General features: G+C 41.0%; 2 protein-coding genes across 7 annotated transcripts; one reads left to right on the top strand and one right to left on the bottom strand.

Moving 5' to 3' along the window:
* Nucleotides 1–54786: 54786 nt before the first annotated feature.
* On the bottom strand, nucleotides 54787–62229 carry DLL1 (delta like canonical Notch ligand 1). The gene is given in 11 exon segments (XM_085219790.1): nucleotides 54787–55492; nucleotides 55882–55999; nucleotides 56114–56906; nucleotides 57600–57816; nucleotides 57955–58124; nucleotides 58280–58410; nucleotides 58887–58947; nucleotides 61198–61455; nucleotides 61584–61644; nucleotides 61748–62067; nucleotides 62070–62229. Coding segments are annotated over 11 exon segments (2295 nt in total). The 3' UTR covers nucleotides 54787–55486.
* Nucleotides 62230–63097: 868 nt separating this feature from the next.
* FAM120B (family with sequence similarity 120 member B) lies at nucleotides 63098–131453 on the top strand. Of its 6 annotated transcripts, XM_085219796.1 has the most exons (12): nucleotides 68600–68623; nucleotides 69699–69816; nucleotides 71456–72501; nucleotides 75481–75661; nucleotides 80894–80989; nucleotides 87438–87610; nucleotides 91511–91603; nucleotides 105365–105571; nucleotides 110653–110761; nucleotides 112514–112627; nucleotides 116132–116189; nucleotides 128931–131453. In XM_085219796.1, the coding sequence occupies exons 2-12, from the start codon at nucleotides 69783–69785 to the stop codon at nucleotides 129034–129036; spliced, it is 2217 nt and encodes a 738-aa protein (XP_085075922.1). In that variant the 5' UTR covers nucleotides 68600–68623; nucleotides 69699–69782; the 3' UTR covers nucleotides 129037–131453. The 6 variants fall into 6 exon arrangements, with proteins under 6 accessions (XP_085075918.1, XP_085075921.1, XP_085075922.1 ...); XM_085219791.1 differs by lacking the exon at nucleotides 128931–131453 and having other exon boundaries at nucleotides 68604–68623; nucleotides 116132–118322; XM_085219792.1 differs by lacking the exons at nucleotides 68600–68623; nucleotides 69699–69816; nucleotides 128931–131453 and adding an exon at nucleotides 63098–63242 and having other exon boundaries at nucleotides 116132–118322.
* Nucleotides 131454–144179: the final 12726 nt, after the last annotated feature.

The raw sequence follows: 144179 nt of genomic DNA, 5'->3' as shown, positions 1-144179 counted from the left end.
CACGGAAAGACTTTCATGAAAAACTAAATGAGGTAAACAGTGTTGGAAGAGAGCCCATCAGCACCACCAAAGACAGGAAGCAGAGATTATTTTTGGATTATTTTGGATTGAAGAGCAAGACAGACATGGAAAGAAGTGGAACTGTTCATATCTTAAAGAACAGCCGTGCTATTCCTTTGCTTTGTACAGAATTGATCACATTTACATTTATACAACACAGATGCCCCAGGGGGCTTTCAAATCATGCACAATACTGCATATTGCATATCAAGAAACTGAGGAACTGAAGTCAAAGTGCATGTAGCAGCTAGCCTGATTCGCAGAAAAGGATGTTTGTTCAGCATCCTTCCAAGTAACCCCCTATTTTTATAAGAAGTACTATGTGCTACATGCTTCAGCTGGTTCTGCATAGCAAACTGCTTGACTTATCAGTTTCAGAATAGTTGAAGGCAGTATCGGTTTTGCCTAGATTTACATCTACAGCCCCAGAGTATAGAGATAAAACAAGCTGATGGTTAGACCACCAAGCCAATACTCTTGCCCTCTTATTAAGGTTATCGGCTCTTTCACCATTTAGGCATTGCATGAAGGAGACAAGCCAGAACTAGTTCAGCAATTGTTCAAATGCACATTAGCAAACAGCGAGTGTCATCACTGAAGCTTTAGTTGTATGTTCCTTGTTCACACCAAAGAAGCAGTATGGCTTGCCATGTGAGGTGGGGTGCTTCCCAGCCACCCATGCTTGGATCAGGAGGGAATTTACATCTAAAAGAGTGAATGCTTTCTAAGACTTAGCGACTTAACATTTGTCAGCATTCACCCCCAACAAGATCTTTGCTACTCACTGCAAAATAATTCCTAACTTTAGGAGTTGCCCCAAATTACTCCCTCGAAGTATGATTCCCTCGGGAGCATCTTCGCATACTACTTTTTGTGTGGAAGCAGAAACTAAACAAAGTCCACAGCTTCACGCCCATAGATAAGTGATCCTGTGGCTGCCTAAGGCAGGCTTTTTTTTTCCTCAGTCTCAGTGTCCTCTCCAAGCAGTGGGAGCTGTAGGCACTCAGCATCTAAAAACATGGATTTAGGAGTCTAACTTTTATTCCCCACGATCAATCACTCCAACACAGCCTCAGTGTCCAAAGAATTAGATGGAGGGGCATATAACAAGTAGGAATCAGACTTCTGTGGACTGTGACTCCTACTGTGTGGCACATAAATGTCTCATCAGCAATGCATAAAACTGATTTAGATATTTGGAGAAAAAGAGAGCAGTTTGAAACTATCACCTTCTGCTTGCCAAGCTGGGCCAGCGCAGCTCTGGTGCCCAGCCTGCCGCCGCTCCATCAGCCACCACACGCACGCGCTGCCTGCAAAAGGAACTCCTTCCAAGAGAAGGAAGGAACCACTTCTTTGTCATTAACAAAAGGCAGAATGTCTGTTCAAAAATAAAAGGCGTCACAAGACAAACAAAATGATTCATTGGGATTTTAGGACTCACCTCTAAACACAGCAGGAGGGGAAGAGCTTGCCATTACCCATTCTGGTTGCAGAATGGGATCAGCCAAGAAAAAGTGTGTTCCCACAGTAGACAGTTTGGGCTTGTTTTGTCAGACAGTGAGGTTCAAATGACCTTTCTCTTTTGGCACAAGGATTTTGGCAGCCTGGAGAGCGCTGGTGCTAAATAACAGTAACACCAGCTTTTCCCTGGTACCACATAAGTAAACAATGCCAACAGTGTTTCAGGGACTTGGTGAGACTGAGTTGCCGATTGGGATCCACAGACGGATCAAACCGTGGTTAGCAAATGAATAGATCCTATTTAAGGGTAATCTCCACCATGGTGTGGGACACAGACATACATGTGAGAGCAACTCCTTCCGTGAAAACATTTCTCACCTTTGTTGTCTCCGTGCTCTGCTTCTTCAAGTAACTTCTTGGATATCATTTCTGCAGCTAATGAGTTGTGTAGAAAAGATATCCAGTCACAAAAAAAAAAAAAAAAAAAAAAAAAAGTATTGCCAAGTGGATATATGGCATTAGTGGTTGCAGGAAAAGCAAACATCATCCTGCACCACATTTCGGATATCTGGAGTTATCTTTTAGTTCAGATTCTGTTTTCTACTACCATATCAGCTTTTTGTTTAACGTCTTTTGAATTCATACAACTTCAACTAATTTTGCCAGAGGGATAGGGATGTTTTATACATCACTGTCTGACAAGATTCCAGAAAAACCAGCTACAGAAAGAGCCTGCCACGTGGAGTATCTCAGCCATTATTAGTATCAAAGAATACAAACAGGGACTCAGCCACTGCTCATAGGAAACCATGTCTAGTGACTCTTTTGCTCACAGGACCAGTCATTACTTTATTGAAAATTTGCACTACTGTGAGGCTTTAGCCAAGAACAAAATCACGCAGTGTCAGCCATCACATAGATGTGTGGTGAGAAAAAATGTTTGGAGCTAAATTCTCATTCACACAATTAAAAAAAACCTGCACATTTTACAGTTGGAGATTTTCCGTAGCTGCAAGTGAACTGTTCTACCATAATCTCCTATTGCCCAATTCCAAGCCCAGGAAGCTTGGAGTTATTCATTCTTCCTGCTCCAGAGCTGACTTGTCTGTGTCACACTGAACTGCACTCCACTCTAAAAGAGTGGGCATGCAGGTATCTAGAGCTCCCTTCAGTTCCTACCAGGAGAATACTGTTTAGAAGGCCAAAGCAATAAAAAGCAAATGAGTACATTGAGCAGTTGGAGAAAAAAGGATCCAAAAAGCTAAGTGGAATTACACCTTTTGATCAGCTTAGCTTTGGATTCACTCTGGATAAGGGCAGAGGCTTTGCTAGGAACACTCAAGCAAAGCCACAGGAAAGGTATAGCGTGGCTAGGTATCATCTGAATGCTTGATTTATTTCCTAAAAGCGCAGTCCCTCTAAATGCTCCAGCAAGTTTACTTCCTTTTGACTGTTCTTCCTTCTCCTAAATTTCAAACTGACCGCCAAGCCCACCTGCCCATACCACCCTGGCAGCTAAAAGATGCCTTTCTAAAGAATTGGTTCACGTGTTTTTATAGCATTTAAATGAATCCAAGTGGGAGTTTTCAAAGGAGCTTGAGATGGAAAGTCAACACCTCATTTCCTTTCAGAACCTTTGAAGATCCCATCTAAAGGGACTTAAGGGTTTTAAAAATTGCAAAAAAAAAAAAAAAGAAAAGAAAAGAAAAGAAAAGAAACCAAAAATCTGTAAATATGCTCCCTCAGGTTTACACCCAAAAAAGCTAGAGACTAGAAGGCAATTTTCACTACTTGATTCCTTGAATGAGTTTAGGAAGCTATCAGAAGTCACGAAGATAGCTGCACTCTGCAAGATTATATCCTCTCACATAAAGTTTCTACCTGGCAGAAGGATCACCAGCTTGTATTTTTGCAGTGTGATGCTTGCTTTAGAGCCTACTGAGCGAGCCCTGGAGACATGGAGCCATACAGAGACCATTCTGACTTCTTCCATCAACCCACCACATACCCATCTTTGTGTCCAGCACCAATTAGCTTGGCATCAGCAGCTGGAAAGAAGGTCTGCCCTTCCAGATAAATGTAGTCATTGCTCTCTCCAGTGCTGATCACTGATAGATCAGAGCTAGTGCTCTAAACCAGGTCATATTGCCAGGCAAAGGTGACCCCCTCACACCTCATACAGGGATGCTGCTACTTGCACATTTGGGTCTTCTGTGGGGCTTGGCAGCAGGAGATGTTGATGTGTTTGCTAGTGGTTTGTGGCTGAGGAGCCAGCCTTGTAATGCATTTTGGTCTAGAAACCAACAAAAGAATGGATTCCTCTGGACACATGGCCTTCTCCCATTCCAAATTAAGAACAGAGGAGCAGAGTCAAGCACGAGACCTCATTTGTCCAGTGTATGTCTCTGGAATAGGAAAAAGGAGGAGGGAGGAATACATCACCACATTCTGCTTTCCACACAGAGATTTGATGTAAAAGGTCTTTTTGGAAGTAAAGCTTATTTTCAAATTGTTCTGAAATATAGTGAGGCATATCACAAAGCATCTCTCTTCCTCTGAAAGTCAATGTTATTTGTTTCTCACAGGAAGTACATTTGTACGCTACTACTTTTGACCTGTGCAACTGTAACAAATACTGCCTCAATCTCCTGGCAGCAAAAAAAAACCCAAAAAGATTGAGCCAAGAAAAAAAATTCAGGATCAAATCCTACTATATGCTGTATAATTTCTACTCCTAATAAGGAGCACCTCTTGCAGTATTAAACCATTGCTCCTTTTCACAATACGAAATTATTTTTCTGAGAAGAGTGGATGCTGGGCATTTTTTATTATCTGGCTATCTTTTTGCCTGTCCTTCCGTCTGTGTAACACTGATCTCTGTGTTACTATTCTTATATGACTGGTCATATCTCACCACTGATAACATATATGTGTCAAATGTAGATAGCAATTTCTAACTCCTCAGAAAGGTCAGAACACCACTCGCACTTCATTGGTTAGGAGCACAAATTCCTCTCTGCAGATATGGCTGTCATGAGGCAGAGCAGTGAATTGAGCATCCAGTGTTGTCAGCACTATCAGTAGGGATCTGCAGGGAGTTAAACAAAACAAAATAACTCTATATTTTCCTATTTGTCCAAAATAATATGAGGAGAAAAAAAAAAAAAGAAAAAAGAAAAAAAAAAACAGAGGCTGTCTGCTGAACCAGACACAACATGGTTCAACACAGCTAAGAAGAAGTGTTTGGTCATCGTAAGTGGAAATGTCATTTGTACTTAGAAATGGAAAAGTTAAGAGTTGTCTCCTCAGAAAAGAACTCCCTTGCTTACCTGTGGTGCAGGTACAACGTGTCCACATAGAAGTCAGTGGCATAGCTCCTATTTGCTTTGTCTAATCCAGCCTTTGAAGTGGATGCTCACTTTGGCCTGGCATTTCATGGGAGCAGACTGAGCACCCAGAAAGCCCAGGGAGGTCCAGAAGCTGCTGCTCTCCTGCAACCCTCTTGAAGTCACAGCTGTGACAGATCTATGGGGCAGGAGAAACGAGGCACGCAATTTCCCACTAACCAAAGAGGGGTATGGGAAGACAGAGGAGTTGAGAACACAAGCAACCCAAACTCTAGGACCAAAGTGATGCTGGAGGTGGCCTGATCATGTCTCTGGACCTTGATGTTAAGCCATAGTCCCTCACATACCCAGACAACCCTTCAACTTTTTTTTCTGCTAGATCTGACCACTAATGCTTCTGCTCTTTTCCTGAGCCATCTCACCCTCGTCATGCCATCCAAACGCTGCCTGGTCCCTCCTGCACCTTTTTCACACAGCCCTGTGGCCATTTCCTAGACTTTGTGTCCCCCAAAAATGAGATCCCCAGATTTCTCCTTCAGGCTCTATGCAGGAGAAACTGCTGCTGCAAGTGACGCTCTGAAATTGGAACAGACAACAGCCAGAGCTCCTTCCTGCTTCTGCACTCCTGGGATGAAAGGCTCAATTTTCAGGCCCTAATTTTCAAATCTGGACAATGAAGTTCAGTAGCCTGGCCTGCAGCACACCTCCCAAGCCTCTTTTCGATTAGTAAAAAACGTATTTAGGGGCCAGTGCACTTATGTTTAGACACAGTGATTTGGCTCCTAAGACTTGTCCTGGTTTGAAAACTGGGTCAACTGTTAGTTTCTCCTCTGATATGTTCCTTTGCAGAGTTCGCAGTCTGCAAAAACTGGTTTTCTAATCCGAGACAAGCTCCCACAGATTGACATGCTAGAGTACTGCAGGAGAATTGGGCAGAAAAAGCATTGAGTGACTTAGGGAAAGTTTAGATTGGGTGGGATCTCAGCAGTCTTTGCAGAGCTACATCCTGAGCAGAAGTATAATTCTCCCAGCAAGCAGAGAGATCTGATGTGTCTTCATTCCTTGAAAGATTTCCATAACTCTGGATGAATAATGCCGTGAGAAGAGTCAAGAAGAATAACTTGCAGCTTTCAGTGAGCAGATTCTCAGGTAAAATACAGCTGGAAAGATTGAACAGGCAAGGTTTGTGGAGCATAGCACAGGCTGAGTAGATACTGACTTTCTATTAGTTTCACTCCTATTTACCTGTGTGAAGTCATCGTAATGAAGGCTTACTGCTAATTGCTCAGTTTTACTTTTCATGGCATCAATCCTGTACACAGAGCTGCCCACAACCTGTGTGAGCTTTTTCTCTCTTTCAGTTTAGAAATTACCAAACTGAGAACTGTTGACCTCAAACTCTCTGTTCACTAGAACAAAACCAAAAGTCAGCAAAATCACACTCACTCACTTGGGTCAGCTACCTAGAAATACCACGTGCAGACTGGGCTCAGTGGCTTACTGGGTTGTGCTAGTACTGGAGCCAGCTGTCTCCAAAGCACAGTGAGAAGAGATGAAGAGGTGGAGAAGCAAAACAGAGTCGAGGCTAGCCACTATGGATGAGCCTTGCCTTCAGAGATTATGGTGCATTATTCCTAACCCAACTTTTATCTCACCAGAAGGTGACAAAGGTCTGGATGAACACACAAGCATGGCTATTGAGCTCAAATGGGCTCCTTACCATAGAAGCTACCTGGTAACAGACGCAGCCTCCTGTCTAATGATATCTTTTCAGCCTCATTCATAAAAAGTAGCACCCCAGTACCATAATTGATGGCACTTATATGATTCTATCTAACACCCCTGTCTGTAATCTATCATTCCATGTTTCACAACTCATGTGAACTCCTGCCAGTTAACCTTCATCCAAACCCAAATCTTCTGTAAACATTAGATCATCCTTTCCACCACGCTGGCATCTCCAACTGTGGTGCAAACATCCTGCCAGCCTTCAGCCCCATCCTGCAGACACCACCCTTGGTGCCTTCTGACTCCCCACAGGGACAGGACCGCTCAAAACTCCTGGGACACCCCACAGGAAAGAGCTGGAGATGAGCAGGATTACCTTAATTGTAGTATTGGGTGTTACTATGAGCTGTTTGCAGTACCTACCCTTCCCGTGGCCTCTGCTACTCTCAGTACACTGTACATAGTTAAATTTGGATAATCATTCATATTTACTGTCTCAATGTCAGCCTGTAAAATATTAAACAGCATACCATACGTTTGCAGTGGTAACTCACAAGACATTCACATTGGCAGATGCTTGTTTCTCGGCTGGCAAATGATTCCTGAGATCATATACTGTATTTTGGCTATAATTAATTAAAGTCTCAATTCAATTTTTGCTAGTTTCAAAGCCCAGCTAAACTACCAGAGGGACTCATAATTTGTTTGAATGTGTTTACTGTCCAGAGTATCATTATAGCTCCCATTTTTCTACATTCTCTAGATCCTGTGCTTTTTCCTTCATTAAGGAGCACATTCAATTATTCTTTTTTGAAAGAGACACCCAGGTCATCCTCAGTGCTTTGGAAAGACCTGGTCCTCTCTGAGCATTACTTAAAGAAAGTAATCTCAGAGCAAGGGTTTGCTCTAGCAGTGCATCACCCTGCTGTCCCCAACAAATGACAGGACCAGAGAGGGGAGCAGTGAGGTCTAGCTGCATGGCCAAGGCCTTCCAGCTAGTCACATCAGGAATGTTTAAGTCTTCCATGGGGTTTGTGGTTCTGCAAACAAGATAAGGAAATTGACCGATTTCACTTTCTGTTTCTTCTTTTTCTTCCTGTTAATTCTATATTGTTCTACTATTAGCTCTTCCCTTAAATGCTGTTACTGGAGTTTCTTTGTTAAAATCCTACCACTGCCATGTCTACAGCCTCTCATGTTGTTGCAGTGTACCCAGCACGATGCTGGGAGGATGAGCTCCACAGCAGGACCAGCACTGAGAAGGCACAGGGGTGTGTGGGGGTGTGTGCATGCAGAAAGGGAATGAGAGAAACAGAGTATGTGTGTGTCCTCAGTTTAATTAGAAAATTTAATTGGATGGAGTTTGGGTCATTTCCCCCCCCCCCCCTTTAGAGCTGGCTGCAATAAACAGACTTTTCTCTCTCCCTTTCATCCTTCAGTGGTTTGTAGTTCTGCATCTGCTCCGCTGGCATTGTCTCCGCTAACGGCCATACCGATCAGGAAGCCAGAGCCAGGAGGCAAATGAAGGGACTGCATTGATACCGCTGATCACTGAGCCCCGAATAACTGGCAACTGTTTCTGCCTTTTACCTCTGGAGATGGGCTGAACAGATTGTGCAAAATTTAGTGGCTTCCAAAAGAGAAAAGGGATGGGGGAGGAGATAGGGCCTTACTGCCCAGCCCCCAACTACCTGGTACCATGGGGTCTTTTGAGCGCTCAACAGCACAGGAAGCAAAAGCAAAAAATTTGTGGAAGTGAGCAAATCTACTGATTTTAGGTCATGTTTGTACAAAAGAGCAAGAGACTAAAAACCTAAAAACCCCGTGCTCTCTTCTCCCTTTGTGGGAGGGTGCTGCGGGCCGCCCTCCAACGCAGGACCCTCCAGCCCCAGCTCTGACCATGCGGTAGCAAGATGGCAGGCAAGGCCTTACACCAAGCGCTGGGGAGAGGGTTCAGCTGAGATGTGGGCAACTGGGGCAGGTGCAGTGACTGACACTCGAGAAAGGTTGAGTATGAGTAGTGCTTCTCACAGATGCCATTCTATCTTGCACAGCAGCAACTCACCTCACAGGATGTGGGTCACAGTCATAAGACAAGGTGGGTATTTGTCATCTCTACAGAGAAATAATGACCTGGGGAAACTGACTGCTGGATTTTGCTCCCCTCAGCCCATCTTCAAAGCAAGACAGAGATGAGGTGGTGTATCTTGGCAAGGGTAAATTGCACCATCTACCAGCAAGGCTTGTTTTTAGCCATACAGCACTGGTGGGAGCTCATCCTCCCATACTGAGCACTCAGGTGCTCATTGCAGTGAGCAGCTCATTGTCTGCAGGGCTAACTTAAGGTTGGGGCAGACATAACCCTTAACTGCCCTCACCTGATCTGCCTCACCATTTGCAACCTGCTAGCATGGTGAGGTGGGATGCAGAGGTGCTTTCCTTACTTCTCCATCACGGACCCCTGCCAGCTTTCAGAATGCTATAATGGCTCCTCTGGTGTTTGCTACATGTCTGAGTGCACAGGTGAACTACTTGTAGGTGTATGCTTGCCCCATCCTCACATGGTTTTGTGGAGGATTATGATAAAATAAACCACTACTAAGGGTCAATTTTTTTATAAAAACATTTCCTTTCCTTGGATTTTAAGACAAAAGGGACAAGGTGGGCCCCCACCACGCCATCCTGCTAGTTCCTCAGATGGATCAGGTTCAGATGACACAGGCATTATATGGTCCGTGCACCCTATAATCCCTCTCTCTCTTTTTTTCCTTACTTTCTCTGCTCCCCCACACCACATTACAAAGTCAGACTGGGATCAAATTCAACTTACGTGAATGTATATCATTTCCAAGTTGAAGTCTAATCTGCATCCTCGTCCCCAGTGAGATACTCAATTTACCACTCCTGTAACTAAAGCTCATTGTTACGGCTATAATAATCAAATGTATCATTTTTCTAAGGGATACTTCTGGCCATGTTTTGCATTTTTTAGAAAGCTCTCTATAAAACTCTTCTATTTGCTAAGTGACATGCAGGCTTCCTACTCCATTCAATGTTTCTTTTTATTTTGTGTCCCACTCATTACACCAACATGGAAGCAATATATATATATATATATATATAATATTCCCCCTTGGAAGAATCAAAACTGTTCACGTCTATGAAAGAATAATAGCACGACCAAGGGACTACAGATCAATGTTATCCAGATCAGCACTTAAATGGAAATCACTCTGCATGAAAAATTCACGATGCCCTCTATCCTTTACATGGATAATGGGGACATCTGGTTACAGCAGACAGAATCGTTTTACGTATGTATATATGTGGGATACAGACCTGTGTGCTTCTGGTGTAACTCAGACAATGACTGACATTTCGTGAATTAGTTATTTTGTAACTATTTTGAGGACTTTAATACCCCTTCCTTCAATGAATACAAGACCATAGCAGTGGCACCATCTGAGGTATGTGTACTGGGCTACATCACACCACTGCTGCGACCCCACAATGCCTCCGGCTATTTTCTAACTGATGTCTTTAGTATTGATAAAAGGGTCGGTGGCCCATCCTGCTGTCATTCCTCCCTCTGTGATCAGAGTCCCAGAGAGGATTCTGCTGCCCTGGGATCTCAGCATCAGCTGCACAAAGAAGAAGAGAGTACAGAGCCATGCTGCTCTGGCCCCATTCAATGTGCACATTTTTTTTTCACACTGGTGTAAAAAGCATCTTGAGCACTGGCAACCTCGTAATGCAGCTAGTGGAAAACTGGTGAAATGCAAGAGTTTCTTAAATCTATGATCACGCTGCTGAGGACTGTACAAACCCTATACCTTGGCTCTCATTTTGAGAGTCCTCCATCCAGCTCCTCCCAGAATGGCCACCACCCTACTAGGGGTGAAGATCTCTAAGTCTGGGAGGCAGTGCCAAAGGACACTTCACTCTGCAGCCTGTGTCTTTCAACACACACAGAGTAAAGGAGTCTCCATTTCTCAGTCTTATTACACTGTAGAGTCATACTTCATATGATCCAGGCTTTGGACAGAAGCTGCTAGTTTTGATTTGTAATGGGGATATAGATCTTTAGTTAGGCTTGCTAAAAAAAAAACTATTAGGCACATGTTGTATTTTACAAGTTTAAGGAAACCAGTGAACTTCCTTCTTCTTCTTTGAGAAAGTTGGGGGCAAGTTTTCAGCACTGTTGGCACTTCAGAGTCCAGGTAGCACCTCCTGCCCCTGCTCAGTGACAGCAAAGGGCAGAGGATGGGAGGCAATGACCAAATCTGGGCTGTGAAAAGGGGACCAGCAGCACCCTCACCAGCTTGCATTCACACATAAGTGGGAAAGCTGGGCGGCTACACCACTTTTAATTGCCAGGCAAGAAACATGAAGACAGAGTCCAGCATGAAGAGAAAAGCAAACCAAGCGGTTTCAGGATACACATTTGCAAAGGTTCACATATGTTAACGTTAGAGATTAGACTAAACGTAGATCATACTTGATGAAAAGCCATGAACAGAAAGTATCCAAGCCCAGCAACCTACAGGCAGAAATGATAAAACAGGCTTCAAGGTTATCTCCCACTATAGAAGAAAATTAAGTTGTATATTAGCTATTCAAGTTAATGATATATCAGCATATGCTTTTATTATCTATATATTTAGCTGTCTTGCATAATGTTAACCAGATTAGATCAGCAGAAGAGGTTCCCATGCTATGTATTTATATCCTAATAAACATGCACACAAGGATGGCTTCATGCACAGCTCGGGCCATTCTGCTGCTCTCTCCACACCGGTAATATTGATTGGTGTTTAAGCAGGATTCACTGTCAGCCCCCTGCAGTAGCTCTAACAGCCACTGTTAGTCTCATTTTTATTCCTAACATAGGCCTTAACCTTCTGCACTTAGCGGTGCCCTCAGCGCCTGCTATCTCCTCAGGAGTGCTGCCTCAATCAAACCAAGGCCCATGACACCGCTTAGAAAAAGGACAGGAGAAATTTCTTATTGGAGAACATAAAATTTTTACCCATCACTCACACAATTTTCAACATTCAAATGAGGAAATTAACTGTTGAGTGGTACAGACAAGATCTAATCTCATTAATCCAACGATAATTGAAGTACAGGGCTTCCCCTGAGGCCATGGATTAATGACCAGCTAGGTGGAGCTGCTGACATGAAGCACAGCCAAGTGCCATTAACCCCAGCCAGGCATTATTTAATCCCGGGGGAAATGTCCTGTGCAAAATTTGTCACCGCTCAGCCAGAGGATGAGGGAGGTGAAGGGCACGTGGCCTGGGTGCAGGGACATCCCCGTGTTCCTCTCCCCTGCAGCATCCCCTCATCCTGCCACATCCCCCCCAGCCCACAATGACCAGTGGGCACACAATTAAAATGAATTAACAATCTGAAGCAGAAACTGTCTTTAATGAAGGCTCGCTTAGACTTGTGGGCTAATGCCAGCCCTGTTTGCTGACAAATATTTACCAACCCTCTGTGCATAAAGGACTGGGCCACCTGTTCTGCCCCTCATTATGTCTCCCCAAGTCTAAAGGTAGCTCGGTCTGCTTCAACCTGCGACATCCAAACTGCTCGTAAATATCTCCCACAAAGCTGCGCCAGATCTACAAGCTCTATTTGTTTCAACCTCCTTCTTTTTTAACTCCGGCCATTGTTCACTTCCTAGATGTAAACTCAAGTAAATGCTGTTGCCTGTTTTAGCATAAGGGGTAATTTCCTGGCTTAAAGTTCCCACCAAAACACTTTTTGTCTTTTCAGCCAGAAACTGGAAATTCTTTAAGCTGCATATATTGCTCTCAACCTTCACAAGGTGCTCCAAGGCAAGCAGAAATAGATAATAAATCACGGTATTGGTTGTAATAGTGATATTAGAGATGCTAGTAATAGTTTTAGTAGGCATAGTAGTGATACCAGTAGTAATTTTCATGATCATAACATAATAATAATAATGATTAAGGGCCTATCCTTGTTTTAATTGAACTTGAGGGGAGTTTTGGGATTTACTTCAATGGAGACAAAGTCAAATCCTAAACAAGCAAGGGTTAGCTCACCGAATGAAAAGGAAGGAGCATAGGATTAAGCCTCCCTCCCCTTTCCATTCCAAGTAAAATAAAACCAGGAAAGATTAGAGAGCTGTAAGGGAGACAGACAAGCAAGAGACAAGTAGAGGTTGAAAAGCAAACAAAGCTGTGGGCACGATTCTAGGCTCACACCAACAAAGGGATGTCCACCTGAGCAGTCCCAGCAGGACCACACTGGCAAGTTGTCACTGCTGACGCTGCCAAGGGACTCCGTGGACACTTCCTTTGCAAAAATAAAAGCATGCCTCACATTTCACCTCCCTGCTCCTTGGCTTAGACTTTAGTGCTGCACTAACATGCGGGGTGCCCTTGCTCCCTCAGGGTGCCCACCCGTCCCAACAGCCATGAGGGCGGGAAGCTCCGGGTTGTGCAGGAAGAGATGGAGCTATGTGGGCAGGTGGCATAAGGGCTGGATGCTGCTGCACACTGACCGGCTGGCACCTCAGCAGCACAGCTGGGTGAGCAACCACAGCCTAGATGCTTGGATGACACCAAATACATCTTTGCCAACAGCAGGCCAAGCCTGAACACACACAGCCAGAGCAACACTATACTGTACCCTACAGTGAGCCTGAAGGAAGGATCCTACAATCCTTGCTCACATTGCACCAGCTCAGAACAATTTCGGGGAAGATTCTTATGTGAGTAAGGCCCAGGAGGCAGCTTTGTCTGAACAGGGCACTGCTGGGGAGAGAAGGAATAGCGGTAGTGAGCACAAGATGCACTCGACGGCTTTTCCTCGCCTTCACCTCTTCTGATCCTGTCACCAGGCACAAAGTGCTCTGTTTCACATCCGTATTTTTCTGAGAATGGCATGATACAAGGCAAAGCCCCATGGTATTACAAGGTCACACATACAAACACGCACACACACACACACACAGAAAAGCAACAGCCTGCTTGTTCCTCCATCTCACTATAGCCAAACATTAACAACTGATTGTTCCTTTGTAGATACTTGGCTCCTTCCAGTCCTGACATGTGCAATTGCTTTCTGGTCTCCCACCCGACAAAGCACAGTGTGAAAGGATGTACACATGAAAGCTAGGGTAAATTCAAAAACATTGGTCCCAGGCTGCAAGGGAGCTGAATTCAACATCAGCAAAACATACAGGAAAGGACAATGTATAATGGAAGTGGAGGGGGATGAAGGGGGAGTGTGCAGGGGGAGGGGATAACGTAAACATTCACGCATGAAAATATTAGGCCATTCTCCCTGCACAGTGACTTGAATTCAAAGTATTTACGTGATCATTTCCATTTCTTTTCCCAAGAGGGTGCTGGGACTGGCATGGCTGTCAGAGGAGTGTGAGAAGATGCCAGCACAGGCAAGCAGTTTCCAAGGCAGAACTACAGCAATGCCTGATATTGTATTAATGTGAGTGCTGGCCATCTGGCCATTAGGGACAAGCTGCTGCCAGGGTGTCTCTCTTTTTCCATTTCATTTCAGAAGCTCTGGAGCCTGGGACTGAGACCCCTAGGGAGATTCTGGCTAAAGATAATTCCAGCATCCACTCAGATGTTGCAGAGAAAGGGCCAGAGAGCTGATAAGGCAGGAGAATGTGCTCACACCCACACAGAAAAAAACAACGGGGGGGGTGGGGGGGGGAAGGGGGGGAGGTATTACGTGCAGAAAGAAAATGAGAGCAGATGAACAAGGGAATGGTTTAAATAAATAAGAGGGAGGAAGCAAGCAAAGAGAAAGAAAAACAAGAGGCACAGGCTCACTCAAAGGAGCCTTAAAAGGAGGAGAGAGGAACAGAAAAGAAAAGGAGTAGAAAGGGTTCAACGAGGAGAAATTGCTATCATTGAAGAGGCAGGGGTTATGAAAGGACCGCTAGCACAATGCACCTTTTTGGATTTTAACTCCTCAGGGTTAAAGTGAGAGGCTTTGAGTTCGCCCTTTGAATAGCACCTTGTCCCAGGAGCTGCTCAAGTCAGTCCTCAGTGTGAGGGAGTGTGAGGAAAGGTGCCAGAACTTTGCCTTGTCAAAATAAATGCTCTTCCTTATGCTTGTTTATCTACTTCTCAGTGGTCATTGGAGAGCCTTAGGCTAATCCCCTGGGAATTTTTTCAGTGTTATAGAAAACTAAGCGCAAAGCTGACAGTCAACATTTTACACCAGTACAGAAGAATACACCACTAGAAATGTCCATGGTTTTGTAAGATTGCTTCTAAAGCAGAAAACTGAAAGGAAGAAATGAGGGCACCCCACTCTTCTGTAAAAGAAAGCAAAACACATCTAATAAATAAATAAATAAATAAATAAATAAATAAATAAATAAATATTGGCTAATAGTTGAGGAAGTGGCATGGAAGAGAGAGAGTACCAAAACGACAGCCTGTGAAGTCTCATTTCCTTCAGAAGTTGCCCAGGTGCTAGTATTATAGTGTGATTTCCTGTGTGCATTACCAAAAAGTAGACACTATACGTTATTGCTATTCCTGTTGTTGTTATTATAGCACTGTTATTTGGATCCATATCATAAGAGATGATCTGTAGGCAGTCTGAAAACAGGATTCCTTCTAAGATTTTCATTCTTCATCATTGCACCTGATGCCTACCTGGTGATTCTTAAGGACTGCTTTTCAAGAAGATGCTTCTGGCATGGGAACTCAGGTGCTGAGCCACATCAAGCAGCTGAAGCCCACCTCTCAGGCTAAACAAGGGGAGCTGGTTTGAGCTGTGCTCCAGCAGAAAAAAAACTTTTGTCAACATTTTGGGGTGTGGGAAGCAGCTCCACCTAAGCAACAGAAATATTTGCTGTCCATTGTTAATTAAAATTAGTTAAACTTTGGCAATAGCATTGCCCTGGGGTAAAACCAGTATGATAGGGTCCAGTCTCAAGCAGGGATGTTGGAGCTGGGGCTGACAGTAGGATGGTAACCTCACCTCTCACAGACAGCCAGGAGCTCTCATCCCTGGGGAGGCAGCTTTGGCATGAGAGATGGCATGAGAGATCCCAAACAATGCCGGGGGGGATTGAGAGGGCAAGATACCCGCTTGTGTCCATGAGTAGCAGCTGCATGCCACACCGTGCCATGGAGCTGGGGCTTCTCCAGCAAAAGCATGCTGCATCATGCTTCGATTCTAACAGGCACTTGCATGCTCATTCCTTTGAACAGTGTTTCCAGCCACCTACACAGATTTCAGTCAAGAAAAAAGATAACCTATACAAATCCACAAGAAATGTACCGGCCCTTGCATTTACTCTGTTTTAAAGTTTTGTTTATAAGAGGTCCTTCTGTAGAGATAGTGCCTGCTAAAACATAAAGTGAGTTGCCGCAGAGAGGATCTTGGCACAGAGTCATCAACAGGCACACAAAATGAAAATCCTCAGAGAGAGGGAGAGAAACTAATTGAAATTAACTGAATTAAAACCAACCTCAATGTTTTCCCCTTCCTGGAGTATTTTCAGTGCTGCTCTGTGAACAATAATATATTCTTTTTTAATGCCTATAATTAATTCTGTGAAAAAAAATATCCTCGTGGGCACAAAGCATGCTGTAGGAAGACATGTGATAGAAAGGGGAAAAGTCTACCTTCCAAAGCAAGAAGGACAAACTGAGTTAAAAGCTCTTTTCCACATCTTAGCTCCTGAGATTCAGTCTACACTTCTCAAGCAGAACTGACCAAAACTCAGGGAAATTATTTTGCTGAGCAGGTCTGCAAATGAAAATTGGTTTGTGTTTCACAGTATTTTCAATGAATACATTCTTGCACAACTTCCTATATTTTTCAGACATTCTTTTTCTCTACCAAAATTTTTAATTAAACTTTTCACTGAAGGAAATTTTTAATTCTGCATAAAGAGCATTTTATTTGATGACTCTTTTTATTGCAAAGATAATCCATTGTGTTTGGTTAAAAATATATATATATTATCCCATTTAAAAAAAAACACCTCTGACAATAAAAACTGCTTGCATACGAACTGGAACAGCATATTTCTGAAGATAACTTTTTCAACTTAACCTTCTTGCAAGAACTCAGCAGCTCCAATGCGGCACTCCTTTCTGACTCCCTGGTTTCAAATAACCAGGGATAAGGAAATTGTGCTGCGAAGGAGGGATGTGTGTTACTAATCAGGTGTCTGTGATCTTGTTTGCATTCTCTGGTTGTGTTAAATCACAGGCACTCAGGAAGCTGTTTCACCCACTGATGTCTAAGTGAAAAAATGAGATGACTCAGTGCAGAAGAACAGGATGAAGGCTCGTGTGGCTCATGGAGTGCCACTCCCACCCACGGAGATTATAGAGGCATTAAATGGACCTGTCTGGCACGGGCTGGATTTCACCCAACACAGCAGAGGCAGCAGGGCAAAGACCAAGGAAAGGCAGTATGGGGTGGTGCTGGGCAGGAGGGGATCTGGGAGGGGAGCTCTGCTCATTGACATGGTAACTGATAGAGGAGACCGCACCAGAAGTGGCCAGATTGGATATCAGAGACTTCGGGTGTTCTGGGTTAATCTAGTTGGATACAGCAATCTCAGAACCTGAGCATCTGTTGCTCACTGGGGTTAAGAATGGGTGTTCGAGGTGTTCCTTCCTCCCTGCAGGGTACACGAAGCAATACAATTGTATCCCTCCTGAGAAGCCTGTGATTGTCACTCCTTCCCCAGGGAGGTAGGGAGGCACATTGCATCTGGTTTGGGACACAGCCTGCCATGGAGCAATGCAGGGGAAACTCAGCAGAAGCTTTCTTGGGGCTCCACCTGCACAGTGCACTCATGGTGCATTTCACCCTTCTGAAATGACCACATTGCCACTGCTGCTGTATGGTAGCACTCACAGAAACAGCTCACAGGTACAGCTCCTTTCTTTGCCAAGAGCCTGTGCTCCAGCAGCTGAGGAGGAGACAACTATCTCTCACCTCATCTGCTTGAGACAGCGAAGGGAAGCAGCAGAAGGAAGAAGCACAAGAGAGATGTAGACAAAAATGCAAGAAGGCACACTAGGATCCAGCCAACACCTCCCAGTAGAAGAGAAACCAACAGGTGTATGGGCAAGCAGCCTTACAAGCATTGTCCAGTTTTTATCAGTGCAGTCTTGCAGTCTTGGCTGGACAGAGATGCAACAGCACATAAATCAATGGCAAAGCTGCCCATGATGTCAGTTGTACCAGATCAGGCTCACAGCACACACGAATGCTGAAAATCATTCTGCAGGAATAACACACCTAGGGCTGAGGTCAGGTTTACAATATTTACACATATAATGATATTCCCTGGTTAGGAGAGCAATATATTGGTAACAAACAACTTATACATGTTGTTTGGGATTTAATTTTACTCCATACTATGAAGACAGAAAAACTATGTATTATGAAGGATTTATTGTTTGGAAATAATATACATCACTCTCAAAAAAAAAAAAAAAATATATATATATATATATATATAAATCCAAATATAAACACTTACAAATAACTACGACCTTCATAAAATGCACTTTAACATTAAAGCCCAGCCTTCTCAAGTCCTGAAAGTCTGAGCTCTTCAAAAAGTAAAGGCTCTCATTACCTTTCAGGACCAGCCCTTACACTCGATCTCTCCTTAATGTTCATACAGAACTTTTTTCCCTTTCAGGCTTATTTTTGTTTTTAACCAAGAGCCAATTAGACGGATTTTGAATAAAGCTGGAGCACTTTTTGTTCAAATGAGAAATTTTAGTCCCTTGAAGTGTAATGGGTTTTCAATAGAAATCCTCTCCCGCTGTGCATTGATCAGCTATTGATTGGTGAGGGTTTAAACTAAATTATTACTGCCAAAGAAAAGACCTTCAGGATGAAGGAACTGAGCTGAGCACAGTGTTATATGAAAAGTAAGCCAACCCTTTGTGGTGGAAACGAAAGGCCCTGGTCACTCTCGAAGAAAAAAAATGTTAATTGAAAAATTCCTTAAATAGGTAACTGCTCTGAAAAGTCTGCTTTACATAAAAGATATGAAATCACAATCAGCCAACAGAGAAAAAAGGATCCTGCAGTTCAAGTGGTTTTTCTCTCTAAATGGTGCTGATTACTTTCCCATTCATGGATGACATGGAGTGATGGAAATTAGTCATTTCAGAAGAAAGGACTAATGACAGCTGAACTTGCGGGCACTAGGGAAGTTTGACTATTTGCTCCTTGAGACAGAAAGTTAAAACAAAAAACTTCCTATTGGGTGGAAAGATTTATCCCAAGTCTAGTAGGAAAACAAATACATGAGCTTGATTAGCTCCAAAAGATTTATTTTTTAATTTTCATTTTCACCAGCTATCACAGCTCCCGGCTTTTGTTGAAAGAGCAATTAAAAGAAATGGCACTGACCACATACAAAAGGCTATTAATAAAAAATATGTTCCCAAATAAGTCTTTTTCTTTACAATTTGTAAATGAAAAGAATGAATCTTGCTGATCCTCAGAGGCAGGTGTGGAAGGTCGGAGCTCCATCCAAATTGGAATTTCAATCAAAGTTCTGATTTGCAGAGGCACTAAAACCTTTGGATACACTTCAAGGAAGTTAAAGGACAATCAATATTCCTAAAGTTCATACAGATCTTTGAGGAATTAACTCTAGACACCCATATTTCAAAATATGAAGGATTGCATGATCAGAAATTATCCCACTCTGAAAGCTTCACACAGTGCTGAAGTGCAGGTTGCTCCACACTCTCCAAAGGCTGCATTCCCACACCTGGCTGGAGCATGTTCATGCTTTGCCTTAGCCACATCTGAGCTGCACTCAGCTCTGACTCCAACCTACCAGGCTCTCTTGCACTTCCATGGGCACGGCTCTGCTTTCTCTGCTGCCCATCCTTGGAACAAGTCTTTTTAAAGGTCAAGTAGCATGTAATTAATGTATACCAATTTTCTTAGCATATCAAAGGGTAACACGTAGTAGGATCAACATATTGACGTGTTCCATTTTATTTCTCAAAAACATATTTTGAGAAGAAATCTATAACCTGCTTGCAAGAATTCTGTAACTGCATGTTCAAGATTGCTCAGTTTCAAGGACAGGTTTTCTCCCATTACTGAACAGCTGGCTCCATAACTAAATATGAATTCCAGCATTAAAATTCATATTTATAGGGCTCTGTAGCTTCTGGTTCAGGGGTCAATTTAGTTTGTTCTCCAGACATCTGGAAGATAAAGGTCTGGCTCAAACTCCACAAAAATTCACCTTTAATCTGGCACTTCGCACAACAAAATCATGTGCATTTCAAGACTTCAAAGAAGTCAGAGTCAGTATGATTGCTTGATTTCTTTCAGTTAGAGGAACCACGTCCATCCAATAAAAGCATTCTCTTTGATTATGCTAATCTGTGTGCATTTAGCTGTTGGTAGGTGTAAATTGAATGCTTGCCCAGATTTTTATACTAACATTTCATCCAACAAAATTTAACAGAGTTCTGCCATACCTTCTCTGCTGAGTAGGATATCACACCAATAATACAATAAATATTAATCCATCAAAACTTTGCCACTATCCTAAATACACTGGCCTATGCCAGAGCCTTCAAAAGATTAATAAAATCCTTTATAAAGCCCACAGTTTTATAACTATAAAAGACATGGAACCTTAATGTCTCAGAAAACCCTTATTCATAATCTGAGAGCAAATAGCATTAATGTAGGTAGTATTTCTACCCACGTATATGTCTATTACTTGATCTTATTTATTAATATTGCAAAGGCATTTCATCAGCTAACTACACCCGCACTCATCAAGCACAAGCTCTGCTTTTGACAAACATGTATACAAAGAGAGAGAAGTTACTGGGAAAAATGTAATCATTTCTGATGAAGAGGAGGTCAAATAAAGTGATCTACATAGCTGTCCTATCTGGCTCAGAGCTCTGTGAAACATCTTAGCATGAAGAATCACACCCTTTCATTTTACACTTGCTGCCTTTTAATTGAGCAAATGCCTTTTTCATAGATGTACCCTGTGTGAAAAAGAAGTAGCACCTATTGCCAATGTACTCTCCTGCCAGACACTCAAATTTCCTCCATTTCTGTTAAATAATTACAGTAGAAGAATATTCTGAATAATGAAAGTGCAGTCTTCTTACCATTTTGGTAGTGAGGAGCCAAGTAGCTTTAGTAGGAGAAAGATCAAGCCATAGACCCTGAGGCAAATGATCCTGATGATGCAGAAGATAGCAATCTAAGAGAAGGAAAACTTATGCAAGGGAGACTGGAAATATTTCTTCCTCTGCTGCCCACAGAATATTTCATTCCTGTCCATCTTTGCCTATTTATGCAACAGACAGGTTAATAAATTAATTAGTGCCTCTCTAATCTCCAATTTATCCCCAGCATATGGATACAATATGCTCCAATTCCTCACTCACTGATAATTAGGATGAATTCTAGAGTAAGAATTGAAAGGAAAACCTCAAAGGAGCATATAAAAGTTCATCAAGCACATAGTAAATATCTACAACACCGTATAAAGTAGAATCTAATGATCTGATTGGATCTGACCCACAACTGGTTGCCAAATTCCCATTCATTTTTCTAGACAATTCTTGCCTTGGATGTCCAAAAAGTCTACTGACAAGGAAAGTCAGGGTGCTGGGGTGATGTCAGTCTTCCCAGAACATGCCACACAAGCCTAGGACCAGAGCATCAATAAGTGAATTCAATAAATGGAAGTCAGTTCTCACCTCTTATGCACTCTGAGTTTCAGAACTTACATTTTAAGTGCCGAAGTTTCAGGTTACAACCACCAAAATATCATGTTTTGGCATCTGGCACAGCATGTCTACTGGGCATGCTTTTCAGAGGCTCCACAAGCTCATTAGGCAAATAGAGAATAATTTAAGCATCCGCACTACCTCTTTGATGCAGGTACAGTGAAAATCTCTATTTCACAATAGAGAAAACTGAGGAATAGAAGAAGTATCACCTTCCTAAGGTGAGGAAATCAGCATCAGAGACAATGCTAGAATGCAGATCATCTAATTACCAGACTGTGTTCTTCTAATTGCCAAAGAAAACCACAGCCCTAAGAGAAGAATGCTCACACCTTCATCATCATCCTGTTTACTAAACACTCTCATAATAGAGCAATGACTAGAAGAAAATATGTTTTGGTTTTGAAAAATGATCGCAGAGATTTGACAAGTCCTCACAGAGACCTGTAATGAGTTCAAACCACTTTTACAATAAAACTAAACTCTGAAACAAGCTACTGAAAAAAAAAAATCTGTGTCACTTTCTGAAATAACTGTTCATTTACATTCCTTTAATGATCTGACTGCATTGAACCCAACACACTAAGCAACGCATGCAAGGAAGCTCATTTACACTTTCTAACTTTGTTTTTCCAATGGGGCTGTGTTATTTACCTCCTTATTTCCTTTGGAGCTCTCAGGATGGGAGCTATAAGCTAAGATGGGAGATGAAAGGTGACCAAATATATTCAAGCCGATAATAAACAGAGAGCATTTGTAGGTGAAAACAACCAGCTTGGCACAAGAGCCAGAGAGATAATGCAGTCAGTTTAATAGGAGGCTTTTAATGTTTCCTGTTCAGGATTGGCTGGCTTATTAATGATTTAAGCACAAATTGAATTAACCAAATATTGAACATATGTTCTTTTAAACTCTCTTAAATCTACCAGAGCCTTGTGAGAGAGAACTCTGTGGCCATGCTGTTGAGGTGGGGGGAAAATGACAAGGGGGTATTGAGGGTGACTGGGTAAGTAAAACATAACCTGAAGGTGGTCAATTTAATGCTGTGTTAGTGGCCTGAACTTTCAGTTCCCAAAGGGAAAGGATGATTAATGCCACTACCAAATGTATACCCATACCTGACCCTGATCTCATCAAATCCTGCTGCCACCATCTGCTGTTTTTAATTCCTCCGCAATATTTGTATTTGCTACCTCCCTTCTACAAAGAGAGGGAGAAAAAAAAATGTTCCCTGCTTATGAATGGTGTGATCTGGTTGTACTGGCTGAACACTGGCCAGGAGGCATCTGTTGCTTATAGTCCTGACAGCATCTGCTACTATTTCTCACTTTTCCCAGCATGCTGTGAGATATGGTTTCTCCCAAAGGTGGCTTTTGTATGCACCATTGTCAATTCCATCATTGTTTGCCACAGCCTGTTCCCACGATGCAGTGGTAGTTATTACCACACTGCAAAACCTTTTCTTGCAGGCTATCTGTAATCTAAGATATTGTGTGATTGAGTTATGCAGTTAACCCTTTTCCTATGCATCAAACCGTTAAAATAAAAAGTAGCAACCTGGACCATTTTTGGAAGGGAAACCCTCAGACCTCACAATGAATGGGAAAGTGAAACACTTTTGTTTGGTTCCTTTTTAGCTTTTAAAATAGTATCAGTTTGGCACTAGTAAATTGGAGGCTTAAAAACAAACAAGCAAAAAGACAAAATGCAACAAAATGTCATAACTAGTGGTTTTAATTCCTTTAAAAATGCTATAAAGGACACATTGTTTTTTCTCCTGATTCCTGATACGGCTATTAAGTATTGTAACCAAATGTGTGTGAATGCTATTATTTATGTGTCTGATCTTTAAATACCCTCTGCTTGTGGGATACAGACTGAGACTTCTGATGGACATAGGCGTCCCAAGCTGTCATCTTGCCTTGTCCTTCTGTCAAACAGTTCGTGTGTCAAGCACTTCTCCTGGGAACTTTTAGAGCAAGAGACAGTAAGCACAGAGCAGTTCAGTCTCCAGAGAGCTACTTTTAACTCACCACAATATCCTTGGTGTCAGTTCAGAATAGCCCACTATGGGGCACGGTGAGAGAAAGCACAACAGATGTTACCAGTAAAACCATGTTTACAATTCTATAAAGTTATTGCCCTGACGTACCTTCTGACCAGAATCCGCTCAAAAGATGGCTAGCTTCCTTAGCAGTTGGATCTTTTGAGTCAGTTCTGTTCACATAAACGTTTGTTTACAGAATTGATAGTATTAAAATAGACATCGTATCTCTTATGCATCCGTGCCCCTCCCTTTCCCCCAGATCATTTGTAATAGTGTGGCCTTTTGAGTAATATAGTTATCACTTACAGCTCTATTTGTGGTAATTTCTCTATTTATATCAGGATTTCAAAGATATTTCCCTAAAATACATAGGGCTTGAGTGGTGTTTTATCTCCCAAATGCAATTATACTTTTTAACATTTGTTGGGTTGTTGTTGTGTTTTTAACTTTTCATTAATTTGAGGCCACTTAATATATATGGAATTATAACTCCACTCTTACATAACATTTAAAGTAAGCAATGTGAATGACACTAAAAGAAATCAGCTGATTTTTTAAATACCTTGAAAAGTTCCCTCTTAAAGCAGACTGAAACACTGAAGAGAGAAAAAAAGGAGATGTGGGACACGTGTCTTAAAACAAAGTCCCTCAAAAATCCTTACCTCTCCTTGTGTCTACTTCTGATTTTCCATGAAGAACAATCAGCTGGTGCAATACAGCACATAACAGCAAAGCAAATATTGTGCACCACTTAAAACACTGCAGTTGTCTACTTTTCTCCTGTTAAGAATCATTTGCATGGTATTTTGCATCGTCTATATCATATACTCCCAGATGGAAGGTTTCCAACAAAGGGGAAAATTGTGTTATTTTATATCTATCTCTGTGATTTCTATTTTAAGCAGGGACTTGTATCACTTAGAATGTTTTTACCCTTTCCCCTTCCTCATGAAGGGAACGAGGGACAACTTTGCAATATGGCACAATGTTCCCATTAAATAAACAAAGAGGAGTAATCAGAACATCTGAACTGCAGCAGAGCAAGGACAGAGGACAGACTGTAAGTCACTGAGGAAAGGGATAGGACCCCCATCATGCACAGTGGCTGCAAGAACAAGCATTGTACAGACATATTACTCTCTTCGGCACCACTTTATCCTTCCTTCACATCTTTACAAACTATTTAAAGTCAATTTCAGTGTTACCATCAATTTAAATGAGGAAGACTGATTTAGAACTGTTTTACAATCATTCTGTACATCTAAAAGGCTAGAGAGAATAAGGCACTTAACAAGATAAGACAGGTATGATGTTAGATAAGAGATCTGCCCCATCCCTGAAGGCATTCAAGGCCAGGCTGGATGTGGCTCTGGGCAGCCTAGTCTGGTGGTTGATGACACTGCACATAGCAGGGGGTTGAAACTAGATGATCACTGTGGTCCTTTTCAACCCAGGCCATTCTATGATTCTATGATCTGCTGAGCTGCTATTGGGTAAGACCACTAAAAATACATTTCTGAACCAAAGATTTAGCTGCTCTCTGCACCCTGAAATCATATTAACAGAAGCAGAAGACAGCAGGAGGAAAACTTGCTGACTCAGTTGTAATTTTTTCTACCCATAAGGGAGGATGAATCTTTACAGAAACTGTAAAGACAGTGCCTAGATCTGGACCACTATGAAACATCTTGTCTCCAGGTCAGCGATAAAATCTGAATAGGAGTATTTGCATGGAGAAAGTCATGATTATTTAAAATAAATAAATAAAACAAAATAAAAGGAAAAGAAGAAGAAAGAATATATGCATATGAAGGAATACATGGGTACAATGTTTGATACTTGCTCTTATGAAATACTTAATATTTATGGATTGAAAGTAATAAAATTATCCTAGCAACCAGATATCATGAGCTGTGACAGAATGAAAGTGGCAATACACGAACACTCTAAACTACACATTCCAATTTTTCTCACAAGCTGGCTGTGTGAGCTTAATTGCTTTCCTACCATGCCTCAGTCTCCCTGAGGCTCCACCACATCCTTTGCTATTTCTGTGGATTCCTTTATTGGCAGCCTGCTTTCCAGGAGGAGGTGCATGTTTATTTTGTACCATGACAAGGTGAAGCAAGGTAAAACCTGCTGTTCAAAGCCCTTGCTGAGATCTTCAGTAAAATACAGTAGAAGAAGTCAAGCTTCAAGTGTGATGTAAATAAGTACAAATGCGCTGCTTTCAGTAGAAATAAATTTACACATTCATAGCATAAAATTGTTTCTGCAAGCTATTTTTTTCCTATTTCAGGCCAATCACAGGGATGCTGTTGCTCTGCTCTAACCAGCTGGTCTCCCTGCTCACAGTCTTGCTGCAAACATTGCAAGAGGCAGACGATGACACTGGCCCAGGCCTCATGTTATAAAACAGAATTAACTTCAGGCATGTCAGCACTTATGCTAAATGGAAAGGGGCACTGGCATGTTTACTGAAAAGCATGTGTATAAAATGTCTTCCTGAATCAGAAAATGCTACACAGAGGCAACAAAACCTCTTCCCCGTTTGTTTCAGTGGGCGAAGCATGTATGGACAAAATCCCTTTATTATGGGTATTTGGGTAAACACAGTATTTAGACTAAGATCTGCTGCTTCTTCTCCTCCCTCCAGTGTTTTTGTCCGCAGATCCTTTAGCAAACTAGAAAAATTCAAATGCCATGCACAGGTAGGTTTTGATAACAAGTTGAGCCAGAGGCTGCTCTCATTCACGCACTGCTTGTTTGTTTTTCATTTAGCAAAGCAGCTCCAGCCAGGCAAAACAGAGATTAAAATAAAATGGAGCAGAGGCAGGAGAGGCATTCACTTAGGTAGAGCAGGGGTTACCGGAGAGGGAGATGGGACACCTAATGCGGCAGCAGCGTGCCAATCCAGGCGCTTGCTCCCAGCTTCGTGGCCTCGTGCACCCATTGCCTGGCCAGCCCCACACCAGTGGCCCACAGCTGGGCGAGCAGGGTGGCTGGGATGCACTCCTCCAGTCTTCCCAGCCTTCCCCGGCTCCTCTCCTAAGCCTGCCGGCCTCCCCGGGCCTGCCCTGGCAACAGCGGGGGCGGCAGCCAATGGGGCCGGGCCGGGTCAGGGCGGCGCGGCGGCAGCGCGGCCCTTTGTGCGGGGTGGCAGGTGACCACGGCGGGGGAACAAAGCGGGGTCAGGCCGGGAGCCGGGTCCCTTTTCTCAGGCCCATGTTCTCCACTCCTCACAATCTGTCTAAATTTAACTCGCCATTGAGGGCCTTGGCTGTCGAAAACAGCTTTATGTCGACTAATCCAGGCAGAAGTAAGGGTAGACACAGAGAGACACAGAGACAGGTTTGAAGGCGGGGACGTGGCTATTTTACTGCTGCCTTTTTTTTTTTTCCTTCCCCCTTCTTTCCCCTCTGCCTCCAGTGAAAAGTTTTCTGGACACAAAAAAAAAAAAAAAAAAAAAAAAAAAAAAAAATCATTGGTGACAAGATTAATCAGGCCGTGGAGCTGAAACACATGCTTGACTTAAACAACCTCTTTGCTGTTATTAACAACTGCTCCAGCATTTCTCTTGTTATGCTAATGGCACAGATTAGAGTAAAATCTATTCCTTCTTCTGAACAGGCCAATTGATGGAGGCTGATCTATTTTTCTCCCTAGGTTTAATTCTTTTTTTTCTGCAGGCACAAGTGTTTGCAGCAGCAGGGAAAACAGAACGGGGGAAGAAAGACAAAACCATGCACAAAAGTAACTGGTCCTTCACATACACCAAAATCATCAATAAATACAAACCTGTGTTGGTCACACATCTGGACAAAAGGCAGGAAATCCAACAGTGGCCGATGTCCTGCCTTTAACTCGTTTGCTTTCTTTCTGTGTAGACTCAGAATACTGATAGGGGAGAGTGCCCTGGTTGCGTTTAATAATTTTATGGGATGAGAAATGGAGGAGGAGGAAGCATTGCTGGCAAGTCCTGGTGAGAACAACTGGACTCAAAACCAGCCATGCATTGGAGCATCATTAGGATGGTGGAAGAGGTTGCCAGTGCAGCCCATAGGGCTTCAACATCAAGGAGAGCAGGGTAGATCCATGAGTGTCACTCCTTGAGGTTTGTGCCTACTGTTAGCTTGGTTCAGACCCTAAATGCTCTTTAATTTTTTTATCTATTTTCCCTTTTTTTTTTTTTTTTCAGTAGACAGAGTCAGACATCTGTTTCATAGATAGCTGCAAAGCTGACATTTAAATGTGTGAGTTTATAACATGCTAAATATTTAAAACATCTCTGAGAGGAGCTTTCAGCCAGCAATAGGCACTGGATGAGAATGAATGTGCCATCAACTCCCAGTGTACAATGTGTGTATAATATTTATATTAACTACAATAAACCTTGAATTACTTCCTCTGGATTTGAATTGTTCCTCTGTTAGTAAGCGAGAAATATCAGGACCCTCATCCTACGCCAACTCCTATCAGTTAGACTCTTTCTAGGGATTTTCTTGATTTCTAGAGCTGCCCCTACTGCTGTCTCTGTATACAGCCCCTGCTGAGCAGGGGCCATCTGCTGCTGCCTGGCAGCTTCTTCAACCTCCCCCCAGTTGATTGATATGATAAACTTGTCCGGGTTGACTGAGTTCTATGAAATTCCAGGATCCACTTGTGAAGCCTGCATTAACAGTAGGTTGATCTGCCTGGATCCAAAGACATTAAAGATTCGACTGGGCTAAGCCTGAATTTGGAGGTCTGTGCTTTGCTAGCACTGAACTTCTTATGACAGAGTTCACAATTTTACATAGCTAGAGACTGCAGGGATTGTTATATCATCTGCTCTGACTTTCTGCATGCCATATGCCATCATATTTCACCCAGTTATTCCCATATTGAGCCTAATCACCTGTGCTTGATTAAAACAAATCACCCATTCTGCCCTAATGAGTTGGAATAAAAAAAAATGGAATACTACCACCTCCTGTAGTAGTTTGTGTCAGTATTTTAATGACTTCAACTCTTCAAAAATATATACCTGAGTTTTCATTTTTGTGGGCCTGGCTTCAGTGTTTGGTTTTGTCTGACTTTTCTCTTCTGAAGAAAACAGCCTCCCTGAACCTAACATTTTCATCCTGTGAAAATACATAGACTTCTTTGCCATCGTTATCTCTTTATGGTTTTTTTTGTTGTTGGGTTTTGTTTCTGGTTGTTTTTTTTTTTTTTTTTGGATAATTTAAACAGGTTGAAATCCTTAGGATGTTCACTGGAAGCCACTTCTTTGATCTTTCTGTTCTTGGTGTTTCTTGGTGTTCAGCCATGATTGCCTGTTCATGTTCACTAATCCTGCACAAACCCAAGGACTTCTTTCCCCTCTTTGCTATAGCACTGGTGTGTCCAACATTTGGCTTGCCTGAGCCACATTCGTTGAAGAGGAATTGTCTTGAGTTGCATGTATTTAGGTCACTCCAAAAGTAATGCCTCCTATTTATTTCAATGAAAACTACAACAGATACAGTAAGCACAGTATCTACACACTGTTTGATAGAGCAAATTCTCAATTAAAAATCACTATTTTTCGACATAATCACCACTGTCGTTGTCACCACTTCTGAAATGCACCACTCACTGTGCTTACATCCACTGTTTGGTCTCCATCAACATTCATAACTGCTGATGAATGTCAATGGATGCAATTTTTTCTACATGAAGGAACTCAGTGACACACCTTTGCTTCAAGTGCACTTCCATATCAGACACCATTTGGTCAGACTGTCCCTCTGCTGTCATCTGTCACATGGCAATAAAATGTAATGGGATATTGGTGGGCAGGTTCAAACTCTATTGCTGTACCACCAACATCCGCCTCTGACATCGTGGGCCAACATAACAAAATAGGAGGCATTCATAAAATATATAGTTAATGTAGATAAATAACAAAACTTATTAATTTTTAATATTTTTTGTTAAAATATAAAAAGGGAGAGCAACAAAAGTGAAAAGCTAGTGGGATGTGTGACCCTATTTTTGTGAAACTAACGCATCAGCCTGGTTAAGTGACAGTGGCTGCAATTATCATTGAGTTCTCAAGGTACTTGCCAGAGATTTTTGATGAAATTTTATTTTTCCTGCACTTCATCTTTGAAAACATTTGTTCACAAGTGTTTGTACTTTCAAAATGCAATGACATGAATGAGGTGTGACTGTGAAGTGCGGGATATTTCTCTCTGCTAAGACAGGGCTTGTAAAAGTCCAGTAGAGAGACATGATCAGATTTTTGAGTCGAATGTCTAATTACAACTCTATAAATTCCATATCAAAATTTGCAGCTCGTGAATTTATGTTGACTGAAAATGAAGATGCAAATATAAAAACAAACAAGAAAGATAATTTCCTTTTGCAATCTTGAAACCTATTCTCAAATTTTTTTACCACAATGGAAAGCATGACTACATGTTTTTATTTCTGTTCACAGGACAGTGTTTAGACAATATACCAAAATGCTCAAAATTATTTGCCATAACTTGAGCTGGCGTTGCACTATGCTCCATGCTCTGGTTTCAACCCAGATGGGGTTAATAGCACACTGATGTTTGGTCATTACTGAGTGACAGTTGCACACAGGGGAGGGCAGTTGCATTGCAAGCTGTGCCAGGTAGTGTGTGGCCTGTGAGCCACTGGTTGGTCATGGCTGCTGCAGCCAAACTCTGACACCTTGTCCAGTGTGAGTTCCAGTGTTCTCCAGATTAGCTATATTCCAGGCCACCTCACTTTCTCAAGGAGTAGCACATTTTTTGCTCCTAAGTATGCACAGGTTTGCAGTCTGCTTATCTGACCTGTGACCATTTTTTTAAGTATGGCTGCTCTGCCCTCAGTCACTCTACTAACTTTGTATATATGCAGATATTTAGCAGGACAATTTCTTTTACACCAAGATGAGAAGGATGATGCTTGAGCATCAGGCTGCTGTCAAGCTCGCTAGGAACAATCTCTTTAAAAGATAATTACCCTGAGACAACTATTCTTCAACACAGGCCAGTGTCTAGCTATTTCTCTATATATTGCATGATGTATTCATATTTTCAAGAATTTTAGTCTTAATTTTCCATTTGTTCCATGAAGCAGTTTCCCTAGCATGAAGGCATTGAAAATATATTGTATCTCTACAGTTACATTTTAAAGACCTAGAATCTCACCTAGAATCTCACTGAAGAAAGAGCTGACAATAATTGACAAGATCCTCCTTCTTGATGTTATGAATTCAAAGACAATTCCATCTTTAATTCTTTTTTGATTAAAAACAATATCAATGGAAGTATTATTGCCTCCAAACACACACACGCACACATACACACATAGATGGTAGGCTAATTCAACCATTGTGACTCAGGTCATCTTACGTGACATCTTTAAATGTCAACATGCTATTTGTACTGTTTTTGGTATTGGAATATCCTCACTATTCTGTGAGTAATTCAAAATAAGGAGCAGCAATTGGAAAATTTCCTTATCCAATGGTTTCTGAACTTCTAGGTATACTAAGCCCTAATGGTTTATAAATGGTTATCAATAGAAGATGTTGCTTTGCTTTCCTTCCAGTAACCTATTATCTGAAAGGAGCTCCCATGAGCATAATAAAATAGAAATACATCAAGAAAGGAACAGAAATAGCTACGGGATACATATTTTCCCATATCGTGGGAATTCTTTATAGTAATCTCCAGCTGATAATATTTATGTCCCATCATTAGGATCTCTTTTGTTCTTACTGCAGTTGAAGAAGTCATTTTCATTGTCTTGAGCAACTCCAGATAGGGATTTTCCCAACTTTAGATTTCCCTTACCAGTCTTTTGCATTTTATCACTTATTATATCCTATGTTCCCTACTTTATCTTTTTCTTCATGATTTCTTATTTCCAACTGCTGCTTTCAGTATTTTGCTGATGCTTTGTTGTTTGTTCTTTTGATAAGTGCGCAGTTAGAGCAAAATATCACTTCTATGCAGAGAAAATATAAAAACATACTGCATTTTTAGCGTATCAACACTGTGAGAGACTCCTTAAAGCAAGTCTAAGAAGTGAAGAAAAACACTTTGGCAGTCTGTGCAAAGCTATCCTCTTCCCAAGACAACAGGAGATATGTACCAAGAATATGTAAGAATATGTATGTCCAGAACTTTAGATGTGGTATGAAGCTGCAAGCTGCACCACTGTGTTCTAATGACCAGATCATGAGATGCAAAAGCATGCAAAGAAGACATCAAAATCAGTTCAGCAAATCCTAGGTGGAAATGTAAATTCATGTGGCACATGGTAGGTGTGTGGTCATCAGCAGGACTGTCTTGGAATGCTGCAGCCATGCTATATGTGTACAGTGGCCAGGCAGCTGACAAGAAGCACTGCTCTGCTTGAACTGATGAGCGTTGGAAACCTCCTGAATGCAAAAAGATATGAGGAAGTCAGGGACAAAAGCTGATTTGGGCTACCGCCTTTCCTTCTTCTCATTCTCAGGTAAATCTGCTTGCTTGAACATAGGAGCCCACATGTTGTTAGCTGCTTTTAAAACAGAGAACAACATCCAGACATTTTGTACCACTTACCAGGTAGAAGAGGTTCCTACTCCTCACTGAAGAAAGTACTGCTAGCTGTAGTTTTATCCTCTACTCTCAAGTAAGAAGTAAAAAAAAAATAATAATAATCTAATTTTCACTAACATAAAATCATGATTTTATTAAACAGGATTTCAGTACCTACTTGCAAGTCAAATATTTCCCTCAGTGAGAATTCACCTCCACATAGCCCAAGGCCTGTCAGTCATTTGGAATGTAGAATGTCATTATTTCTCTTTCCACTCTTGCTGATGGGGAGCAGTAGGAGAAAAGTGAGAGGAGAAACACAGTGGGGTCTGGTGCCAGATCCCTGAGTCTGAGCCTCGTGGAAACAATGCCTAAATAAGGATTAGACAACATAGAAGCCAAGATGCTGTACAAGCACTGGATGCCAAATTTTAAATAAAACTGCTGCCCATAGAAAATAAACTTTTAGATCATAGGAAAAGTCACTACATTGTCCAGCAGTAGTGCCTGCTATAGCCAGTAACTGCATCCCAGCATAATATTATACAGAGCACTGGAGCCAACTACTCTTGCAAATCAATGGGGAAAGAGCAAAAGTTATATTATTGCTACTATAATTTTACTATTACTATAATTACTGCATAATGTTCTATTCCTAATACTGCATCCAGAGACAGTGAACTTCCTTTCACAGCAGATAGTCAAGAAAGCCGAACAAAACTCTGTAATTTTCATTTACCAGCATTCACACAATTTGTTTTGGTCCACATACCGTACAATCCCTAGTCTGCCCAGAAATATCTTGTAGACAGAAGCTGTGCCCAAAAATAAGCCAGCAAAGAAACTAAACAAAGTAAAAAAAAAAAAAAGGAAAGAGACTTTGTTGATATTTATAACATCTTTAGAGAATTGCATAACATCCAGCAATAAACACTTCTCTAAGCTTTAATTACTTCATCATTAGTCATGTTGTGTGCTGCCTCTCCTGTTGTTGTTCGTATTTCTGTAGCACTACTGAGCCCTATTTGTGGACCATTTCTATTTAGCCATCAGTATTCTGTTGAACGGTACCAGATTTTGTGGTCTTGCAAACCAGCTACTGGTTGGAGAAGTAATTGGCAATACAGAGTCTGGAGATTTTCTCAGTGTCGATTTATCAGGCTTTCTTGATCAGAGACTTTTAACAACTGTTCACGTTTCTGTTGGTCACCAGGTATCCTAAACGTGGATCTTTCTGCCAGAAGTACACAGAAAGGAAGAACATTGTTCCATTAACCTGCTCCTTGGACTGCTGCTGGTGTACTGTCCTTAAACACAGGCTGGAAAACAATTAATTAGCCAGTACTTCAGAAAAGCTCCGGGGGCCAAAGTTTTTGAAATGAATCATAACAAATTAAAGAAATAGCTAGACTCTGCATCACTGTCTTAGGGTTTGGCTGCAAAAACTTTGTAGGCTGACACAAGCTGACTCTGCCAACACTCCAGACAAGCACAAACTCTTTCCATCCCCATCAAAACCAAGGAAACTTTGTTCTAGAGGCCATGCAGTTGCATTAATGCTGCATGCATCTACAGTAGTTTCTTCTGCAGGACTTCCTAGCAAAGGTTCAGCATCTCTGTAACCATGGCTTCCAGTCTGGAAATAACATGGGTCCTGCAACCTCACTGAACAAGCAGAGTGAGCAACTTGTAAAGAATCACAAGCCATCATACCATACAATAACTTATACTTCATACTCTGTGTGCATGAGAGATGGGCAAAAAGCAATCAAAGACCATTGCCAGACAACCCTCAGCAAAAAATAAGACTGAGAAATTCATCAGTTTCAGGAGTTAGAGTTGATCCTTATGAGTCCCTTCCAGCTTGGAATATGTCATGATTCTATGATCAGAAAACAAGCCTGTTTCTGGAGTTTATTCTAGGTAGAGAAAAACAGAGGTCAAAATCTTCTAATGCTGGAAGTAAATTCTCCAGAGTAAGAGACAGCATGAATTAGACTAGCAGTTTTTCAGGGACAAAATAATGTTATTCCTAACATTAGGATTAATCCCAACATCTGCTAAATCCACAGGCACTATCTCCATGCCAGGAACCTCCTAGAATGCAATTGCTGTATGCTTCTAATGAATGATGCCACTGCTATATTAATTTGGCTTGTATTTTATTTATTTTCACAAATAACTAATATTAGGATATATTTTATAAATGTAGAGATATATTCTCTTTACAGCAGATAATGTCAGGATATGAGAAAAAAAGAGAGGCTCTACAGTCAAAAAATTGGAGTGAGTCACAGGTACTCCTGAACTGAAAGATGTCAAAAACTTGAGACCTCAGACACTGAACAACTATCTGTGCTTCATATCAGTGTAGCACTGACTGATTAGATGAAGAAAATATTTATTTAAAAAATGCACACCAAGAAAGGCAACTTATACAACTCACAATTTTATAGGAGACTCACAGTTTTGGGATAAACTCATGAAAATCTTCCCTGCCATGATGTCTTGCTCATTTCCGTGCTGGAAACACAGGGCTTGCCAAGGGCTTGGAAAAGGAAGTGTTTTTGATGATTCTATGGAATATCACCCAATATTACATGAGTGGACACATCCATTGTGAAGGCAGATCTTATCTAGTCCTCTTTTTAATAGCTTTCACTGACAGCTTCGTTAATTGAGTAAGCAGTACTTCTATCAACTTTGCAGAAAAAGAACACTGAATTTTTATTGAAGAGTTACTTAGAAAAGACAGACTAGCATGTGAACTGATTCAAAAAAATGGATAAATGGATGGATAAACCAGGGTGAAATTCATGAGAGACATTCAAGGTAAGAAAGGTTACTCCCTTAGATTTGCAGCAGTAATGGACTGTGCAAATTCAGGACGGAACCCAAAGAAGATGAGAGATGACCACATAACACATGTCTGAGGGTCAGCAGTATGAGTCTTCAAAAACAGGCTGCCAGAAGTCTGTCTGCTTTTCTTATCCACTGTGAAGATCATAAGTCAGGAGTACATTCAGACATTAGGAAAAAATTCAGATTGTCATGACAGTGAAGCACTTGGATGGGCTGCTGGGAGTGATTGTAGGACCTGTGTCACTGGAGGTCTTGCAAAAGCAATTAGAAAATATTTGTCAGGAGAGGAGATAGGTTGCATATGTTGAGTTGATCCATTCTTGGGGCAGTGCTGTGGATTTGATGACCTCCAAAGGTACCTTCCAGGATTACTTTTCTGGGGTCAGTGTTTTCAGCATTACCAACTGAAAAGGGCTCTCTCCTAAAAAAGAACAAGAACTTTCTTTCCCTTCAAAGACTCAGCTGCCAGTGCTAGCCATCTCCACCTTGTCAGTGACAAAAAATTCAAAATAAGGGCTGGTCCTGCATGCTTATGTATGTTAAATGGAAGTATCTGGAGGAGTTAAGATGTGGTATTTCCAGAGAGGCTCGAGGCTCGCAGGTTCAGCTCCTCTTACTGTCAATTCCTGGTCTTCAGCCATCGCCAATACGCTAGAAATGCAACAGCAGACATGACAAAGAAGCAATTATCCCAACAAAATCAGTTATTACTAGCGATTCATATGGTAATGACCATGGTGAGGATGATGATGATACTGCTTAACTGTAGCAAGGATGATAATAACCAGTGTTTTAGGAGATGGATTACAGGTTTGATCATAATGAATACTTTATCACAGATCATGAATTTTACAGAGGAATACATTCCCTAGGAAAATGCCTTGTTCTGAATGCCTGAAAATTGCATAGATTTAAGTAGTGGGCTACCATATTTGCACTATTCATTTAGGAGAACAGAGAATGTAGCATTTTAATGCAGATATTCTTTGACATCCTTAAAAAATGAGAATTTCATGAGCGTGGTAGGGAGAGCCATTACAGGGTCCAACATGTTTATTGGTCTACTTTTTATAAACTAAAATATTATTGAGCCCCATTTATTTCATTTTTGTTTTGGCATAGAAAGGAAAACTGTCCTTGTCCTAAGAAAAATCAAGTTTTGTGAGCATCTTGCACAATTTATAAGCAACAAAGACCCTAACTCGGGGGAATGTTTAACTGCCTGTTTTTACAGTAGGACTTAAGAATAAATAAGAGGGATGTTCTCTCAAACAAAGCTCTAAACTGAGGGGGTCTGGAACTATATTACCACTAAAGTACTTTTTAAGCACATTCACTTTCCAAAACATACCAGTTTTTCCTACAAAAATAAAAAGGGAAGGGGGGATGTGAAGGGATTGAAGCTGCACTGACATGTCAGAAGGAAGGGGGGGAAAAAAAAGAGAGAAGAAAGTGACAGAATCAAAGGGTTGCCCATGATTTAAAAAAGGATAGAGAAGTGTTAGACCCAAGAGAACATTAACTTTAGATGAAGTAGATTTGGGCTACCAGTGTGTGTCCTTTCCCATTCCTTTAAGTTTTCCTTGTATTTTATCTGTAAGATCATTCCTGATATTGTTAATGCTATTATGCTATTACTGTTGATTTCAAACCAGTCTCTGCTTAGTTCACAAAGTGCCTTCCAAACTGAAACTGTCTCAGAAATGCTGAAATCAATACTTGCCTCTTGAAGGATAGATCTTTTGTAATACAAAGGAGAGGATGACTAATAGATTACTGATGCCTTAACAAAACCTCAACAGATCCCCATATGGTGCACTGCAATTAAGAGTGGAGGATGGATTTATAATTTTTGGGGTGGAGGAAAAAAAGAAAAAGAAAGAGTTTTGGACAAGAAAATGAGTGAGGTGGAGACAGAAGTGATGTGTGACCATATACAAAATAAAAACCCCTCTTTCTGAGCCTTTCATCTCCGGGTCACTGATTCCAATCGAGCTCAGGTCGATAGTGAACAAAAATCATCTTAATCTGATGGCTGTTTGCTGACCTATGTGAAATGAACTGGTTGTGTCAGTCCACTTTCCAGCTGACAGCTCTCTCCATCATCAAGGCCATTGCTACAAGAGGCAATAATTGGTACTTTTTAGGCCAGCTCAGCTAAAAGGCTGAAAAACGGAAAAAAAAGCAGTAGGGTTGAACCACCTCCTCCTCTTGTCCAGCTGCTCCCTCCTCCAGGTGAGTATTGCCTTCACCACATCTGCTCTTCAAACCAACAAAAGATATAGGGGCAAAGGGGAGTCCTCTGAAGTGGTAAAGACTTCTTAGGAGCCTTGAGGTGTTGATGCAGCTGTTTGTTGGCAGCCTCATGAGTTTCCATGCAAGTATGGGACTCCAGCAGAACCAGCTGAGCTTCCAAACCCAAGGGGGTGAGGTATGACTCCACTGGCAAAAAAAGCAGCAAGGAGGCCTGAGTCCAACTTCCACTGATGTCAGTGGAAGGGCATCATTCACATGCAGGTATATAAAAATGGCTTTAATAATATTTTCGGAGAATTTCAGCTTTTAATGAAACAAACTCAAGTGAGCGTGTCAAAGTGAGCTCAATCCAAGTAGTAAGCAAAATAAAAGAAGAAATAGAAGATGAATTCCAAGAGGTTAATAAAAGGTAATGCCCTGGAGAGGACAGTTTTAATCATAAATTTTATCAGTGTTTCTCTGAGCAGCTGATACCTTTCTTATTGTCATGAGATAATGTATTATGAGGAGAATAATATGATGAGGACTTTCAGTGACACTTTAAGCCATGGCCACCCTGTTTCCCTTGGATGCTGCTTAGGAAATATGAGTTTGGCATGGGAGATCAGAGATACCAATCGTCTGTGCCAGGATGATCTAATTAACTGGGAGAACCAACGGGTCCTCTGAAGCCTATCCAAATGGTGCAAATGTCTTCTTCAAGGTAAATGTGTGCCTGCCGCTACAAAAAAGAGGGAAAGTCCACGTCGGGAATCAGAACTGATGGCAAAGACATGAAATTAAGCCTCACAAATTAGGAAATCCATTTCTGAGTATCCATTTCCTCTTTCAAAGATGGACAGGATATAAGAGAAAGAGGTCCCATCAGGCACTCTCCAAGTGGAAGGATCCATGCTGCAAGTGGATTTTCTGACAACTGAATGAACTCTTCCTGGTAGTTCACTTTGCAAGCAGATTGTGTGATATTCCAGATAGGGGACGTAGTTGCATGGGAAAGGGACAAGGAAAAAAAAGATGCCTGAAAAGAGTAGGAGGAACCTGGGTTTTGCAAGTCATGACTTGTACAACTAAATCTTTGCCATATATTCTCCTCTTTCACATTTAAGGAGATGTCCTTTCCGGCATTTACGTTCAAGTATCCATTACTTGGCAGAGTAGGTGCCATGCAAAGCAACACTGCGAGAAAAATACAGGATGCTCTCCCACATGGTGCACTTCTGAGTTTCTGCCATTCCTCATCAGCTGTCAGACACACCACATCCAGAGACAATCTTTAGAACGGTGGCAGTGGTCCGCATCAGCATATGCACCTTCTAGAGTTGAAGAAAAGTAAGTGATCTGTGTGCATGGGAGAAATTTCAGTTTTTACTGACGATCTTCCATATTACTGCCAAGAAAAGAAAGAGAATGGAAACTTTTAGTTTGGATACGAGTGAATATTGACTTGTACCAGAGCTCTCTGTGTACCTTGTAGCTCTGTACATGAAGAGTGTGAATGCTTGTCATATCTCCAAAATTTAAAATAGAGCTGTTGACTCCATGCTAGCTGAAACCTTTGGGAAGGGAGTGGGAACAGGCAATGTTGCAACAAGTACTGATCCCATCTTGTCCTCAGTCAGTCACCAGACAGGAAGGTGAAGAACAAGCACTTAGAGCAAGTCGGAGAAGGGTGTTGTGACAACTAAACTATCTGGGCTATGGCTGGAGTCTCATAGTCCCTCACATCCTTTCTCTGTTTAATCAAAATTAAACTCATTTTTCCTCACATCTTTGCCAGAAGGATCAGTGCAAGTTGAATTTTGTTACTGTGGATAAAGATCTACAGTGACTGTCCTGCCATGAGCAAGGAGGGGTGGAGAAGTTGTGGGATGAGCCCATTTCCATGCTATGCTGTGGAATATGAAGTCTGTGATTCACAGAAGAGTACGGAATTATATTAATAACAATATGATTTATATAGCATCAGTTGGCAAATTGCAAAATACATGTATGTTATGTATGTCCTGATCTCTTAGAATACAAATGTGAACAAAGTGTTCAGGCATGTGTAGAAACCTTATCTAGAGGTGAATTGCACTTGTGAGGCTTCAAGCCTCCCTCTGAAGAGATTACTCTTTTTGTAGATTTCTTCAGTACTGGCTGCAAACAGAAGAACCTAGTTTCAATCAGAAGCAGAAATTTCCACAGTCACTTAGACCTCTGGTACATTTAATTCAGTACCCCAGTGGAGCATCCAGCACATGCTAATACAAAGCTGTCAGGCCTCTGCTATAGTCAGTTCTGTGGTGATACACCTATTTCAAACTGTTTCTATCTAAATACTGCAGTAGTGTGACTTCTTCAGAATTTGGGCGAGTCCAGTGAATATTCATACCTTGTAAACTGGAGGGCTTAAGGAACTGGTGTTCTACAGTAATTAGGAATTACATGAGACCACCTAGTTCATTAAAACAAAATGAAAGACAGAGTCAAAGCCAGGCCCGCAAAGATAAACAGTGCATGAATTCACTGCCTCCATATTTAAAGCCTTCAAAGCCTTTCACTTAAAATCCCTTTCCGCTCTGGATCTCAGCGTGAGTCTGGCTGCGGGGAGGTTTTGTGTGGTGGCCTGTCAGCTTCCATCTCCAACACAGTGAAATTCAACTAATTGTAAGTGCACATTGCTCCGGGCATGCACTACACACCGCCACTCAGGCCGTACACACGCGCCGTGACCCCGTCCACCTACGGTACAATACGGTATGCTCTCCCCATACACACTTTTCTTTTCTGTTCCTTGCAATCACTGAAAAGATGACAGGCCAGAACAAGGAGCAGAAATTGCCATTGTGTTTCTGCAAAAATTGATGTGGAGAGTTTTAGTCCCACAACGGCATGTGTGCCAAGAATTGCAGCAATCATTGGATTGTGCCTCCATTAATGACAAAGGGCTGGCCAGGGAGCACAGTGTGAGGCTGCATTTGCCTTCTGACTTTGATCTTACCTGCCGAAGCTGACCTCACTGTCATGTCAAGCTCTCTGCTCGGCAGCTGAGGATCAAGAGAAAAAGAGGAACAGAAAAATGGGAAATACCTTGCAGTTGAAGACCCTCTGTGACTCAAAATAGCTTCTCTTAGAGCTAATTCTCAGTTGCTTGTGAGGTTCTGAAAGGTCACTAGCCACACAGGCCTAATGCACTCATTATGCAAAACTGTTTGTTCCGGAGCTTTCATGGCAATAGTACAGTCACATCCCCAGCAGACTTTTTTTTTCCAGCACGTACTCATTCTTCAGAACTTGCAATCTGAACTTCACAGAAGTAATTTGATTTTGTTTCTGTTTCTGGATTCATCCTTCTGTGTTTTTGTTTTGTTTTGTTTTGTTTTTTTGCCTATCTCTGTGCGCTCACTGAGGTAAGCAACCTCCTGTTCCTTCATAGGTAGCATCCTTTGTGAAGAACCTCAATGCTCTTGGGGCATATTAGGCAAGATCCAGACACACAGAGGTCAGGCTCTTCGGGGTACTCAAGTGGAGGGCAGATGTCTCCAAGTTCAACAAGCTTGGCTCGAAGGCCAGTGATTGTCCCTGGGACCATATAGCTCCCACGACAATGGGAGAATTTCAGGCACTCAGGATATTTTGTGATACAAAGCTCAGAAGCAAATAATGATAGGTTCTTCCCAAACAACAGGGAGCTGGGTTTCTGAATTAATATCTTTGCACTATGATCTTGTATAAGGCGTTGAAAAAGGTCATTTCTATCCCACCCTATGCTTTTATTTTCTGTTAATACAAACATAATATGAACTTGATCCTTCACTGGTGACTCTAGATTCTGTTGTTGAATGAGTCATGTAAAATTAATATTTGGCTAGTTGTTGGCACACCTTCTAGGCTGATCCTCACAAAATGAAGTTCCTTTCTGAGCAGCTTTCCTGACAGACAATCTTCGTTTTCATTATTCTACCCAAGAAGTGTTTTCACATCCTCCAGTTCACCTGCTAACTCTTCTCTAATGTTCAGTTGACCCATGACAGTCTATAACTCAGTGCTACTTCCATGGCAATATCACTGAAATTCAACCACACAAGATAAACAATTCAAATAAACAATTCTGACTGCTCTCAAAGAACTCATAATCCAAAAGGCTTTCACTGCCACTCACCACTGAATCTCACCATTTATGCTCACCTAATTACACAATACTTTTCTTCCTGAGTCATTGCACCTGAAGCACTGATTGTTCTGTATTTAGATTACTATGACTCCCTGAAGGGCTGTTTGGGGTCTCTGTGAGGTTGCCACTTGGTTCCTGATTACAGCGATACCATTACTACTTCCTACTTTCTATTGGAGGCGCTAAATGGAATGCTAATATTCAGGATTGCATCCACAACACCACAGGAAATAAAAATCCAATAATTTTGTTTTGGAGACAAGAACACTGGAGCAGTTAGCCCAAAATCTCATTCTCATTTCTGTGCAGTGTGAAAACCATGATCAAAACACTTTAGACACTTCTGACTGTGAGAGCACACTTCTTGAAAAACAAGCGCTAGGTGGGAAGGCCCTGAGAAAGATCTTTGCTGCTGCTAGCTGCCTAGGGAATTATCGTGTTAGAGTTTAGAGTTTCCAGAAAGACTGAAAGAAAACAATTCAATTGTATGAAGTTAAAAAAAAAAAAAAAGTTAGGAGAGAGATCAAATTTGACAATGTGTGTGGTTTATCTGGGTATGTCTGCATGCGCATATATTATGTATCTGTGTCTAGATAGATAGATAGATAGGTAGATAGATAGATAGATGCGCTTTGCTCTGAAAGTAATGCCTCCTATTTATTTCCATGGAAACTACAACAAAGAGCACAATTACACTATTTGATAGAGCAAATTCTCAGCTAAAAATACTATAACTCAACATAGTCACCACCATTATCCATGCAATTTTGCCAGCAATGAACAAGAGCCTATATGCCGTGCTTGCAAATATCTGCACCAGCAGAAGGGACTCACCATTTCGCAGATGCTCTGACGGCACAATTGCTAAGAAAATTTTGCCAATACAATCCATCTTTCATTGGCCTGAACAAATGGAAGTCAAAAGGCACCAAATCCAGGTGGGTGTGGTAGGATAATCCAGTCAATATTGGCAATGTGCTCCGTGGTTTTCAAACTGATGAAGAGCCTGGTGTTCTCATGTTGTAAGAGAAAGGTTGTCTTCTTCTCCAGTCTAACTTTAGAAGTTAGTCAGCATCAGGATATAGAGGTCTGAGCTGATAGTTCGTCCAAGTTACAGGAAATCCAGAAGGATTACGCCTTTTCTATCCCAAAAGACAGCATACCTCACTTTACCAGCTGAGAGCTATGTCTTGAACTATTTTTCCATGGGGAATTCATTTGTTGCCACTCCATGGATTGCTGTTTTTACTCCAGCTCATAGTGGTGACATCAAATCTCGTCACCTGCAACAATGTGACCCAGGAAACTGTTACCTTCAGCCTCGTATTGATTCAATAAGTCCTAACAAACTTGCATATGGTGTTCTTTCTGTTCCCATATCAGCACTCACGGGATCCACTTGGTGCAAACTTTGCCATATTCCAACATTTCCACCATCATTTTCAATTAATTGAAGACAATATTCAGCTTTGTACATGGTTCCCTTGTTGCAATCTGCCAATCTGTGTATGAGCTGATCAAAACATTCTTCATTTTGCACTGTGACAGCTGTGCACGGCCATCCAGAATGTGACTTATCTTTCACATTGCTGCTGCCACTGCTGAAACACACCACCCATCACTTCACTGTGCTACATCTACTGTTTGGTCTACATAAATATTCAGCAAGCAGCAGTGAATATCAGTGGGTGCAATTTTTTCCATCTAAAGGAATTTCATAATACACTTCTGCTTCATATGTACCTCCATGTCAGACACCATTTAGTCAGACTGCCCCTCAGCTGCCATCTGTTACACAGCAACTAAATGTAACAGAATATTGGTGGGAAGATTCAACCTCTGCTGTCATGCCATCAACATCTGCCTCTGACACTGTGGGCCAACATAATAAAATAGGCATTACTTTCGGAGTAGCCTTCATGTTATATATATATATATCCTTTGTCCCTAACTGAAGTATTCTGTTTGCTTTTACTGCTTTGCTCCTTTATTTCTAGGTGTTTTTATTTAAAACAAAAGTAAACATTTCACAGACTAGAGTCAGGGGCACCTTTTATTGAGCTTTTGATGTTGATTCAGAGTGCACTGTTATTTTCTTAAAGAGCATAGACAGTCTTTGCACATATACCAGGAAGATAAATGCTAAGGAGTTAAGGCTTCTTAGTGGTCATCAGCAAGACACAGATTTCATCCACAGGGCTTTGCAATGTACAAAGTGGCATCACGGTAAACTGGAGACACAAGTATATATACTTCTTCTCACTTGGCCTTAAACGCCTTACCCATTTGAACTCACATTTCCTAAATGATTACAATTAGGAAGAAGCAGATTAGATAGAATTGAGAGGCTCTGCTGATCCCAACATGTATTCTGATAGGTTTTTTGTTTCTGGAAATGGCTATTTAAAAGACCTAGGGCTCCTTCCTTTAATGGAGACTCTAGGTCTACCGTATCAGGTGGCTTGTCTCAGAGCCACTCACCCACCTTGTGGGCAGAGAGCCAGCCTCCAGTTCCAAAGCACAGAGGGAAATGTAAGAGCTCCAGCCCAAAGGAGTAAAGAAAACAAATAGCACAGCTTTGCATGTCTGTGCAAGGGGACTCAAAGAGGGACATTCTCACAGATTTCTGAGTCCCAATTCTGGCCTTCTGCCTTCACACTGATTCCTGATGAAGAACATCAAAGTTCACTAGCCAGATAAATTGTTGCAGGACTGTTTCTGCCACTGAGCCACTGCCAGGCAGCACACAGCTTCCCCAACATTGAATGTCATATCATAAGGGCCTGAGCACTCTGCTTATCAAGGCCAAGCATTTGCTCCCAGCAGGGCAATTTCCCTTGACTGTTCTCCCTTGCACTTACCCTATAGTTCCTCTGAGAAGCCATAAATCTCCACATGGATGGTTGATTTTTGCCATGTTGACAGTAGATCGTAGTCATTAATAAACCAAGACTGAATTCCCCTCTCAACTGCTGCATCTTTCACATTCAGCTTAAAGATACTATTCATCTCTTTATTTCCTGCCAAGATTTTTCTAAGATAATAATTCAGTACAAAAATCACAATTATTCTAACACTCTTCTATTCCTTATCTTAGTAAGCAGAAATTCCTGAGGTGTAGAAATTTTTTCTGAAGAGTTTCTGGTGGAGCTGTTGGTTGAAGATGCTGCAGAAATTCATTAGTTTCCTTCTAGTCGCTGAATCCCGAGGGCATGTCCACCCTGGTGCTGTTACTGCTCTTTGGAAGAAAAGCATAATATAAGAGCAGAGTATTATTCTGGAGTAAGAAGAAGGGGGAAAGAAAGATGTTTTTCTGAGGGTAAGTACTGTTGGAATTGCATTTGGTTTTGATTTCCTTTTCCTAATACTATTGGACTTCAGCAGAATGAACACTGGGTTGCTTTAAATCATTGCTTCCTTCACATGAAACTAAGTTTGTACAGGCATTTATTTTTTATTTTTTTGTTTTTATAAATACTGTTTATTTAAGTAATTGTTGGCTCTTTTCCTGTCCTTTGTTGACCCCAGGAACCAACTTTTTTTAATGTGTTTCCATTCTGGGATTTCTATTATCTACTGACTTGAGCTGAGTGTACTTCCGTGAAAAGACCCAAAAGAAGAGAGAGATCTGAAGTTTCTCTTGAACTAAAGTCAACTTCTCTTCCAGTCTGAGACCCAAGAAAGCCATCATTTGAAGCAAAGTACTTAGAAGGCAGTTAAAAAGCCTACTTCCTAAGAACAAATGGGGATGCGGTCTTATTACCTTTATGAAGTTAAAAGAGGTGATCTTACAATTTGGTGGAAAGAAGTCTTGCTGTTAATTAGTCACATTTACTAGAAAGAGAGGAAGAGAGGAAGAGAGGAAGAGAGGAAGAGAGAAAGAGAGAAAGAGAGAAAGAGAGAGAGAAGAAAGAAAGAAAGAAAGAAAGAAAGAAAGAAAGAAAGAAAGAAAGAAAGAAAGAAAGAAAAAGAAAGAAAGAAAGAAAGAAAGAAAGAAGAAAAAAAGAAAGAAAGAAAGAAAGAAAGAAAGAAAGAAAGAAAGAAAGAAAGAAAGAAAGAAAGAAAGAAAGAAAGAAAGAAAGGAAGAAAGGAAGAAAGAAAGGAAGGAAGAAAGGAAGGAAGAAAGAAAGGAAGGAAGAAAGAAAAAGAAAAAAGTGGGGGAGGGTGAAAAGGGGAAAGGAAGTTAGGAAAGCAAAACAGAGCAGAAGGGAAAAAAATCTTTATGATGAGGTGCTCGGCAGGATGAAGGAACAAAAGGAAGGCTTTCTGCCTGTCTCCTGATATTTTCCAACTCAGCAAAAAAATCCATTGTGTAGCTTAAGGGGGAAAAAAAGTTAAAGTTGAAAGCTTAGTGTGTGAAAGCAACTGCTCAACCATTGTGTAATATGGGCTAATGTAATGTCACTGTTTCCCCATGATGTAAGTTGCAATTTTTGTTCCAGTTGCTATGGTCAATGTTATCACTTTCACTTTTCAAAAGGGGGCAATAGGGTGCACGAAGATGGTATTTTTCTTTATCCCACCACCCTTTCCCCATGCCGAAACAAATAGTTCTGTTAGGAAATATCAGTGTTGACCAGATGTCACTGACTTTTTTTTTTTTCTTTTTTTTTTTTTTTTGCATGTGTCCCTTAACAGCTGGCAAGAATATCAGCTCAAATTATTCACCACAAGCACACACTTTCTGTTTGTCTCCAGATAAAGGGATTTGAAATCCTGGTTGTCAGAGAGGAATGCTGAAAACTGTGGAATGGATTTCTTTGGGCAGAGGGAATACTTCCTGAACATCTTTAAATCAGTCAAGGATGGTCACAGCTAGCATATAAAACCAAGCAGATCCATTAACTTGGCACTTCATGTTATCAGAAACTGTTTTCTGATGTTTTCTTGGAACCAGTGTCTTGTTCATAACAATTAGCAAATCCAAATATAGCAACACTTTTCAGTCGTGTCACCTGAAAAAAAATCCTAGACGTGGTTACAGAGGAGAAGTACAGTGTATGGATGATGAAAAGAGTGCATGGATAATCTAGAATTGCTTCGGACTAGAACCGTGTGTCTGTGTTACCTTGAAATACAGTCTCTGTATCTCACAAGCAGCTTGAGGGCAGAAGGCAATGCTAGGATTGCAGTGGGACTGCTCCACACATAGCCCAGGTGCCACATGGCTCAGGAGGTGGCAGTCAGGATTCAGCGAGTGACCCTATTCCACTATGTGGAACTGCACATGAAGGGTATGGCTGTGCACAGCACAGAAGAGGGGTTCATTTCTCCTCCTAGGCTGTGAGCTAATGGCCCTTTCACCCATATCAGTGAGGATCATTGCCTTTGGCCTAACTATAGCCTTCTCTTATTTACAGTTGTATCTACTTTTCTCTTTCAAACTGTCATAGCTAACAGATTGCTGCTGTACCCTTCCACAGTTATGGCTCCATCACAACTGTGTGTTTTCAGTTTACAAGCAATCAAAGATTAAGGAGCTTGCAGCCTGAAAGTGATAGCATGATACTGTTATTGGTAGCATTATCTTCAGATGAAGGGAAAACTGAGATCAGATAACTCTGAGTTTCTGAAAACAGTGAAGAAGCAAATCTCAACTCTTCACTTCAGCTTTGTCTCTAAACCAAAATGAACCACCGTTTTAGTTAATGCTGCATCTTACCTTTGCGGTGATCTCAAATAGTTACTCTAGAAGAAAGAGGCAAAGCCTCTAGCCTTGGGAGGGTATGTAACATATAGAGTGTCCCGAGTAGTTAATGGTTATATTATGCTTCAGCATGTTGGGATTTGCATGCTATTATTTGTTCTTTCTAATGAAGCTATAAAGATCTTCACTATTGATAAGAGCAACGACCCTTTTCTAAAGCCTGCTAAGCTCTTGAAATGGCATCAAAATTCAGAGACACAAAACTCCACCAATGAAATCTGTTATAGCTTCAAATGCTCTAATTCTGTCCCTTTCCAGCAAGCAACAATTCTATTCACTGTTCCATGCGTTACGATGTTCCCTTTGTTAAGTGAACTCTAGCAGTTTTTCATGGTATAGAAAACTTTCCAAATGCATAGTCACCTCCGCTGTCAGCCTCTGAAATACATTCATTTTTGACCCTTCTTGTTTTGAAATGTAGAAATGGGAACTGGCTTCAGCTTTCTGTCCATTTTATGATGCAAAAAGCTAGGAATATAGGCTACTAAAAAGGACTCTTGGATGACCTACAGTAAGTATGCATTTCTGTAAGAACTCCTAATTCCATCTGAGTTAATACCAGCATCTCTCTCTTCAAGAGAGCCAAGAATGCTTCTTTGCCTAAATTCTTGTGCTGAAGAACAGGAGATCATAGTATTTGCCATGTTTTCTGAAGTAGATTTAGATGCATTAGAAAATTAGATTGTTATATAAAAATTAATGATTTAATTATTAGTGTATTTTCCATCACACTATTTTGTTTGCTTCTCTTGATTGCCTCAAGGCACAGAGCAGATGTTTTCACTGAGCTGTTCTCAATGACTTCTAAATTACTTAATCATTGCAAAATGGCAGCAGTGGCAGCCTTTCTTATAACATTTAATCTCATAATTCCTCATACACTTAAAAAAGACCACTTCAAGGCTAAACATACATGTCATTGGAAAGACCACCTCCAGGTACCTCATATAAACAGCAAGAGAGAGATGGATAGGTAAGGAGAGAAAATGAAGAAAAAAATCAGAAAGTGAAAAAGCAAAATGGAGAGAGAGAAAGAAAAGAAAGAAAGAAAGCTTATTTATGCACTTGAAAACCATTATAGCTTGGATTTTGCTCAACTATTGATGGCTTGAAACTCAAATATTAATTTAGCTTGATTCTTGAATTTGGTTTGCCTTAGAAATAATTGGGGAGTCTTTTAATGAAGAAAGGAAAAACATTCCTCAAATGTCTGACAATGAAATGTTACTGAAAACTTCTGATTCTTCTAAACAGAAAACCTATTAAAATAAAAAATAAAAATAAAAATAAAAATAAAAATAAAAATAAAAATAAAAATAAAAATAAAAATAAAAATAAAAATAAAAATAAAAATAAAAATAAAAATAAAGACAAGTCATTAATCAGTAACAGCTGTTCCCAGCACCTGTTATTTATTCCTGTCATTAACACTTCCTTTAGCATTTCTGACAAAAACGGGTATTTTCCTATCTGAACACACCATGCTCTTTGGAACATCCTCAGTACTTGATGACTACCTTTGATCTACAAGGTGCATTTGTGAATTACCCCACTATGGTAATGCAGCTTTTCTTTGTCATTTATAAGCTCTTTTTTTATTCTGGCAATGCTAGAGTTCCACCTTCATCTCCTAGCTCTGCCTCTGACTCTCTGATGGACCCTGTCTGTGACAAATAGGGCCACTTCCTTGCAAGTATACAGGTGCCAAAAGATTCTCAACCACCACAACTTCCCTATGCCTGATTCTTACTGAGGCAAATGGAAATTTAAAAGGCTTACAAGCTGGAATTTGCATGCTACAGATGTTGAATGTTTTGGTGTTGGTTTTGTCTTTGAGCCTCCAGCTCGCAGCAAGACCTGCTGGGGTCCCCTGTGGAGAGGGCAAGGAGGTTCCTCACAACACCCCTCTGGCTGTCTCCTGCCCCTTCCCTTCCCAGCACAGGAGGCTCCCACACCTCTTCTGGTGTAGGAAAGGAAAGCAAGGGAGCTCAGAGAACAACAAGCATTCTTCAGAGGCACCATTCAATTATGTCCATTACCTGCAGGCTTCTGGTGCTGAAGCTTGGGGCAGGGGAGCCCTATTTTCAGTGACCATACAAAACTCTCCTGTGCACAAGAAGAGCTTTGAAAATCCAGCCAGCTATATCTGGACTTGAAAATCTTTTGATAAATACTAAAATATTTCTGCACACACAGTTAAGCACATCAGTAGCAGGAAAGAAATGCAAGCACACTTGTAATATCTGTGCTGTTTGTTACCTTTTTCCACCTCTCTCTTTTTGCTTAATTAATATCAGTCAAATCTGTTCCATGCTTGTTTGTAGTTTAAACATTGAGATTTGCAGTGGTTTCCTACCATTAGATAATATTTTTCAGCTGAAAGCCACTGCTTTCATTTATGGTTGTTGAAGTTGTGGCAACATTTCTGTTAGTCTTGGGTTTTACAACGTTGTTCTAGTTAAATGCATGCATGAGGCTGGAATTAGGAGAACATTATTTCTTTAATATAGATAGATAAAGAAAGCAGTGTATTGTATTTATCAAAAGGAAATGTCAGCAGAACTTTATAGTCTGGTAATTAGATAAGGCAGATAAGTCTGCTGAGTTTGTGTGCTCACAACTGCCATTCCAGATAACACTTCCTGAAGAAAATTATAAGAAGAACTTAAACAACATTACACGTTTTTCATGGTTCCTTTCTTGAAACTGATATGGAAAGTAAGAAAGAAAATTAAGATACAAGCTACAACAAGCGTGATATGTTGTCCTTCCACGTTTCTTTTTGTGTCTGTGTGTGTTCTGAGCAGTCCAGCTTTGAGCAGGAGCACTGAGTGTCTGTCTTTCCGAAGAAACCCACAACTGCAGCAGTGGCAGCTGTGCCAGGCCATCACCATTGTGGGCAATGGAGAATTCCACAGCCTCTTTGATTCAGAGCAAGGTAAAACCAGGCTGAAGCAAAGGGCTTACAGTTTTCAGACAGGTAGCCTTTGTAAACACCCATGTTTGCATATATGGAAAACCTCATAAAGGTAAAACCCTCAGTATCTTGAAAAGGAAAATACACTAGCAATAGGCAAATTATTTTGGATATGTTGCTCAGATCCAAGTACTGAAGGCCTCATTCTCCTCTGTGTAGTTTTTTATTTCAAATGCAGATTAAGGTTTTGACTCTATGTCTCTTGAAAACTTTCTGGAGAGGTTATAAATGGTAAAGCACCAGCCTTGAACTCTAGGAACTTATTTCTCATAATGCTTTGTGTCTTAGGCAATCAGTTATTCCTGAGAATGCCGTGGTGTAGGTTACATTAAAAGTACTTTCTGACATACAGCCAAATCTTGCAATTTGCTTGTCTTTGACACAGCCTTCCTTGTGCCACTAATGTGCTGTCTATCAGGGCCAGAAAATGGGGCAAGAGGCAGAACATAGCTTTAAAAAATTTCACGTACTAAAGCAAAATCAAAATAACATATGCAATTTGTTAATGAGGTAGAATTCCCAGATTGATTCTATTTTTGAAAAGAAAAGAAAGAAAGGAAGTTTTCGGTGAACTTTCTGTCTGCTGAGAAGCGCTTGCTTGTCATTTTCTTTCTTGCTTCATGAAGAAAGCGAAACCAACAGATTTTCAAGTGGATATTCCAGTTTGCCATCACTGGAAAGCAACTTTACCACTGAAAATGTTCTTTTTAGAAAATAATAACTTGAAAACCTTCTCTAGGAGGTGAAAATTCTGGTTCAAAATGCTCACAAACCCTCTCTGATGCTGACACCCCAGTGATGCTGGGAGCTGGGTGGAAAAGTGGCTCCACAGTGTCTCCTGGCACCAAGAGCAGGCCAGAAGTTTCTCTTGCTCTATCCTTTCCCATACAAAGTTCTTTCCCCTCACAAAGTTCATGTTTCGTATTGTGAAAGAGAACAAGGGATGCCCCCTCCCAACGCTTTCTCCTGCTCAGCCCTCAGTGTGCTGAGAAATCACCCCAAAGAGATGCACAGACTAACCAACACATTGCATCAGCCTGTGCAACTTCAGCCTTGTCCAAGCAGATTTAGACCTGCTGCTCTATAGCAGAATAACTGTGCTTTGGAGAATATAGTGGTGTAAAGCTGCTTTTACCAGTGCAGTTTAGATAAATAAACAAGGGAAGGGAATTTCTTTGCCCTGATATACATGACCTCTATTTCGACATAGCTGCATCCACAGAGGCCATTCTGCTGGTGCAGTTTTATACCAGGAGGAAGATCATCACAGTCATATATAGCCCACGCATAGAGCAGGCTTTTGCACAAACAGTGCTACCCTGAGCAGCTGACATGAGTCTGCACTGTCCCTACAGCTACCCCACAGCTGAGGCACCGCATTTCCCCTCCATGCCACAGAGCAAGGATCCTTCAGCACAGTGCTCAGTGATGCTCTGAGTACATCTCTGCTGGGAAATTAAACAGTTCCTGGTCCCTTGAGCACAGTTATCTGTGCTGTTTCATTGCTGCAGTCATTCCTGCCATGTTTGTTTTCCTCTGACTCACATGGCAGGTAACAGAGACTGCCAGGCCGTAGCAGCCAAGCGGAAGAGGAGCTCCATATGGAGGAAGGGAACAGAGAGGATCCCCATGAGCAGAGGGTGATGACCCTTTGAGCTCTGCTTTACTTCCCACCTGAATGCTGCCTCATGGGACATCTGTCTTAGCACAGTGGCAGACCCTATGCACTCAGAACACTGCAGCTGCATCCCCAACAGGGCGTCTCTGTGCTGCCAGTATGGGGCTCATGTCTCCTCCCTCAAATGATGGATGTTTCAATTGTAATAGGGGTCTTTATTCCATGCAAGCATCTCAAAGCACTATACAAAAATAGCTCTCCATCTCACAGACAAGCAATTGGACTTACAGAGGTAGGAAATAGCTTTGCTCACCTCAGATGGTATTTTGACATTCCCCCCCACCACAATATCCTCTGAACTTCTCCTTGTCCGCACAGCCAGGAGGCCCCTACTTTCCTAAGGCCCTGCAAAGATTAAGTGACCCTGGTCCAAGGTTGCACAGGAAGTCTGGAGGGAGCACTGGAAATAGAAGGGGGCCCTCCTGGGTCCCTGGGCAGCGCCCTGACCACCAGACCATCCTTCCTCTCCCAAGGTCATGCATCGTGTCTGCAGCAGAGCCAGGAATAGTACCCAAGTTTCCTGACGCCTAAGCCCTAATGCACAAAGTACAAATATCAATTTAAAGAGATGCATGAACACGCCTTGCAGTTAAACCTAAGGCACTCTGAGCCCACCATTTGGTATATTTTGAAAGCTGTGTGTGCCTCACTTCAAAAATCCCCCTCTACAAATCTGAGTGCCTGACAAATACTGTCCTTGTCAACCTTGCAAAAAAGCTTGCAGGATGCCACCACTCACCACCAAGAAGCAGGTTTGCAGGTAGGGCGTAACTTGAGTACACCTTCTCCAGCTCCCATCCCAGGGATGAGCCTTGGGGTGGGACAGACATGTACTTTGCACTGTGTGAGTGCATGCTGCAGCCCTGGGATGTGCTGCGTCAGGAGGGGCACACTGCCACGTGTCCCGGAGCTTGTTGGAGCCTTTCCAATAATTTTAATGGGCGTTGGATCAGGCCCTGAATTCTCAGCTGTCCCAGCTAAACGGCCTCCCCACACCAGCTCTCCTCTCTTTTCAGACCAAGGAGGCAGGAGATCCTGCCAACAGGGGGGTTCCTGCTGCTTTTGGGCAGCCAGCTGGCCTTCTCCTCACATGCAGAGCCAGGCAGAGTGGAGCCCACAGACACCTGTATGACTTCTGCACGGTGCCTAGGTCATCCTTTTTGTCCTCCAAAGGAACTGGGTGCTACGATGTAGAGTGAGAATCCATTGCTCCCCACTGCATGCCTCAGTCTGTTCACCAAGAGCCCCAAAATACACATGCAGGTTCGGAGGACTTAGTGCAAGTAATAAATCCTGCATAAGGCAAGAGCCCCAGCCATGCTGGACAGGAGCTGGAGAAGCCATTGGGATTATCTGTGAAGCTATGGTTGCAGGAAGATCTTCAGAAAGACAAAGCCCAACTCTCCCCTTTTCCCACAGTGCCTTTTCCTCACCAAACTCAGCATATCCAGTAACTAGCACATCGAAACAATCTCAGCTTTCTGAAATTGTCTTATCTTTACATGAAGTTGATTACATGCTGATGCTGTGCTTCCTCACCAGAGCAAGGGGCTGCATGCTTCTCCAAATCTTTGCCTGGCAGTACACTGTATAGCACTTGAGTTGGTGCTGGAGGCCTAACATTGTCACGGAGGCCCCCAGCCATAAGTGATTTCTACTCGTTGCTGCTTTTTATACAGAAGTAGCATTAAGAAGTCCCAGCTGAGACACTGGCACTGGCTGTGCAAAATGCTGCACATCACAAGAGACAAGCCTGTCCCCAAAAAACTTAGGAACAGGAAGTAACAGATGAAGTGTTTTGCTCAAGGTTTGTCCAGTTTGCATTTCTTTGAGCACCCTACTGCCATACACGCTGTCACGCCTGGGTCACTATGAGATTTATTGACTGATTATTTGGCAGGGCATTATGTCAGCCTTCTGCTTGTAAATACTGTTTACACCGTCACAGAACATATCACAGTGACTTCATATTGCTTTCCTCATGAAAACCTTACCTAAGAAGAGACTTTGGGATAAATGAATAGGATATACCTTATTGGGTCACTTTTGGGAAACTGAGTAAATCTTGTCTAAGGGTTGGCTCAGTGTGAACATCCTATAAATGGACAAGACCCTGCAATCAATGTGTTTTCTACTGACCCCGTATAGAAGTTCTAGTTGTTCTCACATTTTTGTACACAAAAAGAAGGCAGGTACGTATATAATTTATAGATCACCAGTTGTCATAATTGCTTGATGTGCTATCGCATGCTTTTGGGATAGAATTCACCTCTGCTGAATAGAATGGAAACGGACTGTTTTCATCATCTCCCAGAAGCCGCAGGATGTAACCCACAGTGACTGGGGTGGAATCCACTTTAATTGATCAAAAAAACCACTATTTTTCTAGGTTTTCCGTTTTTTTTCCTGGGATGGAAGAGTACTTTGCATGTTTCTGAAGGATCTCTGCTAATTAACAGGCACAACCTGAAGGAGGGCTCATTAGGGGAAACTAAATTGGGAAATGGCCTGAGCATTCAGCACCAAACCAGGGTGACGTTGACCCAGTATAATGGCAGCAGGCACTGTGGCAGAGTTGAAGCCAAAGATACAACATACTTGAGGCAGATGTCATAGTTAGGAGAGTTGTGGCCATTAGCCAACTCTGTGTCTTCCTATCCTGAAAAGGGAAGGGCCACCTCCAGGCTGGAGTGGCTGGGAAAGCTCAAGTCCCATGGGTGGGCACTAAGGATCAGAGCCAGTGGGCCTCAAATGTCCCTGGACTGCAAGCATTTGAAGTTGCAGGAAACACAAAGCTGAGTCAGGACAAGCCCCATGCCTGCATTGCAATGGAGTGCATTTTTATTGCTCCTCCTTGGGAAGTGATGCTGTATGTGTTTATATATATATAGTCTAACATGACTGAGCAAACATTACTCAAGGTTTTTACAGATGTTTGCCTTTGGGTAAGAGAGAGCACAGCCACGGGGTTAATAGTTGAGAAAGTTAGGAGGGGAGGAGGGAGGTCTACACACAGCAAGTTGTTTCCCACTCTTTGTGATGGACGTCAGTCCTATCCCATCCCTATCCATGAGTCCCCAGAAATGTGTCAGACCACTTGTTGCAAGGTTTAGTCTGGTTCATCATCTGCTGTGGAATAAAAGTAGCACTCTGGTTATCATTAATAATATTTATTTTGGAAAAATATTTTAAAAATGAATTTCTTCATTAACAAAACGGTAAAAAAAAACTCAAATAACATTTGCACAATATTCCATAAATACATTTATATACAAAAAAATATAGTCACATAGACCCGAAGTGCCTTTGTACATATTTACCAAAAAATTTAAATTATAAAAAAATGAACATCACAAAATACTCAAGCTTTACAATTATCATGAAAATATTTTTACAGATTCAAAAAAATAACACACTTTTTCTCACCTAGTAAAAACACATTTTAGTATCAAAAAAGACAATAAAGGCAGTGTTTCTGTCTCTAATTCAAGAAAAGACTGGCTCATAAGAATCCAAAATATACACTTCAGGCAGTGCATGCTTCTTATGTAGTAATTAAGTCCATTCATTTAAATATATATAGAAAAGCAACTGACCATAGTGCAATGATAAAATTCATAAAAGGCAGTGCAACAGTAATCCTTGAACACAGACCCTTGCCTGGTGTCCATCTTGTTTCTCTATTTTGCAGTCACTTTGCTAACTTCAGTAGAGAACCAGCTCAAGCCTGAATTTAGTTTCTCAGCAGCAGTCAGTGAAGGAATCTAGCTCTCATTCCTCTTTCAGCAGCATTCATTGGGGCACGTCTCCTTTGAAATTGTTCTGAACAAAAGCTTTGCCATATCACGTCTGTTTTACACCTGTTGAGAGAAAACACAGAGACCAGAAGAGGTTAATAAAAATAAAGCAGAGGACTATGGGGATGCAGAGGGTCAGGACTTCACCTCAATGCCAAGCAAAAGCAGGCTCTGCAGGAAGCATATGAAAGAATGAGTCAGTAGGGTTAGTAGGCTACAACTGCACTTTAGTTATAGCCTTGCCTGCAAAAATTGCTGTCCATGTAACCCCCACTGGAGCTTATCTTATTCTACAAGTTTCTTCAACATCTGCAGTGCCACAGACTGAAGGTGGCCATGTTTCAGTGAGTGCAGATGACTGTAGCAGCGGGTAGAATGGTTTGGCTGCCCTGACCTGTTCTGTATGGGGATCACACTCCAAGACTTGTCCGACTGCCAGGTGGGATACTAACCTCAGTTGCTATGATGCACTCATCTTTCTCTTCTGATATGACGTACACCGACTGGTACTTTGTGTCCTTTGAAGTGGAATATACTGAATCTGGCCGTTTTCTTTCAGAAGTGTCACTACTGAAGACAAAAACAAACAACACAGATCAGGTGGCTGTTACTTAACACTGCCTTTAAGTGACATACACACCTTTCAGAGTAAAGCCACCCCCTGCGCTTGAGTAAGCACAATACCTTTTTAGCTGTACTGCGCTTTTCTCTTCTGCCTCTGAATCATACGTTTCACACTTGGCTTCACATTTGCCATGCTCCTCTTTCACAGAGTCCTCATTCTTGAGTTCATGCACCAAATTGTAATCCACTGATGGGTATCTAACTTTGTAGCCATTTTTATCGGAGTTATCGCTGTGAAAGTCTACTTTCTTATTTGTGTTTTTAATCTGAGTGGCGCCGATGACGCTTATGGAGATGTCCTTCTCGCGCTGGCAGTTCGCCAGGTTGTTCATGGTCTCCGTTTCGCTCCTGCAGGCCTCAGGCTGGTGGTGCCTCTTCTGCACCTTCAGCCTGACGCAAACAACGATGGCGGCGCAGCCCAGCAGCAGCATGAGGACCAGAATAATCCCGGCGCACACTGCGATCCAGGGGAACTGGCTGTTCTGGCCCTCTGTGTACTTCTCTGTGAAGTCAACGATGACCGGTCCCTGAGGTGGCTCGGGGAGCAAGAACTGGCAGTTGAGGCCGCCGTAGCCCCGAGCGCACTCGCACACATAGCGGTTGCTTCTCTCATGGCAGGTGGCCCCGTTGTGGCAGGGGTTGTGCTCGCATCTGCTCACTGGCGTGCTGCAGTTCTTCCCGTTGTATCCCGGGGGGCAGGTGCAGGAGTAATCGTTGACCCCATCCTGACAGGTCCCTCCATTGACACAGGGGAAGGAGGCGCAATCATCCACGTTGTCGTCACAGTGCCTGCCAGTGAAGCCAGCCTGGCACTGGCATATGTAGGAGTTCCCCAGATCAACGCACTGGGCTCCTGCAAGATGTGAAGGGGACGAAGGTTGAGCGGTGTGTGTTCAGACCCTCCCCGCAATACACCCCAACTGCTGCTCCCAGGGCCGCTGTCACAACCCACAGCTGAAAAAAGCTTCTGTTTTGGGAGGCTAGCTCCATCATTGCCAGATCTGAGCTATGGCAAAAAGTATCTTTTTTTAAAGAAAGGTATTTCTTAATCAAATCTATTTTTCATTCAGCATCCCATTCCCTTTTTGACATTTAATCTAGCTGGGACTATGAAGCTAGTTCAGATCAGGTTCGCACCATGATCTCACATTACAGAGTTACAGTGACAATGAATGAGGAGAAGTGCAATAAAGAAAGTTTTAAATACTTTAATCAAAACAGGAAGTTTGCAATTTCTGGATTATAATTAATCATACTCAGTGTTTGTATGGGTTCAAAGAGTCTTCATAAATATAATCCTCCATGCCTGTATGCATGAAGTTTCAGGCCAAGTTACGCAGCTACAGTAATTCCTTAAGAAAACACTATCTAAATTAATGACTCACACCACATCATTCGTTTTTAAGTACAGTTCCTCCACTGAGTCAACTACTGACATGACATGGTCCAAGGTTTATCACTGGGCCTCATTATGAGCCCTAGACAAGAAGCCAAAGTGACTGGATGGTCTCCTTTTAGAATGTCACCATAGTATGTTTGGCCTTACCATTAGCACAAGGGCTGGAACTGCAGTAATCGATTTTCTTTTCACAGTTGAACCCAGAATAACCCAGTGGGCAACGGCAGCTGTATCCACCATCAGGGTTGTCAGTGCATCGCCCTCCATTGAAGCACGGTCCATCAGCACAAGTCATTGCACTCAGCTCACAGTTTTTACCATAGAAGCCTGGGGGGCAGGTACAGGAATAGCTGTTCTCGAGATCCTGAGGGGAAGACATGATAAACGTCCAAAATATTTACCTGAAGTTGTTTTAAAATACAAAGGAGAACTTCAAAAATAAGTAGAATTGACATTAACTCATCCCTTGGGGTCTCACCCAGCACAAGCAACTCAAACTTACAGTGCAGCTTCCACCATTCTTGCAAGGGTTGGCATCACATTCGTTGATTTCAATCTCACAGCTGGAGCCTGTGTACCCAGGTCGGCAAGAACAAGTGTAACTCCCCTGACCAGTGTTGGTGCATGTGGCACCATTCTTGCATGGCTTGTGGTGAGTGCAGTAGTTCAGGTCTGTGAAAGATTTAAAAAAAAATAAAATTAAAAAAGAGAGAAATCAGTCAAAATGCTTGCTCATTTGTAAGGCTAGCATAGCATGCATGAGATGGAAATAACTGCCTGTTTTCTGCTTTTGGAGGAAGATGCTCAGGCAAAACCCTAGAACTTACCCTGGTTGCAGAAAAGGCCACCCCAGCCTTCCTGACAGTTGCACTGCCATGGCTGCTGACAGGTACCGTGCAGGCAGCCCGGGTATCGGATGCATTCATCACAGTATCGCCCCTGCCAACCGACTCTGCACCTGAAAAAAAATAAGGAAAAAAAAAAGTCAACAACAGAGTCTTGTCAGATTTAGACTTCTCACATTTGGAAACCCTACTGCAAACTCTGCAAACACACTGATGCCCCGGATCAAGTTTCCTAAAAGCCTTCAGTGATCCTTCATCTGAGAAAGTCACCGAATCCAACTGCAGCATCAGCTTTCATCAGCCCCAGCTACCTCTTGCACTTCCTCAGATAGAGCCTTGCAGGTTGCAGGTAATTAATTTGTTTACTCTAATAACAAACAGCCAAACTTTACGCACAGCGCCTTAAACTCATTAGGTTAATATTAATGGCAGTGATGTTTGACTTGTAGATTAATGCCTTGATCTGGCATCACCTGGATTGCTTGAATTACTATCGAAAACGAAGAAAGGCATTTAAGCTGACCCTTGCAGGACTGCTGCTTCCCAGCTAAAGACAAAGAAAGGAGGAAGGGGGGAGCGGAAAACTTACTTGCATTCCCCAGGTTTGTCACAGAAGCCGTGCTGCTCGTCACACCCAGGCAAGCAAATCGCTGTGAACAGAGAAAAGAGGGAAGAGTTGAGCGCCAAGGCCCACCGCCTCCCCCTGCAGAATCCCCTCCCGAGAGCACCCTGTGGGTGGGGGGCCGGGCAGTTAATAGCAGCTGAGTTAATCTCTGGAGCCTGCAGGAGTATTGATCTCGCCTGGTAGCCGGGCACTTTACTTATCGCCAGGGATGAGCATTCTTCTTAATACAGTTGCACACAGACAAAAGAAGGCTCACAATTGCTGCCTTCCCCGCAGCCCCTCGCCCCCCTTCCCTTCCCAGCGAGGGTCAGAAGTCCTTTTTTCCAATTCTATGCACACAGCTCCACCTCTTAATATCCCCCGAAAGTGTGTGTGCAGATAAGAGTGGACAGCTGGTGTGCAGGGTGCCAGTGCAAGACAGCTGCTCTATTGTCTATTCTCTCCCAGCAGCTGCCCCGCTGCAACAATACCCCCGGCCCCGGAGCCAATGGGGCCGGTGCCGGCGGCCCGGCAGCCTATCCCTGCCCACGGCTAATCTATGGCACGCGCGTGATTTCGCTGCAAAAACTTTTTTTCTTATTCAAATAAATAAGTCTAAAGTTCTTCCTCCCTCCCCCCCCCCCCCCCCCCCGCTCGGAACAGGGGCGGGCAGCTCCGGGCATGGTGAGGAGGTAAGCGGGCCAGCGGGAGGGAGGAGAGGGGAGGGAGAAAGGGACTTGTGCTCATTACTTTGCCTGGTTATGGAACTCATTAAGCAGGCACTGCAAAGTTTTAATTCAACAAAGCCAGCCGGAGACAATGGCATGCAAGGGGAAGGCGGGGAAGTGGGGAGTGAGTAGGGGGGGTAGGGGGGAGGGGAAAGAAAGAATCGGTGCTGATAATCAGATCGCCTCAAAGTTGGAAAGAATGGAGCCGAGGGCAAGGAGAAGGGAAGCAATCTGCCACTGGAAGCTCGGCTCGCTAACGGGAAGACATTCTTTTCGCATGCACACATAAACACAGCTCGGGAACCGCGTCCTCCGCAGAGATGGGCAGCGCCGGGCTGGGCGGCGGGCAGAGCGGTGGTGCGCAGGCATCCCGAGTGCTGACAGCACCGAAAGAGCTCGTTATCAAAGGGCTTCCTCTCACCCCACCCCCTGACACAGCCGGGACAAGCACTTTTGATCATGGGAAAGGTTCTAGTTCCTATTTAAAATGCTATCAAAGGAAACGAAAGCTCTTTTGCCTGCTGCTTATTGTGCAACATCGTAAGATGAACTGTTAAATGCATCTCAGCAGCCACGAGTAGTGTGAGCAGTTGGTCTGGGTCGGGTGATAGCAGCTCAGCTGGGACCACGGTGCTTTATGGACTGTGACTGTTCCCTCCCTGCCTGCCTGGAGGGCTCACCCGGTGTCATCTGCCAGCACGCCTCAGTGTGTGCACACAGAATGCCACCACACACCACAGTGGGAGCTGAGCGTCCGTCTGTCTGTACACAGCTGTGTATCTACAGAGGGCTCCTCTTGTAAAACCAACAGTACCTGGCAACCATGACCACCTGTCCCTGGATGTGCTCACTGCCCCAGCTTTCCTTTCCTCGTACCAATATACTGCACTCCTCAACAGCTTCAAGCTCGGGCTCACTCAAAACTCATGTCCCATGGCCTACTCCTGCTGGTAGCAATGATCACGGCAACACTACAGGAGAGTGATGAGGAAGAAGCTGAATGTTTTGGTGGCCCCGGGTGCACTCCCCCTGGCAGTGGCAGCGTGTGAGCATCCCAAAGGAGAAACATACAGTCTGAAGGCTGCAGAGGACACCTTGGATATCTCACTGCTCTTTTCAGTGCAAGATGGGAAGACATCAGGCTGCAGCAATCCTACCTCTAGCCCTGCCATGGGGATGCTCCCAAAGCCAAGGTCTTTAGAATCATAGAATCATTTCAGATGGAAGGGGCCTTTAAAGATTATCTAGTCTAACCCCCAGGTCCTCTCCTGGAGCTGCATTCCCATGGATGTGATACATTCCCAAGCAACTGCTGAACATGTTGCCATCAGCTTAGCAACTGAGTGAGCAAGCAATGTTGGCACTGCCATTTTGTTAGCCTGAGATGTGGCTGCTTGAGTCAAGTTTCTGTGCTAATACTGAGCACTGCCTATACCCCACATGGATGAAACCTGCACCTAGCAACATGTACATCTACCTGGACTCCCTTCCATGGAGCCTGAAGTTAGAGACACCCCCTCCCCCCCCCCCCCCCCCGAGAGCTCAGGGGACACGAGAGGGACACTCACGCTCAGTGCAGTACTGGCCCTTCCAGCCTGGGTTGCAGACCTTCTCGCCACGCTCTCCACAGGTGAAGTGACCGAAGGCATCGTCACGGGGCCGGCAGAAGACAGAGCAGCCTTCCCCGTAGTAGTGCTCATCACACACAAAGCGATAGGAGTACTTGAGGTCGGTGCGGCCGCTGCTGTGCAGGTCCTGGGACCACTCCTCGCCCACCGCCAGGTGCCTCTGGGTAGCCAGGCGGCTGATGAGGCGCTCTGGATTTTCTGCATGAGAGCGGAGAGACGAGGGATGAGAGAGCCCGAAGCGGGCAGGGCATGGGGAGATGTTCAGCGGGAGGGAAGCACGGAGAGAAGGGAGCGCGGAGGGAAGGGGTCCGCGCTGGGCCGGGTACCTGTGGTGAGGTCGTCGGGTGAGTCGGTGTGCAGAGCCTCGATGATGAGCGAGAAGGTACCCTGGAGAAAGAAGGAGCATAGACAGCCGTGAGGGCGGGCACGGCCGGGGGGGCAGCGCCGCGCCCGGAGCCCGGGATGGGCCCCCCCCCATCCCAACACTTACGGGCCAGGTGAAGCCGAAGGGGAAGCGGATGGGGTTGCTGAAGGCGGGGTCGGCGCCGCCCGCGCCGTCGGGGACGCTGAAGGAGTTGGCGCCGAGGACAGGGGTGATGGCGCTGCCGTAGGTGCAGGGCGGCTCGGGGGAGACGCTGGCCTGGTAGTGCTTCAGGCAGACGCGGAAGAAGGTCTTGCAGTCGCACTGCTGCAGCCCGGCGCCTCCGGGGCCGCCCCCCCGGCAGCAGTTGCGGTTGCTGAGCAGCCCCTTCTTGTTGACAAACTCCTGCAGCTTCAGCTCGAACACCCCGGAGCCGTCAACCTGCCGAGGACAGCGGCCGTCAGCCCGCGGAGCTGCGCGTCGGGCAGCAACCGGTGGCCCTCCCCGCTCCCTCTGTCCGGGCCCGTCGGGGGTCGGCGAGCGGCACTTACCTGGCAGCGGCACAGCAGCGCCGAGAATAGGGCGAGCGTCAGAAGGAAGCGGCTTCCCATGGCGGAGGGGCAGTGCTCGCGTTCCTGCCCCTGTGTCCTCTTGGGGGGAAAGGAAGAGTGTCTCTCGGGGAGGGGGAAAGAACGGAGGGGCCACAACCGCCCCGCAGAGCCGGAGGGGATACTGTCCCGTCTCCTGCTTTCAGGAGGGTCTCTGACTGTTATTCCCCTACCGACACCTCTAGGTGCAGCCCGGCTGCGGCTGACAGCTCTTTCGGATGGCAAAAGGAAAAGAAAGAAAAAAGAGGGGAAAAAAAAAAAAAAGTTTTAAGATTAATCTGCTAAACTCTTTTTCTTGCCCAATCCACGGTGCTCCTCCTTTTCTTCAGGAAGAAAATAATAATAATTTAAAAAAAATTAAAAATGAAACAAAAGCAACTTAATTCCCAACGGAGGCAGAGAAGAGGCTTCCCAAGGAAGGTCACAAATCGGCGCTCTGGAAATCCCTCCGCAGGGGCAGCGCGGGACGGGGCGGCAGCGGCAGCGGCGATAATTCCCGGAGCGGTGCGGGGCGGCTCTGCGCGGCTCTGAGCGGCTGCGCTCGCCCTGCGCACGTCGGGGCTGGAAGGTGTCAAGCGGCAGCGGCGGCAGCGGGTCACGTTGGAGCCTTGATCCTTTCTTTTTCTTTTCTTTTTTTTTTTTCTTTTCTTTTTATTGTTTTTTTTTTTTTTTTAATTGCAAAAGAAGCTCCCGCTCGTTCGTTGTTGTGGGCTGACTTTTGTTTTGAGAGGAATCCCAGCCAACACAAATAAGCTCGTGTCTCAATAGCGGCGCACGGAGCGTGTCCGGGTATGCTCCTGCGGGGGGGCAGGGGGTGCCCGCTCTGCGCCGCGGCCCCGCGGCTCTCTCCGAGGGTGAACGCGAAGGATCTGCCTCTCCGTGGGCGCCGGCCTCCCTTATATCCCGCCGGCCGCCCGCATGCCTAATGAGATGCAAATGAGCAGCCCCCCAATCTGGCTGGAGCTGTCACAAAGGAGCCACTTTTCCAAACCCTCCTCTCAATGGATCGCCAAATGGTCAGTGAGCTGTAAAATGTGCAACCCTCCTCCCCCTCCCCTCCGCGCTCACAAAACGTGCTCATTTACATTCCTACAAATTCGGGAACCGCAAGAATCCCCCTTCTGCTACGGGGAGAGGGCGGCACCCCCGCCGCACCGGGCAGCGTCCCCGGTACCTCCGCAGCCACCGCCCCGAGAAGCGCCTCGGAGACCGCGGCCGCTGCCGGGGGGCTCCGCGGGGCCGGGAGCGGTGGGCGGCAGCGAGCCGCAGCGGGGGGAACCCGATCCCTTTCCTTTCGCACCGCATTTCCCCCGGCGTCGGCGAGATGTGGGGGTGGGAGCGGGGGGCGAACGGCGCGACCCCGAGTCGGGTTTGCCCGTCTTCGCGCACCGCTCGCAGCCCCCGTCCCGGCAGCGGAGAGGAGGCCCGCGGGGTCCCGGCGGTGCCCGCCGCCCCCCCCGGCCCCGGGAGCGCCGCCGGGAACGGTGAACGGGGGCTGCGGGGGTTACGGCTCCCGTCTCCACGAGCACCGCCGCCGGGAACAGCTCCCCGCTCCGCCCGGGTCCTGCACCCCTCTATGATTATTATCATCATCGCCAACAACCTCGGCCTCTCCCTCTCTCTCCCTCTCTCTTTTTTTTTTTTTTTTTCCTGCTTCAGCTTAGTAAAAAGTGAGTTTGGTGTGTGTCGTTCGCGTGGCTGTCATTAAGGCCGTTTGTTATTGTGTGAGGGCTGAATCAGTTAGCTCTTTGTGCTCTCAGCTGTATGGTAATGTAGACAGCACCTGCTCCCTGCACAATGCGAGGGAGAGAAAGAGCTCCCCTCGGCGCACGCTGCTGCCTCTACAACAATGTCCGCACATTTTTTAAAGAAATCCCTTCCAGCACTTCCCCGCTCCGTGGAGAAAAAAAAAAAAAAGAAGACTTTACCCCAACCGTCACCTTATTATTTTTTTACATATCCGTCAGACACTGGAACTTTTGTTTTGGTCGTAAAAACATCGCGAGGAGTTCGGTGGCGAGGAGATAGAGGGGTAGGGACGATTTCCCTTCGAGCAGCTCCCTAATGACGGATGCGATCGGGGATAAAAGTTTGCGGGCGGCTCTGGCACGGGGTCTGCCGCTTTGTCGGGCCCTCTGCGAAACACCTTCGGCCTCGGGTTCATTAGAATGCAAGGTGTAACTGTCTCCCTAAATGTCATTTTAATTGTAACAGAGCATTTCAGCGCAGATTAAGCTGGTGCGCGAAAGGAGAGGATTTGGCTACAATAACCTCACTGTAGGTATGCCGTGCTCAAAGCCTTATTATGGCGACTTTATTGGGTGGGAACGTGCATTTGCATGGCGAAATGTGACTTTCATTGAAGCAGATGTCTTGATCACAAATTATGTTACAATGCTCTAGGAAAAAAAAAATCTTAAAGACTTCTTAAAGTAAAAGCATCGGGTAATACCAATTAAAAGAAAATCGCTAATGAGCCCATTCAGCCCCGTTCACTGTCTGCTCCTGCTGCCCAGGCAGTTGTGCAGCCTCGGAACCCCGGTGGGCACTGCCTTCTCTCCGGTAAACCCAGCTCCGCTCCAGCCAGCCACCTGCACGCAGGTACCCGAGGAGAAGGCTCTTCTCCTCCGTCCCGGTGCTCGCAGGGTGCACTGTGCCGGAATGTTTGCGTTTCCCCGTGCCCGGCCCGAGGATGCGGCTGGGGGCGAGGCTGGGCTGTGCCCGGCGGCGGAGCGGAGAGGGCGGCTGCTGCGGCCCCAAGAGCACATTGCTTTTGCCACCTAGCGACAGTGCCGCTCCGCCAACTTGGCTGCGGCGTTATCCTCGGGAAAGGGAAGGAAAAAAAAAACAAAACAAACAAAACAAACAACAACAACAACAAAAAACCAGCACATCCAGACCCCTCCGTACCGGGTTTACCAACCGAGTGGGGTGGATGGGTGGCAATATCTGAGATCCGAGGGCGGATGGATCTGCCGAAGATCACTAAGGATCCTTTAGCCTAGGAGAGGTATAGAAAGTTGGTCCGTGAGCATCCCCTTGCTTAAGAAAGTGGAAATAAAAAGTTCCACGCGCGAGAGCTTTCACCCAGAAAAGAAAAAAAAAAAAAAAAAAAGCCCCGTAAAACCGTGCCCCCGAATCGCGACCACCCCCCCACCCCCCCTCGGCACCGGGTATTTGTTAAACTGACGTGGCACAGATTTCTCGATTACCGCTGCTGAGCGTGACTGAAAGGCGCCGTGAGAGCCGGCAGGATCCTGCCCACGGCGCTCATTCTTCTCCGGCTTAATTTATGCCACGCGATTCTGTATTGGGGAAATCAAGCAGAAAGCTCCTTTTTCTGCTTTTTTCCCCCCTCTCCCTCTCTCTTTCAGATGCCGGGCTAACGGGGAGACTGTTTAACTTAAGTGTTTCTATAGGAGGCTGTTGTAGTTTAACTCCTGCCCACCAGTAGCTGAGGCGAACAAAGGAGGGACTCGAGGTCTAACTATTCATCCATTCTCTGCACTTTAATTTTCATTGATTTTGAAGACAAGGGGAGTCCTTAGGGATTCTCGCTGAAGGGGGATGACACGCCTTTAGACGCGATCAGCCCCCCAGCCAGCCATCTGCTCCCAACCAAATGGCGCTTTTTCGCTCCCAACCGCGTGTCTCCGCACCCCGCTCCCTCGGGCCGCCCCCGCGGAGGTGCGCGCTCGCGGTGAGCAGCGCGAGGGCTGCGCTGTGACCCCCTCCCCCCCCTACCCCGGCCGGGGACGGCTAGGTTGCCGCGTTCCTTCGTGGATCGCGCTCCCTTCGGCAAACCGGAGGATGGGAAAAGTCACTTCAAAGCGGAGAGGGAGAGCTGAGGATGAAGGCCTCCCCCCGACCCTGCCTTCTTCCCGGGGCGGGGGGGCCGCGGGCATATGGCGAACGGTGCCTACGTGTGGAGCTATGTGTAGCCGAGTGTGCATAATATTTTAATTAGCCCCCCGGCCCCTACGGAGGCATGCGTGAGGCCGCAGCCCGCGTCACCTGTCCCGGGCATCCCGGTCCTCCCCAGTGCCGGGGGCTGGCATCGCGCTGCCCCGGGCGCAGCTCGGCCGCCGCCGGACCCCGCGCACGGTGCCCCGGGGCCGCGCCTGCCGTATGCGGGAGGGGATTACGGAGTTCTGCATGTAGGTTAGCCCAAAGTTGCAAAGGCATGTGCTGATTAGAATAAGAAAGGGCAGTCGCGTGGCTCAGCTGGCACACAGCGAGGCCAGATGATAGATAAGCAGCTCCGGGCCTTCCCTCCCCCCCAGCCCCCTTTTTCAAATCGCAAATCATCTGCTCCGGCCCTATCCTCGCCCCTCATTTCCATGACAATGGCCGTGTGTTTACCTGTGATCCCAGGACCGGCGGGGCATTCCTTTGTCTCCCGATGCGATTACCGCAGCCAGCTGCTCTCCAACCCATCCCCGGGCAAATCTCGAAGTGGCCCCTATATGTGTTTTACCGATGGCACACGAGGAGAAAGTGAACCCCCCCTCCTCCCCCCACCCCGTTCCCCTGCGCTCCGTGTTTGTTTGGGTTTTCTCCCTGGTTCGTCTCCGACGACATTTCGCTCGTGGGAAACCGCGAGGGATAAAATTGGCCGCTCGTGTGTGTGTGCTTTTCCAAAACGGGACGGATCGGGATGCGCATCCTTTAGAGGCACACTGAGGGAAGCGGGAAGCAGCGCCTGCTGTGAGGCTCCGGGAACCTCATACAGGGCTCCCCGGTTCTTTTCCGTGCCTCAGGCCCTTGGGCTCCCTCTCCAGGAGAGATGCCTTCTCCAGACTGCCCAAACTGCACGAAGGCCCACTTCCCAGCAACCCACCTATCTGCTGAAATCTCCTTCCTCACTTCTGCAGAAGGGCTGGGGTGGGGACAAATCACTGCATCTCCAGGGTCCACTTGGGTGCAGTTCATCCTACTGCTACAGAAGAAGCCTTTCTCCTTTTTAACCCCACCCCAGGAACTGGAAACTGTGTGAGGAGCACCCACGGTGCCTTCCAGTTTGAGGCAGCCTCTGATAGCCGGGACAAACCTGCGGCCCCCATAGGGCTGGACCAGGCCTGCATGGGAGGCATGAGCAGGCTGACACCGTGCACATAGGGAAACTTACAGTACTTCTCAGAAAAGTGCTCTGTACGTTGGCAATGAGGCTCCTCTCAGTAGCAGTTCTTAATGCATTCACCATTTCACCTAAGGAAGCCCCCTTTCTTTTCACTGGCTTTACTTATCATCACTATAAGCCAGAACCCCAAAGAGTGGCTGCAAAGTGCTCCCCCAGCCCTGCTCCCTGCCTGCAGCCCTGCTCCCTGCGTGCCGCTGTACTGTACCATGTTTCATGCATGAGGGGCTTTTCTGTCCCCTGAGGCCCCCCCCCTCCTGCTCAGTGCACACATTGTGTGCTGGCTGCAGCGCAGAACCTGCCGCTAATAAACCTTGAGGGGAGTGGGGGGGGAGAGGGGGAAGCAGAGGGGGCAACAGTTTGGTTGTATGTTTGCAGGACTCTCTGAGCCACTTCCAATTTGTGTTGTTTTTATTTCTCTCTGCATCTCTGCGCGGAGGAGAGGGCTTTTGCAGAAGGTGATTATGAGGCAGAGGATGGGTACGGATGGGGCGGGCCGTGCTTTTGGAAATGCTCTCTGCTTTTCTCAGAGCATCTGCCCGGAGACGAACAGATGTGGGCACCTGCGGTGACAGGCCACATATGCTCCGTCCTATTCACAGGCATTCAGACACAGCCACAATGGCCAGGCTTTGTGCACGCCGAGCCACCAAATATATTAATCTGCGCTCCCCAGAGCACCGCTCTGGTTAATTTTTCCCTGGCAATAACATCAGATCTCAGCCTTCCTCTCTCTCCTCCTTCGCCTGAGAACATGTGGAGCTATCCGGGCCCCACTTGTTGGGCTGCGGGCAGAGGTGGGCATGCAATGTGGACACGGGGCTCCCCTCTCACTCCAAGCATGGCAAACCTACCCCCACCTCATACAGCCCGCTCCCCCATGGGGTTCAGGGGTCACTTTGTTGGTCAAACTCTGCTATTTGTCCCCGCAAACATCGGTCAACAAGCAGCACAGATGCAAAATGACATCAATCTCAGGTGCAAGGCTGGGACTCTTATTTTTTTAATCCAAATCACTTTGCTGCACGCCCTTGTCATCTCCCCCTCTCGGGTTTGTTTTGGGGCACAGTGTTGGGGGACACCAGGCCCGCGGACGAGCCCGAGGCCCTCCCCATACCCCAAGCCGCCATTATGATGCGAACGGACCGCCGCAGCCGTCCGACAGCACCACAGCCTCCCGACCCGCGGCTCCTCGGGCCCGGCCCGGCCGCTGCGCGCATGCGCGGCTCCGCCCTCCGAGAAGCGGAAGCTCCTGTTCGGGTCAGTGCCGGGGGTGCCGCGCCGTGTAGTGTTTGTGGGGCGCTCGGGGGTGGAGGCGAGTGGGGTCCCGCTCCTGACCGGCAGCACGGCCGACCGCGGGAAGGGCTCGCTGCGCGGCGGGCTCGCACCTCGACCGGGTTGATCACTGTGCCTAGAGAGCGGCGAGGCCGCGGGGGTGGCGGTGCGTGTAAGCGGGAAGTGGTGGGCTGTGCTCCTGGGGCGGAGTGCTGCTGGCAGCCCTTTGAGATGGGGCGCGGTGTTCCGTGGGCACCGCATGCGTGTCGTAGGTTATTGGCTGGCAAAGGCCGTGGCGTAAGGATACTCAGAATCTTTGGGCCTGTACAACGCTCAGAGGGAAACATAATTTGCTATTTTGGGTCATGGAGGATTTTTTTATTCCTCTCAAGTTCACGCACTTGGTAGCTTTGCAGCTAAAATCCTGTGTTAACGTGAAACGTCTGTCTCACGAAAATAACAAGCATCCAACCTTCGTTGCACAAAGTGTGTTTTCCTCTGTTAAGAAACGTAAGCATTCCAACATAAAGTTTTAGTCCAACTTCGTGGATTGGACTAGATGTTCTCCAGAGGTTACTTCTAACCCCAGTGATTCTATGATTCCTCCAGTTGTGCTGAGGATCCCCTGACAGAAGCACTCCAGGCAGAATGTTTGGCTTCCCTTTTCAGACACTGAATGAATTAAGCATGGCTCTTCCTTAACGTGGAGGTTTCTGTTTAGTGGTAGAACAGGGTGGATGGAAGAATATAAAATCCTCAATTTTTTTAGTGACTTTTTCAATAAATGTGTGTGGTCATGTTGAAATGGCAATAATAAGCCGCCAATATTCTTGCTTATATGGCTGCTTATATGGCTGGCTGTTAACTGCCTCTTAATTAAACTAGGCCACTGCTGGTCATGAAGATTTTTCTGATAGTGATGATGATGATAATATCATAGATTTGCATGAGTTCTTAGGCAAGAATATCTTCAGATACAGGTGTTAGCAGGTGGGGAAGATGTCGCTTTCAATTGCATATGGTATAGCTTACAAGTTGTTTACTGCACTTCTTGCTCTAGCTGCGTAGCTGCTGGGGACAGAGTCTGCACTGATTCATAAATTTTGCTTGGACACGATGCGTTACTGCAGAAGTATGACCTGCTATGGCTTTTTACATCTCTGCAGTGACTTTGAAAGGTGAAGATCTTCACACCCATTGCTAGGTCTCCATGGAAAGTGATAAAAAGGGATAACCTTCCAGGACTCAAATCATTCGTAATCAGAAGTGTATCTTTCCTGGAAAGCAAATGGCTGGAGTTTTAAGGGCACGCAGGTATCACTGCAAGGAAGTAGCATCGCAGAGAAAGCAGTGCCCTACCTTGCATACTTGTACAGCAATGTGTGTGATTTATGCATGTTTATTTCTGATTCTTATAACAGTGATGTCTGTTGTATATTCCCAGATCTTATTACACGTACATTTGTGTATTTCATTTGAAGAGAATGGCATTCAAAACTGTATCTGAAAGGCATTTAAAACTTCAAGGGAGAAGAACTCAAAAATACCTTTAGAAATTTTCAATTGCAATACTTCTGAATTCAATTTTTTTTTTTTCCTTTTTTTTTTGTCTTCTGTGTATCACAGGCACATTTATTGCAATCATAGAATTGTTAAAATTGGAAAAGATCATCTAGTCCAACCATCCACCTACCACCAATATGCCCACTAAACCATGTCCCTAAGTACTGCATCTACCCTTTCCTTCAACACCTCCTGAGAGGGTGACTCTGCTGCTTCCCTGGGCAGCTGTTTCTATGCAACAATATAATGCTCTGGAGACAACCTGTAACTGAAATGTCAGAGCGGCGTGAAAAACAACAAAAATTGTAGCTGATCAATTAAAACATAGTGAATATCTTCACTAACGGAAGAGGCATTCAACTTTTAAGTAAAATCAACATAAAAGCAAAACAGATTTTTTGAGAATAGAGAACAAAGCGAGGCTTGATCAGAAAATCAACTTGTTTCTTCCAGTTTTCATTGCAAAGCCCTTTAAAATAGCATTATGATAAAAAGCACATCTGATGTCAAAGCTGTGCCAAACTAATAATATGCAATGAAATTTTTAGAAACAAAGTGGATTTCATCAATGGTTCTAATTTTATCCCGTGACTCTTTTTATGGAAGATATACGTTGGTTCATTTAGCATTCCAAATAAAGTTCTGCCACAGAAGTTGGAGACTGTGCTTCATTCTTTTGGCTGTTTGCAAATAGAAAATAGACTTATTCCAGTTTTAATTATTTAATTTCTAGCCAATGCTTGTATGTGTGTCTTTGAAAATAGGTTGATTCAAAATTGCTGTGCACGTTAGAGATCTCATTTAATGAAATAAATTAGCTTCATTATCGGTGACAGTGATGTTAATATACTTTTAGTATGAAAATCAGGTCATTAATTCACGTGTTGCACGCTGCCGGGTGAGATGCTGTAAGGCTTTTAATTACATCTATATTTGTTTTTTCTAGAAGTGTATACTTTTTATATTTAAGAGTGTTCTTCTAAAATTTTTGAAGTCATACTTCTGAGAACATTTTGATAATTACAGTTTTTACTAATTAAAAAAAAAAAAAAAGCAGGGATGGAAAGCAAAACAAATGGGCTATATAGTCAGTTGGTGATGGGAAGAAAACTGGATGTGACACTTTAAAGGCCAGGATAAAAGAGCCAGCTATTAGCAAAAGCAGAAAAATACTGTTCAATTTCTGAGCTGTTTTTTCAACTGTAGCATTTCTCAAAACTGCATTTTGGAATGCTGTTTTTATTTTTCTTTCAGACTGCGGCGAGCTTCAGAAATCAACCATGGGCATTAAAGGTTTACAGGGATTTGTGGCGAGAGTTTGCCCTGATGCATGCAGAATGGTAGATCTGAAAGAGATGGCAGAAAAACACCGCATCGATCATCCAGATGTCACGCCTGTTATTGTAGTAGATGCCATGAGTTGTGTTCGACACTGGTACACACCAGAATCCTGGGTGTGTGGTGGCCAGTGGCGAGAGTACCTTACTGTTTTAGAGGATTTCATTGAAACTTTTAAAGCAGCTGGTATCGAGTTGGTGTTTTACTTTGATGGAGTGGTAGAAGAGAAAAAGAGAGATGAGTGGATCAAACGGAGGCAGCAGAATAACAAGGAAATAGCCAATCTATTTCAGTTTATCAAGACTCACAGGAAACAGCCGGGGAGAGGAATGTTCGTTCTTCCCTCAGCTTTGCCTACTTTTACACGGTTTGCTCTAAAGTCACTTGGTCAAAAAACAGTGTGCACGTTGCAAGAGGCAGACTTTGAGGTGGCTGCATATGGTTTGCAACATAACTGCATGGGAATTCTTGGTCAAGATAGTGACTACCTCATCTATAATACATCTCCCTATTTTTCCATTGAGAAGCTCTGCTTGGACAGACTAGTCACTGTTATGTACTCCAGAGAAGATCTTTGCCGTGCACTGGGTCTTAATATAATGCACCTTCCTCTCTTTGCTTGTTTGCTTGGCAATGATGTTGTTCCAGAAAACTTGCTGGAAGGCTTCTGGCATAAATGTTTAGTCATCTGTCCCTCCAGGAATAAGAGCTACAACAGAAGAACAAGCATAATTTTAGCTGTAGCGAATTATATCTCCAAAATTCCATGCTTGTACAGCAGCCTGAAACACTTGGAAGATATGCTACCTCTGGGATCAGACAAGACATTACTTCACAGAGGAATGGAGTCCTATCTTTTGCCAGGGCAGCAGTCTCCATGGATTCCTCCTGATGCAAGAAATTTCAGTATGTTCTCAGGTCAAGAAGAAACAGCCATGTGTCAAGATAAGGAAATCTTTCAGGTACTTTGGCTTCTAAAGCTTAATGGGTATTTCATTGTCGTGACTACTTAGTGAAAGCTGGTACTGAGAATGCTGATCCTATGTATTTAAATTTGCTGGAGCAATGATTAGAAGCATTGTATATGTAATGCTCAGGGCAGATGCAGCACATTTTAATTAAGTTGTTCCTCTCTTTTTGAAGTATCAGACAGGCCAAATAATGGGAAGCAGCACATGTATGGGCCCACAGTGGGCAAAGAGATGTGCTTTCCATGTATTGTACAATGAAATAACTTGCTTTTTGCTTTGAGAACCTGCAGGTCGGATACAGCTGGTTAACGGTCTGTGCCTGGCACAGGCAGTCAAAGTACCAAAGGGGAGCTGTGCTAAGAACGCAGAAGTTGAAATTGCTTTCATGGAGGTGTTGGAAAAGCTTCCAATAAATCTATATTTCACGATTTTAGGACCACACTCATTACTGTTCAGATACATAATCCATGGATGAACCAAAAGCAGAGGCCTGTTAATTCTTGAAGGGCAGGTCTGTGTGAAGAAGTTTCACATATGGCTTCCTGCATGGGCAGAGATGCACTGGTGTTGGGTTGTGAAGAGGTACTGTCTGCAGATTGGATATATTAATTAGGGTTTTCTGCCTGGCTAGTAGAAAACTGCTGCCAACACATGCACTGATCTTTACACCAACTGGGCCACATTGCATCCAAGTCTATACAACAGTAGTAAGTTTAGAGTATAACTGCAAATGCATGGCAATTAAGAGAATGTATTGAAGTTTAATTAAAAAAAAACTCTAAAGGAGATGATAGCAATTACTGTTACTCCCTGTTTTGTTAGGTATATAGAGGCTTCAAAGAGAGTTTTTTTTTGTCTGTCTGTTACTTAATTTCTTTTAAAGCTGTTTTTCTGTTTCCTCGTTATATTATTCTCATGTAATCCTATAATGTACATTTTCCTTTTCAGAAAGACTCTAAAGCACTTAAAAGTTAAATTAAAACCTATGCAATGCTCATTTCACCTAAACTGTAGACATCTGGGTTTGATGTTAACCACACACAAATACAATACATGTAGTTTTTCACTGTACTAGTTAAACAGAAGACACCACTGAAAAAAAAAAAAAAAAACATCACTACATCCTAATTAAATGTTGAAAAATACTGTTTATGTTTGAAGTGCAAGGAAAAATTAGGTAGAATGTAATCATCATGTTGGATTACAGCCAGGACAATAGTAGTAATATCCTTACTCCTTAAGAGAACGTATCATGTGGTATTTATGACAAGAGGTCATTATTTCTTGATCTTTCATTTTAAGGGTTGCAGTTCTCTAGCATTGTGCTGAGCTACTACTGTATACTACTACTGTATACTACTGTATGCTACTACCTTGCATATTAATGTTTAGAAGCTTCATTGAAGAACACCTCGCTCTTGCTGCATAAATCCTATGTTAAGCCAGTCACTGAGTCAAGGAACTTACAGTCAAAATTGAAGACATTTTAACTAGTCTTCTGCTTTTCTACAACAAGTGTTTGGATATTTGTATGTTGTGTGTGCGCTTTGTTTCATATTTTGGAGTCTTTAAAATAATTCCATTTGCACTGCACATTATATAAAATGCACATAGCTGGCATATTCAGCCCAGTTCCCAGTTCAAGGACATAACCTCATGTTATCGCTTCCCTCGGGTTTGGTTTTGTTTTATGTAAAAGCAGATTTGGGAGACTGCATTTCTTCCAGGGCAACCATAAATATATTGCTATAAGAAAATGCTCTGTTGATTGTACAGAAGCCTACTGTACATTTTGTACTCATGTGTGCAGTTCTTTGGAAAGTATGACATTTCAGTTTGAGTTAGTTTTGATCCATAATGAGCAGTGCTTGACTGCAGCTTTGAACTCCTGAGTTCCCATTCTGGCAGACACTGGAATTCTGTGGAGACGGCGAGTTTCTCCAATCTGGCAATTCCCAATGAAAGAGACTGAGAGAGTTGTGTATATGCACAACCCAAGTCACATAGATAGCATGACACATAGGGAGTGCTGAGCAGAGAAACTTCAGTGCCTGCTCACCATACAGTATGGATCCAAGAGAGTCTACTAGTGGTACTCCGTGGAAATAATAGATCTCATTCAACTGTTTGAGCACCCCTACAGTTTGGTTTGGGTTTGTGAAGTACCAAGTATGGCTGGCTTTGTCCTTGCCCAGTCCAGTTTAAGGTTAGGTGCCTGAGAGCAACACTGTTGCTTTTCCATATAAGATGTTCCAGACCAGCAGTCCCTATTGGTACTCTCTGCGTACAGATGTGTCCGTACCCAGTGTGTGGTTAACCTGCAGTCTGGGCACTGCTGTGATTCTGCTTCTCAGCAAGTCTGGAGAACTTGTTTTCCTCACTGCAGCAGACTATTTCTTTCCCTGGGAGAAAAACTATTGCAAGGTAAGACTGTGGTGAGTTTAAGTATTCCAGATTCACCACTATGTAAACTACACAAATTCAACTACTCTCGGAAGAGACTGGTGTAGTTCATCTTGAAATAGAATAAAAATGTTGGGTTTTGTCATGCTTTCACTTTTTTTTTTTTCTTTAAGTGCATATACCCTTTTTTAGAAAGGGAAAGACGAGTGACTAATGGAGGGCAGTTCATTTTTCTACATCTGCATTCAGAATTAATTTGAGGAATGATTACTCTTTAAAAGATGTCATGGAAAAACAACTACCAATTTTCAGAATTCAGGGAGAGACTAACGAGAAGGGCAATGACGAGTTCCCTGGTAATCCCTATCCATAAAATGATACATGTCTGAAAATATACCGTACTCCTTCTTTTTTAAAAAGTGCGTGTTCCCTCCCAAACATTCTGTCTACTTCCCCTGATAAAGTAATAAAGTGTCTTCCAGTAGTGAATGCATTTATTTTTTTCTGTTTTTACTATTTGATTGTTCTTACTTTTGAAGATAATGCCTTCTTTCTTTGAACAAACAGTTAGCTAAAGAACATCACATCCAATCTGAAAATTATGCAATCTTCAATATCCTGAGTAATGGAGAGCTTGAGTGCAGCAACTCTTTGGAAGATGATTGTGATACAGAGATTCCTGGACAGGCACTCATCTATCGCCCTGCTCGTCAGCATATTTATTCTGTCTTGTTGGAATCAGAAGGAGGTAAGGTTGAGACTCCTTACGCTACCATTCAGGCACACTTTGAATTCTGAAATCCGAAATCTTGAATTCACTGCACTGTTTCATTGGCTAATTCAGCATGGCATTTAGGATAGAAGCTGGGCAGCTGAAATGTACTTTGTGAGGAATCAACAAAAAAACTTCACAAATTGTTTTTCTACATGTTGCTAAATTTCAGTGCTTTTAAAGAGATGTTTTTAAAAATATTTTGTTAAATGGGAAGTTATGAAAGTTGTTAATGACCAAAAGATTGAGCAAAACTGTGACGTTTAGGCCATTTTAAGAGTTGGAGAGGATATGAAACCTTATTTTGCTTTAGAAAGTATAGCTCCTAATGAATTAGCTTCAGCTGTAATGTTCTTCTGCAAAACAGTAATGCACCGTTGCCATTTTATCTTCTTTACCTTGACTTTAAGTTTGCAATTTTAAGAACACTTTCTAGGCAAATGTATTTATTGCAGTAATACAAATAGTCATGCTGGTGATTATTAGTGCTTTTATCAATGTGGAAGAAAGTAAGATTTATTTATCCAGTGGTGTAAATAGATTCTGCAGTGGGTGTATCTGTGCTTCTATTCTGCTTTAAGACAAGGAATTATTTATGCTCTTAGTGGCTTTTAGGCAGTGACTTGAAAATTAAAACTGTATTGCAGTTTTATCCTTTTTAATATGTTGCTAATCACTTTACATTTTTATTAATGAAAGTGCAAAACTATCTACTTAATATTCAAAATTCAAAGAAAAGCCTTATATGTTAAGTACCTGACTTCCTTCACCAACTGGAGTTTGAAGTCGCACCATAATAGGAAAAAAAAATTGGAAAAACTGAATCAGAGTTTACATAGTCCTTTAGAGAGAATAACAAAAAGCTCAGCAGTAGCCATGCACATCTGTCATCTTTCATTTTTCGGCCTACTGCCTCTAAATTTTGTAGACAATTATAACTTGGTTGGGTTTTGTTTATTCCTCTACGCAGCAGGATGTTCATTGATGTTTTCAGAAACACCCCGAACCAAAACTTCCAATTAACAATTGTTGCTGCAAGATGGCAGGGTAGTGGGCAGATTTGCATCTGTGTTAGTTTTTTGTAGTACTCAGATGAAGTAGATCAGAATTGAAATGCAGAAACATTAATTTAGAATTCTAATGAATATGAAATTTGGACATGAAGGAGATTTTCTTTTAAGAAAGTGATTTTTTAAAATAAAACCACAGATAACACGTATTACTTGCTCTCGGTTCATGCTTCAAATTCCAGAAAAAAAATTCTGCAGTAGATTAAGCTGAACACCCCCAGTTCGCCTTTCCAAAAAGATACAAGGAGTGTATCTGCATGGGTCCCATATTAAATCTGCATTTATTAATTTCCTGCATCTATTTACTAGCTGCTATAACTACGTTGCTTTCCAGTGTTTCATTGGTTGGTATTTTGTTCCAGTGTATATTTGTTTCCAGACCATTAATTAGTCTCTATGGAGATTTATCAGTAAATGTCCATGTTACTTTTTTATGAATTTGCTTCTAAAGCTACAAGGCAGTAACATTCTCTACAAAGCGGAATCCTTCAACAGATTTACTCAGATAAAGTCAATTATTTTTTGTAATTCAGTGGGAGGTAGAAGGGGGAGATGTAAACTACGCTGTATGCAGATTGTCATATAATGTAGAATTACTTGGAATTAGCATTAAAATAAGAGTTTACTGGAAGGAATCAACCAATTAAGTTAGTGCACATGGAGTCTGCTGCCATCATGAAAAAACTGCCACTGTAGTTCATGCAAAAGTTGGCTAACTACACAATGTTCCATTTTGCAGTTTGGATACTGGCCTCTCTGCAGTTCACAAATCTGCTTATTTACTGTTTAAAATAGAGACAACACCAGCCAATATTTTGCAAAAGCAGTGATTGCAGTTTTAGTTAAGAACAGGTGAAAATTATTTAAACTGCTTTGTCTACCTTGAGACAAGAAGATCTTGTAAGTTTTGAATGTTTAGGTTGAGGTTTTCAAGTAGCCTAAGATACCCAAGAATCAACAGGAGCTGGATATCATATCCTTTGAAATCACTTGCATAGAATATGCCACTTTGCCTGAAGCCGTAGTGTAATAAGCAGTGCCAGTTTAATTCTCTTGCACAGCCACTCATTTCAGTCCCTTTGCAACCTCACAGTTGTGCTGGTGCAGCTGTTTGTGAAGCTACATGGTGACCTATATTGAGAAACAGAAAATAGTCACTTTCTCCCCTCTTACTTCCTTGCAGTTGGGTAACTAACCTGGTTCTGTTTTCCTGTCCAGCTCTGTGTTCACAAACAGTTATGGTGAGGGGATGACAGGGAGTAGGAATGAATGAATCAGCTCTTACCTGAAAATGTGAGCAAGTGTGCTGGAATAATTGCTCATGGAGCTATGACTTTGTAATTTGGTGTATGGTGAGCATATGCATACTTTTACTCACTGAAATGTTACCAGAATCAGAGCCTTATTTTTGACTCAATGAAAATTAACTGAGGACTGATGGTGATCTTGACAATACAGCATTTGTTGTCTATCTTTTAAAAATATGTATAATTAATACTATTGGAGCTTCTTCTCATCATTAGGTTGAGTATTGTTTATAGTGATACATAAGCTGACAACTTCTAGCATTGTTCTTAGAACAATTATACTGTTAGAGAAAATTACAGAGGAGGGAAAAACAACAGTAAGTAGTACAGCCAAGCTCTTTTGTGCACAAAGAATTCAGAACAAAGCCGACAGGTTTTGGCATGAGCTCAGTTCATGGAAATACCTGCACCAGTTGCAAGGTTATGTAATGTGGCCTGAACACGTGGCCAGCTCCTGGAAGTCCTGGCATCACTCCCAGTTCTAAGATTAGCAGCCAAGACTGACCATGCCTTTGAGACTGTCAAAAACAGGCCATTAGGAGAATTTTTGCCAGTTGCCACCAGGGATAGCTCAGTAGGGCTGTTGTTGCAGGTGTAGAGGAGCACAGAATTTCCAGCAGTCTCTAATTTTGGTGTTTTGCACATAGCTGATTTTTTTTTTTTTTTTACCTGCTAGGCAGACCTTTCGTGATTCGTTCGGAAGCTATTTAAGCAAAGGAGCTGCTGCTTCTGCTATTGGTGATATTCTGCGTATGCATTGTTGGGGGGGGGAAATTTGAAAAGTTAAACCTTTTCTTTTTTCTTTTCCCCTAGCAATAATTCCATGCCAGGAGGTTTGGCATTTAGTAATCAAACCTCTATTTTGTTCTTGCTAGGTTTAATGTCAATTTGCATGACTTGGGTTTCAGCTGTATTTATTTGGCATCTTATGAGAACAGTCATATATTTCTGTTACTAAGGATTATAACAGTACTGAGCTGATGCGATGCTGCATAGATTAAAAAGATGATACTATAAGTTTCCCACTATTTTCTCTTCTTACTGTACTTGAGCTCAATGGGTGATGTAAAAATAGTATTTCACTGGCATTTGGAATCAAGTGACATTTTGATAAGCTGTTTTGTGAGTTGTGGAGCTTTGTGGCTCCCCCAGCTTCCCTCAGCAAAGTTTTGTATTTCCATGTTCCTGCTATCCTCTTAACTTCTCACATCCACAGCGTTCCATCATGCAATATATTGTGTCCTCAAGTATGTCCCCTACTGTCTGTTGCTCTCCACAGATCCTTTCTGTCTTTTCATTCAGCTCTATTTCTTCCTTTGCTATTTGCCATCTTGATTTGAGGTGGAAAAAGTAACTTGGCTTCCCTGCCTTTCTTTCACTTGGTGCCCTGATAGGATCCTCCTGTCTGCCAAGTCACTGGCTTCGTGAAATGTTTTGCAATTTCATATGGTTGAAATCTTTTGTGCTCTTCCATATTGAGGTGAAAAAGACCTGTGGGTCCATTGATTAATTAAAAGACAGGCATCTTAATTGTATAAGCCTTGCTTCTTTAAGAAACCAGGCTGAAACCTGGGAGTTTGAACAAGCTGAATGGATTGAATAAATCAGAGTAATTTACTTAATAATCCTTAAAACAGAATGCTCAGTCATCAGAATGTTTTGTGAAAGTGACTTTGGAATATTAAATTTGAAGGTTTTCTTAATGAAATAACATTGTCATTGGTAGTAATTTGTAATCAAGGTGTGAAACTATTTATGCACTGAAATACTCAGTTTAATGTGTTTATTTCCCCTACTGAAGGAATTTTTCATTGTATTCTTTGTATCAGCAGTTTTCAAACAATGAAGCATCCTAAGCACACATGTAGGGCTGTCCTTTGCAATTCAGCTGCCAACTCTTCAGTTTATTGGGAGCTTGTACTCTAGGTCCATGCTTCAGGAAGAAAGAAGAAAGCAGGGTAGTAAAATGTTTTGTCGTGTTTTTCTTCTTCCATATCCCTGAGACTAGCACCATGTCTGAGGAATTTTATGTCAGCACTCATTTTCTGCATGGAACTATGGACAAGGTCAGGAAACAGCTTCCCTTGGATTTTAAACTTTAAAAGTCGGTGTGGGGTGGAGAATGTGTGGCTCAAAAGTAGAGAAACTTTTAAGTAAAGCAACACCTTAGTCTTTATTTGGGATGGTGAGGTACGGTTCGGGTTTGAGGGCTAACAAGCCACTTGAGCTATTAGACATAAATAATCTTTTTATACCAGATAAAAGATTGGGAACAGTGGCATCTAAAAGATCTGCATCTTGCTGTGGTGTGATTCCACTGCTGTGAGCTTTCAAATAGATAGTTAAAGCCTCCTATAAAAATTTTATCTTTATAGGCATGGAAACTGTCAGGTCAAGTTGAGAAGAGAATCGTGTTGAGGACTGGCTGCATATGTGGCCTTGTGAGGTTGAGGTAGCTTATGCAGGTCCCTAAGCTACACCAAATGCCTCTGCAGCTGCCTGAGCTGCCTTAGAATGGGAGGGCCTAAAAATGGATGAAAGATGTTGTAGAATGTTTTTCACTGACTTTTTCGTTTGAATTTCTGACTGTAATTCCCAAGTCAAAACTCAGCATTTATTGTGCATAATATAAACTCTCTTCATTTGTCCTGATGGTTTGTCATAAAGATAGTAAAATTATTTTTTCTTGGTTGGTTTGTTTTTAAAGAAGCTGAACAAACACGTCATTATGAAGTACTTTCTATTACTTAGAATCCTTACCACCACTCTTTATTTTATACAATTGTCAGTACTTGCACTTCTCTCACTCACCCAATTCTGTTTATTTTTAGATGGAGCATGTCCTGTGGTAAAAGAGTGGTTTGTCTATTGTGGAAATCCTCTACAACAGCCAGACCTGATACAACCTGTGCAGCCCTCTATTCCAGGTAGGATGAAATAGTGTTTAAATCTGAAATAGTGACATCACTGAAATCAGGTTAGAAGGCATCAGACATCCAAAGACATTATCAGACATGATATCCAAAGTAGTTGTGGAAATCTGGGAGCTAGACTAAAAGTGCTGTATGCCTATAATTGCTTCTTTTTGCCCTGTGTAATTATAAGAGGATTCAGCTTTGAGTTATATCTTATTACCATGCCTTGTGCAACACAGTGCTAATTCAGACATTCATTCTAAAATGCAAACAATTCCTTAAATGTTTTAAGTACTGCTCTGAGGCCACGATGAGTGGTGTGTGGGGCTATAATTAAAATTCTCCTGTGGAGCTGAGAGAATGAGTTAATGAGACTGGTGGAGAATACGGCTATTTTAGATCACCTGAGACAGCTCAGAAAAGAGAACCCAGTTTTCAGCAGAAGTGTAGTTACCTGCTTTTGTGTGATGTCTTTCACTGTCTTAAGCACTGAGCGTTTTGTATGTTCATACTGTCTTTCCTTTGGTAAAATATGTGTTCTTGAGCACTCTTTGTGAAGTCTTTATTATGAGGAATGTGTTCATGGGAAAGGATACTTTAGTTAAAAGATTAGGCACTGTATATGTCACTCATCTGTTTGTCGCTAAACTATATCATGCTATACAAGTTTAGGATAGGAAGTAAACAGTACTATATCATTTTTGGTTTTTGTTTGGTTGTTTGTTTTTGAGAGGGAAAATTGTTCTAATTGTTAATTTGACCATGCTATTGTGCTTGCAACCACTCTATCTTTATTCTCACAGCTATAGCTCTCTTTCTCTTCAACCAATAGTATGTGGATCCAGGAGCTCAGAGGATTTGTGGTCTTTATAGGAAAAACATTATTTCCATTGATATACCTCTGATATCTTGTTAAGAAAAATGATCAGCTAATATATTTTTTAGAGTAATTTCTAACACTTCTTTCAGTACTCAGAGCTTTGCATAGCAGTCCTCCTTCTGATCTGATTTAAATCCTTTCACTGCTTTTTTGTGAATATACACATCAAGTTGGAGCACGCTGCCTTTTTTGTTGTTGTTATTAGGGATTGCTTTAGATGTTACAGTAAAATGTCTCTTAAAGTATCCTAAGATTGTATGTTTATCTTCATTATTAAAGCTGGTAATACCTTAGAACAGTCTTCAAATTCAAGATTGATGAAAAGACAGCTGATCTTTAGATAGCAGCCTGTTCAAAATCCTTTTGAAAGGACATATTTGGAAAGAATTGAGTTATATAAACAAAGTGCAAACAAGCCCTTCATTTGATATACAATAATTTCGCCGTGCAGTAGCTCCAATATGTTATTAGCAGAGCGATTATCTAATTGACTTGATGATGGCATAAAATCATTGTGAAATTTTCCAGATGGATATGAATAGGCAGGATAAAAGCTGATTTGCCTGTCCTGTAGAACTGTTTTATTTCAGCGTATAATGGTGTGAGAACATGCAATTGTAAAACAAACAAACTCAAAGAAGTATAAACGATTTCTATGTAATTACTCTCTGATTGCATGGTAAATATTATGGTATTGTTGTGAAATGTTCCTTCCTAGGTAATATAGTACCTTCTTCCTTTATTGGGAGGAATGTACTCTGATTCTACTGCTCTGCAAACACCACGCACAGAACCCACCTTCATGTTGACAATAAATAGAATTTCAAATTACTTTGTTTGTGTACAGCAGCTGCATATCAGGAGTTTGTAAAAACATTATCTTTGGAGACATAATCTTCACTAACTCAGTAATGAAAGGCTGTTCTAGCAGACTATTAAAAAGGGGGTGGAGGACTTCTAGTGTTTATTTTTAGTGCTCTGTTGTCATTCCTTCAGCGAACAAATATTTTTCTAAAATTTTTGCAGTCCATATTTGTATGCCTTACATTCGCTCATGCATCTTTTATTTTCCACAGCACGTCTTTCTAATTCACCAAATAAGGTTCTCTACGGCGCATCACATTTTTCAGACAGGGATCACATTTAGAGCTACATTTAAAGAAGTTTTTAAGGGAAGTTAAGAGTTCAAAGCTGTCAATCAAGATCAGGTTACTCAAAAAAAGACAAGAAACCCTAGGAGGAACTATTTGAGAAATCACAGGTGCAATCAGTCTGAGGAAGTTCTTTGTTCAATTTTTTGGGGAAAAAAAGAATAGCATCATAGTAACTACTTTAGAAGTTTACTGAAAATATATGGGAAATCTTGACTCTTGTATTTGATTTGGATTAAAAAAGAAAGAATATTTGGTATGAATTTTGAATTGTGCTTCATTAAAAATTATAGATTTCACATTGATCGTAAAAAAAAAAAAAAAAAAAAAAAAAAAGGGTTTCTACCAATGCATGGATTTTTGTGTGTAAAACAGCAGAACTGCCTTGAATATGGAAAACTTGCTGGTGATATATCGAATTTTTTTTTTTTTTTAATGGAACATTGAATCCAAAGGGCTGTAAAATGATAGTTTAAAATGTTTTTAAACTAAAGTGTTTATTATTTATATGCATTTTTCTTGGGAGAATCTTCTGAATTAGCATCTTTGCTTGCTCTCCTTCTATTTCTCTTTCTCCCTTCTGGAATGTTTCCTTTCAGCTGAATGAGTGTGATTGCAATGTTTCCCATACACCGACAGAGCATTACTTAAAGTGTTTTTAAAACATGTGTCTGAGAAACAAATTTTGTTAGAAGATTTATGATCTAAGAAATTACTGTTTAACATACATAATGTGTGAACATCCATTTGATGTCTGTACAATTTGTTATGGAACAAAGTTTTAAAGTCTTTACTGGACATGTATGGATTTCAGATTTCATTTTATTTCTGAAAACATATGGGATATTTTAGCTTGTTGTGTATATAGACTACTTTATCCTGAAGGAGTCTGGATATACTTTCAGTCTTCTAATCATTGTATTTTGCAGGAATATGTCATGAGTATGCTCATATTCCAATTACCTTTTTTCTGATACTGTTTCCTGAATGCTTCTTTGATTGTCAGATTTAATTGGCATTTGGGTTTCTAGCATCTTTAGAGTTGGCCATGGTTGATCATATGTTAAGATTGAGCACTCCTGTACACTGAGCATTGTCCAGTATATCTTTATAATCTTATTTGTGTTGCTTAGTTTTTACATGAGTGTGTAAAACAACGAGCGTGTTTTGTTACTGGTGTTCTAAAGAGAAATGTCAACAGTCACTACTTCAAACAGATGTAAACAGTTTAATATTATACATTTGTGTCCATATACAGAATGGTGATGTAATTTAAGTTGGTAAGAAGGTGAGAGTCACCTTTGTGTAAGTCCAGTGTTCAGTGATCCCGTAATGTTAATGCATTTTGCATGCAATGCATCTTCATAAATCGGTTATTGAAGTTCAAACAAATGAAATATTTTTCATGATGACAGCGTGTTTAAATTTATGAATGAAAAGGGGAAAAAAAATAGCAAATTATTTTTGTCTCACTTATTGTTTGACAGTGTTTGTATTTATGCAAGTACTGCCATTTCGCCCCCATGGAGTTTTGTGATGTTCTCTTTCTGGGAGTGCCCAAGGACTACAGTTTATATGCTACTGAATACTGTTTTCACACAGTTTTGTATATATTGAGAATAACTGTAAGCATATGCAGATTGAGTCTCTTTCTGTAGTTCATTGGACCTTATGATTTCTATGACCCAAATAGGATAAATACCTTTTTCATGACTAATCTTTACTGTAAAGATGTATCAGTTATATTTTTGAGCATGTTTTGCTCTATTTCTCTCCCTTTTGTTACTCACTTGTGGTTGTTGTTGTTTCAAAGTTAGTTTAGTAAATATTTAGATGTGTTAAAAAAGCAAAATACTTCTCATTCTTGTCCAAGTAATTTTCTCTTTAAGGAGTGTCTTCCAATTGCTGCAAAGTACATTGTAAGATTTAAACTAGAGCAGAAATATGTTTTCAGGATCTACTTTATATGAATCTTAGGTCTGTTGACTGTACACGTGGTCCTGAGGGAATCATTAAACTCCAATGTATTTGTTTGCTTTACTTATCTTTCATTTAAGGGTTAATAAATGGCTCTCTCTTGATTATGACATGGAATTTAATTATTTGTAGAATGCATTGAGACTCTTTCAAAAAAATAGTGCCTTTGGCGGTATGTGCCAAAAGGAGATAGTGTCAAGTTTTCTTTCCCAGAGTAAATAACTCATAATTCATCGGTACCTCTTTTTCCCAGGCGCAAGTCAATTTCACTTCTTAAAGTATAAGGAACTGTTTATGGAAGAAATGTCTTGAATTTTTTGTTGAGCTCTCTCAGTATAGATATGTAGTCTTGATTATTGATGTAGTTCATGGTTTTGCTCTGAAGAAAGAAAAATTTCTATTATTAGGTATGCCCTTGGATGCAATTCGTTTTTAAAAAGTACAGTCAGAAAGGGAGCTGATTCTTGGAGTTTCTCCTCATGCAGCTGAACGTGAACCTTTGGGAAAGCAGAAGCTGTCAAAACTTTTTGGGCTTACCTGAGTAAAAATTGTCTTGCAGCTTACATTTATTTAGCCTTGGTAGGAAAAGTTGGCTTTGTTTTGTTCTTATGCATGTAATCTTTGCATTTCTTCTTGGAATTCACTCTGCTATTTTTTATTTCCTTAAAGCAACAGTTACCACTATCTAAACCAGCTGTATCATGCTGTCCATACGGGTCCTCTCCCACCAGCGTTTGTGATAACTCTAGCCTACCTTCCTAACCCTAATCAAGTTATTGTTGTTGTGTTTTATTGTTTGTTTTTTTTGTTTTATGTACTATGTACATTTTTTCCTACAAAGATTAGGAACTTACAGTTTGTACAGTGGTAGTTCCTTACATAGTTAAAAATTTGGATGAGAAAGTTGGTCTTAAATAGTAAAACAGACGTACACTGGGGAGATGAAGAAAGCAAATACTAAGAACTTTCTACTTTCACCTTCTCTGTAGAATTAGTACCATTTGGTTAATGAGCTTTCTTGGCTAAATAAACATCGTCTGTATAGATTCAGCACCTTGTCACTTTAATAATTTATTATCACCAAGTGTTCCTAACTGGACTACAGCAGCTGCACATCTCAAAAAAAAAAAAAAAAAAAAAAAAAAAGGTGTTACCAAATGCAGCTTAATTGGTCCACATTTAAAATTTACACCTCTTTTATTTATCTACAGAAGCAGCAGTGCTTTATGATAGGAGTCAGTCAGTAAATGGGCTTCTTAGGCATAGCCACTTAGCTGTTCTGTTATTTCATGTGCATTAGTGTTTATTTAGATAACGGGTTAAATGTAATTTAAATAGGGAACAAATTTTACATTGGATAACGCATCCCAAGTTGGGAGATGGTAACAGGGAGTAAATGTTAAAGATTTAGACACTGTGGTGAAAGGCACTATAGGAAAGCCTGGGAAGATACATTATACATCACCAATGACTGTTCTTTTGTATGTGTTTGCAGTAATGTTTTGTACATTTGCTTAGGGACTACAGAGTGCCAGATAGCCTTGATTTTTTTTATTATTATTATTATTTTTTATTTTTCCCCAAACTTGCTAGTGAACTTACTGCAGAGTAATTATACCAGCATGGTATTCTGTTGAGTGCAACATCTAGCTTTGCCAGCAAAATGGCATAAGTGGCCAGTTTATTCTTTAAGGTTGTCAGGAGAAATGAGGTTCTGGCATACTCAAGGGAGTCCAATGCACTGTCACTAGGAGAGAAAAGAAAGAGACGCTGAATCACTATTTTATGATGAAACTGATCTCACCTAATGCTCTTGGGGAGCAGGGAAAAGGATGCACTTTAAATCATACTTTATGCAAAGGGTAAATGTCTCAAGGTTGTCTGTGTTCTGTAACAGTTGAATTCAGTCCACTCTTCTTAAATGTTACTATATTGATAGAATCATAGAACTCTTAGAGTTGGAAGGGACATTTAAAGGCCATCTGGTTCAACTCCCCTGCAATGAACAGGGCCATGCACAGCTATATCAGGTTGCCCAGGGCCAGATCCAACCTCACCTTGAAAGTCTCCAAGGACAGGGCATCCATCATATCTCTGGACAACCTGATCCAGTGCCTCACCACCCTCACTGTAAAATACTTTTTCCTAAATCTAACCTAAATCTGCCCTCTTTTAAGCCTAAAACCATTTCTCCTTGTTTTATCACAACAGACCTTCCTGAAGAGTCTGTCCCCTTCTTTCCTGTAGCTAACCTTTCAATACAATTTGTGTGAATTAAAAGCCTCAAGTTTTTGGTTTTTGTTTTTTTTTTTCAAATGCCGGGTTTTGTCAAATTACTATTACTGTCACTCTATGGTCCTTGCAAGTGCCAAAAGCAGATTAGTTGTTTCCTTTCAAATTGTAATTTAGAATGCGTATTTTATCTTGTTCCTGTAACGCATTTCTTTTGTAGGTGGAACACCTAATTTGAAAACACTGTGGTTTGCCAAAGGACCTGACGTGGAAAAGCAACGGTACAGTACATTTCTGGCATGCTTTCACCTTCAGGATGCAATGGAAGAGCTCCAAGCTCTAGAAGCACCTGTTGCAGCATTCTGCTGCTTGCTGACCTACCTTATGCTGCAGGTAACTGGGACAGTTACTGTTTCTTCGGCTGTCAGCTCTTATAGGTGTGACTGACTAGTTAACTTGCTTGCTGGCCTGTGGGCAATTTTTCTTATAATCATTTTTGGAGGCATAGTTGATCAAATACAATAATAATGCATTGCAACATTTTAATTACCCCATTTGGCATGCATCACCCTGTTCAAAAAACATGTTTTTTTTAGTAGTTCATCATAACTCTCACATGTCCATGACAAAGTCCTTTGGGCAGTTTAACAGAGAGAGTGTAAGTAGAGGAGTTTTTCACCCTTTTGAGGACTTGTTTGAAAATTAAAGCTCTTCTTAGTGTTTCCATACTGTCATCAAAAGAAGACATCTCAAGTGACTATGCAGGCTATGCCAAAGACACTATAAGTATTTAGTTGGCTCTCACTACTTTTTCATACCGGCTTGTATTCTACTCCATTTCAAGTCAGAATTAAGGATATGGCCCTTCTGATTAAATTGTTCAGGTGATCATTAGTTAGTTAGTAGTTTGTTAGAATTCTAAAGGCCTGGCAGCCTGCAGACTAGCTTACTTGTAATAAAAAGGAATGGAAGTTTAAATGCAATATTACTTCTTAATTATATTTCTTCTATGTATAATGTGTTGTTTATGCTTGCCACCTTTCAAATGTGATCTCACAAGTATACTTTTCTCTCTGGGAATTAGAAAATTATAATGTTTTTTATCTAATCTAGAGAACTCTGTTGCACTTTTACTAACACTGAATTACATTTCATCACTTGTTTTGATTTTTATACTTTACTTGTTTTGTCTTAGTAGCAGAATTACACTAGTTTGAGATAAGTGAAAACAGATTCTAAGTTCCTATTGTTTTTTTTTTCTTCATATATGTTTGCTCAGTCTTAGATGATGCATTGAGGCAGTATGTATGGGGATTAAACAAACGACCCATATAGCTCCTTTTTTTCTTTAATCTTTGTATAGCAGAATATTAATGGAAATATTTTTTTAAGATCAAAGTCACGAAACCACATTTCAGGCCTTACCATTTCAATGCAGCAAGATAAGTATTGTGTACTTAGCTTTAAAGACATAGTATAATTTTTTTCGTGTTTGGATATGATATCTTTTCACTGTTTCATTTGTTTTTCATGCTATTCTGTATACTCTTCCATAGTATGATTATTTGAGAATGTTTTCTTCAGTGTGATTAAGAAGTTAAGTAGCAGGATAGATCACCTACAGAAAAGTGTATTTACTGAGCCTTGAACACAGAATATTAATAAAATGAAATAGATCCCATTTAGGGATATGGTCTTCAGAACTTATTATCCAATAACTGATGTTAAAAACAGAGGAGAATAGTTTTGTGGCTCTTATTTTCAAGAACAGCAAAGACATCATGCCAGGTGATGGAATATTTTCATGGAAGTGCTGGTTTCTCAACATCTGTCCCATCTGTCCCACAGGTACAGTCTACCCTGTGAACCGGAATAGCAATCTGATTTGGATTAAAATGTGTTTCACTGTTTAGTTGTTTAGTGCTCTGATGTTGCCATTTGTTTTCTTGGGGTATTTGATAGGAAGAACAAGAGTGAGTGTCAGCAACTGCACTTTGAGTTGAGAGTAGTACTTCCATTTGTTTTTATAGCTGAGAAAACAATGTTTGTCTAACTGTGGTCTAATTCTTGTCTTCACACTTTAGTCTTGCATTTGTATTAAAGAACTAAGGTGGATTGTTAACTGTGTGGTGATTTAAGCTAAATAGTTTTAGGTTGCTTTGGGCAGGCTAACATCATTTCCCTCAGGTCATATGAGGGAGAATTAAACCCCGTAACAGTTTCATTTGTTGTCTTTTAATCTAACCTAAAACTGTTGGGTTTTTTTTGTAGGAATCAGGATAGTGACTACCCAAGTTTCCACCAAATATATGTCATAACAGCATAAAGAAAGTTTTGATTTAAAGAGCACTCTTTTCAGTGAGGGTGTTTTTCAAATATCCTCCAAACTGAGAACAAAAACAGTGAAAAAAAAAGACAGCAGGTCGATCATTAAAAATGGGAAGGGGAGTGATCAAGAGATCAAACAGTAGAGCCTCCAGAGAAAGGGGAGATAGAAACATTTACATTTTAAGTTTTTATACTTTTATAGGAAATTTAACAGTGCAAGTGTGATAACTCACCAAGCTGGGATATTGAATGAAGTATTTCACTGAAGAAGTGTTCTGATATTAATAAAATTTTTGCTAATGATGCTCTCTTCGGGGTTTTTTCTCTTTTTTTTTTTTTCTTGTTGAATTTGCAAGAAATCTTTGATTTTTTTTTTCTTAGGACAGAATTGTGCAAGACTTGCTCTGTAGATGAAATTTCTATTACTGGGATGTACAAAATTCACAGATTTGCCACCTACACAAAGATAACACCTGAGCTGAAATACAGGGCAACTTAGGGCTATTATCAGATCTTAGCAGCCTTCTTAGTGGAGTTAATGAATACTAAGGAACATTTGGAAGCTTAAAGCTTCTCTGATATCCCTTACATTCTCATGCTTTATGCAAGTTTTAATAACTTCATACAGAGGAAAGTATTTTACAACGAGATAAGTAGTAAGATCTGATAAGAAAAAAACAAAGCACAACAAAACAAAACAATTCTCAGCAGTGGTTGAATAATTTATAACGTGAGGGTTGCTCTTCTTAAGCAAATAAATGAATGAAGTAATCATAGTCAACTTCTTAGTGTTTCTTTTTCCTATTGATTTACATCAGTATTTTTTGTTATTTTTCTCATTCATGTTTTCCTCTTAGTTTGTAATTCATATTAGTCTTAATAGAAATTCATAAGAGAATTGAAAAGGGATTTGCACGACTTTCCCTGAAAATCAAGGCATTAAAACTGGGCAATGTGTGTTGTAGGCCTTACAGCCTTTTAGCTGTTCTGTAATCCCACATTGCACATTTCTTCACTTTTGCCAGAGAAATTTTCCTTCAGTTTCCAGTTGATAATGATTTTCAGTGCTTTGTGAGTCTTGGGTTGTTCTCACATCAATATGTAACAATCAACAGGTAACCATGTAAGCATTTGAATAAATCCTAATGGTTGTGACATCTGTGGCTCACTTGATGTCAGAGAGCTGTTGGACAGGGTCCAGAGGAGAGCCACAAAGATGATCAGGGGACTGGAGCACCTCCCCTACAATGACAAGCTGAGGGAGCTGGGCTTGTTCAGCCTCGAGAAAAGAGGCAGGAGGGAGACCTAATTGCAGCCTTTCAGTACCTAAAGGAAGCTTACAAACAGCAGGGGAATCAACTCTTTGTAGATAATGACAGGACAAGGGGAAATGTTTTTAAGTTGAGAGAGGGAAGATTTAGGTTGGATATCAGGAGGAAGATCTTTACTATGAGAGTGGTGAGGTGCTGGAACAGGCTGCCCAGAGAGGTTGTGGATGCCCTGTCCCTAGAGGCGTTCAAGGCCAGATTGGATGGGGCTCTGAGCAGCCTGGTCTGGTATTAAATGGGGAGGTTGGTGGCCTTGCCTGTGGCAGAGGGCTTGGAGCTTGATGATTCTTGAGGTCCATTCCAACCCTGGCCATTCTGTGATTCTGTGAAATTTCCTGTTGTTAAGAAGTGCCAAAGGAATAGAAGAAGGGAATACGTAAAGAGTGGGTGTCTTGTTTGGTGTTTGGAAATTGTGTATATATGCTATACACAGGTATAATGAGCTATGCACTTCATTCAAATATTGAAACTTAAGCATTTTGTTCCATTTAAATGTCTTTTCCTTGTCAGTGAATTCATGGTTGTCATAACTCCTTGAGATCATTAAGTTTGGTGTACTTGAGAAAAAGAGGAGCCATTATCAAAAAATTTCTTTTCAGAGCTTACAAATAATGTGTTACTTTTTCATCTGTTTTAGGTCAGTAGTCTCTCTCTGGAGGACTTACATGCATTTGTGGCACTCGTTCTCTGCCTCAGAGGAAAGTCAGCTGCTGAACTGGCAAGTTTGCAGGTACTGATTGGAATAACTGAGTAACAGAAAATGTTCACAGAAACTCAGAGATAAATATTTTGAGGGGGTAGGGGATTCAGCTTTAATTTTTTTTTCAGATATGGGAACTGAATGTGATGGTAAACACGTAGCTTTTAGTGCTACAGTTCATGTAAATATTTATATTTGTTAATCATGTGGGAAAAAAAATAGAAAGGATATTCTCTAGTGGTTGGGTTCCTAGGGTGAAGGAATGAGTCTCAGGTTTCTGCCTAACTTGGCTTCTGGATATTTCAATGATGGAAAATTTTAATGGTGAATCTTGTCCTGCAACATCACTTCATTTTTTTTTTTTCCCATAGAAGAACAGTGTTTCAGAACATCAGCTGTTTGAATATCACTACACTAAATAGAATCTGGTATTACTGTTTGTGGCAGAATGTATAACCAGCCAGAAAAAAGTGTTACCTAATGTGGCCCCATTGTAGTAAAGACCTATTGGGTCATTCTAGACTATAATATTAGGTTATGGAGAACTATTTTTTCTTTTCTATGTTGATGTGGTCTAGTCTAATCTCTTAGAGCTTATGATCTGTGCATAAATCTTTTCTAACATAGTGCTGGATATTTTGTTTTTTATTAGTAAATGGTTAGCAGGGATTGAAAATACAGCAGAAACTGTATGGATTACATAGTCATGGCTGTGGAAACAGATGTGGAGACTGCACATTTGAGCAGTCAAGTAAAGATCATTTTGTGATGTATTAGTAATAGCAGTGTGTTGATAAAGGCAGAAATTTAAAATTGTCTAATATTTACAAGGGCTTCTACAGTCTGCTTTTATACCTGGAACCAAACTGTAGTATGTTTTGAAAATATTCTTGAAGATACTGACAATGGTTAAGGAAATCTATATTGCACCATTTTTTTTCTGTACAGTGATTGCAGAGGGTCAGCATGCTCTCCTTCGTATGCTGTGTAGTCAAGAGACTGAGAGGTGGAGATAGGAATTCTTGCTTAAGATTCAAGTCTCATGACTGTCCATTATTCAGAAGATTTTAAATTTTATATACATTCTGTGCAAATCTGTGTTTTTTCCCTTTCCTATCTTCTTGAACTCATGTTTTGAAAAACAGATTCTTAGTTATTGCAGTAGAATCATCTCAATAGATCTTTTTGAATATCTGTGCAAGAGTATTTTCAGTCACAATTTGAGGTTGCATTCCAGTTATTAGTAGTGTAAAGCACAGACTGCATGTGTCAATGGCTAATTGAGTTGTGGGCTTACCTAAAAGTAAGGATGGGTTAGTAATGGTGGGAACTTCAATTCACCTTCACTCAGAAGATCTTGTTTATATTTCCAGAGAACTCTATGTACTCTAACCAGACCACATTAGACTTTAGTAAGTACTTTATGTTGATAGCAAGGTAACTCAACTACTGCTGTTATTGTCTGTTAGTTTCTAATGCATAGAAACCAAAATAACAAAAACAACGTGATTCCAGATAGATTATTGGACTCATTTTGACAGATGAAATCCAGTCTTCATTTTTTTTTACAAATTCATCATGAATTTGTTCTGCAAGTAGTCAAATGTTAGAACTGTATGCCAGAAGCAAAGCAATGAAATGATAGCAACGTGGAAAATTGCAAAAATGTAGGATTTATTTCTGTCTTGAGGACATTATTACACACAATGTACTTAACATTGAGCGTATAATTATTTTACGAAGTCTGATGTGGCAGTCATTCAGTAAAAGCACGAAGGCAGCCAAGCATAAGCAGGAAGTATTGAAACAGTTTGTTATAGATGCCCCTACAGATGTTGTTATGTAAATTTCTAAAGAGCTTGGAAGTTTGCTCTCTTGGAATTGGATGTCTTTGTTCATTTATTAACGTTGTGGTTTAGGACACTTATTTTGCATCCAAACATGTAATATTAATTGATACATAATACTTTCTAGCAGTCATTCTGCTAATTTAAAGTTGCTCACAAATTTTGCAATTTACCCACAAAATTTGGGGAGATAAGATGGCATGAAAGTAAATGACATGTGAAGCTGCTATTATGCTGTGTGGTGCACTCTACTGAAGCACACTACTGAAGCAGGCAGTATCACATTGGGATTGGGTTACTGTTGCTGTTTGCAGGTACTTTCAAAAGCGAAATCACTCCGCAATAGATATTTATTAAGTTGATTTTCTGGGTATTTATGTTTAAAATCAGTAGAGGATTCAAGTACACAGCTAGTAAGTATGGGTTTTATGGGAGGAAAATGGAAGAGTACAGTTTAATCTACTTGTCTACTTTTTCTTCTCCTCTGAAAAGTTAAATGTGATCTTTGGGAAGAACTTATTACAAAGCTTTCAAAGAGGTTGTGTTTAACTTGGGCAGCATCTACAATTTTTTATGAAAACGCTTGCTTATTTGCAATCTTGGATTTGTCTTTATATTTTAACTGATAATACAGTGTTAATGTTTACTTCTTCTAAATGATTCTGTGAAGAACATTAATTTGATCAAAATAGTTTTGCTCTATTCCTGCGCAAGAGTCGTTTAGTGAATTTATTTGAAAAATTCCACTATTAATATGAGAGAAAATGTAAATAGAGCCCAATTTTCTCTTATGGTGAAGAGATCATTTCAGCCTTCACTTCCAAATCTGCTTTCTGATATGCTATCCATATTTCATAGATAATGAGATCCATAAGCCTACAAATTCATGAAATAGAAAGGGACGTGGTTTGAATAAAATGGGTTAAAGCCATAAAAAATACAGTTTACTTCACACTGAAAGAAACTGTCGTGTGGACGTATCACTCAAATGCACATTATACTATTCACTAAAAGTAACTACTCAGTTCTTAGACATGAAGATTTGTTTTTCAAGATCAGTGGTTTCAAAATACTGAAATGTGAACGTGATAGACAAGAGCTTTTGTAAATTCATTTTTTTTAATCTGGTTTCCTTGTGCACCCCTTATATGGTATATTTATATTCTGCTTTGCCCAAGTCTCCCGTAGAGCTTATACATAAGGTCAGAATTAACTTTTGGGCCCCAGGTTGCCTATTTCCCTTCTTTCTATTTTAATCTGGTGTGCTGTTCTGGCAGGAAGCCCAGAGAGCCATCAGTCTAACTTTGCAGCCATTGTAGAAAAAAAAAGGCACCAGCAGTCCTGCTTGCAGTGTTGTTTCTTATATTGTGCCAGCCCTGGTTCTTCACAAGTGCAACCACAGATCATCTTTCACCTGTAACGTGTCTAGAATACTGTTCAAATAGGAGAGGCCACAGTGAGTTACAAACAGAAACAGTACATTTCTTCTAGGATTTCTTCAAGTACAGGAACATATAAAACATTTGTTTCAGTGGTGGAAAGTTTTGAATCAATCTTTACAAAAGTTGCAGCCAAAGATCGTTGGGAAAACTTGGTTATAAAGCAAATATGCCTGGAAATTGATAGATGAAACAGAGTTCACTCAAAAGGTGCTGATGCACTAGAACAGGTTGCCCAAGGAGGTTGTGGATGCCCCATCCCTGGAGGCATCTATGGCCAGGCTGGATGTGGCTCTGGGCAAGCTGGTCCGGTGATTGGCAGCCCTGCACATAGCAGGGGGGTTGAAACTTGATGATCACTGTGGTCCTTTTCAGCCCAGGCCATTCTATGATTATATGAGTTCTGTAAATCTTTTAAAAGTTATGTGTATGTCATAAAACACTAACAAAATGTTAGTGGGAGATACATAGGTGGATATAGGCATCACATACTGCTTGAATTCATGGCATCTGTAAGCTCCTTACAGCTTTGCCATACCACATCCAATTATGCCATAGTATCTACTTTGGAGCAGTTACATCTTTTGTCCCCCTGGTATAAGAGTCTGTTTGGCTGCGTATGATAGGTAAGAATGTCAGACTTGAAATGTATGCCTTCAGCAGTTCAAGTGTTTTCAGTTATTTAGAAAGTGTTGTAGATCCGGGATAAGCACAGACATTTTAGATCTTGCATGATAAGTTCCAGAGTCTTTGCAGTTTGGTTTCAAATGAACTTCCACAAAAATCACTAACAAGGTTTGCTTCATTAGATTTCAGAATTAAAAATAAAAATAAAAAAATAAAGAATAACCTCAGCAAACTGGCATAACAGGCAAAAGTAGTTTAAGCAAGAATTTTGGTCGTGTATAAGGTTCTGATATCTTCTGTTTCACAGTGGCACAAAAGCAAAATTAGCTTGGTAATGGTACGATATCAAAATTACACAAGATAATTTTCTCTCAGTATTTTACTGAGAAACACTTGGCCATATTCATGCAAATAAATTAGTGTGTTTTAGAATATTCATAATTATTTAGATTATTCTGGGTTTTTAACCTTGGTTTGTTGTTTTTTTTTTCCTTGCCATCCAAACAGAAACGCATAAATAATAACCTGATTCTGAACATTCCAGAATTTGGCAAGCCAAGCTACATTTGTCAGAGCCATTAGATGCCATGATTTTCAGACAGACTCTGAACAACCCTTATAAGCTATCTATATTTTTCAAAATACAATTATTTTTAAAAAATAAATTGTTTCTCATCAGGAGAGAGACCCTGACTGTTCCCTATGAACATACTTACTTGCCATCTGGTTGGATTAAGGAAAACGTAAAATATAAGAAAGAATATTGTAGAGATCTCCCAGATAAATCTCTTCTATTCAGTATCTGCTTTCACCTGTGTATTTTGGAATTAACGCATTCCCAAGTGCTTTACGGAATCAGGGCTTTATATTCCCACAAAAATTTGCATCTGACAATGTTTTAAGTTTAAGATGATAGGGAACACTGTAACTACTCAGAGAGGAGCGGGCAGGCTGAGGTTGCTTCCCAGCTCATTCTTTCATCATCTGTAGCCTTCAGGTTTCTCAGTGTTCTGAGCTAATCCGGAATAAAAGTGCAGTAGTACAGCATGTGATTTCAAGCTGAGATTGGTTCAGTCCTTGTTCAGCTTTAGAAATACAGCTTTCTTCTCATTGCGTCATTTTAAGCGAATCAGTCCAAATAAAACAGTTCAAATCTTCAAATAGTTAGATCTGTTTTGCATTTAAACATAAAATAATAAATAAATTACATTGTTGATCAATAAGAACTTGCATCAAGTGAAGACTACAAGAGAACAGTATTTCTTGAAAATCCCCTATCTAGTTCTATTGCTATTTCAAGATATTTAAGGTAAAAGGCAATCTGGCACTTTAGCTAAAATTATGGTTGCATAGCATGGTTGCATGGATTCTCAAATTTCTTTTTTTTTTTTTGTTTTTTTTGTTTTCATCTAAACGTATCATAAGGTTGATATTTTTGTACCAAAAATTATCACTTTTCAAGTCCTGTATGGCAGTTTTTCCATTCCAAGAGAAATTGATGTTCTGGAAGTGGATGCTTTCTTGCAACTTAATTACAAATTGATTCCTAGTATCTTGAATGTAGTTGATTACAAGCTGACGGTTGGCAGATCCCTTCACAGGTCATCTGAGAAGCTCCTGCTTTGAACTGTGGTTTGATATGTCTTGGACTTGAAGCTTGTCCTGAAATAGAATCAGATAGTTCTTTTCTTCCTCAACATGTAGACTTAGCACTTGAAAGTTCTTTAGCCAGAACTGTTTACCTTGGAATATATCACTTCAGAGGTGAACCTTAGTATCAGTAATCTAATTGTGCACCTGCTCTACAATACAAAGAGACTGGGGGTTGGCAGCAGGGAGAAAGAAGAAAAAACACTTTATTGCACTGGCAAACAGTGATTGTTCTCCTGAAGTTCCCTGTATTAACCATCTCAGTTCACTGGTGCTTTCATTTAAAGAGCTTATATAGTAGGCATGACCTTAGTAACTATTGTTATAAGCTTTCTGAAAGGTATAGAGCTTCAATGTGCCAAGCAATGCCTGATCTAAATTCTGCTAAAAGTCACTGGTGGTTCTGTTGGCTTCAGTCACAAAAAGATCACTTAAAAAGTGTGTACTCAAAACAGATTTGAGGGAATGGTTATACATTGAGACAATGAAGTAAATCTTGAACATCTACTTGGAACTGCAGGGATAAAGTAAATTCTAAGCTGGGCTAATTAACTCTCACCTATCAGAATTTCATTGTAGTTTCAATGATGTCTTAATCCACACCAACTGTTTCACAGTACGCTGTGAAAAACATCTATGAGAAAAGACAGTAGTGACAGTTGCATACCAAACCTGTTATCTTTTACCAGTATAGTCTGCTGCTGTGGAAAGGAAGCTAAGTATGTTCTGCTGAGCAGCTGGCAAATTTTTTACTTCTGTAACTTTCTTATGGACCAGTCTTAGAATTAAACAAAGGGAAAAGGCTATGGTAAAGTGTGGATAAGATTTTCAGATTGGGCTTGTGGTTAAGATGGTGGTGGGAAGTGAAGCCTTTGATTTACTATGGGAAATTGCTGGAACTGAGAGAGGAAGGTGAACTTCTGTACAGTTCTTTAAACTGTTCTGTGTTTTTTTCTACTAATGGTTTCTGAATATGTTGGCTTTTTTCAGGAATGTTTGACAGTGCTGTAGGAGTAAGAAAGGAAAGAAATAAGTTACTGCAGATGTTCTAAATATGGGAAAAGAGAAAGGAGGGCACTCTACATATCCCAAGAGAGGAGGAAGCTTTAATGTAATATCACGTTATTAGGACGTCCAAGTCAGAGAGAGACATTGCTACATGCATGGGAGAGAAACGTGTGAAGATGGTAAGAGTTAAGATTCCAGTGAGCCTGTTTCTGTAGAAAGGATGTAACTGCTTGCTGGGTCACAGCCTGAGGACTGCAAACTCAGAGTTTATCTGCGTATTCTGAGAATGTCACAAGTATTATGAACTGTTATTAGCCCTGCAATCATTTATATCAGAATTGAGTACAATTGTGGTTACAATAAGAAAAGTAATGCTAATTTTAACCTTTCTGCAAGTGCTAGTGTGCTGTCCATGACATAACTGCGTGAATAGCTTGGAAGGGCTGAACTTTTTTTACTGGTGTAATATTCATCATCGTAGAAATTTCCTTTGTGCTTGATTTTGTTGTTGATTTTGCTAAGAGTCCTGATAAGTATTCGTATGTTTGAAAATGAAACAAGCAATTAAAAAGCAGTCTTTCTGCAACTGGAGGAGACTTCTAGGTTGATTAGCAGTAGTATTTTTTGTTATTACTACCTCTGGTGCTTAAATGTAAAAGCAGTTTTGAAGCTTTGTTTAGGTTGACTTCATTGGAGTTTTTGACCTCGTGTAAATAACAGTGGATCATTTTACATCAAACTCCTGACAAAACACAGTAAACAAGCCTTTTTCAAGGTATAAACACTGAACAATCGGGTTATTTACTCCTAAATATTTACTATGAAGGCTTTGGAAGTGTTTTAAGAACTGGTTTTTCTCGTTTCCCTTGCTGGTAGATACCCTCATAGGATCTGCTCCTTTCAGTCCCCATTTTTTTTTTCACCCACCTTGTTTAAGCAGGAAGAGCTTAAACTAAGCCATAATCTTTTATCAGAATAAGCCTTAGTAATGTTTTCAAAACACAGGCACTTAACTCCCCTCTCACTGTGACAGGTGAAGGGAGCAGGTGAAGTACTTACTACACTTCCAGCAACCCATTGCACAAAGCTGACTGCTGCCGAGTAAACATACTGTTTCATCAGTGTTATCATCTCTGATAACACTCCTTACATTTACTGCTGTTGCACTGGTTGAGATTATTTTTGCAAGAGCAAAGTATATAGTTCCAGTACATATGGATCTGTTGACAGCTTGCACTTGGAACAAAGGGCTGAAGGCAGAAACACCTGCAATTCTGGAAATGACTCTTGTCTTGAGGTTGAAAAAATCTGATCACTGATTCTTTCCACTGTAGCAAATTTTAACTTCAGTGAAGCTGTCATCAGTTAACAGTTCATCTGTTTATATCTGAATCACAGTGTGCATTACCTCTCCCAGGCAAAGCTAAACCTTACTGAGTTTCAGTGAACAAGAACTTAAGATACGATCTACTTGCTACCTTTATTGCTCAAGCATAAATTGCGTGTGGTAAATATTTGATGTTTTAAGTTGTGTTTGAGGGCAGTAATATACCAAGTAATATACTGATAATACACTGACTGAGTTCAAGTGGGTCTAAAAAGAAATGAAATGGTGAAACTGGAAAAATACTTAGATTTTTATCACCATCACATAAATTCCAGCAGCTTATTGCTGCAATCAAATTTCACTGAGTTTTAATTACTGTTCTTCACTTGATTACTTTTAACCAGAAATAAGCAAGTACTAACCTGTCCTTGAGATTTGCACTTTCCTTTTTATAGCAGAAACACAAATATTTCTTTGAGAGAAAGGAGAAAAAAGCTCTGTGCCATTTTAAAGCCATTTATTTTTAAATTAACAGTTTAAATAGTGGCCATGTTCATATATTTTATATTCAACCCAGCTGCAGGAAAAAAGCAAGAAGTGAGGGGAAAAGTGTATACGAACAACTTTAATCTAAAATCCAATGTAATAAAAATGTATATTAATGATTAATAAAGTATGTCCCCAGAATGGTATTAAAATTCCTACTTCAAGGAACCAGTTCTTAAGTAAAATGTAGTATCTAGTGCATTGAAGTACAGATGAGGAGTGAAGTAGTGTAAATAAAGAAATGTGAGATGATTACCATGTATTTATTGGTCTTGATTTCTAGAAATGAAGAGCGATTTACCACTGAGTATGCTTCTGGCCATCACTTGTTTCTTCTGACATTAGGCACATTCAGATACTTACTGTCACAATTTAAGCATGGTAGAGCCTATTCATCTTTTTAACAGGGTTGGAGCTCTCAAAGCTTGGTAGAGTCTCACCATTCTAGGTGAAAGATTTGTGGTTTGTTTTTGCCATATTCATATCACACGAAAGTGCTGCTTTTGAAGCACATCAGATGAAGTTCATACATCTATTAAGAAAACATTTGTGAATCCACAAAGAAGACTCAAAGGTCTTAAAGCATCAAAGTATTTTTACATCATGAAAATGTTTTCTTTACTTTTTTTAATGATTTAATTTTATTTGATCTGAAAATTTGCTTCAGCCAGATATACATTACAGTCTTTTAGTCTAGATTTGCTGACTGCATCTGTGAGTAAACACATTCCTTCTTGCAAAGACCCTCTCAGTGCTCAGTGAGGATGCACACGAGCACAGTTACCAGCCTGAAATTACAAGGTCCATCAGCTGAAACACTGTGTTTGTAGAGCAGAAGAAAGCATAATATGAAATTGTTCTCTGATGATGTCTCTTGCAGCAAATATATTTCTAAAATTGTTACAAAAAGCATTAGGCTTTTGTCATGGATACTGCTGCATTTCTCTCTTTTTTCAAATTGGGTTATCCAGTTCAGCTCAGGCCTTCTAAGCACAATATCAATAACCTCGGCTACACTGACTTTAGACGACTGTGACCTTTGAGTTCTCTTCTCAGTCTTCCATCAGTGTTGGCAAATTGGAAATGTAATCTTTCTTCCCCAAACCCTGGGAGGACGGGGAGCTGGTGTTGGTGAAAGCAGTGGCAAGAGCACAACACAGGCAGCTGGCATAAGAGAAGCTGTTCTCACACACTCCTTGTCTCTCTCGCACAGATGTCATCAGCTGATGGTAGGAGTAGCAGCAGCAGGATCACAGGGGTGTATCTTACATGATTCGCTAGGGTCCTGAGTTCATAAAAATAGCAAAAAGCACAGACACAGTTTCCGATAAGAAGTTATCTCTAGGGTGTAATGCCCTGGAAGGCAAGTCGTCTTTTCTTTTGGAATTTTCCACTTATCCTCATCATGACATCTTTGCACTGCAAACACCAAGCTGTTGTGAGCATTCCCATGGCAAAGCAACTCTGGGTTTGCCATGTGCATGGGCTAATTGTTATAGACTCACTTCACTTTCATTTTCTTTGTTTTTCATTACCAGACATGGAAAATAGAAAAACCACCCTTTAGCAAATCTATTTCCTGTCTTATTAAACTAAAGAAGTCACCGTTGACAGCTCTTCTCTCAGTCTCAGTAGTATTGATTTACACTAAAAAAAAAAAAAAAACCCCAAGCCTTCCCTTCACCTCCTATCTATTACATTAGTTCTTGGGGAAAATTCAGGATTGTTATCCCTAGACAATGAAAAGACCTGTAAAACCTGCCACCAGTGACTTTCTTATCTCAGAAGAAGCTGAAGAGCACAGCTAGGGTTATATTGCCAGCTCAGACTTCATACTCACTAAGGAGCAACTAGTATCAATGACAGTACTACACCAATCTCCAGCTTGAGATGTCATTCAAACTGAAACCTCAAAGTCCTTTTCTATGTTTTATTACTTTGTATGTCACCATCAAGAGGAAAATTTTTCAAATTCTCATTTAGATGCTTGTTCTGCAAATACGTATGCATTTGCATTAACGTGAATAATGTCATTGAAGTAAGTTAGATTAATCACATACTTGTGTTGTATGTATGCTTAGAAATTTCAGAACAAAATTAAATAAAGATTTGAAATCTCTGCCTTAGAGATTTGTGGCCCAGATGGCATCCATCATCTATATATAGTATTAGTAATCTGTCCTAACAGCTGTTTTACATCCTTGGTACCAGTGGGATTAAAATGGACAGCAAGAGCATATCTCTGTGAATAAATGACAAAAAGGTATGAATGGTCATTTAGAACACAGCCATCAAATTAGAAGATGGGAAATAGCTTCTGTTTAAGACAGCATTTACTATTTTCAGCACCTTAAATACCTGCTTTCATTAGTATTTGAAAGTTTATTTTCAACAATTAAATCTTCTGATGTTATCAATACTTACTGAGACTTCAATAATAGAAGATACTGATCTCTATGCCAAGGAATAAAAAAAACATATCTATAATAAAGAGAATATTGGTTGTGTAAGTCATATTGATAAAAATTTGTCCAACAAATTTGATTCAACAGATTAATGTGTTACTGTCATTCCTGGACTCTGCTGCTAATTTTAGCTTGATATCATCCATTTTCCATACAAGCTTAAATAACAAAACCTTACCTTTATTCAGTACTTGTCAAAGTATTCTGTTGAGGAAATTATAAAAAAGGAAAGTTGTGAAGATTCTTGTTAGTTTTTATGCATTAAATTTCCACTCATGAAGTCTCACTTCAGTCACAAACCAAGCAGAATCTATTTTAAAGCCTGAATTGAGGTGAACTGGTTTCCTTAGCAGGTCTTGAGATTTAGCCAGGTGATCAGAAGCAATTATGTTAGTGTGATGTAAGAATCTCTCAGCTGCAATCTAATAAATGGTTGTGTGCATTGTGCACTCTTACAGTCTACTTTAGTAGAAATAATACTGGTTCATTTAATCCACATTCCTATTTAAGTACCTGTCAGCATTTTAAAGTGCTTTGCAAAAGCCTGCTTTACTTGCCAGAGCAACAGAGATGTAAGAGTGCATGTAGTTACTGGTATAGGCTGGGAAAATGATTACTTGCAGCTGGAGGCAATAATTTCCTGAAACTTGTAGCCTGATCCAATCCTGAAAATACTTTTAAAGTGAGGAGGTGGAGGTCGTCTTCCTTACTCAAATATGAAGCATCACATTAGATAAATGATGAGCATTTCATTTTCTGAATGACTGCTCAAGCTAGCTTGTGTTGTCTGTGGTTGTCTTTGGTTGTCTCACTGAATGGATTTCAGGAACTGAGTGCTGTGTTGGGTCAGTGCCTTGAAGGTCAGCTTGATGCCTCTTTGGGAATCACTGGAGGCCACAGTTCTTCTCAGAGGGCTCTGGGTGGCCCTGCCTGGTATCTTTGCCAGCATCATCATCTATAGATCCTCCTTTGCTTCTTCCATGTAGAAAAACAGCCAGTGAAGGTAACCTCATTTCTTCAAGTTCGTTTAAACAAAGCTCTCCTGCCCATTGCCTGTGTTTAGTGGGATCCTTGTCAAAGAAATCATGTTCACGTTGTTAAGTTGTACGTTTGCTCATTGAATAATACAGCAAGATTAAGTCTTTGACCAACTTCTAGCTATATTCATCCAAATGATTTACTGTGCTTGGCTCTTTTGAAAGGTTTTTTTTTGTGGCTATGTATTACTTGCAAAGCTTTTCTGGTTTTGGTACGTGGACCATAATGGGAAAAAAGTTCTGATCCAGTAGTACGATATTTCAGGTTGTCTGCTATTATCTGTAATTTTTCTTAAATAGAATAGAGATGGTATATATGCATATCTATGAATCTTTTGGGAAAATTTCAAGATATAAGATGATATTATCATTAGTAATAGTGAATCATAGAGTATCCTGAGTTGGAAGGGATCCATAAGGATCACTGAATCCAACTCCTGGCTCTACACAGGACCACCCACCCAAAAATCAAACCAATGTCAAAGAATGTTGTCCAAACACATCTCTAACTCTGACAGCCCATTCCGTGCCCACCACCCTCTGGTGCAGAACCTGTCCCTAACCCCCACTGCCCCTCCCCTGACACAGCTCCATGCCATTCCCTCAGCCCTGTCGCTGAGCTGTAGGCTGCCATGAGGCCTCCCCTCAGCAACTCTGCACTGGGCTGAACACACACAGGGACCTCAGCCGCTCCTCATACATCTTGGCCTCCAGACTCTTCATCATCTTTTAGCCCTCCTTTGGTTGCTCTCAGATAGGTTTATGTCCTCCTTATCACGTGACAACCAAAACTGACTTTCCAATGCCCTTCAGACAAACAAAGATCTCAGGGAAGTAGAGTTAAGATTAATTTGAGCCATTTCTTTGTACCTTCTATTCTGAACTGTTTTGAATGCTGTTCCATTCCTAGTATAACTTACACTGTAAGGAAAACTGTAAAGAAAACTGCAGGGTACAACAGCTACTATGGATTACAGTATTGATGTCCACATCATTATGAACTCTTCCTAGTTCTGACAGACTGCTGCAATACACAGTGTAGAAGCAGCATTCCTTACTGAGGAGCTTTGTACCATCTACAAAATAATTAAAATCAAAGTTTTCCACTTACTGGATTCAAGGGTTTTACAGTTTACTACATTCTGCCACAGAGGAATGTTAAATTCACCCATTGAGTTAATTTTGGCCAGAAGTTTTACTTGTCTAGTTGAGTTTCTCATTTTGCATTTTCTGGATGCTGTCATACCATTCCTGTATTTCTTCTGGGAACATCCATGTTTAAGAGAAATAATTTGGCTTTCAGTCTGCAATCAAAGGAAAGTTTTGAGTATTTAAAGTATTTCTGAAGCCTGGGCACCATAAACTTTGTTCTATCAAATCTTGTAATTTAAATGATCTCATAAGTGCTGTAACATTTCCTGGTTGATCAAGCTGTGGAATGGCAATGGATCATTGTGCACATTTTTTTTTTTATACACCCAGTTCATATTTTACATTCCACTAACATATTCTTTCTGGGGAACTGCTAACATCTTGAGAAATGCTGTAGAGAAAAGCCATTTGTTTCAGTTTTCACTTCAGATGTATCCATCTTAAGAAACTTGAGTGCAATGCTTTATTTATTAAAACAAACTTCACTTTGTTCATTTTCTTGAATAAAACTAGATATAGAATCCCTTCATTAATTTTACTGTGCAATAGAAAACCACAGTTGTCACAGGTTTGGGGCTATTTTTCATTTGCTCTGCAGTTTGCAGGATTGTGTCATGGTAAGATTGCCTATGTTCCCTATACATATATTTTTTTCTTTTTAAAATTGTTTTTTTTTTTTTTTAATATTATCAGCTCATGCAAGTGGACTCCAGAGCTGTACATCTCGGTGCTGTTTTGGTTCGTGGCCTTACAACATTGCTCATGGCCAATAGTGCCTGTGGCTTTCCATTCAGAATGGATGATTTGATGCCCTGGAAAGTATTTGATGGAAAACTTTTTCAAGAAAAATACCAAAAGTCACACCGAAGTTGCTCTTTGGAGGAGCTTTTGGAAGGCAATGTGAGTAATTACATCCTCTTAGAGAGTTTTGTATTCTTTAAAAAAAATGTACCTGTCCATAATTATTGTTGCACTGGCCTCCTTTCTTTGTATTTTTCTTCTTTTCATTAATTCTATTTCATCCTTCCTGCCAAATAAACCATAATAGGGTAGAAATACTGAGACTATGCAGGAAGCTAAACATCTGCCTTTCTTTTTGTTTCCAATACTCAGAAAACAATACGAGGAAGTATAAAAATGTTTGCCAATTTCAAAAAAAAAATGAAAATTACCATAGCAGTTTTCTAGTACTTGTAAATACAGTGAGATCTTTCTGCTGCAAGATTTTAAGCAAAATCATAAGAGTATATGTAGATCATCTTACTAAGTATAACTTATAAAGCACTTAAGAGCGATATTTTAAAGGTATTAAGGAACTTAAAATTTGAGATGGAGGTTTAGTGAATTCCAGAAGGAACAGGAAGTCAGAGAAAGAGTACATAATACTTTTTTTTTTTTTTTTTTTTTTTTTTTTTACAGAATCTCACCATTTACATTGTGTTTTCTTGTACCTTTAAGTACTTAACAATCAATCTCATTTTTCAGAGGCTGGAGGCTCTTACAATGTTACCTAAAAATTATATAATTTAAAACATGTCTGCATTGACTTGAGCAGACAGATATCAGTAGTCTTGCTTGGTATGGGCCATGGTGATGCATTAAAGGTGATACTTTAGAGGTAAGGTCTGCTTGACAAGGTGCAAGGCTGTTTTAACCTCAGGTGAGAACTGCCTTATGCCCCACCAACACAGAATATGTGGAGAGGAGATTAGGTACATCTGTACTCACCTGTGTAGATAGCTCTTGGGACCTTAAATTCATACCTCTATTTTTAGTGTTGAACTGAGAAACACATACAGTTTAATTATTTCTGAAAGCTCTAGTTATGAAATGGCTTTTTTCTGTTGTTGCATCTGTTACTTGTGCTTAAAATAAATATTATTATAGATAAGTGAGTTTTATTTTTTTATAATTTTAATCTTGTGCATTTCGTATCAGTTTTACTGTAGTTTTCTTATCCAATTCTGTGTTCAGTTATTTTGCATCCTAATCTGGAGTGATAGTGGAATACATTCCACATAGGTGGTGGAATGTAGATGATAATCCTTTCTACATGGAGTCAGTTATATGATTAGGACTATCACCTCCGTCCAAACCCTATGGCTCCTACTGATCATAGAATCACAGAATCATAGAATTGCTCAGGTTGGAAAAAAACCTTCATAGAATCATAGAATGGCCTGGGTTGAAAAAGACCTCAAAGATCATCTAGTTTCAACCCCCATACCATGGACAAGGTCCCCAACCACTAAACTAAGCTACAAACCACATCCAGCTTGGCCTTGAGTGTATCCATTCCCCTTCAAGATCATCAAGTCCAACCACAACCTGACCATAGTACCCTAACTCTGACATCCCGCCACTGTCAGGGGGGAGTCTATTCCAGTGCTTAACCACCCTTTCTGTAAAGAAGTTTTTCCTGATATCCAACCTAAACCTCCTCTAGCTCAACTTGAAGCCATCAGTCTGTTGATTTCAGCAGATTTTGGATTGGGCCAGTGCATAGTCAATGGATATACAAATGGTAGGGTATATCCAGGAGTTTGGCTAATGTAATTGTTATATTAGAGTAAAGAAAGGAAGCCACTCACCCTATCCTGGACTTGCAAGATGAACTCCAGTGGAGAAGATCTCTAGAAAGATCCTTCCCCACTGGCAGTCAGCTCTTAAATGGGTGTAGGAGAGGTGGAGCCAGGCTCCACGCCTTCCTGCAGCACAGGTGATTTGCCTTCACCTGTGCTCCCGTGGCTGACTCATTGCTCGCCTCAGGTGATCAATCAGAGGTTGTGATTCAGGAGCCCCATACAGGCCAGCTATTCATTCCATTTTTCCTGTAGAACTTTTGCAGAACAATAGAGGATCTAAAGAATAAATTAAAAAAAAATACAAATTTACATACACTTCTGTGAAACTATTTATTTTCCATTTGGGTAGAATTCAGATTAGTTAACAGCTTTTAGCATCTGTATACATAAATCTGAAAAAAAAAAAAAAAAAGATATTGACTGAGAGTTATTCTAAAATATATTAGCTGGTATGCTTTAGTTAACATTTGAAAATCTCATTATAACCTGATTGAAGTTCTATTTTAGCATGTCTCGGGAGGTGAGGACAGATGCTTAGATCCCTAGAGCAGAGCTGGAGTTTTATTTGACCAACTAAAATATCTAGGATAGGATTTCAGAAAGCATGATACTCAAGTTTAAACAAACCCCAGATAAACTGTTCTGTCGGGAGAAAAAAAATAGCCTAACCCTGTTAATTTTAAATAACTTTTTTATTTTTTAGGTATGATATATGGCAGAGAGAGCTTCCAAACTAATAAAATAGCTTTCTAGCTTATCAGTTTGAAAAGCAAGAATCTGTTTTTGGGAGAATTGCTGAGAGATGCCAGTTCAGTTTAGCTGGGGACACTGGCAAGGCAACAAGTGTATGTGATTGGTTGCTCCTATTACTATAAATTGAACTTAATAAATAAAACTGGTACTTAGTTCCTGGCAGAGCTTGATGTATCGTTGGAAGCCAAAGTCTTTCAGCACTTGTTTGTTAGCAATCTACCCTTCAGCATCATAAATCTAACCTGTTGATAGCTACAGCACTGTATTTAGAGGAAAAAAAAAAAAAAGTTATTCTGCATTGGTGTTTTGTTATTGTAAAGATAAATAAGAGGAAAAAGTTACTGCTTTGGTGTTCCTTGCTTGTTTCCTAAATCCTAGGATGTCTCTATGTATCTGGACAGTTATATTACTTCAGGGAGTTCAGAAGATCTCAAAATCAGAGTTGTTTTGATTATGATGGTTTAAATACATATAATAACTTTATGAAAACTACAGTGGAAGTACCATTTTGGTTAAATATTTACATGTGCACAAGCACTTGTGAATGTTTTAAGGTTCGCTTACTTACATATTCTTTTGCTGAAAGAATAAAATATGTAAATTAAACGCAATTAATATATTTGTGGGCAAGATGGTTTTGTTTGTTTGTTTGCTTTGTAATTCCGCTCTACACAGCCTTAGAAATTTTAAAAGATAAAAAAAAAAATGTGATAAGAATCAAAAATATATCCATCCTGTTTTTTGAAATATATATACTTAGTTCTTATTGTACTAGTTCTCTGTTTTTCATAATAGTATTCATATTGGTTTGTTTATCCACACAGAAAATTGAATATAATAGTCCCATAAAGCCGTGAGGCAATGATATTATCACTTCATTAGTCTTTTTATTGCACGTCTCACAGTATGTTCATTATCTTTTATCTTTTTTTAAATTAAAAACAAATTACCTACTGGGTCAGCATAAGTGATATGTTTTGGCCATTTCTGATCATGCCTTTCATCCAACCTTCATAAACACATCCTGAATTTGTTCTCTCAGGAATATAGTGAGAGGATTTTCCAATTAGTGGGAGTTCTTCACAGACTGTACTTAGTCTGTATGAAAAAAATTGTAAATATCTGTGGGTTGTGCTTAAGGCTTTGTCTGAAAACAGGGTTATTAATACAAAAAAAAAAAAAAGAGTGGTAGGAAAGTTCATGAGGGAGTTCAGAGATTCAGACTCTTAAGAAACCTCTCTAGTTTCTCCAGTCCTGACACAAATTGGATTTTTACTTTTTCCTGTAATCCTCTCTCATTCTTGCTGCTCCCTTTCCACCACATAGGTTACAAAATGGAATTGTCATCCTCCTAAAAATCAGTTCAGTTTCATGAGAATCACTAATTATGATGATGTTCTAAAATCTACTATTTTTCTCATTCTTTTCAATGTGTGCAACTTCCCACATAAATCAATAAGCAAAGAAAAAGATTATAGGATGTGATGCTTCTACAAAGCTCACTGAAACCTGTAAAGTTAGATATGTAGGTTGCTGCAAAAGTAACACCTCCTGTTTATTTTTATGGAAACTACAACAGATAGGGTGCAATAGCTCTGTTTGGTGGAGAAGCTACAAAACTTTTTTTTTTTCAACAGTTACTACCATTAGCTGTGCTTTTTTGCCAGCAATGAACAAGAGCCTGCATGTTGCACTTGTAACAGTCTGTGGAGGTGATCTGCTGTCACCATTGCTGAAACACACCAACCACCACCTCACTGTGCTCACATCCACTGTTTGGTTTCCTTAAACATTCAGCAAGCATCACTGAATGTCAGTGGTGCCATTTTTATCTCATGGAGAAATTCGGTCACACAGCTCCGCTTCATATGCACTTCCATGTCAGACACTATTTGGTAAGACTGTCCCTCTGCTGCCATCTGTCACACAGCAACAAAATGTAATGGAGTATTGGTGGGAAGGTTCGACCTCTGCTGCCATACCACCAACATCCACCTCTGATGTCAGGTGCCATCATAATAAAATCGGAGGCATTGCTTTCAGAGCAGCCCTAATATACCACTTCTTGTAGTATTGGGTCTTCAAATAGTTTTGGCTTGTCCTTTTAACAGCAGAACTTTCAGCCCACACAGTAAACACTGATATTGAGTTCCTCCATGTCTCTAGATGAGGTTCCATTTTATCAGACAACAAATATCTGGAGTTAAGGCTGATGTATTACTACTGTGTTTGTAATGTATGAGATTAAGATACTTCAATTTTTCACTCATTCATTCCACTTTATCATGAGACTTTACCTGTCTCTCCCTGAGGTACTGCTGATAGACTTAAGCCTAGGTAGCAATTCAAAACAATCGAACATGGAAGTAAGTAATAAACAGATGTGAGCAGAGGAGAAAAACAAACATAACCAAAAGAGGAAAAAACATTCCTTCTGCACCCCTAACAACCCCTCCAAGAATCCATTTTTAATATTAAACATTTTGTTTCCTAAAAAATGTGAACCAGAAAATCTGACATCTTCACATGTGTATGAGCATGGACTAATAAAATAATTTTGATTGTTATATGTGTAATTGTTTTGTGCTACACCTGAAGAAAGAAAGATAGAACAGGCATTAATGTTAATGCTGTTGTCTGCAGGAGTCTTTGTATACACCCTTCCAGAATCTGAAGTCGCTCATTTGCAAAGTTTGTGCAGTGAAGAAGAGAACAATACAGAGCAGACCAAGAGGAAATGGATTTATCACAGGTTGGCATTATGTTAATTTTCTTATCCAAATCAATGTGTTGATAAGCTCAGTTATCCTTCAGCTGCAACAGCATTTACCTGGGGAGCATGTCAAGCTAAATAAATCATAAGATCTTTCTCCAAGAAACCAAAAGAGAGATTTAAGAAAATACCTCCTGCTTTTAGGAATTCATGTGGATTGGATTACCCAAGTTTGGATAAAATATTTCCATCTCGTTACATAGCTAGTGAGATAGATACATGCAGTAAATAAAATACTATTCACTGACAAAAACCACTGCTATTTGCTCAGTGACTAAAGTTATTTTTGTAGGAAGAACAGGTTTTTTCTGCCTTTCCCTAAAGGGAAAGCCATGATAGTTTTAGCCATGATAGTCTAAGGTCTGAGTAAGGCATTGAAGACACACTGATGCAGTTCAAAACCAAGGCAAGCTTTGAGGCAGTGTGGAGAAGGGTTTTCAGCCTAAGACTTTGGCTTACTTTTTTTCCAACTGTGTGGCTTGCTTTACTAAAGATGTTCTTTTTCCCACGTGATCTGCCTGACCTTCAGAAAAAAAAATCTAAAATGTTTTCAGCATGATTCACACACATCTTGATTGTTGAGGTTTTTGAGGCTTTGAAATAATTCACTCTGAAATTATTAGGTTTTAAAATGTCATTATTACTATTCAAAATGCTGTTATTAAGTAGTGTCTCTATATGGTTAAAATATGGATAAGACAGAGTAGGAATTGTCTGCTAGTTATTTCTATTAAGAAAAAGTTAATGCTTTTGATAATCTTTACGCAGAACACTAAGACCCTCTAGCTTCCCTTTGTATATCAGCTTCTCTCTATGAATTTGAATGCTTTTTCATTTTATGTGAGAGAAAGGAAGGTTTTTTGATAGCTTTTGAATGTATGAACTGGTAGATGGTCTAGGTAACCTGTCTGTGGACCTTTCTATTCATACAAGCTGTTCTGTAGTTTCAGTGTCTACCAGTAGAGATGTCGTTCTGCTTTCATTAGTTACCAATCTATACATGACAGAATCACCTAGCACTGTAAATTTGGTCTGGTTCAGGCATGCTTGGATTGTGGTTGAATCACCTGAACATCATGCAATAGAGCATTTATGCTGGTATTGTCTTTATTAATTATCTGCTTAATACTCAATCAAGTATGATGTCTGTGAGGATAAAATTTACCTGTTATAAATTTCTTGAGAAAATTGCAACATGGCAGAATGCAAAGGCAGAATGATTTTCTGTTAGTTCAGAACTTTGCATTATGTAACAGCACTTCTGACAACTTCTGTATATGATACTATACCATACTGGTGGGTAGCATTCAAAATTAAGGGTATCTGTTGGTGATTTATGATACCAAATCTTGTTAGTGTCTGCTATTGCTTCAGAGCAGTACTTAAGCATTTTAATTATGATTTGTGATTCTAATTTGGACAGAGATTTCTGTTTCATTGTAATGACTTCAGTTTCCAAATCTGTGTCAGGAAGTTATCTGGTTTTACTTGTTAACAGCTTGTAATCATGATGTCTATAGATGGAAATGAGGACAAGAACCATACTTATTAGGCTGAGTAGTTTGAAAGAATCGTAATTGTACCTAACTGTTTTGACATAAATCTAATAAATGTGTTCTGCCCTCCTTCCCCCCCAAAAAAAGAAGAAAAACAAAAAGAATATGTTCTCTCTGTTCTTCTTCATTTTATCTTCTTTACCATCAAAGTTGGCCAGTAACTTCTGTTTTTCAGGAACACACCAAAGAGAACTTAATCCTAGGTTCCAGCAAACACACAGGAGCTCCTTTGTTTCTCCATATCATAATCAAATGAGGGGCAACCTCTGGAGAAATCCTCAACCACAAGGTAAAAAATGTTTGTATTTGGAATTCTTTCTGTGAACAGTATAATAGGTCTGTGTCTATGTACAGTTTATATACATTTATATATTGTATGTTTGCTGTTACCACACAGCACTCAGCAATAAAACTTTTAAAATTTATTAGCAGAAACTAACTCTACCAAGTGAAGTAAGTCTTCTTTTCCTCACAACATTCTGAAAAAAAATATTTCATGTGGTATTTAAACCTTACATGTTCGATCGCAGCTGAGTGGTGTTTAAAACTGATCTAAAACGAGTTGGCACAGCTGCACCGAAATGTAAGTGTAAAGTCTTTAGTTGCAAATCTTAGTTCATACTTCAGTAAAACACTTAAGCATGAAAATAAACACATTTACACGATTTTCTAGATCGGGTCTCAGTTTCCAGACCATTACCTAAATAATAGAAATGTCCTGTTTTGTCTTGACAAAAATTAATCTTGAATCATTTACCAATCCCACTTCTTGAACACAACAGACATTTCAGCAATGCATCACTGTGGATAACTCCACTGGGCTGATACTACTTCAATCTTAGTTTCTTGTTATTATGAATGAAGATGTATAAACATAGATTAAAGAGAATAAGCAAAAGGAAGAGAAGTGTCTAAGAAAGATCAGTTATTTTGTTAAGTCTGCGGAGCCTAAATTTCTTCTGTGTTTCCAGATGATGTTTTCAAAGAAGACTGATATGATTAGGGAAGAGTGTTAATAAATAAATACAGTAAAGTCTTTAATGTGCGTCAGATGCTTTTGTTGTATTCTTCAAAAAGAGTTACTATCATTTAATTCACAGGTAAAATTGTTTGATGGTATGTGTAACAAATACAACAATAGTGTTCATGCTGACTAAGCAAAAACCAAAACTTATCACGGTGGCTGTCTCAAAAAGCCTGTTATTCAGGAATCACTTTTGCAGGCACTGTGTTCACCTCCACAGATCTTACCACTAGATGTATTCCATAAAGCATATTCCACAGTAACTGCACTGAATTGTGTTATAATCATAATTCAGTAACATTAATAAAATATTATGTCTTCCTCTACACAGGCAAAATTAAACCTTATTTACTACTCTCAGGGCGCGTTAAAATATGATGCTGTAATTGGAGTTAAATCTCTGTTATAAATAAAAATAATTTAGTAGAAAAACATGTTTCTCTTTATGAAAGAGTCTTGAAGTGTTTCAGAGCTCATTTTAAGCTGACCTGCCAAGATATTTGATGTTTTGACAAAGTTTTGACAAAGTTTCTTTTTCATAAGTTTGCTGATGTTAAGACAGGTATTTGATTTGCTTCATTATGTAGCTGTTGTCTCTGTTCTTGAAACAGGGAATAAAAATGAAGAAAGTGTGATAGCTTGTGGTAAAACTTCCTATGATATTAGTGATATCTAGCTGTATACATATCAGGAACTTGTTTGGCGTAGTGGCTAGAGCACTTAACCTAGTGACTTGTCTCGCTGGTTCAGGCTTTGATTTTGTAGTCTGGACTTCTGCAAGGCCATTGTTAAATGTTAAATTTCCTGCTGTTGCGTATTATAGATAAACCATTAAATAAAATGCATTTTAAAAAACACTTTAAAAGTTAATAGTACAATAACCATGGGACCCATATCTTCTGTCAGAAAAGTACCCAGTGATTAGGTGTTCTTTGCTCGTGCTTATCAGTTAATGTTTAAGAATTCCATGACAATGGCTTGACTTCAGCAGTGGAGGAAACAGTGCCTCCACCAGAAAGCATAAAGCTAAGACACACTTGTATTTCAATGAGATGTTGGTTTGAATACCCTCAGGCAGAGTAAGAATTGAACTGAGGTATCCCTCATTTTGTGATGAATACTAACCACTGGTCTGTTGTAATTACTATCTAGTCTTCCATCTGGGGTTTGAAAGAAGGGAATCTGGGGAGCAGGGTATTTTATTTATTTATTTACTTATGTTCTCTTGATAAATGTGTTGGCTGTGTGTTACAAGTCAAGAGTTGCATCCATGTAACACAAGTGGGACACCAAAGCTTTGCAGAGGGGGAGAGGTTTTTTTTTATCTTCAGTGTTTCTTATTTGTCAATTTAGAAGACCTGTCACTTAGTGTTCTAAGTTTTCCATATTGCGTTCTGAATGCCTGACCATTATGATGCCTATTAAATAGATCCTAGGTATCTAATTTAAAGCTAAGATTAGGCTTCTGTTATTGAAAAGTAAAACAGCTAAAAACTTGGCTTTGCAGCTCTTGGTAATCTTTGTGCTTTGTGTTTAAAAGTTTTCCTTGAGGTACAACAAATGTTTGCAATAAAGCATGAGTTTCTGAATTCTAGGTTCATGGCTTAAGCGTCATGTGCTGGATAGTCTATTACTAGACAAAACTTGATTAATTGGCAATTGAAACCACTCATGTTTTGAATTACATTGCTACCTCTTTCTGCAAAGAACTGAAAATAAACTGAGCAATAAGAACTACAGAAATCATTATTATCATGTATCTCTGTCACTCTCTACAGCAGTCCAATGATAAACATTGAGATTTTATCAGTTGCATTTTTTCAGTACAAACTTCTACTTAATTCTAAGTCAGAGTGCAAAAGATTGTGAAAAAAAGTCTAACCTTATTTGCGTATTGTCTTATATTTCTAAAACTTTGTTTAAAAATATCAGTAATTTGGGCATTGATGCTGTTATTTGAAGACCTGTCTGAAAAAGCACAAAAGTGAGCTGAAGATAGGGGAAAGTGTTATGGAAGACAGCGTCAGCGAGACTGGTTGTAATAGCTACATGAATGATTAAGGCTGAGGATACCCTAGTACATTTGAAATAGTGAAAGACATTGGCAAGGATATAGCTTTTCTGATCTGCCTTTGGTGGGATAGAACCTTCTGTCTGATGGATCCTTCTTGGGGATGAGGACATAATGAATAAAAGCTATCAGAGTGCTAGAAGTGATGGATAATATTTTCAGCTACCAGTCTGCCACCACAAGAATCATCAACAGTGAGGTGGGGAAATAGTGAAGTATTTTGACAATTTCATACTTGTATTTAGATGCTGGATTTGGGGGTCAACGCTATTCTGCCTAAGTTTTACATTTAGGATCCTACTTTGCTTATAGGAATCTACACTCTACAAGTAAAGCAGTATTGTATATGGCACACTTAAAATGATATGAAAATATTTCTTAGTGTAGCTTCTATCTGGTTCTAAATAGTGTATTTTCTTTTCCTGAATTCACACAGTCTGAACTACCAACCATTGTGTATATATGACCTCTGTAATTCACTATCTGGAGCCTTTACTTGGTCATAGATTTTAGAAGTTTCAGTAGCCTAGGAGCTTCAGGAAGAGCTCCGTCATGGACTTTAGTTTTTAACATCTCAAAATACTATCTGTAATTACATGCCAACTGAAGAGGAATGTGTTCTTTTCTCAAAATACAAGTGAATATAATTTTTCTTGGAGGCAGTCTAAGCAAGCTTTTCCTATTTTGATTTCCTTCAGGTAGAAGATACAGATCAGGACATCCAGACCAGAGGAGAAGATTCCATGTTCCTCCTTGGTAAAGAATAAATGTGATGAGCTAGCAGACTGCGATGATGGGACAGTTGCTGTTGAGACTGGTTTTTTGTCTGTGAGAGCCTCTTACAAACTTTACAGAATAACTGAACCATATGACTGCAGAAGAAATGGCTCAAAGCAGAGGGTATTTAGTATGTGAATCCCTTGCTATGTCTCAACTTGCTATGAGACCAGAATCACAGAACTAAGGTTAATGGTACCAGTTGAAGCAGAGTATTATCCAGGTGTAGCTTTTTTGTACCACTGACAATGGAAATTCTAAAGCATTTGTACCACATCATAAGATATTCCTGACTATTCTAGTTTTGTATACTCCAAGAGTTTGCTCATCATGAATCACATGGAATATTCATGCTGAATTGTGGTTGTTGTCTTGGGTAGATTATATCTTAATCTTAAGGGTTATGCCATTGGCACTGAAACCTGTTGAAAAGTTTGAAAGATGTCATCACTGTTGCCATTTAAATACCACCTACCAGCAAATCAAAATGTCCTTCTTGTAAAATGCAGTGTTTTCTTGAAACAGCCAAAAACTGCTGTTGCTTTTGGTACTTAAGCAATTCTCTCATCTGAATGTGTGGAATGAACCACAACATTGCAGAGGAGAGAAAGAATCTGAGTCTTGTCCTGCCCTACTTTGGCAATAAATAATACTTTTAAGAACCAGACTTTTCCCTGTTCAAAATCTCAACAGTATAATTGAAAATTGTCTTCATCTATGTAATACTCAACAGTTTCATTTTCTTAGGTTTCTAGTGATCTTTTAGTAAGCTTGACTCAAGGGGATGTTTATGGAACTGATTTCCTCTGTTTATGTGCTTTGGAGTCATCATATCTTTAGTTTTGTACTTCAGCATTTTCAGTATATTAAGTCATATCATAATCTCTGTATGGGAAGTATATAATTAAAGGAAAACGAAAGCTTGATAAAACTGAGGAGCAGAAATGAATAAAGGATATGCAAAGATGGAGGCAAAATGTTAAAAGGAAGTTTTATAATCCAGTACAGCATGCAGATTTTCACAGGACTATCTTTAGTTATTGAGGATGTTGACTATTCCAAACTGCTTTTAGAATTTTTTCACTTTTCTGTTTTTCAATCTGTAGCAATCATAAGCTTTTTACTGTGCTGAGTGAGTAAGATGTTGTGACCTGATTCTTGCTTAAGTTACGTAACTTTATGTTACGTTCTACAGAATATATAATATTTCAAGCTAAGGATTATAGTTTACTGTAAAAAAAAAAAAATTCAGTGTCTTCTGTCTGGCTTGAATTTGTACACCTTTGGCATCCACCTATTATTTTCTGTCTAAATTCCTTTGATTTCCTTTTATTTAAGAATTTTTTGGTTTTTTAAAGGAAATTCAAAATAGTACTTTTCAGGCACATGTGGCTTTCATGAGCAGTTTGCTTTTGAAACTTTTTACAGGACTTTTTGTTAGTAGAATTGTTTTAGTGTTGATGCTTGTGTGTCTTATTTGGCTCCTCACAACTGTTGATTTTTTAGGTCGTCCAGATGATGTTACTCAATATTGGAAGTGGATGAAAACATTATAATTTTCTTATGTGTCTTTTTCTGATTGTAATACAATAAATACATTCTTTTGTATTCTGCGTAGAGTAGCAACAACTAAACAAATAAATTGACAGCAACACAGGATTTCTAATTCTGAGCAGACACAGTTTTTACACAATATAGTATCTGAGTTATGTTGCAGGACTCCTGTCTTGAAAGGGATACTCCTGCTTCCTTTTTTGCTTGATTTGTCAATGACTGTAATTGTACTACCTCTTTTTCTCTTTTTTTCTTCTTTTCTCTTTTTCTCTTTCTTTTTCTTTTTCTTTTTCTTTTCCTTTTCCTTTTCCTTTTCCTTTTTCTTTTTCTTTTTTTTTCTGTTTCCTTTTTTCTTCTTTTTCTTATCCCTCCCACTCCCAAAACTTTTGGAATAATGTGGTCTGAGTTTTATGGAAAGTTCTTTAGTTTCAGGAATCTTGTGTTTAACAGTGTATATGAAAAGAATGCCACTATGAGCCAGAATTTCTTAGTAATTCCTCTTTCAATTCAGATATGAGGGAAGATTTCTGTTAGCCTCAATAAACAAAATTACATACAGTTAGAGTGTGAGTTTTGCTGTGCTAGTTGTGATATGATATGAATTGGTAATAATTGCCCTGACCACTGAAGATCTATTAGACTCTGAGAATTTGCGTTGGTTTTTTTTCCTCCTAATACTAGACTATAAGCAGAAGCTGCTATTATTATTTCCAAGCTAAGATTTTTTCCTACTTGGAATCATAGAGCCAAAGTAGGAGGAAGCTGAAAGATAAAGGGGTTATTTTCCAGTGTCATTGAAATTTAAATTGATCAGACTACCATAAAGCTTATGGACTGTAGAAGGAATTAATGTACAGGAAAACAGCCTTAAAGCTTCCAACCTAATGATGTTGCATTAATAACTGGCTATAGGGTTACTTTGAATTGGTAAAACAGGCGTGGATTTGAAGTGAGGGAATCTGTGTGAGTTTAAAAAAAAATGCAAGAAAAGCATTCTTATTTTGTTTGATTAGATTGCTTACCATTTTCTTTAGCCTTTATGAAGCGCAGGTGTCTTTTCACCAAATTTTCATTAAAATTGAGCATTTATTTATCAACTCCTCTTGACGAAAGATTCCGAGAACATTCATTAATGTCAGTAATTTGGTCTACCTTGACTCAACAGAAATAGTGACCAACAAGAGACATTTTGCTTCCTGGTTTCACCATGGATGTGCCTTATTACTGTGGATTTGTCCAGCAATCATGAGACTTCACATGAACCTGGTTTCCATCACCAGACTTGCTCTGCTCTTGCTCGGGTACTGTGGGCCTGCACTCTCACTGCATCTGCCCTTCTCTCTTCTAGCTGCCCACACTTGCTGCTCTGTGGCAGTGGGACTTAAGGCCCAAATAGCACAGGGCATCAGAAAGCCTGACTGCAGGTATCATAGTAACTGGACAAGGTAAAACTAATAAATATGTTCTATGGAATAGCTTGCCGTTGAAAGCAGCTTGAAAAAACTGAGAACAGTTACAACAGCAATGTCAGTGTAAAGCTCCCTCTAGTTAGGAGCTTGCATTTGTTGCTTTCATAGACCTTACAGCTGACATCCAGACCTTTCTCACCCATTGACTAGTATACAGTGTTTCAAAACAATCATAAAATCATAGAATCTTTGGAGTGGGAAAGGACCTCTGAGGGCCATCTAGTCCACAGAGGTCCCTTCCAACTTTAAGGATTATATGAGTGCAGACAGGAGTAGAGCTGTAGCAGTTTCAAGTTCTGTCATCCATATCTCTACATACTACAGATAGGATGTAGACTGGGGCCGAAGAATTACACTGACTGCAGAATTTCAGTCATAGTGTTGCATTCTACCTTAGGTGTTCATATTTAATATCAAAATTGTGTTTCATCAATAAGCATCATCAAAAGACAAAATGCATTATCTGGGGAAACAAGATACACAGGATATGAAGGATGCATACAACTTTTAGGATTTTTTATTGTTGTTAGTACTTTTTATTCTCTGGTAGTTGTTATTTAAATCACTTATTGAATGGCCTATTATTATAAGCGGTCACGTAGATAAAAAGCTACATATTCAAAGTCAATATACTTGAACAAAGCATGAATTTTAGTTTGAAATACACTGATATTTCAAATGTATTCATGTCCTCTTCACCATGCCAGAGGACACACAGAATACTAGACAGAGAAACCAATCCTGGGTATGATACCTCTAACTGGAGGCTTATAGGTAAAGAATAGTGCTCTCTGTCTTAAATATTCAGTAGCCAGCTATGCAGCTGGTCTTTGGACTCTTCTTGAAGAGCAAGAGTGTACTGTAAGAACCGCTTTGACCTCAGATGTGATTTTTGAATGTGCCATAGTTAGCTCTAAATGTCATTGGCCAGAGAAAGCAATAGCAGTTTTTAGAACTGTGATGAGAAACTTGTATACATCATTTATGACATTTGGAACACTTAATTCATGGTAACCATTCAGGAATTACCCTTATCAGATCCAGCTTTATTCTAGTCAAAAGATTGTTAATAGCAGAGGCCTAGCGGGCTCTGTATTTACTTTCTGAGGACAATTTTCATTTGTGATGAAGATGCAGCTCATCTAAGAGGCTGCAAATGTGTAATGCTATGCTTTTTGATAATCATCTTCAGCCTCTGGGTACTCACCCATTAGATCCTTAAGTGCCAGCCTACATTCTGCTGGAGGGCCTTCAATTTGTGCAAAGTTCATTCAGGTTTGAAGCATGCTGGTGATGAAGATCTCTTGTGAGGTAATACGCATATGAAATACAGTGATAATCCTAATCTAAAACGTCTTTGAGCTAATGACAATACTTATACCTTTAAGAATGCTTTTGTTTTGTAGGTGTTAGATAATTTCTCTGCTACCTTCTCTGTGCAGAGAGCAGACTCTGCACATCTAGGCTGATTTGGCAACTTTGAGACCCCTCTGCAAGTCTTGACAGTGACCGTGATTTGTGCTTTTAATAAAGGTTACATTTTGAATGATTTCCTGAAGTAATTGTTCAAAAGCAGTCAATAACCTGCAAATTCAGCTGTCTCTTACTTTGAGAACAGACTCCTATTCCTTTGCATTAGTGGTTACTGGGTTAATTTTTGATAATAAATAGTTCTGCAAGAAATTCTTGCTCCGAGTAATAAAAATAATAGCATTTAAAAAAAAAAAAGTGCTAATAGAAGCCAGTTTGTGTGTCCTACCACTTGCCTGTTGGAACTAAGAAAGAAATCCCAAATTTCTGATTATGCATTTGTTTACACTAACATGTTATTGCTTGATCAGTCCTCCACGTTATTCCTCCTTCTTCCTGAACAACACTCCCATCTGTCTACAGAGAAAGCCCAAACTGGCGAGGCTGATAATTTGTTGTTTTAGAAATTAGGATTTGAAAGACAAAATAATAATAATAATAATAATAATAATGCTTCTCTTCTGTTGCTTGTGCTCCCAGAGTGCAGTGATTCAAGGGGTTGTTAACTGTGCATGCAATGCTAACTAGGTACTCCAGCTGCTACAGCCTGCTGGAGCTTTTGGAATTTTGAGTGGATGAGTGTCCAGCCTGCTGGAGGATGAGAGGCATTCTCCTTTCCATGTGCTAGATACGATACAGCCTTCAAAAATGAATGGTGTTAATCCACCAATGGTTATAATTCTAGGTATGTGAGGGTATGGCATGTGTGAAGTTCCTGTCAGAGACACTGAAGCATCTTCCTCCTGTACAAGATTCCTTGCTCTGTATGACTTCAAATCTCTGAGAGGCCACAGGGAGGGTGGTTTTCTTTCCTGCATTAAGTTGTTTTTAGATTGGGCCCACCAAAAAAGATGATAAATCAGTGTGAATGTAATTTTACAGAACAGGATTAAAAGAAGAATGGGAATATGAGAGTATTGCTTGAAAAATAGAAATTAAGGGTTATGTTTGATTTTAGATGCCTTGTGCAAATGTTTTCAGATTAACCACATCCTTTTAGATGCATTAGGCTGACAGTGCTGGGAAATTAGCCCAGACCTGACTTCTGATAGGTGTCCTGACTGCTGGGCTACAACTCGCGTGACAGATTGCATCCAGCACAGTAGGCTGCAGAAAGGAGTTAATGGAAAATAGAATGCTTTGATGTTCAGTTCTGGTGGGCTGGTCCTCCTGTCTAAAGGCTAAACACCTATTGTCCTCAGTAGGAGTTTTCTTTATGAAAAGCTTTCACAAAATCTGTCAATTCCAATTTTGTTTTCAGAGGCTGTGGTTTGTTCTATTCCTACATTGCCAGCAATGTTTGCAAGAGTAATTTTTAATTTTTGAGCCTCTAACTTCAGATGCCACAGACAGAACCATATTTCTCAGAAATTGCTGAGCATCTGTCCTCTTTTGCTAAAGCAGATGTCTCAAAAGTATTTCCATTAGAGCATCATAAACGAAGGCACCTAAACACTCTGACTCCTTTCCTGAGAAATGGGGCTAAGCACTGCCGAGATGCACCTTAGAAAACAGGCTCAGCTAGAATTAAAATGGGGGGGAGGGTGAGGAGAGTGAGAGCTAATACAGTAACAGCCTATGATTAGAAATCTCAACAATGACAGTGAGTTCTGTTTAATTTCTAACTGCTTAAAAGCAGGCCTGGGGAAATGCTCTGCTTAGAAATGTCATGGAAAGCGCAGCTGGTCCATGGGCTTTATCTTGAAAAGCAAAGGATCTTTCCCATTTTGCAGTAACACTGCCATTTACTGGGCCATACCACTAGCAATTTGCAACAATGGGAGGGAAAAAAGCTGCCATTTGACCTAGAATGCAATTTTCAACTAATTAATAAAGTGACCATTAGTGCCCGAGGGGATAATAACAGGAATAAGAACAAATTACTGTGGGGTGCAAAGGAGGCTTGAGCATTGTATTGCAAATTTCTTATGGCACTATTCTTTTTTTTTTTTTTTCCCCTCACTAATACTTTTAAAGTGCCCCCACTCAACACTTGCTCCTTGTAGGACCCTTGCAAACCACATAAGAATTAGCCCTTCAAAGATCAATCAGGATCTAATTGTTGTTAACAAAGTGCCACCTGGAGAGAAATGTTACAATATACCTTCATTACAAAGCATTCAATCTCTCTCACACTCACAAGTCCTGGCTACAGTACAGACAAAAAGAAGCGGTTGCTAGCATTAAGATCAGGCACCTGCAATTGGTTGTAAAACACTGCCAGTCCCTGCACAAATATGCTCCTAATATTGCATGAGCCTCGTTAGAACTGCTCTGTTTATGCTTCCTCCAAGCAAATTTTGCTGAGGTCCTTCTATTAGTGATGCTTTAACTTATCACTGCAGCCCTCATATTGATGGGAACACAAGGCAAAGCAACTACACCATTTGCTGTGATCTCTCATAGGCCTCGGGCACTGTGCTCAGTAAGGATTCTTCTATATTTTATGACCCCTGCCCTCCACGTCCCAAAGGCAATTGCTCAGGAAGTCTTCTGTGAGCTGATTCTGGGTGTCCTGTATTCATTTATGATGACTGTAGCTTTATCTGTCCTGCCAGAGATGGTAGCTGTAGGTGTATGGCATATGCTGTAGGCCGTCTGCGTTAGTACTTTGCAGTGATTCCCAGGTGTTTGCCACTGCACATCCCTTTCTGCATGCTTGATTTCCTGCAGAATATTTCCTGCTCTGTTTATGTACAGCAAAGCTATCGGGATAAAGCAGAATGGGAGTCTGGAACCTTTACTGGTCTGTGAGCTCCTGAAAATTCCCAGCGGGCAGTAGCAAACTGAAAACTGCTGTCAGCAGACTTAGTTTGCTTGTGCCTTGTTTAGGGTCAGGAAGTCAGATTGACTGAAAATTCTGCATGGAGGTAAACCAGCCTCTCTTTTCAATACCCAAACATTGGTCATTGCTCAGGGCCCCCAGACCACACTTGTTCAGCAATGTAGGCAGCAGTTTCTGTTTGGATGTTTCTCCTTTAGCCCTCACTCAGATCCAAGTCTCAGTTCCAAGGCATTGCAGTTGTGATATCTGCTGTTGCTAGAGCTGTGCAAGCAGAGCACTGATTCCAGGCAGAACAGTGCTTCCTTTCCCAGTCACCCCAAAAGGCAGGTGCTTCATCAGTGTGGACTGTGTTCCTGCTGTGTGTTTCCACTCCCTGCACTGTCAGCCCCTTCAAGAATACCACTCATCCCCCAGAAGCAGGAAATCAGTCAGGTACTGTGATTGCTGGGTTTTGGGCCATGTTTGTGTCTATGCTGAAGAAGATGAAGGTGTGCGTGGTGAGAGATTCACTGTTACGTAGTGTTTCATTTCATAGAATTCAGAGCAAAAAGATCCAATATTTTATCTGAGCTCAGTAAGGATAATACATGCTGGCAAACAGGCCAAAATTCTGAGACATTAATGCAGTCTTACAGATGAGCTCACTGTCCTGAGTTCTGCATCCAAAAGCTCACTGTTGGTTTCACTCCAAGAAAAAGTGTTTGTTGGAAGGTGTTGACTAAATATCTGCTGCAACAATTGAGCTGACACAACCCACCATTCGTGGGAATACATGGGTTGTATCACAGAATCATGGAATAGTTTGGGTTGGAAGGGACCTTTAAGATCACCTGCCACTAGACCAGGTTGCTCAAAGACCCATCCATCCTGGCTTTTAACACTTCCAGGGAGAGGGCATTCATAACCTCTCTGGGTAACCTGTTCCAGTGTCTCACCACCCTCACAGTAAAGAATTTCTTCCTAATATCTAAACTAAATACACCTTCTTCCAGTTTAATGCCATTTAACTGGCTTGTAATTGCCCTTTAGAATCTGTATGGCTGCTCTACAGTTGCAGCGTGAGTGGAGTTAGTATCTAACATACATCTTTTTGTACATAAAACCATTAATAACCTAATTAATCACTTATTTGATCATTTATATAACCACATGTGACTGTTTGGAAGCACTAGATTTGTTCTGGAAAACATTAAAAATGTTAGCCATCTGGAATTTAAAGCACTTCTGTATCCACACCAATGTTAGTATGAGTTCCATGAATAGCATGGTGTCACCCCAGTCCTGGCTGACTAAAGTAATTCTGTGTGGGGAACAAACTGTGTCAATCAAGTGCTTTCTAGGGACAGTCTCAGTTGACTATGCACTGCTTACCTCTTTTTTTGGTTCAAATAGTGCAAATAAAGATGAATGATATTTTTTCTCTGATGCACATTATGCAAAACAAGATCAATCCTCCTGGATCCTAAAAGTCTTAATTTGCTAAATGTCATTCCAAATGTTCTGAGTGGGCAGATACTGGCTGTTTGTACTCACCCTGCAGGTGTTTTGTAAGCAATCTCTGTTACTGCTGCAGCTAAAATACATGCTTTGAATTTTTCATTTTGACTTTGTGTGTCTGTCCAGCCTAAACTACCATATGAGCAGAATGTTGATCACGAAGGAGCTATTCTGCTTTAACTTAGGTGAAGATTGGCCAAAGAACCAAACGGTGATGTTTAAAATACAAAGTAATGCGCAGTGAAACTGCACCAGACTAAGATGTATGTGCAAGCTTCATACATGTGAAGTGGAGAAAAGGAAGAAAAATGACCTAGAACAGGAAGAGAACCATCCCAGACTTGTGGATTGTCTTTTTCATAGGCTATTAGCATAAAACATCTGGCAATCTTATTCCTGAAACTGATGAAAGGCGGTTCAGCTACTCAGTGGTTTTGGATTAACAATGTCCTTAAATGGCTTAACTGGAATTTCAGTGCTTGTCTGTGGAAGTCAGCAATAAGAGGGCCTGGGACACACTGTTACTCCGCAGAAATCTGCAATTTATATCTGATCAACTGTCCACTCATTTGCATACATCTTTTGTTCAAGAGTGCTCATTGAACAGATGCTTTCAGACTTGAGTCTTTCAGACTTGATGAATTTGCAGTAAGAAGATTCTGTCTAACCAACAGGATATGGGGCAGAGTTAGGAAACTGATTAACTCCCCTGCATCTTCCCAGACCTGTCATTTGCTTACTTAATGACCTTGGTTGAGACATACCAATTTCTTGTGCCACCCGTTACTATCTGATGGAGCACAGCCTGCTTTTCTTTAGAAGTCTGTATGGAGTTTAGATCTACTGACACTGTTATGTCTGTAGCAAGTGGCTACTAAATGCCAGTGAAGTATTACCCTTAATAGTTTTGCAATGTTGCGGCCAGATACTGAGGTGTGCGAAGTTAGAAGCCACTTGAAATGTGAGCAATTGGCTGTCTGTGCTACCCTTTGCTAAAAGAGAAATAGGAGATCCTTATGTGAATGGGCTGTAGGACTGTGTAGTATCTGAGTAAAGCTTCAGAGACAAATATGAATTGGTGGGATGGGTTCCAGACTGCAAGTCTTTGAGCAAATTCATGCACACCAAAGAAAGGTACAATGAACAGACATGCAAGTGTTTGCCATCCCCAAAACTGCTTTATAGACCCTCAGGACTAAAGACTGGTTTCACTGCAGGGTCTGTTCCTCTGCTTGCTCAAGAGATGGATGTACATCCAAGTCCCAGCGGTGTTAAAGAGAAGTGCCTACTAAACTTTCCCATGTGTTAATGGAAGAAAAATCTTCCAAAGGTATCTAACAAGGTAACAAAAGGTTATTGCTGCATGCTGCGTTTCTTTACTATTTGCCTGTGATACAGCGGTCTGCCAACACCGTTTGGGTAGATCTACTTGAAATCCTGCTGTCTGTCACAAAGAGGTGTTTTGGAGCCATCCAGCATGCTTTCCCGTTATCCTCAGTGCAAGACTACAAATATACAATATGCATGCAATCTCTTTGCATACTGATTCCCTGTTTCCCAGATCAATCTCTCATTGCTTTCCAAGCAGTATAGTCCCCTTTGATTCCTGGTTTTTACTCTCATCAGCAAGGATATATGCTTGAGGGTTGTTTTTTTTTTTTTTTCTTCAGTGGCACTTAGTTTTTCTGTCTTTTGTAGCAACCATTAAAGTTTATTTTTAGGCAGAGGAAAGTTATACACTTTCTGACAATGTGTCATAAGGGCTTATTTAATCCTGTGGGGCATTTGGGTGCATTTTGCTGGGGGAGGAATGGAAAGAGTAAAAGAAAAAGCTGCAGAAATCTGTGGAACTGGAGATCCAGAGTCCTAGAAGGTGGCAATCTGTTAATTAGTGTTCTTGGGAAAACCTGCCTGTGATGAAAATAAAGCCGGTCTTTAAAACCCACTGCATTTTCATTTTCTGCCCCTGAATGTTGTTAACAATGTTGCACTCTGGTTAAGTAAAAATCTAAAACTGCACTGAAGTGTTAGTAATCGGTTCCTGAGCAGATTCCCTAATGCTATTCACTTTTCCCTGCTAATCTTCCTGTGTGAGTTATAACAATGCAGCACCAAATGAGAAGGAAATGTCAGGTTATGTTTCAGGGCCAGCCTCCTGCCCACCCTCCATCTGTGCTGATGTCAGTGCTTATTGGAACATATGCTGCCTGTTGCTCACTGACCATCTGTTAGCTGAGCTGATGAAGTGTTCCCGTTGCTGGGACAACCCAGCCCTTGATTGCCAGTGGCACCACAAACATTTTCTGCTTGGGTTTCACTTTTATCTGTGCTCTGGAATGGCAGCCCCGGGTGGGCACGGGTTACCGTGTCCCTGCCATGTCCTTACACTGGCTGCTTTCCACAGGATTCAAGTTGCACGTTTTGGGGTGAATGTGGAAGGTTGGAGCGGAACCTATGTGCACGTGGTGGCTGTGATCAACTGTTGCCATCGCAAGCTCAGATCTAAGGGCAGGAGCTGGTTTGCTGGCAGGAAGGTGTGTGTGGGAACGGCCTCTGTGCCGTGACTGGCACAGCACAGAAGTGCTGTAAAAGTCTGATGCTTGCAGGGCTGCAGACCTGTTTTTGGGTCTGAGCAAAAGCAACTTTTCCCTTCATCCAGAGTCAGTTGCTCTGTAATTACTGTGTTCTGTATTTGTGTCTGACAGCCACAAGTCTGACAGGCATATAGCTGGATCCAAATGTAATCATCTCTTTACAACCTTAGCTTTGGTTTGTAGGGCCAGAGCGATGATAAGCCATAGCAGCAATGATAAAACTGCCCGCATGCAGCCTTTTTGCAGCTCTGTCTGGAGAGCTTTCCCCCCTCTTAAAAATGTCTGCAAGCGTTAATCAATCCTCATGACAAGCCTATGGGGCTGGCAGGTGGTATTCCCATGTTAGAGAGAGAGAAGCAAAATGTGAGAGCTGGCATGAGAATCGAGGCATGCCCACCTCCCAGCCTTCGCCTGCTGAGATCACTAGACCATATTGCCCTTCACTGCACACCAAGGGCCCCCACTCAGCCACGGTGCCAACAGGAGCTGCATACCAGAAACGAGGGCCAGGCAGGCTGTCCCCTTTAGTTCTCTCCATGTTTAATGTGAGGGGGAAAAGAGCAGTGTCTGATAAATGGACTTTGTTGGGAAGGCTGCTGTGATAGTTAGACTCAGCACTGTGGTAGCAGGATAAAAAGTGATGGCTGGTAGGTGTTAAACACTGCGAGGTGGTGAAATGCCTTGGCCTCTCATTTTCTGTCAGTATTCCTTGGCATTTCTCCCTGTTGACCCTGCAGTTTTGGTCCCTGGAGCACATTGGGCACTTCCATGATCTCTTAGCCCCAGCGTCAAAGATTCTCCCATCTATTCCTCTCCCTCCACCCAGCCTTGCCACTTTTCTGTTTTACTGAAACCTTTTTACTTTGTGTAGTCCCTACATAGAAAAAGTAAAATTTTTAGCCTCTCCTTCAGCTTGTCCTTTCTGTTTTCTCCCAGTGTTCCTGTCAGTTGCTCACTCTGGTTGGCCATTCCACTCCTTCCTCTCGCTTCTTCTGGTTCTGAAATCCTCTTCCTAGCACAGAAATCCTCTTCCCATTTTGTTAACTCATCCTGTCAGATCCTTTTCATAAGAGTGAGCTGTAGGCTCTTGTAAGAGTTGTAAGAAAAAGGGCTATTTCTTTTTTACCCTACACATCAATTATTGCTCTAATTAAATGACTGAACAGTATAATAATGTTGTGTGCTCAGAGAATACGTGGCACGTGTGGTAGAGCTGGATGTGATACACACTGACATAATCCGAGGTGTTAATAATAATAATGTACAACTTCAGCATATGTTGCTATTTCAGGATGTTCTGGCACAATGGGTTGGTTTTATTCACCCTGGGGCCGAGCAATGAACAAATTGCCACAAGGCCAGCAAGGGTGGGGATTCGCATTGCCTCATTGTGGTAAGTGCCTGTGCTGGTTTGTATTCTGTGGTGAATGTGAGGTGCTGTGCTTTTGTCAAGCAGCAAGCTGAGTCTTTTGCCTTGTGTTTACTGTGGTTATGGTAAAGGCATTTATCTTCAGTTCATCACAATTACCACAGTGGAGCCCGGGCACTCTAGATTTATACCTTCTCTTGTAGTGACTCGTTTGATGCCAGCCTGCTTTTAAATCTGCTTTGGTGTCCCTTTGCATTGCCAGAATGGTATAATTGTGCCAGAAAATAGATGAAAATGGGGCCAACTTTTGATCTCTTCCAAGAATTTCATTAAGCTCGGGGGTTTGCTGATTTTACAGGCCTGGGCTGCTACACATCTTGAATCAAAACAACACAGAATTTAACACTTTGCTCTAAGAATTGACAACACGGATTTCCCTTGATCAAGGAACATGAGGGAAAACTGATAGTATGAGTCACCATCTGCCCAGCCTCCAGCAGCATTTCTACACAGGACAGGATTGCACATTTTCTGCAATTTTTTTACTGAGATTAAGCAGCTATATTAATTTCTACATGTGGCTACGTACTTAGATTGCCATGTGGATTTAATGGGGTGACTTTTGAACAGCAAGAGTGTTCAAGTAAATAATTTTAATTTGGTACAAAATAAGGAGACAGAGATGTGTCTTTTACTAGCAATTTGTAATATCTGAGCGTTTCTAGGAAAGGGCAGTGGCTAAGGGTCATGCTGGAGTTCCAGATAGGGATAGGATATTCTTGCTGTTTTACATCTATAGGATTGTAACAGCTACTGGCTACTGTCTTCATCTTAACTGGTAGCAGAGGTCTTTGGTGCTGTGGCCTGTCCCCAGCTCTGGAAGGTAAACTTTAGTTGGTGTTGTACTGTGATTAATAAACAGTACGTCCTTGATTGCACTGCTGTGCTCTCAGTGCAAAGTGAGGCTGTTGTGTGCACTTTTGTGAAAAGACCCCATCGTACCTGTGGTGGAGGCAGCCTGCCGTTAATGTCGGTTGTGGGAGGATTAGCTCTGTGCTGCCCAAGCCCTGCAGATCGCTCTTCACACAAATTAATTAAAAGATGCCGTAGGTAGGTGTCCAGCAGGCACAGAAGGAACCCAGCTCTGTTACTAGTCCACAGTCCCCAATTTTCCAGCTGTCGCTATGTAATATGGTCTCCCCCTCACGTAATTCCTTCCTATAGTCCAATAGAAGTCCTTCAAAGACAAAAAAAAAAAAAAAAAGAAAGAAAGAAAGAAAGAGGAACAACAAGCAAGTAATCCTGTCATACGATCTGCCCCAGTAGTTTGGGGCCTGTTTCTCTTTCAGGGGCTGTGAGCATGCTTTGAGGTGCACAATAGAGATGCTTTCTCCATTGACTGAGGGGCTCAATGAGCCAAGCTCGGCAGCAGCCCCGGTAACAGCAGCAGCAGCAGCAGTGGTGCAGCACAGTAATGGGCCCAACTGTTAACTGATTTAACACTCTGCCAGCTGCAGTCCCTGAGCACAGAGAGGAGCAGCGGGCCTTTGAATATTACCTTTCAGCCAATTAGACATATGTCACTTTCAGAGAATGTTTCTTGCCTGCTCCTGTTGAGGGGAGGCTGTGCTGGAGAGGAGAGGGAAATGGCATTACCTGCTTTTATCCCAAATGTGAGGTCCCTCCTTCGGGTAGGAATTGGTTGTTGTTTCTGGTATTATCAGCACTGTATGCTAGTGCCTGCAGAGGGCTGTGAGAGAAAAAAATGATTCTCAGAACTCCAGAAGTTTTTCAGAGTCTTGTAGGCTGCCTATGGAAATGGTAGGAGCTTTTATATAGAGGTGGGTTTGAATCATTGTATTGAAGTGAGACCTCTCTGCACCTGAACACTGTGGAGGTTAAAATCAGCATCTGAATTGGCTTGAGTTTGTTTTGCACGTAAAACCTCCTGAGACTTTGGCTTCAGCCAAAGCAGGTATCAGAGGACTGACAGCAGCTCAGAATGTTCAATTTTGCCCCAACAAACAATTAAAAAAAAAAAAATACAAGTCAGATTGCAACCAGTGAGTGAGTGGCAGATCTGGGAGAGTGCTGCAGGATGCTTCATTTCTCCAAAAGTTGTCACCAGCTGTACCACTACAGCAGCAAACAGGGCTCCGGGGTACCACCACAGCTGCTCCAATGCCATCCTTTAGGTGAGCAAGTAGGCATCCATAGAAAATGAATATTAGGGGTATTTATTCTCAGAATCAATGAAAAAAGCAGAAACATGTATGTTTGTTGTAGAATAGATGTGCCACTTTTATTCACAGATTATTTCTATTTCTATGAGGTTGAAATTCTCAATTTTCGTTATGTCAGTTTTTGTGTTAAAGTACAAAAGAATGCAATATTAGCATGTGTATTAAATTGTGCTGAAATAAAGCAAATTATGGAGAAAAAAAATACTTTGTGGCATGTGTTTAAAATATTTTATTAGCAAAAGACAATGCAAGTGAATTGAAGCTAAGAAGTTCATCTGAAATGAACCATTTGCAAAGGGTAAAATAAATATTTGAGGTTTTTTCTCATAGACTTGTCAAAATTGAAACTTTCTGAGAAAGGAGGCTGATTTATTTTACAATCTTGGCCTAAAGTTTTCAAGATGGCACTTGTTGCTGTGATGCTGTTGGTGAGCAGAAATAAGTAATCTAGAGCTATGCGGAGGCAGCTTTCTTTTCCCACTGGAGGCAGAGATCTGCACAGGTTTTGGACACTGTCAGACCTGCACAACAAACTGTGTGTGTTGTACAGGTAAAGAAGCAAATGGGGAGCAGCTCTTCTGTAACATGAGAGGAGCGCTGAAGTTAGGTTAATATGGGTGAAAAACTCTCTGAATAAGTGTGATCTTGTTTTACTCGGTTTGGGCTTTCCTAAGTTGAGCCTGAGGTTTTTTCCTCAGTTCCTTCGAACACTCTCCCAGTAGGATGTGGTCTGGTTCAGACTTTTGGTGTTTGGTAATCATGAATTACTGCTTGTCAAAGGCAATGAGGCGAGGCATATTTTGGGGTGAGGTATCATGTTGTGTCTAAATGTGCAGGAGAAGGCTTTGGGTATTGAGCCCTTTTGATGTCTAGTCACATCTGAAGAAATTCTTGAGTTTAGTTTTTGAAAGAGAATTTTCTCCTTTCCCAAAAAAAAAACAAAACCAACCCTCTTCTGCAGTGTTTAGACCAGCTTCAGGCAGTGACAACGGGGTTATGGAACGGTAATACATAAACTGAAATGAGTTGCTATTTGGAATATCCCAGAGTTGTAATCAGACAAACGTTTTAAGCCGGCATAAGTTGTCAGTGTTGATAAAAGAAGTCATTCCATACTTCCTCTGCTTCTGGCTGCTTGTTCTCACTCTTGTTCTATTTCACTGTACTTTCCCTTCTGCAACCTAATGCTGAACTGGAAGCAATTCAGCTGGAAATAAACTTTGCAGATTATATCAGAGGTTGTGAGGGGGAGGGGTGCGCTGGCAGGGTGTATCTGCACCCGCTTTCTCCAGACTAGTTCACTACATTACTACACAAACCCTTGTGTCACTAGACAGCATACGGTACCACAAGGATGGAATCGAACAGTGAGAGCAGGGAGAGAACAGAACTTTTTTTTCAGTGCTAGCACTAGCTTGTCATCACCAATGAAACCTGTTTTCCCATTTAGGGAAAGCTGGTGAAAAAGGACAATTTACCCACTTGTAATAGCTGTTTCATCTACCAAAAGAAACTCATTGAGGAAACCTTAGGAAGAACAGATGGGTGTCCAGCCAGCAGCCACTGAGCCATGGTCAGATAGATGTTCTGTTGCTAGAGCTCCTTGCAGGTGTTAGTACCTGTAGACTTTGCTTGGACGTGACAGTTTTCTCAGTGAGATACTTCAGTGATGCTAAGCATGTTTCTGTGTATAATCCTCACTTTATTTGATTACATAGAGAGATTACACAAGTGGAGAACTGCTAAGTTTAAATATACCACCAATAAAAAACACAGTATTTTCCTCCTGTGGAAATGTGTTGGATATTTATTTCACAGGACTTGTATAGTACTGCACTGCTTGCAGATGGCATTTTAGATAGTGATTATTTTCTTTTTCATATTTCTCTGACATATCTTCGGTGTAGAGATCCTGCAAACTCTGTTGCCAGTCACTTAGTTGGTATGGCTTGGAACTTACATATCTTTGTGCATTTGAATCCATTACTAATGCATAAGCATTCATCAGTTTGGCAGGCATGGACATTACACATCTGTAATTCATAAGCTTCAAGACCGTTTTGGGTGATGATGACTCCAATGAATGTCCAAATTCCCTTTGGCATCCGTTGTCTAGCCATAACTTGTTGGATCCAGCAGAGTGAGTTCACATTGCAGGAATCATCTCCAAATTCTGGCTTAATAGTTTGCATGCAGTTCATGCTGGAATAAGCAATCTTTGCATGAGGGAAGCTGGCTGGAGTCAATTTCATCCCCTTTAGCCGAGAAAAGTTGATAATGGCATCAGTTGTTGCACTTTTAGGGACAAACAGATGGCATGTGAGTTCTTGTAATTTCTGAAAGAAGCCTGATGAAATCTCCCAGTGTCGTCCAAACATTGGAAAGTTATACTGATAATGCCATTTTCTTTGCATGAGTTCTAGGGCTCTCAATTTTCCTTTGTCTGAAAAAAGACATGTGGCCCAATCAGTACCCTGTATGCAACAGTCTCAGGAGGGCATGTTATTATATTACTGTCAGTGAATAATGTTTTGTGTTTGGTTTCCAACTTTCTCGTGCCTTAGCCAAGATCAGTATTACTGCTGGATTTCACCCATCAGTTCAGCATGCAATATAACACACGTCTTCCTTCTCTTATGGTACTTCGAGTTCTCTTTTCTTGTGGTGGTATGTGGTTAGATAATAAGCGAAGATCACAGTTCAACATAGAACTCCATAATATACTTTGTTTTTGTGATTTACACACTTGTACACCTTTTTTTTTTCATATGTGATAAGGTTTAACTTGCTGATGGGATGAGAGAAAAAAAAATCTGTTACTTGGACTTTGTGGCCTGCATTTGTGCCCTTGAAATGAATTCTGGGAGTGGATCCTCTTGGATTTCTCACCACCTTTTGTTGTTTTTGTCTGGTGAATGCTTTAACTTTATGGCTTTCTACACCTTCGTATAGTTCAAATGAGCAGAGATGCCTTGTTAACACCACTCAGCCTTTGGACGAGTCTTTGTTAATAACACAGACAGATGGGATAGTGGTGGTTTCAGGGGGGCTTTGGTGTACCATTTTTCCCCCATCTGACTAAATAAACTAAGTCTTAGTCAAAGAGGTTTATCCGTTGCTCTGTTCTTGCTGATGGGCTTAAGTCTTCCTTCTATCCTGTTAGCATTGTATGAAGAAACCATGTGCATTTGACTTAATTCAGTTCTGAGAGCTGAAAAGGCCACAGCTCACTCTCCCTGCATACTTTGATGTCTGCTGTCCTCTGTAAAACTGCTCTGCACAGCACCACTTGGATACCTATTGATTTTTACTTGGTTGCTTTCAGCTCAGTGTTCAGCACTAAATTATGTTTGGCAAGCATATCCATCAACAAGTTGTCTGGATATGTGAGCCCTTCTTCTTTGTCTCCCTGGCTGATAAATACCTACTATCTCCTTCAAACATGGTCTTTCAGGTTCCAAACAATTTTTTTCTCCTTTGAAACATTATTTATTGTTTTACATTTTTCCCCTTCATACAGAAAAAAAAAAAAAATTAGAGATAAAAATTGCTGTTGGTCCCAGATTAAAAAAATATATACTTTATGATAAAAGCAAAGATCACTTGTTATACAGAAGGCTTTTCTCTGCTAATAATTTATTTTTCTTGTTTTCCTCTGATGGAAAACACCTCCAACTCCTTGGATTCTGTTTCTTTGTTTTCCCAGAGCTTTCTCTCTTCTTGGCCATTGTTGCCTTATTCCTTTGACCCAGTGATGTCCCCCTTTTTTTTTTTTTTTGCCACAGTTATTCATATTTCTCACAGTACCAAATCTGTGAAGCTACATTTTTGTTTGGCAGCATCCTGAAACAGAATCTAGTTGCAAGTCTAAGCAGCATTCAGAAAAGCATTTGCAAGCACATGCTCGGATACAGCTTTAGGTTAGATCCTGGTCTTCTGAAGTTGTTTAAAGTGTGTATTCACTGACATGACACTAATATTTCAAACTGGCAGTAAAAGATGCATGTATTGGAAGCATCAGCAAAGCTCACTATCATGCAAACAGAATGAGTGCATGTAAAGAAAAACCAATACTTCAGTTTTCATTTGGTGACCTTTCTGGAAAAGCTGATCATTTGACATTTGTAATTTGCCTTCAGACTGCTAAACCATACAGATACGTTCTCTTATAACAGCCAAGCACGGAGATAATACAAACTTTGCTAATTCATATAAATAAATACAACTCAACATTTTCCCTTTAAAATGATGACTCATTACTCTGAGTCTTTGATTAAGAGGGAAAGTGTTGTACCTCCACTTTATGAGCAACCCATCAGCAATAGGAGGGTGACAGATGTGCTATCACAGCTTATTCTCAACCAAGTAGACGGTGTGAAATTTTAGTGAAAGGGCAGAATTCACCAATTCTAAGATACAACAGCAAAAATGGGTTCTTTTCAGAACAGATTGCTTTCATGCAGTTCTTTGTGTTACTTGACTCCCATAAATTCCTGATATTACCAATATTTCCCTGGCTTTCCTTCAGTACCAGAAGAATAAATCTCTTTTTACTGGATTTTCATATATATAACCTTGCAAACTCAAACCTCTCAGTTCGTTCTCCAGTCTCTCTGTAATAAGAAATGACTAGAGGGGTCTGGACCAGAAAATTGTTGAAATGGATATGTAGCTGAGAAGTATTTCATCCTTAGCAAAACAACGTACTTGGCTAAATTTCATGTTGTTGCAAATACCCATATCAGGCCTGGCCAGCAGTGTTTGGTTGTGCAAAAAATTAAATAAAAGATTATCTTTAGAAAACAATTTCTCAGGCAGAACAGTGTTAGCACAGATCTCCCAGTTATGTTTCTTTGATTACTTGCATAAAATATCAGTGGAAAGGAGCAGACAAACTTACAATTAGTAACAGACTACCTTGTCTGATGAATAAGGCAAATGGACTGTCTGTGTAATACTTTGTACTGCTTTGATTTAAACGTTTGAAAATAGCCCATAATAACTAAGACAGGTGAACCTGAGAATTGGCCACATAAGAAAATTTGTTAAAAAGTCAACAAAATATATTCCATGGCAGGAGTGAAGGAACTGAAGGAACTGCAGAACTTCTGCTTTGTGCTTGTATTCTCTGATGTTTAATTAAAAATTGCCTTTAGCTGAGAGTTCTTCCGTAACTGAGACATTCATTATGTCTCCTATATGGATTCCTTGCACCTAATAAGGTTTGGCTTCTGCCAATGCCTTTTCTTCAATAACAGCATAAACAGAACCATCTTTCTCAACCCAGCTGCTTACAGGAATGTAACCCCAGAGTGTAATTTTGACGTCTTAGTGACTGCTGCTCTGATTCCTTGATACCTCAGGCACTTTCTTAAATCCTTCTTTGCGCATTTGGGAATCTAATGTTAATGTCACTTTTTCTCCTTGTCTCCTTTGAAAACGTAGTGAGATACATCGAGTTCCTGCATCCATTCCCAGTAAGTAAAACTTACTGTGGAGGATGACAAGCTGTTACAAAAATGGACGTAGCTCTTCAGTGGTGAGTTCTGGTCCTATTTAAAACACACACTATGTGCCTGAAACCAGTGGTTATTCTTGCCTTTTTTTTCTTTTTTCCTACCTTGGAAGACTCGAGAGTCAAATGCAGACACCATGTCTGTCTTTGAGAAGAGCAATAACAGTAGTAAGCCAAGGAAACTACTCAGTCTATGCTAAGTTGAGCTGGGGAAAATAGGAGGGATTTCTTCCTGTAATAGAGACACTTGAAGCTACCTCCAGATTCTTTGGAACTGCTGTCAACTTGAGAATGTAGCTGGCATGCAAACCAAAAGGCACAAAGCCCAAGCAGGAGGAAGAGAGAAAACAAGATGTTTAGGAATATCCCAGAAGAGATTAGGTGAAGATCCCTCTACAGGAACTCTTGACACAGCAGACACAAACGTAAGAGCGTCCTGAGTTAGACTTGTCAGAAAGCAGAGCTAACAATAGCTGCTGGGCCAATCAGCCTGAGCCATGCTCCCAGCACCGTCTATCAGAAGTTATCATCAGGGACAACAAAAGTGATAGAAAGGGACAGTCACAAACAGCCACTGCCCTGCAAACTCAAAGAGTGATGTGAGCAGCAGGTATTGCTTTTGGAGGGCTGTGATAGCCCACATCCAGAACATGCAATAAACACTATTTAAGATCTTATCTGCCATGGGAAAATACAAGTGTAGCACCTGAAAAAAATGTTATGTGGTGCTTACAAATGAGGAAATTAATGTACAATTATTTGTCTGTGGAGAAGTCCTATGGCAGCAGGGAACTGCTTGTAAAAGTGTTTCAACCTGAGCTTGTAAGAAGATGCAAGAAAGTTGTTTGGAGACGTATCTTTAGGAAAAACTTTTAATCTCAGCTCATGAGCATACTCTGTGTTGGTGCCTGAGCTGTGTGTTCAGCTGGGAGGATCTGTACAGGAAGGCTAAGGCAGAGTTCCTGCAGGAAATTAATGCCATTGCATTCAACTTCATCTATTCCATAGAGTGCTGTGCGTCACTTCTCCTGGGTACACCATGATTTACCATTCAGGAACACCCACATCTTGTCATGAATTCAATCAGTTTCTGGTTTTCTACCCTTCCCTTCATCTGAGTGTGAGAATTTTCACTTGCAAAGATTTTCAGAATAAGCCTTCTCATCCAGGAGAAGCAGAAGAAAGTTGCCTCCCTTAATGAGCACGAACTTAAAAAAGTAGAAAACTTCCTGCTTTTCTGCCCTCCAAAATACAGTTTGGGTCCATCTTGGGTGCTGTTTGATGTGTCTGAACTCCTTCACATAAACTGCAAAACCAGGGTTCTGACTGTTTCTTGTCCTGAAGCACCTCCTGGAAGTTGTTTCACAGTTGTCAGGTACCAACTCGTGCACTGCGGCTGAATTGCACCTCAAAGTAACAGGACATTGCTTCTCTGTCTTCCTCATTTTGGTTTAATTTCTCCTCTTCATGCTTTGTCCTAAACTGCTGGGGAGTGCTGTTGGGCTCACTGGTTTACTTTTGCCACTCCAGCCACGGGCAGCGTTATTCCAGTTAGCATGTTTGTTCCTCACAGTGTTACCTAAGTGTTGAAGGGCCGAGTCCTGCAGTCCTTACTCCTGCTGGCGCTTCCCTTAATTTCAGTGCAGGTATTGTGTGGAGAAGGTTTAAGTAAAGACTCTAGAATGGCTCCAATCCTATGTCTAAATTTAAGCAGACCTTGGTGCCAGTGTGGAATTTCATTCCCTCTCTGCAGCCCCGCAAAGCAAGAAATGCTTCTCTGGAAGGAGCCAGGTGCAGGAGGGGGGCTGCATCTGTATGGCCCCTGATCAAGCAGTGCTGTGGGATTCACAGAGTTCAAGTAGTCTGTATGCTGGTATCACCATTGCCAAAAGACCTATTTATTTTAATGACCACTAAGTTGGATTGGAAAAAAAAAAAACAAAAAAAAAAAACAACTTTCAGAAGTTTCCATAGGAGAGCAAAAAAGGTCCTGGAAACGGGAACTTCTGAGAGAACTCCACGTGTCAAGCTGTAAAGTCTTCATATGCTATAAAAAGGCTCTTTAACACTTGAGCCCTCATCCTTTATTCAGCTATCTGCTAAGTGCTGCTGCAAACGCAGCACGTGCTGGAAGCAGGAGCCTCTTAACGGGGGCTTTTTGGGGGCTGTTTAATAAACATACACTGGATACAAATTTAGCCAATAAAAGGTTCATGTAGTATGTATGTATGTATAATACACACACAAAAGGGCTATTCAAAATGCATAGCAACCACTCGGCAGGGTTTAATTTTCCTTAACAGTTTTCCATTTTCCTTTAAATTTGGGATGGGAGTGGGGGGTAGCAATCAGAACCCTTGGCATAAATGGGATAATAATAAGGAAGTTCCCGGTATTGTTGGTGGTACAGTACTTAACAAAGCATGCAGCTGAATGCAGATAAAAGAAAGTTTCTGATTAAAACAGACCGTACAAATGAAAAATTTTTTAAGTTATTGGAAATTTCTTTTTGTTGCTAATCGCTGTCGTATGTTAATAGCATGAGAAATGGAAAAAGAGCCAAGGTTTCTGCAGCATGTTTTAGTAATCTGGCTAACAACTTTTTAAAAATGTATTTTATAAACAATTAGCATTCTGTAGGATTGCACACATAAATTATGTCAGCCAAGCAATGCAGCAGGTTACATCACTGCCTTCTGTGACATTTATGAAGCCAGCATCTGCTGTGCATGATGAGCTGGCTTGTTCCAAAGCCTATCTAAGGGTCTTACAGCTGGCTTTCCAAATATATGCCCTTCCATCCCCTTAAAGTGACACACACACACACACTGAGATTGTGGGCAGGTTTAGATGTTCACCCTTGGCTTTCCCACTTAGCAGCGTCCATCTGAATGGCAGTTTTGTTGTGTGCTGGCAGCACAGCACTGAGTGTGAAGCAGATGTTTGCACTATGGCAGCACCTGGATGGCCAGGCTGAGCCTGCCATCCCATTTCCACACATGTGAAGAAGCAGATATCGCTAATAGTGCAATAGCTGGGAATGCTGAGTGCTGTAAGAGTTAGTCACGCTTACTGCCTTGAAAAGCAGAGGCAATTGTGCTGTGGTGTTGTTTTTTTTTTCCCCCCTCTTTTTTTATTTTAACATTTGACAGTAATGGTACAGATAACACTTCTGATTGTTTGTTTCAAAGGAAGTAGTCTTTCTAACTCTCACTGAAATCTGGAGGTTTCAAGTATTTTATAGGCTGGGCCCTTCTGCCTTTTTAGGCACTGAAATTATTAATCTCACCTTTAAACTGAGCAGTGGGAAAGGCCAGAGATGTGCCTGTAGGGTTCTGTGGTGCAGGGAAAACTTAGGATTTAGGCACAAGAGAAAGCAGGAGAGCTGATAAAATAGCACCACTCCTGAGGGCTGCAGTTGGTCTGCCAGGTTTTGTTTTGTTTTGCTCTTTGCATTGAAGAGCACAATCACCTGTGATATTTTAGTGAAATAGGAGAGAGATCTTCCATTCATTCCTTTATCTGCCTCTGCTACAGAAATCTTCAGCTGCCTCTTCCTCTTTCTTATCAAGACTGACAGAACAATCTTGTGATATAGGGGTGGAGATGCATATGCATACATGCATATATGTATGTATATGCACATAAAGTGTTCCATCCCTACGTCCTTAAATCAAAGCCCAAAAGCCGTGCAGTGCACTAAATAATCTTGCAGTTCTGATAAACATACAACGCAGACAACCAGCGCTCCTTCCCCACAGAGCTTTCTGTGCTCCTCCCTTTATCTGTTTTTCAGAAGCAAGCAGAAGTGAAATCCATTTTACAAAGTGCCATTCTGGTTCTCCCAGCTGACTGAAGGGATCAGCTTCAGATTCCCCTGCAAAACCCACCAGCAAAACACAAAGCTGTTACTGAGCCCTTTTTTTTCTCAGATACCTTTCCGTGGGGCCGCAGATTCTGCTTGCAGAAAGCCGATCATTTCATCAAAGCCCCAGACTCCGTAGAACACGGGCTGTGCCATCACAGGGCTGCTTTTCAAGGAGGCATCTGTGCTTAGCATATGGCAACTATTTATTATAGCTGTTGCATTGAGAAACAACAATTCCCATGATAATTGTTTCTCGTATATCAAGATGCTTCAATCTCTGTTTCCCACAACATTCTGCTTGTCTGGTATGTGTGTGCCAATGTCACCACAGTCCTCGCAGACAGTTGTCTACGTTTTGTCATTACTGAGGGTAAACAGACATGACTTGAGTGGGAAGGAGAGCGGGGGAAGTGGACTGACAATTTAGTCTGGCTTCAGTACTGCTCTGTGAAAGAAGCACTGAATGATTTGTGGGCAATATTTACAAACCTCCCCTCCCTCGGTCCATCCATCCCTTTTCTTCAAGCCCACATTGTTTAAGAGCATTAATGCTTATGTTTTTTGCTAGAATGCAGTACAGACGAGGCTTGAATTTGCAAAGGGATGGGGGAGCTTTTCAGTCCCATAATCAAGCAGTGCCTTGCTCATTATTCCAAAAGAAGCAATCACACGCTCCCTTGAAAATATGTGACACGTATTGTACATTTAATCACACATGCAGGAATACACTAGAAGTGTGCAAAATATACACTTTCTCCCACTGTGTATGGAATTGGATGCATATCTTTTACTTGCTGGATGACAAAATCACTAGACAGATAAGTTAATAGAAATTAAAAAAAAACACTGTCTTCTTACCAACAAAAGCTCATTTTTGCTGCTGATCTGGCTGTAGTGTTCCCTTTTGGATTCCGAGTTTTGGAAAATGTCACAGGGACCAGTTTTAATAATGGACTATTGCAGCAATTTAGCATTTAGGCAATCTAGCTAGATTTATCTATAAACTATTTAATCTAATCTCTAATAGTGTCAAATAGATCATAGATGCAAAGTGGTTCCAGTGAGGAAAATAAAGAATAACCTAGCACAGTTTTCAAACATTTTAGGTAAGAAATTTGCTAACTGCTCTTTTAGTGGCAAAAGAGATCCTCTCATATAAGCGATAAGGTGTTTTATTCAACTGAAATGTGCAAAGAAAAAAGTCAAAGTGAGAAAAATACAGATCACCAGTTCCTGCTGCATACAGAAGGAAGCATCTTCCTCTTCTGTGATGAAGCTTAGCCACTCTGCTGCTCAGCAGGCCCAGGGGAGATGTTACTGCTCTCTGCAAATGACTGAAAGGGGGTTGTGGTGAGGTGGGGATCGGCCTCTTCTCCTGTTAACTAGCAATAGGACTAGAGGAAATGGCCTCGAGTTGCACTAGGGCAAGTTCAGCTTGGATGTTAGGAAACATTTCTTCTCTAAAGAGTGATCACATGCTGGAACAGGCTGCCCAGGGAGGTGGAGCCAGTGTCACTGGAGGTGTTCAAGAAATGTTTAGATGCTGAACATGTGTTTAGTGGGGAAATATTGGTGTTAGGTTGATGATTGGACTGCATGATCTTGGACGTCTTTTCCAACCTTGGTGGTTCTGTTCTATGATTCTACTTGTTTGCGTGAAGCACTGCAACTCCGTAGATTTTCAGTTTTGTACCATGCAAAGTGGGATTTGGAACCATTTGATTATGTTCTCTTTTTCAACTTTTTTAAAATTTTTATTTTTATTTTTATTTTTTTTAGGGGAGAGCAGGGGTACGATTCATGTAAATGGAAGCAAATTTTGACCTGGAAATGGCTGAGCAAATCCAACTTATGAGAGTTCTGTGCACTGGATAAACATTGCACTCATCTCCTCAGCTATCCAGAGCCACTCCTGAAAGTCATAAGCATTAAAAATCAGCAGGATCTAAGCTTGATGAAGCAATCAAACACAAGGGAGGAAGAGTGTTGGGTCTTACCATATTTCATTCTGGGTCATGCACCTGCAGAACTTGGACATAACCATTATTTGATCTCAGCTCATTGAGACTGTCCAAACACAGGGAGGAGAGGCTATTAATTTCTGATAAATTAGGTTCTGCTCAAAACGCAGTACTGCTCCTGAGAATACACGTGAGCCAAGCCAGCAATGAGAGCTTTGATGGTATTCAGCATTTGTGAAGCTGACTCTTGTTCTTTTGTGCAGCACTGCTGTATTCACACTCACTGGAAGATGTTCTCATGTACCACATTATCCCTAAATTCATCTGATTTTAACCAGCCTATCTGCTTTCATGTTAAAACCTGAGCTGTTGCAAATGCAGCTGTGAGGAGGTGGCACAGCTCTTAGTGCAGTTCCGTGACTGCTGCTTGATATCATCACTGACTGACTCCTGTATTTGCATGTAAAAGTCCGACTTCGTAATGCTGCTTTATTTTTGGCTTTGTGCAAGCTGTTTCCAGTTGAATCAATAGTATAACTGCTCCTTAAGGCAGTTAAATATGTAATTAGTAGAAATAATGGAGCAATAGTCAGCTGCAAAACTGATGCTTCATGTAAATGCGTGTAAGGCATTTTATTTAGTTGGCATGTTGCTAACATCTATTAAGCTAAATTATGAGAAGTGTTTTTGGGCCTTTCATGCAGAACGTCAAGCTTTTCATTCCTTATTTACATGTGTGAATGTATATGCATGGAGATTTCAACCCATGAATTAACTCCAGAGGAAAACAAATCACGAGATAAACACAAGCCCGGGTTTGTGTTTGGGTTTATTGTTTTTTCCCTTCAGAAAGCAGAGAAGCATCCTTACAGAATTTTCTGATTAATTTATTCAAAGAACTTAATTGATGTATCACAACACAGTGGTGTAATTTACATGGCATTAAAAATGGAATTGCTTCGTTCTTCACGTTGACAGCAGCCAGCTGAATGAGCAACCAGAAGTCAATCTCTGATAGTCATTTCTGTGACTTTGGAACATGTGCTTTTATTTAACTCTCACCTCACGCTGTTGGGTTTTCTAAATAGCAGTAAATGAGCATGAAGCTGTGCTTGAAATATTACACAGTGTTTTATTAACATCAGTTGACACTGACAGCTCTGGGTGGATAGCTTCAGATCCCTTTGGAAGTCATCATACATCCCTAAGCTTTCGTGCAAATGTAAAACCTGTGCAAAACAACTTCTGCATTGGACAATTAAATGTTAGCAATCAGAAACCTGTTTAGTAAGGAGCTTCAAGGAGGCAGCTGTGGAAAGAAACAGTTGATCAGTGCCAGAGAAATGCAACAAGACATATACAAGTATGAACTGAGTGTCCCCAGTGGAAGAGATGCTTTTAACTCAGTAAACCTGCTCCTTTGGGGGTTTTGATCTGGGGTGTTGGTTTTTACTTCCTACGCATGCTAGCCTAGTTGCCTTTATATAAAGAGCACATGGTCACATTCAACCAGAGGTGACTTTTTTTTAAACTAAGGAAATTGAGGAATAAAAAGGAGATGAAATCACTGCAGCATGGAATAAT

This window comes from Meleagris gallopavo, chromosome 2 (genome assembly GCF_905368555.1).
Source record: "Meleagris gallopavo chromosome 2, MGAL_WU_HG_1.1, whole genome shotgun sequence".
NCBI classification, from domain to species: domain Eukaryota; kingdom Metazoa; phylum Chordata; class Aves; order Galliformes; family Phasianidae; genus Meleagris; species Meleagris gallopavo.
This window is presented reverse-complemented; position numbering and strand designations above follow the sequence as displayed.

What these genes read in the sequence shown, in the direction of transcription:
- FAM120B (XM_085219796.1), top strand. Translation starts at nt 69,783, where the DNA reads ATGGCTTTTTACATCTCTGCAGTGACTTTGAAAG. An exon ending in AAGATAAGGAAATCTTTCAG is followed by an intron (nt 72,502 to 75,480) that starts GTACTTTGGCTT and finishes TTGAACAAACAG; the next exon opens with TTAGCTAAAGAACATCACAT. An exon ending in CTTGTTGGAATCAGAAGGAG is followed by an intron (nt 75,662 to 80,893) that starts GTAAGGTTGAGA and finishes GTTTATTTTTAG; the next exon opens with ATGGAGCATGTCCTGTGGTA.